The sequence below is a fragment of the Oncorhynchus tshawytscha genome, unplaced genomic scaffold (genome assembly GCF_018296145.1).
Source record: "Oncorhynchus tshawytscha isolate Ot180627B unplaced genomic scaffold, Otsh_v2.0 Un_contig_15856_pilon_pilon, whole genome shotgun sequence".
NCBI classification, from domain to species: Eukaryota; Metazoa; Chordata; class Actinopteri; order Salmoniformes; family Salmonidae; genus Oncorhynchus; species Oncorhynchus tshawytscha.
Window position 1 is genome coordinate 1,413 of NW_024609428.1, and position 140,133 is coordinate 141,545.

Sequence of the window (140,133 nt, forward strand, 5' to 3'; positions counted from 1 at the left end):
ATCTGTCTGTCTGCCTTTCCACTGCCTGACAGTGAATATCTGTCTGTCTCTCTGCCTTTCCACTGCCTGAGTCAGTGAATATCTGTCTGTCTCTCTGCCTTTCCACTGCCTGAGTCAGTGAATATCTGTCTGTCTCTCTGCCTTTCCACTGCCTGAGTCAGTGAATGTCTGTCTGTCTGTCTGTGACATACAGTCCCGTGGCCCAGACACTTCCTTTGTGTTAAAGGTAAATTCCTGTCTCCTGCACAGTGTAAGGGCCAGCCAGTGACCCATGCAGACATGTAAACATAGCCTGTTTTCAGTGAATCAGAAGTCAGAACCGTGATCTAGATATGTAGAACACTGGCGAAGAGCTGCAGGATTTATAGGTGGGATTGGGAAATGGTTTAGGGTGTTTGCCAACTTGTATTCTTAGCTGTAGATTGTTCTGATAGTATCTCTGTAGAAGAACGATAACACTGATTACACTGGTGTGGTATGTAGTATCTGGTAACGATGGAAGCACCGCTTGAGAATGATTATGCTGCTTAATGATAATGACTATGTACCATTACCGTTCATTTGTGACCTCGACACCATGGTTAAGGGAATGATCACTGATGTGAGAATGGGAATACAGTACATGGTATGATAGCCCACTTCTTTAGTCATATGACTATCACAATTCAAATGTTGTGAATAGACAGACATGGTCAAAGACCTTAGAGTAGAGCCCTGTTGACAGACTATGATCAAATCGGTCATCATGATCTGACAATTATGCCCCAAAGGACAAGTTCCTTCACAGTTTATAGACACACACACATTGTATTATTCCAAACAGTAACATTTCTCACCCTGGTGCTGCTTTATAAGGGCAGGCTGTACGGTGGAGTCTACCAGGCCTTCTGGCAGGTCCCTGAGGTACTGTTTGAACAAGCTGGCCACTGTACACACATCCACCTCAACCAGGAAGTCCACGTCCTCACCGTTCTCCAGCCGCTGTTTCAGCCCCTCCACAGCCCGCACATTACCGTTGACCCTGAACAGACCCTCATGATGAAGAGCTGGGGATGGAGAGAGAAGAGAGAGGGGCGAGATGATGGAGGGATGTGGAGGATGGGAAATGATGGCAGGTGGAGAGAGGGGTAGAGAAGCACAGTGAAAGGGGGATGACGAGGGACAGGGATGGCGAGAGTAAGGTAAAAGAGGGGGAACGTGGAAGGAATAGATAAGAAGATGCAAACAGATAGAACGCATGAGGAGATAAGATGGAGAGGTTGGGGGAGTAACCAGACAAAGGAGAGGTTGGGGAGTAACCAGACAAAGGAGAGGTTGGGGGTAACCAGACAAAGGAGAGGTTAGAGTAACCAGACAAAGGAGAGGTTGGGGGAGTAACCAGACAAAGGAGAGGTTGGGGGAGTAACCAGACAAAGGAGAGGTTGGGGGAGTAACCAGACAAAGGAGAGGTTAGGGGAGTAACCAGACAAAGGAAGGTTGGGGGAGTAACCAGACAAAGGAGAGGTTGGGGGGGACAAAGGAGAGGTGGGGAGTAACCAGACAAAGGAGAGGTTGGGGGAGTAACCAGACAAAGGAGAGGTTGGGGGAGTAACCAGACAAAGGAGAGGTTGGGGGAGTAACCAGACAAAGGAGAGGTTGGGGGAGTAACCAGACAAAGGAGAGGTTAGGGGAGTAACCAGACAAAGGAGAGGTTGGGGGGTAACCAGACAAAGGAGAGGTTGGGGGAGTAACCAGACAAAGGAGAGGTTGGGGGAGTAACCAGACAAAGGAGAGGTTGGGGGAGTAACCAGACAAAGGAGAGGTTGGGGGAGTAACCAGACAAAGGAGAGGTTGGGGAGTAACCAGACAAAGGAGAGAGAGGGACAGTCAAGGGACAGTCAATCTCTTCTACTGATGGTAGAATGGTTGTTTTATGTTTATTGGACACCTACTTAATAAGATATTACTCTACCCCAGGGCTCTCCAACCCTGTTCCTGGAGAGATACCCTCCTGTAGGTTTTCACTCCTACCCCAGTTGTAACTCACCTGATTCTGTTTATCAACCAGATATTTATTAGAATCAGGTGCTCGAGATTAGGGTTGGAGTGAAAACCTACAGGATGCAGTATCTCTTCAGGAACAGGGTTGGAGATCCCTGCTCTCCCCATGGTAAACAGTGTGCACACTATATCCAGTAACATAACACAACCATACTACTCCCAGACATTGACAGGGAGTGGAACCTTTCATGGTCAACTTGGAGAGTCTCTCTGGATCACTGAACATTGCTGCACACACACGGGTGACAAAGGGTCAAGTTGATGCATTCATTTGGTGGGTGCTTATATTTGTCCTATTTCACAAATGTACAAGTGTGTTTTATATGCATGTGTGAATTAGAAATGACTTTTTTTTTTTACATATCCCAGCTCCCCCTGAGGGGGGGGGGGGAAGGTGTCACAGCTAGGGTCAACCATTATCAACAGTGACCCTGGAGCAAGTAGGGTTAAGTGCCTTGCTCCTCACATCAACAGATGTTTCACCTTGTCCGCGCTAGGATTTGAACTAGTGACCTTTCGGTTACTGGGCCAACGCGCTAACCGCGAGGCTACCTGCCGTTGCAGCCACGTGAGTTATACTTTATTAAATTGGACAGCAGTTTCTGGAATTACACGGCATTAAGCGTTGCTCTGCTGTTGTTGTGAACAGTCTACAGGGCCACATGCAGTTGTCTAACGTTGCAGACAGAAATGCCATGACGTGATTCCTTATTCTACATGTCAGAAAGGCATTTTTGCTGTACATACTGTAGCATATTTTTCTGAACGTTCCAAAACGTTGCACATCCTACCGAATGCTACCAGACCAGTGGGCTGCAATGGCAACACTGCAGAGAACAAATAATTTAAACCAGAGATTGAAATGTAATTAAGAAACGCTCGTTACAGGCACATTTACTATTACCTAACTAAAAATGTAAAATGTAAAAAATAAATAAGCAAAAACAGTTACCAAAAAACAATACACTCTGTCTTTATCCACATGGCATGTGCTCCTGTCTCCCTCCTATTTCCTAATCACAACGATGCGTAACCTGATTATTCAACCACACCCACAAATAAAGAACTATGTGCAAGGCCCAATGTATGATGTGGGTGTGCTGAGTTTGTGAGAGGGCGTCATGTGGTCATGAAGAGGACATCCTACTGCTGTATCATAGAACTACGCTGACCTCTAGTGGGGAAACAAGGGAATTACTACTAGAAGGGCTAAATAGACTATTTGATAGCAAGATACAGCAAGATACAGAACAAACCAAGGATAAGTCAATCATATATGGAGCTTGTATTTGTATTTATACCAATCAAATGACACGTTTACAAATCATAACAGTAACACGTGATGTCAAATAGTGTAAAATGTGGAAAAAAAAGCCTACAGTTGGCAGTCTAAGTAATGACATGGTCTTTTCATAGGAAGATAAATAAAAAATGAGGTGTCATAAAATGATTATATGAGTCTTGAGGCAAAGGTACAGTGGATGTTAAAATGTAACACATGATTTTGCATTGAGATGACTTATACAAAGCGTAACTAGCCAGTGAACACAGTGACTTTGGACTGAGGGCTAACACTGTCATTGTTAACCTTGTGTTGTCTTGACAGCAGTCAGGTGGGTTATTGACTCAATGCCAGAGAAAGATAGCTGTGGTCATAGATACAGTATAAAGCAGAGTTCTATATCTACGGATGTGGCTATCACAGTAGCAGCTATCACTCCCGTCTATTTACAGTGGATTTCAAGTTGATCAAATCTAGGAAATCAAGCAAGTCAGAAAAAAACTGATCGCATTAACTTGCTTGTTAATAATAACAAGTTAGTCTCGCTAACAAAATCGAGCCATCCCTACAACTACTTCAGAATCAAAATGGATGCAGAATGACCATTAGAAAATGACTGTATAGAAACATTAAAGACCGTCCTATCCCCGCATCTGCTCCCCCCCTTGACCCCCAACCTCCTCAGCTCACCATGTTCTCGTAGGAACTCTACCATGCTCCACACCACCAGGGGCACACCATCCTTCACGAGGCCCAGCTCCCTGAGCTCCAGCAGGGACACGCCGAACAGCCTACCGCCCCTGGCCTCCACTCCTCGAGGTCCCCTGGAGGTCCCCCTCAGCATGGGCAACTGGACCATCTTCTTCATGTCTTGCTTGATCTGTACCGCAGCCTTGTTCTGCTGGAGATAGGAACACAGCAGAGAACAGCAGTCAGCAACGGGTACTACTGCCACTGTGGGCACTGCCATGTCCGGCACCTCCATAGGGGCTGGAGATGCCCTCTTCTGCCTTGGCACGGGCACAGAGTCAGTTAGTGTGTGGAAGGGATGGAGGGACCCTTTGGAAAGGGCCACACACACACACAAGCCGACACACAGAGAAGTTGGGAGAGAGTTAGTGTTGGGAGAAGAGAAGGGAAAGGGGAGGGGTTTGGGCTGTGTACCGGTTGCTACGACAAGGCTTTGGTTACCATGCACACCTGTGGCTGAGGGGAGAGGTGAAGACCGAGGCAAGCAGTGAGTGAGAAGAGAGCTGGCATGCACACACAAACACACGCATACAAATACACACATACACACACACACACACACACACACACACACTGAAGTGGACTGCAAGCTGGGCTTGACAGCTTGGGATATATTGATAGAAAGGAAAGAGGCTGGAAATCCATCTGTTGTCAAGAGTCTGTTTACTTTCTACATTATACATGTAGAGCTTGCATTAAGTCATAGGGTAAACCATAGACATTCATTCTGTGGGGTTCTATGGGGTAAACACTCCCTGACCTAAAGGTGTTATTTTCCTGTGTTTTATTCAGTGCCTTCAGAAAGCATTCATACCTCTCCATTTTATATTCAGGCTGTGACAAAACACAATGTGGAATAAGTCAAGTTCAATATAAATGGAACTGAAACTCAAGCATGCAAGAGATAATAATGACAGGTACATGTTGTTATCAGTGGTTATACAGTGGCTATACAGTGGCAATACAGTGGTTCTACAGTGGCTATACAGTGGTTATACAGTGGCTATACAGTGGTTATACAGTGGCTATACAGTGGCTATACAGTGGTTATACAGTGGTTATACAGTGGCTATACAGTGGTTATACAGTGGTTATACAGTGGTTATACAGTGGTTATACAGTGGCTATACAGTGGTTATACAGTGGTTATACAGTGGTTATACAGTGGCTATACAGTGGCTATACAGTGGTTATACAGTGGCTATACAGTGGTTATACAGTGGCTATACAGTGGTTATACAGTGGTTATACAATGGCTATACAGTGGTTATACAATGGCTATATGGTTACAGTGTACAGTGGTTATACAGTGGCTATACAGTGGTTATGGTGGCTATACAGTGGCTATACAGTGGTTATACAATGGCTATGGAATGGAACTGAAACTCAAGCATGCAAGAGATAATAATGACAGGTACATGTTGTTATCAGTGGTTATACAGTGGCTATACAGTGGCTATACAGTGGTTATACAGCGGTTATACAGTGGCTATACAATGGCTATACAGTGGCTATACAGTGGCTATACAGTGGCTATACAGTGGTTATACAGCGGTTATACAGTGGCTATACAGTGGTTATACGGTGGCTATACAGTGGTTATACAGCGGTTATACAGTGGCTATACGGTGGCTATACAATGGCTATACAGTGGTTATACAGTTATACAGTGGCTATACAGTGGCTATACAGTGGCTATACAGTGGCTATACAGTGGCTATACAGTGGTTATACAGCGGTTATACAGTGGCTATACAGTGGCTATACAGTGGTTCTACAGTGGATATACAGTGGCTATACAGTGGCTATACAGTGAGACAAAATAATTTTCTAAATACCCATGTTAACCCATCACCCTCTGACTGCAAACGATGTAAGCTTCTCATATAGAGTTGACCTGGCACACACGCACACACACACACACACACACACACACACACACACGTTACTGTGAGATAGATTAGGCCTTGTGTATACAGAGTTTGTTTACATGTGTGTGTGTGTGTGTGTGTGTGTGTGTATTTGCATCAGCTGTTGGCTATCTACTATGACCCGCTAAACTTGCCACCTGTTCTAACTCACACTCGCCACACACTCCTTTCATAGGATCAGATTACTGATAGTACCGTGTAAACTCTTAGTCTTACTAACTCTTAAACTAACTAAGTGTGACATTAGCACACGTGTAACACATTTGTTGAGTGACATCAAGGTCCAACAGCATGACAACAGAGAAGCTACTACTTCTTTGTTCTACACAGGATCAGAGTAGGGCTTTGTTTCACACACTGGCTGGTCACAGCATCAAACTGAGCATGTGGCATCCAGTCACCCTGGAGTGCACCACTTCAAAAGAGACAGAACACAGAGCGCGAGAGAGAGAGACCGAGACGGAGAGAGAGAGAGAGAGAGAAAGAGGAGAGCAAGAGAGAGAAATAAAGAGCGAGAGAGGGGAGCCTCACTGTATCACACGGGAGGCTCTGTATGACACAATGGGATCATTGTATTATGTAGTTATTAAGTAGCAGTCAAGTGCCTCCACAAGAAGCATAACTCATTTAAAACATTCTTTATGAACCTGTTAATCCAGATAAGAAAGAACATTTATCACCCTTTCTATCTGGACACTTCATTTCTACGTAATGTGACTAAATGAGTCTATGCATATGCACACAACACAGCAGCAAGCACGGCCGAACAAAATGACAATACTATCACACACTCCAGGCAAAAGCCATCACTACTCTGTCGTAAAAGGAAGCACTATTACACTGATCTCTGCATATCCCCAATCCATTCAACAGTAGCCTGGTCCCAGATCTGTTTGTGTTATCTAGTCAACTCATATGGTCAATGTCTGGGACCGGGCTAATTCGACACAACCATCCAAGGCCTGATGTCACTTTTGGATTTAACCATTCGTCTTCCACTGATTCAAACATACGTCTATAATCTCAGCCGGGCTATTTGGGACCCATCTCCCAGATGGTGCTCAGAGGGTTACGGAGAGGGAGCTGTACCATGACAGATGCCTTAGCATTAGGACCCCATGTACACACACAAACAGGCGCACACACACACCTTTGGGATCCGGAGATGGCTCTCTCCTCTCTCTCTCTCACACACACACACACACACACACACACACACACACACCGTGGCATTGACATTGGCACGCACAGCTCTAAGGGTTCGCAGTTTGATTAGAGCAAGGTGATAGCAGATAGGAGGACTGTATAATAACTATGTCTCCCAGTTTGACATTTTAATAATGAAGTTACCCTTTCATCTTGACGGCGTGGTTACACCTCAGCTAGTGATGCCTTCCGAGGGAGTAGGAATGTATTACGGGATTATTCTGTAATTGGTTACATATTTTGACGTTCTTGTCACTTACAAGGGAGGGTGAACATTTTTGGGAATTAATTTAATTAATTCGAAATGAACACAGATTTTATATGAGCTGTTTCATAAAGTGAATAATGTAATAGTAATGCGTTAGAAACAATAAAAGATTAAAGGAATTTCATTCAACATTAACATTAAACTGCTGTGTACATATCATTGCCAATTTCATCAACGTTTACAGGGAAACATTTTGCAAGATTTGTTCTAAGATTTGTTCTATAGAGCAGCGGTTCCGAAACTGTGTGGTGAGGGCCGGGGTGATGCACCCCCCCCACACACACACAAAAAAAAAAACATGTGAATGTAATTATTATTATTTATTTTTTAAGGAACTCTGCTTTAAATTTACTCTTGAAAGTTGTAATAGTAGAACGCACAAAGTGCAATTTCTAAATTGGGTCGTATATCATCAGTTCCTCTCGTCATGTCAGTCACTGCAGACCTTAGAGTCCTATGTATAAATGTCCAGATTAACTAGCCCATGTCAGCTAACGTTTTTTAATTTAGGTTTTGTAACCTATAGATTTTATTGTAATTTCTTTGTCACTCAAATATCACTTGAATACTCATTAGACATGGCAAAATGTATAGAATTGCAGGACATAAGCTTTAAACCTGCAGAATTCTCTCCACCAAGAGGAGTGTGAACAGTTGTGTCATGAACAGTGCTTGTACTCATAGAAATAGACGTGGTGCGTGTTACGTTCCCCAGATTATGTGTTGTAGATTGTGTATTTACATGTGTTTATTTCAGGAAATGGCTTCCTGAAATCCCTCAAGCAGCTGATTGGTCGACTCCAGGGCTAATTGGAGAGCTGACCCCGCCCCCTCGTCAAGACGCAGCTGTCTCCAATTACCCATTCCTTCTGACACTATATAAAAGCCAGTGTTCTGTTCAGGGGGGAGATCTTTTTGGAGGTAGGGATTTTGCTGGAGGTAGGGATTGCTGAGATTGATTGTGATTGCTGAGATTGATTGTGATTGCTGAGATTGATTGTGATTGCTGAGATTGATTGTGATTGCTGAGATTGATTGTGATTGCTGAGATTGATTGTGATTGCTGAGATTGATTGTGATAGAGGTTGATTTTGCTGGAAAGTGGTATGTTCTGTGAGTTTGTTGCTCAGATAGAGCTTATTTGACATCCTTTTGTTTCTTAGTTTGTTTGAAATTGTTTAATATTCTGTTTCATTTGTTCCCAGGGGGAAAGGGGAAGGCACCTAGGGAGTGCTTAGGCAAGAGGCCCGCGGGCATACATATACCCGTAGCATATTCTCTGTCTAGACACACTAGGTAAGACCTGGGCGGACCACCCCTTGTTTTTTGGTTAGGGCACCAGGTGTGCTAAATTAGGTAAGTAGTGGGTAGGCAGGTAAGATAGGAGAGGGGGGCTTTGAGATTTACTTTCTTTGCTTTGGTTCCGTCCAGCCCCTTTTCCCCATATTACCGTGTAAAGGAATAAAGTCCTTGTAAACGGTACCACATTCTGCTTGTTGTCATTTTTACTCGCACCTACAGTCCATACCTTTTTCGCTTCACAGAGAGTTTAGTTGTAGCAGGGTGTTGCGTTCCCTCTTCATAGAGGCGTGCGTAACAGTGCGGGAGGGGGGTTGTTACCCAATGCTGGAAGGGGAGCCTGAGTGAAAAAGTGTGGGAACCCCTGGTATAGAGGATTAAATAGTCAGACTTGGAATATCTCCAGTACGTCTCCAGTACGTCTCGGGTACGTCTCGGGTACGTCTCGGGTACGTCTCGGTACGTCTCCAGTGCATCTCCGGTACGTCTCCAGTATGTCTCAGTACGTCTCCGGTACGTCTCCGGTACGTCTCCGGTACGTCTCGACTCACGTCGGTAGCCATGAAGTGCTTTGAAAGGCTGGTCAGGGCTCACATCAACACCATCATCCCGGAAACCCCAGTGTCTCCAGTATATCTTCAGTATGTCTCCAGTATATCTTCAGTTGGTCTCCAGTATATATTCAGTTTGTCTCCAGTATATCTTCTGTATGTCTCCAGTATATCTTCTGTATGTCTCCAGTATGTCTCCAGTATATCTTCAGTTTGTCTCCAGTATATCTCCAGTATATCTCCAGTTTGTTTCCAGTATGTCTCCAGTATATCTTCAGTATGTCTCCAGTATATCTCTATACGTTGGCTCATTTCAGTAGTGCTCCTGTGCAGGTGTTAAAGAGCTAAGCCTGTCTGAGCTACTCTGCCTGTCAGTGACACAAGCCGTTGCAAGCAGATGTCCCCTAAATCTGCACACACAGATGCACGCCATGCACACACATAAACACACACTGGTGACTCACTGAGACAGTGACCTAGAGTGAGGGATAAGTGTACTACTCACTCAGCTTATAAAGTGGCACAATCAAATACAACTATTTAACCTCTCTCTGTCTCTGTCCCTCCCTCCCTCTACATCTCTCTTTTCCTCTCTCTCTCTCTCTCTCTCTCAATTCAAGGGGCTTTATTGGCACAGCGAAACATATGTTTACATTGCCAAAGCAAGTCAAATGGAAAATAAAAGTGAAATAAACAATAAAAAATGAACAGTAAATATTAAACAAGTTCCAAAAGAATAAAGACATTTCAAATGTCATATACCGTGTTGTAACAATGTGCAAATAGTTAAAGTACAAATGGGAAAATAAATAAACATAGTGGGGCAAAAAAGTTTAGTCAGCCACCAATTGTGCAAGTTCTCCCACTTAAAAAGATGAGAGAGGCCTGTCATTTTCATCATAGGCACACTTCAACTATGACAGACAAAATGAGAAAAAAAATCCAGAAAATCACATTGTAGGATTTTTTATGAATTTATTTGCAAATTATGGTGGAAAATAAGTATTTGGTCAATAACAAAAGTTTATCACAATACTTTGTTTTTACCCTTTGTTGGCAATGACAGAGGTCAAACGTTTTCTGTAAGTCTTCACAAGGTTTTCACACACTGTTGCTGGTATTTTGGCCCATTCCTCCATGCAGATCTCCTCTAGAGCAGTGATGTTTTGGGGCTGTTGCTGGGCAACACGGACTTTCAACTCCCTCCAAAGATTTTCTATGGGGTTGAGATCTGGAGACTGGCTAGGCCACTCCAGGACCTTGAAATGCTTCTTAAGTGGGAGAACTTGCACAATTGATGGCTGACTAAATACTTTTTTGCCCCACTGTAAATATGGGTTGTATTTACAACAGTGATTGTTCTTCACTGGTTGCCCTTTTCAGGTCACACATTTTGCTGCTGTGATTTCACACTGTGGTATTTCACCCAATAGATATGAGAGTTTAACAAAATTGTTTTCTAATTGTTTGTGGGTCTGTGTAATCTGGGGGAAATAAACTAGGCAAAAAAAGAAACGTTCTCTCACTGTCAACTGCGTTGATTTTCAGCAAACTTAACATGTGTAAATGTTTGTATGAGCATATCAGGATTCAACAACTGAGACATAAGCTGAACAAGTTCCACAGACGTGACGAACAGAAATGGAACAATGTGTCCCTGAACAAAGGGGGGAATCAAAATCAAAAGTAACAGACAGTATCTGGTGTGGCCACCAGCTGCATTAAGTACTGCAGTGCATCTCCTCCTCATGGACTGCACCAGATTTGGCAGTTCTTGCTGTGAGATGTTACCCCACTCTTCTACCAAGGCACCTGCAAGTTCCCGGACATTTCTGCGGGGAATGGCCCTAGCCCTCACCCTCCGATCCAATAGGTCCCAGACATGCTCAATGGGATTGAGATCTGGGTTCTTCGCTGGCCATGGCAGAACCCTGACATTCCTTTCTTGCAGGAAATCACACACAGAATGAGCAGTATGTCTGGTGGCATTGTCATGCTGGAGGGTCATATCAGGATGAGCCTGCAGGAAGGGTACCACATATGAGGGAGGAGGATGTTTTCCCTGTAACGCACAGCGTTGAGATTGCCTGCAATGACAACAAGCTCAGTCCGATGATGCTGTGACACACCGCCCCAGACCATGACGGACCCTCCATCTCCTCCATCTCGATCCCGCTCCAGAGTATAGGTCTCGGTGTAACGCTCATTCCTTCGACGATTAACGCAAACCGACCATCACCCCTGGTGAGACAAAACCGAGACTCGTCAGTGAAGAGCACTTTTTGCCAGTCCTGTCTGGTCCAGCGATGGTGGGCTTGTGCCCATAGGCGACATGGTTGCCGGTGATTTCTGGTGAGGACCTGCCTTACAACAGGCCTACAAGCCCTCAGTCCAGCCTCTCACAGCCTATTGCGGACAGTCTGAGCACTGATGGAGGGATTGTGCGTTCTTGGTGTAACTCGGGCAGTTGTTGTTGGCATCCTGTACCTATCACGCAGGTGTGATGTTCGGAAGTACCGATCTTGTGCAGGTGTTGTTACACGTGGTCTGCCACTGCAAAGATGATCAGCTGTCCATCCTGTCTCTCTGTAGCGCTGTCTTAGGCGTCTCACAGTACGAACATTGCAATTTATTGCCCTGGCCACATCTGCAGTCTTCATGCCTCCTTGCAGCATGCCTAAGGCACGTTCACGCAGATGAGCAGGGACCCTGGGCATCTTTCTTTTGGTGTTTTTCAGAGTCAGTAGAAAGGCCTCTTTAGTGTCCTACATTTTCATAACTGTGACCTTAATTGCCTACCATCTGTAAGCTGTTAGTGTCTTAACGACAGGTGCATGTTCATTAATTGTTTATGGTTCATTGAACAAGCATGGGAAACAGTGTTTAAACCCTTTACAATGAAGATCTGTGAAGTTATTTGGATTTTTACGAATTATCTTTGAAAGACAGGGTCCTGAAAAAGGGACATTTCTTTTTTTGCTGAGTTTGTGTCTTTAATGTGGTCATACATTTGGCAGCTCCGTTTCCAACTAATTTTGTGGGCAGTGTGCACATAGCCTGTCTTCTCTTGAGAGCCAGGTCTGCCTACGGTGACCTTTCTCAATAGCAAGGCTATGCTCACTGAGTCTGTACATAGTCAAAGCTTTCCTTAATTTTGGGTCAGTCTCAGTGGTCAACTATTCAGCCACGGTGTACTCTCTGTTTAGGGCCAAATAGCATTCTAGTTTGCTCTGTTTTTGTTAATTCATTCCAATGTGTCAAGTAATGATCTTTTTGTTTTCTCATGATTTGGTTGGGTCTAATTGTGTTGCTGTCCTGGGGCTCTGTGTGGTCTGTTTATGTTTGTGAACAGAGCCCCAGGACCAGCTTGCTTAGGGGACTCTTCTCCAGCTTCATCTCTCTGTAGGTGATGGCTTTGTTATGGAAGGTTTGGGAATCGCTTCCTGTTAGGTGGGTGTAGAATTTAACGCCTCTCTCTCTCTCTCTCTCTCTCTCTCTCTCTCTCTCTCTCTCTCTCACACATACCAACTTTACTTACTTATCAGTGTAATGCTTTTAATGATTCTTGCCAACTACTATAATCTTACAACTACATAGTACATACACATGAAAGGAAATGCAAGCTAATACCTAATGGCCTCTAGCTTGCTACTCTATTGTTGACTCGACCATTATATTGTGATTAGCCCTTTTAACCCCTTATCCCCTCTCCTGTCATCATCCCTCTCTCCTCCCCAGAGGACCAGAGGGACATTATCGCATTACTGCTACAACCTCCTGACGCTGTGAAAGAATGGCTTCCTATAAACACCTGGAGGGCCGTGACAGTACAGATGAAGGATGATAATTTGATCACCTGCAGGAAATTTAAAACGTGTCATGCATTTGATGTTTTAAAAGGTTTCTGAAGTTTGTAATTTGCACCCGAAATTTCAGACTTGACCTTCCCTTACAAAAAAGGCATCAACCCCTGGAATGTCCATGAATTATAATCCACATAATAATTCACATTTCCTGATGCTGGATAATTATTTCCCAGCTGTAGCAAACTGGCTCAAATTAAGATCCTACATTTGTAGCACCTGTTGAGTGTTGAAGAGAGTAGTCCATACACTCTTCAACTACTTGTGAACACTTGAGAAAGCATACTTCTTTTAAAGTCCACCATTACTCCTCAGTGTCTAGATGGGATGCGAGAGCCTATTCTCATTTACACAGCTTTTTGCGAATAAATCAATTGTATGGTGATTTTAGACCACACAGAAGTTTGGCTGCCTCCTTAACTGACTCACAGAGGGGGATAGCATGCCCTAGCATGCTTCCTCTTGTTCCCTCCCCCTCTTTGTCTCTCCCAATGTGGGTGACTGTAAGAGCAACTGGTATGGCAGCACCACAGGAAAAACAGTCCTAGCAGTAACAACTGCTGCTCAACTAAAAGTCTGTAGTAGTGACTAGCTCATATCACAGACTTCATACTATGGGGTAGTTGTTGTCCTTATAAGGAAAGTGATCCTGAGACTATAGAGGGAATGGACTACAGTTTACTCATAATATTCCTCAAATGTTCCTTGTGCGAGATGGATATTTTTTAAAGAGTTTGTCATAACGGCTTTCATTACAGACTCCCTTTTAAAAACTGAGTCACTGGATCATTGCTAAGGAACATGGACTCAGATAGAGTTAGTTAGCATAAAGGTAGCACTGTTCTAGTCATGCTGCTATGATGCCATCTCTACTGGGTTTATGTGTTGTAGCCCATTAGGGAAGTCTGACTCAGAATTAGGTGATGTCGAGTAAGAGTTACCAGGGAGAGAAAAGCTTGGTCTACCTACTGAACACACAGTGCTGGAGAACGTTCTTCACTTTCAATAAACACGTCTTGTCCCTGTTACTCTGATGCGTGTTTGTGTTCAGTAACCTAAATAAAGTTATTTTGAAAGTGGAGGGAGATGTAGAGAGAGAGGACAGTGTTTCAGTGCCAGGAAGAAACAGACTGCAGAACTGTGACAGCTAGAAGACATTTTAAAAGACTCTCTCTGTGCCCAGACCGATCTAAAAGCCAACTCTCGCTGTCACACACACACACACACACACACACACACACACACACACACACACACACACACACACACACACACACACACACACACACACACACACACACACACACACACACACACACAAAAAGAGTGTGCTGCCTATGGCTGAGTGAACTGTAAGAGTGTCCCGTTATATATCCATAAAGCGCCTTGCCACCGAGATAGAAGCCCCTGTGCCTGCCAGCCGGGTCGGCTGAGGAAAAAGGCTTTGTAGCTACTTACACAGATGGTGAGCGCTCCAGCCCCCATTCTCTCAGGGAAATGCCTGCAGTCTGCAGAAAAGAAGGATGAAGAAAAATTACTATCCTCCCTCCTTCTTCTCCCTGTCTTCACTCCTGTCCCGGATACACACCGCCTAAACCTTGACTAAAGCTGGCAAACCCTTTCACCCAGACTAGTGCCATCCAAAAGTCCCCAATCAACAGCAAAAATAATCCAAGGTAGAGTGTGGAACAATGGGTAAAGACTCCAGTCTACCTACACAGGAGATTCCTTGTTTTACAACCCCCTGTTCTGAAACACAGATTAGTGGCTGGCTGTCTCCTCCTGGGCTGAAATCTGAGCCCCGCGCTCTCATTGGCTGAGCGGATGGGTCATGTGACTAAAGGAATATCATTTTGAAGAGTCTGCCTGTAGGATTTGGCTGAGTCAGAAGGGAGAATGGATGACTGTATACTAAGGCTGGGGAGGAAAGGGGGATTTTATAATCCTTGTAAATGAATATGTAGAATCACATTACTGTTCCAGAAGTGGGAAAATATGCAAAATAAGGATTTTATTCAAAGATCCAGAATGGAAGCAATTCCAACATGAATCATGATCACATTACTTACAATATTTCTACATGGTGAGAATAGGAGTTTGATATGCAGACATTATGCGAAAAGTATTCCCTCAATCATCTGTACTGGTATACACAGTATAATCCTAATGTCCATAAGGTACTGTGGTGCAGCAGTGTATTAGACCTCCCTACTGGAGTGGCAGGTAGCCTTGCGGCTAAGAGTGTTGGGCCAGGTTTGAAACCCCGAGCCGACTAGGTGAAATACTGTATCAGCCAATGTGCCCATGAGCAAGGCACTTAACCCTAATGTCTCCTTTAAGTCACACTGGGTAAGAGCATCTGCTAAATGACTGAAATATATGATGAAACATCTTGGGGCCTGCAGTGTATAAATACTGTAGTGTTAAACCTTAATGAGTGTAGACGGTAGGATCAATCTGCCCTGACAGGATCAGATCATTTCCCACCTACCTAATAGATCATGTTATGCGTCAGGTTAAACTAATCTGATCATAGCTCTGTGGTTAGGTTCCAACTCCAACCCACACTATCCAACCTGACGAAACAGTTTTGAGTAATTATAATCTGATCCTAGATCTGTGGTTAGGTAGCAACTAAATCAACATCCCCAAGCAGTTCTGAGATCAGTGATTTTCGCTTTAGTTTAGCGACTTCTCATAGGTGAACCTCTTCATGTTATCATCGATCCAGTCGTTGAAGGAGGACACTCTGGTGAACACAGAGGGTTTCTTGTCCTTGATACAGCCGAAGGCGCCAAAGCTGACGATGCCGTGGACCTCCCAAGGGTCTGAGGCTGAGGGTTGGCAGGCGAAGGGTCCACCTGAGTCACCCTGCAGAGGAGGAGAGGAGAGAGGATGAGGAGAGGAGCGAGGGATGAGGAGAAAGGAGTGAACATTTTAATGTAATTATAGATGACAACTAAAATATTAACAGCAACTGTCCCAAAAGAGTTGGATTATTTTTATCGACAGTCTCGCAAAGAACATAATCGCTAGTGAATTATTTTCAGACATGAATTCACATCATAGGATAGGAAGCACACGTACTCAACGTACTCAGGCTACTAAGGCTATACGGTAACAAAACACACTACAGAGGGAAAGAACAACACTGAGAGTAGCACAGGAGCTGCTGGGTAAAATACACTGCTCAAAAAAATAAAGGGAACACTTAAACAACACAATGTAACTCCAAGTCAATCACACTTCTGTGAAATCAAACTGTCCACTTAGGAAGCAACACTGATTGACAATAAATTCAACATGCTGTTGTGCAAATGGAATAGACAACAGGTGGAAATTATAGGCAATTAGCAAGACACCCCCAATAAAGGAGTGGTTCTGCAGGTGGGGACAACAGACCACTTCTCAGTTCCTATGCTTCCTGGCTGATGTTTTGGTCACTTTTAAATGCTGGCGGTGCTTTCACTCTAGTGGTAGCATGAGACGGAGTCTACAACCCACACAAGTGGCTCAGGTAGTGCAGCTCATCCAGGATGGAACATCAATGCGAGCTGTGGCAAGAAGGTTTGCTGTGTCTGTCAGCGTAGTGTCCAGAGCATGGAGGCGCTACCAGGAGAGAGGCCAGTACATCAGGAGATGTGGAGGAGGCCGTAGGAGGGCAACAACCCAGCAGCAGGACCGCTACCTCCGCCTTTGTGCAAGGAGGAGCAGGAGGAGCACTGCCAGAGCCCTGCAAAATGACCTCCAGCAGGCCACAAATGTGCATGTGTCTGCTCAAACGGTCAGAAACAGACTCCATGAGGGTGGTATGAGGGCCTGACATCCATAGGTGGGGGTTGTGCTTACAGCCCAACACCGTGCAGGACGTTTGGCATTGGCCAGAGAACACCAAGATTGGCAAATTTGCCACTGGCGCCCTGTGCTCTTCACAGATGAAAGCAGGTTCACACTGAGCACGTGACAGACATGACAGAGTCTGGAGACGTGGTGGAGAACGTTCTGCTGCTTGCAATATCCTCCAGCATGACCGGTTTGGCGGTGGGTCAGTCATGGTGTGGGGTGGCATTTCTTTGGGGGGCCGCACAGCCCTCCATGTGCTCGCCAGAGGTAGCCTGACTACCATTAGGTACCGAGATGAGATCCTCAGACCCCTTGTGAGACCATATGCTGGTGCGGTCGGGTTCCTCCTAATGCAAGACAATGCTAGACCTCATGTGGCTGGAGTGTATCAGCAGTTCCTGCAAGAGGAAGGCATTGGTGCTATGGACTGGCCCGCCCGTTCCCCAGACCTGAATCCAATTGAGCACATCTGGGACATCATGACTCGTTCCACGCACCAACACCACGTTGCACCACAGACTGTCCAGGAGTTGGCGGATGCTTTATTCCAGGTCTGGGAGGAGATCCCTCAGGAGACCATCCACCACCTCATCAGAAGCATGCCCAGGCGTTGTAGGGAGGTCATACAGGCACGTGGAGGCCACACACACTACTGAGCCTCATTTTGACTTGTTTTAAGGACATTACATCAAAGTTGGATCAGCCTGTAGTGAGGTTTTCCACTTTAATTTTGAGTGTGACTCCAAATCCAGACCTCCATGGGTTGATAAATTTGATTTTCCATTGATCATTTTTGTGTGATTTTGTTGTCAGTGTAACAGTATAACTTTAGACCGTCCCCTCGCCCATACCCGGGCGCGAACCAGGGACCCTCTGCACACATCAACAACAGTCACCCACGAAGCATCGTTACCCATCGCTCCACAAAAACTACTACTTCAAGGTCTCAGAGCAAGTGATGTCACTGATTGAAATGCTGTTTAGCGCGCACCGCTAACTAAGTTATCCGTTTCACATCCGTTACATCAGCACATTCAACTATGTAAAGAAAAAGTATTTAATAAGAATATTTCATTTATTCAGATCTAGGATGTGTTATTTTACTGTTCCCTTTATTTTTTTGAGCAGTGTACATAGCAGCACGTGGAGGTCAAAGACTCACACTGCTGTCATTCATATGGACCTCATTATGACAGACAACTATGTAGTTCCTATGCTCTTTGTCCTCTGTCCCAACACAACAACAAACTAATTAAACCATTATCAAGGCTGCCTGATCACAAACAAATGCTATGTGCTGTGTTACATAATGCATTCCAATCAGGAGAAACCACCGGACTGTATTATCATTGTGTAATATAATAACAAGCCTCTTGGTCTCTTCGAAGCCAAGGTGATACAACCAGCCAACCCCCATAACCTACCCCAAAACTAAGCACTAAAGCTGGTTAGTTGGGTTGAACAACCAGGCCTTCTCCCAACCTCTCCTAGCGTAAAACGAGCCACTCTCTGGGTAATAGGTTGTACCACCAGGCTCTCTCGGTTCCTCCCCTTGCCCAAAACGAGGCACTGTAGCTGGGTAGGGGTCCGTAGTCTACCTGGCAGGCTGACTTGAGCTCGTCTGGAGACTCGTATCCGGCACAGATCATAGAGGGTCTCAGGGTGTCCCACCAGTAGGCTGGCTTACTGCAGGTGGCGAAGGGGACGATGGGCAGGGCTGCCTGGTTCAACTTCTTAGATACAACAGGGAAGAGGCTACCTGGAGAGAGATGGGAGCAAGGGGAGGGCCGGCAAGTTAGGGGAGTGGCTAGACAGGCATGCCCATGTAATGTTCCCCATGCAAATGTCTATAATGACCATTACAACTGCTGTATAATTCAACATGGACATGATCACATGGTCGCCATGCTAGCTAGCTTCTTAGCTTGCAAGCCTCGCTATCCTCATTGAACCCGTTATGAATAGCCTTAACATATCACTCTTCCTTGTATCTCTATACATGACTGATGTATGGATATCCAGTATGTCTACTAGCTATGTTATAGTCCTATACTAGAGTAATCACTGAGAGTCAATGGGAGCTCAGACAGATACAGAACAGAAGATGTTAGAGTCAGATATAGCATTGTGTGTGTCACTGCCTTGTCACAGTGTGAGGGGTTGAGTGCTTTCTTTGTCTCTCTCTGGGGTCATCTGCTGCAGTGCTGAGTTGATTCAGACTCTATACGTGGTGTCAATAGTGTGCGGAGTTGATTCAGACTCTATACGTGGTGTCAATGCTGTGCTGAGTTGATTCAGACTCTATACGTGGTGTCAATGCTGTGCTGAGTTTATTCAGACTCTATATGTGGTGTCAGTGCTGTGGAGTGCCACCTGGCCTCATGAAAACTTTATCAGCCCTGAAAAGAACATGACACACCCAGTCAGCCAACACCAGGCTTTGCATGAATATTGTAGCCTGCTTATAATCCCTCCAATGCGAGGAAATCTATTAATTGACTACAGCTCAGCGTTCAACACCCTAGTACCGTCAAAGCTCATCACTAAGCTAAGGATCCTGGGACTAAACACCTCCCTCTGCAACTGGATCCTGGACTTCCTGACCCCCCCCCACCCCAGGTGGTGAGGGTAGGTAGCAACACATCTGCCACGCTGATCCTCAACATTGGAGCTCCCCAGGTGCACGTGCTCAGTCCCCTCCTGTACTCCCTGTTCACCCACGACTGCATGGCCAGGCATGACTCCAACACCATCATTAAGTTTGCAGATGACACAACAGTGGTAGGCCTGATCACCGACAACGACGAGACAGCCTATAGGGAGGAAGTCAGAGACCTGGCCAGGTGGTGCCAGAATAACAACCTATCCCTCAACGTAACCAAGACTAAGGAGATTATTGTGGACTACAGGAAAAGGAGGACCGAGCACGCCCCCATTCTCATCGACGGGGCTGTAGTGGAGCAGGTTGAGAGCTTCAAGTTCCTTGGTGTCCACATCAACAACAAACTAGAATGGTCCGAACACAAGACAGTCATGAAGAGGGCACGACAAGGCCTATTCCCCCTGGCAAGTCTAGGACAAAAAGGCTTCTCAACAGTTTTTATCCCCAAGCCATAAGACTCCTGAACAGGTAATCAAATGGCTACCCGGACTATTTGCATTGTGTGCCCCCAACCCCTCTTTTTACGCTGCTGCTACTTTCTGTTTATCATATATGCACAGTCACTTTAACTATACATTCATGTACTTACTACTTCAATTGGGCCGACCAACCAGTGCTCCCGCACATTGGCTAACCGGGCTATCTGCATTGTGTCCCACCCACCACCTGTCAACCCCTCTTTTACGCTACTGCTACTCTCTGTTCATCATATATGCATAGTCACTTTAACAATATCTACATGAACATATACCTCAATCAGCCTGACTAACCGGTGTCTGTATGTAGCCTCGCTACTTTTATAGCCTCGCTACTTTTATAGCCTGTCTTTTTACTGTTGTTTTATTTATTTACCTACCGATTGTTCACCTAATACCTTTTTTGCACTATTGGTTAGAGCCTGTAAGTAAGCATTTCACCTGTTATATTCAGCGCACGTGACAAATAAACTTTTGGATTTGATTTGATTTGAATGCCCTGAGCTGTGTGAGATGGGTGGAGCTATCAATGTCAGTTTGAGGAGAGGTTCTTTGGGGCTGCTGATGTGATAGCATCATAAAATAGTTAAATGTTTAGTCTCAGCAGAGCTAGGTATTGCTATGCAATATGTGCCGTGTATTTAAATGGTGTATTTTCAAATGTGTATTTGAAGTGGTGTGTCATGTATCTGAATTGCAAGGGTGTGTGTCTGTATGTGCACCTACGAGTCTGCCTATTGATGAACTACTATTCCTTAAAACCATTAACAAAAAACATACCTTTCTCGTCGCCCCACCCCGTGACGTAGCAGGGTTTCCCAGCAGGCATCAGGGCGCCGAGCGCCGGCAGACACACGGGACTAATCTCCCTGGTCATGTTGACTTCAGAGCTCAAATGCACCAGGGCGATGTCGTTAGTGATGTCCGTCTTGTCCTGCTCGTACACGAAGCCCTTGTGCCTGATGATCAAATCAAATCCACCTGGAGTCAAAGAAATCAAATCAAATGAAACTTTATTTAGAAGAAGAAAATAAAAGAATCGCCACCTACTTTACAGTCAATCAATAAGAATCGCCACCTACTTTACAGTCAATCAATAAGAATGAAGGAGATAAAAAACAATAACAATACAGAAAGAGACACATCACATTACAGTTCATACTTAGATATTACAAGCTTTTATATCTCAATAAATAAACATTCAAATGCTGTTCACCGTGTAGCAGGCCTCATGGGAAGGGAGGTCCCGGGATGAGTTCATGTGGTGTTTACCCAGACACATGCGCCAATAGGTGGGGTTACCCAGAGGCCTGGATGGGGTCGGTGGAGAAGGGATTTTTGGTTAAGGTTAGAAAGTTAAAGGGAGTTTCTATTATTACTTGTTACTCACATTTTGGGATTGGATAGAATATTGTGTTAATGTGAGGTGTGTGTGTGCTTACGCCATGAAGCAGTGAGCGGCCGTCAGGACCCATTGCTTGTGGATCAGGGAGCCTCCACAGCCATGCATGTAGGGGATGGGATTAAACGGACTGGCCTGAGGAGAGAGAGATTCATCAACATACATGATTACACGCACACACATGCATGTAGGCACTAGTTGCAAATAAGTCCTGCACATACGCGGTTGCACACACACACACACACACATACACACTAACCCAGGCCTCACCTGCATGGAGACTTGCCAGGGCCAGGAGTGGGGCACAGCCTCTACCCCGTTGACCACTCTCAAGGTGGCACTACTGGGGGGTACAGCAGGGCTGCCACACGTCTCAGGCCAGCCTATAGGAAGAAGAGAGACAGGTCAATATACACTTAATAAAAAAGTACTCATGAAAGTCTTTTCAAAGTGTCAGTCAGTGGGAAATGTCACCTTGCTGTTGGAAAGGGACTTATAACTGAAGTCTGGTTGAGCTGGCAAGGCTCCAATTCATGTACCTAGAGACAATGTCTCTGTGGTAAACATAGCAGTTGTCCAGATGAACTTCCCATGAGAAGGTAGAAGTTGGCCATTTTTAGTTTAGTTTTGACAGAGAGTCATGCTGAGACCAAGGTCACTTTTAAAGATGAGCCCTGTATACACATCAATACACACATCAATATTCACATCAATATTCACATCAATATTCACATCAATATTCACATCAATACACGAAAAGCAAAACACAATCATAGAAAAACACATTCTCAGTAAAATGGTCTTCAATCTGCATTTGCCACAGATCTAAGGTCAGATGTTTTTATTCCCCATAATGGTTCATGTTAGGATTTGCGTCAGGGTAATCTGATCCTCGATCTGTGCTTAACCAGTGGTTGTACTTACTGATAGTGATGTTGTCCCATGGGTTAGCGGGAGGGGGAGGCAGAGTGGGGAACAAGTTGGGATCAGTGGTCCAGTAACCACGGAAACCCTTCTCCACATTGGCTTTGTTGCTGAGGAAACGGACCACAGCCGTGTTGCCGACGACAGTAACCTCAGCGGGCGGCGCAAAACCACAGAAGCGATCTGCACAGGTAACAAATCACAAATAAGAAAAGTATTATTGAAGTAATGTAGATTTATCACATGTACTGTACTTAGTTACATTGATCAAAGTAATGCACCCTTGAAAAAATTACAATTTGTAACTTGAATCCACAGCAGTTCGCAGAAATCCAACAAAATATCCTCTATGAATTCTATTTTAATGGCATCTCTATTGTGTTATCGCTATGGTACCAACCTTGTGAGGTCAACCCTGCTCCACCGTAGATCTCTACGTAGTCCACACACTGTCCCAGCTGGTTCACGGCCTGCACCTCAAAATGGGTGAAGACAATGTGGATGTTCAAAGCTGAGGGGATGGAGATACGCCAGGTACACACAGCCTGGTCTAGGTAGTTGTTAGGCCAGTTGGGAGAGGTGAGTTCTCCCTGCTCACTGCTGAAGACACCTCCACATGAAGCTGTAGGGGGAAGTGGGAGAGAGGAGGGTAGGGAGAGTCTGTGTGTAAAGACTTTGTGTAAATCCATAAGAATGTTAGGCTGGCCTCCCAGGTGGCGCAGTGGTCTAGGGCACTGCATCGCAGCGCTCTGGGTTCGCGCCCAGGCTATGTCGCAGCCGGTCGTGACTGGGAGGTCCGTGGGGCGACGTACAATTGGCCTAGCGTCGTCCGGTTTAGGGAGGGTTTGGCCGGTAGGGATATCCTTATCTCATCGCGCACCAGCGACTCTTGTGGCAGGCCGGGTGCAGTGCGCACTAACCAGGGTCGCCAGGTGCACGGTGTTTCCTCCGACACATTGGTGCGGCTGGCTTCCGGGTTGGATGCGTGCTGTGTTAAGAAGCAGTGCGGCTTGGTTGGGTTGTGTTTCGGCGGACACATGACTTTCGACCTTCGTCTCTCCCGAGCCCATATGGGAGTTGTAGCGATGAGACAATATAGCTACTAATAATTGGATACCACGAAATTGGGGAGAAAAAGGGGTAAAAATTCAACAACAAAAATGTTGTTGTTAGGCTTAGTGGTGAAACTGAAGGTGTGCCTAAGCAGTGATCTGAAGTCAGATATGTATTCCGCCATGGCCCATATGGTGAATGTTCACATTAGGAGGGTTGCTAAAGGTGCTGATCCTAGAACTGTGCTTAGAGGCTTCTTCCACAAGGAACTGGCTGGGGTTCACAGCCTTCCAGGAGGCCCTGAAGCCCAGCTCCACTCCCCTGGCTGGGGTCCACAGCCTTCCAGGAGGCCCTGAAGCCCAGCTCCACTCCCTCTGGCTGGGGTCCACAGCCTTCCAGGAGGCCCTGAAGCCCAGCTCCACTCCCCCTGGCTGGGGTCCACAGCCTTCCAGGAGGCCCTGAAGCCCCAGCTCCACTCCCCTGGCTGGGGTCCACAGCCTTCCAGGAGGCCCTGAAGCCCAGCTCCACTCCCCTGGCTGGGGTCCACAGCCTTCCAGGAGGCCCTGAAGCCCAGCCCACTCCCCTGGCTGGGGTCCCAGCCTCCAGGCCCCACCCTGGCTGGGGTCCAGAGCCTTCCAGGAGGCCCTGCCCAGCTCCACTCACCCTGGCTGGGGTCCACAGCCTTCCAGGAGGCCCTGAAGCCCAGCTCCACTCACCCTGGCTGGGGTCCACAGCCTTCCAGGAGGCCCTGAAGCCCAGCTCCACTCACCCTGGCTGGGGTCCACAGCCTTCCAGGAGGCCCTGAAGCCCAGCTCCACTCACCCTGGCTGGGGTCCACAGCCTTCCAGGAGGCCCTGAAGCCCAGCTCCACTCACCCTGGCTGGGGTCCAGAGCCTTCCAGGAGGCCCTGAAGCCCAGCTCCACTCACCCTGGCTGGGGTCCACAGCCTTCCAGGAGGCCCTGAAGCCCAGCTCCATTCACCCTGGCTGGGGTCCACAGCCTTCCAGGAGGCCCTGAAGCCCAGCTCCACTCACCCTGGCTGGGGTCCACAGCCTTCCAGGAGGCCCTGAAGCCGGTGTCCACCACCTTGTTGTTGGAGGTGAAATAGAGGCTCAGTCTGTCACCGATACTCACTAGGTCCTGAGGGGGAATGTGACTGCAGTAGGTACCCACCAAGGAGACATAAGGAGGTTATAAGGTGACGTGGTGAGGTTATAAAGATACATTAAGGGGTCATAAGGAGGCATGCAGTGCATCACTTAATTGGTCTCCTCTCCTTCTTATGTACTGACAGGATAGAGAGAAGCAAGATCTTTCTTCTGATATGAGACAAATCAAGGGTTTCAAAGGCTAATCAAACATTGTTGGCTGAATCTTTTTGTGCAAACATAGTCTCCTGGGCCTTAATCTACAACTGTCATTATGATAACGACAGTAATCTGTCTACTGTGATTAATGATATTCAACTAGCCTATTATCAAGTCCATCAATACGTGTCCTGGCTGACAAAGCATATCAGTTGTTGAAGAGACAAGAGCATTCTCTGTTACAGCTTTCTTGTCACAGTGTTTCATCTTGCCTTCCAGTCAGTTGTACGGCTGCCAGAGCAAACAACTTGACTCTGAAATGTAATTTACTCTTAATCATATTGGAAAGTAATGTCATTGACGTGTTTGAGGTGAGACACAATAAAGCACACAGTAATCTCATTTATCAGACACAAGTGACCCCGCAAATTAATCGTCAGACAGGGTGTGTGTGCTCACGCAAGCCACATACATACACACACACCCCATATCACCCACGCCCCCTCCTCCCACACACACCAAAGACCCTTACATACGGCTGTATTACCTAGGCTGGCTAAGCTGTCGTTGATGGTGACCTTGTCGTTGAGACACAGCTGGGTGTCCTCCAGGGAGAAGTTGTGGAAGTGCAGGTGGACCAGTTTACCGTCGGGCACCTTGATGTGCCACTGGCAGTGGGCACCGTTACTGTAGCTGCCCGGGTGCCCCATGCTGGACAACACGCCGCTCTCGCCAGCCATGTCCTTTGGCCCGCCGCAGCCAGATGCTACAAAGAGAGGAGGAAAGGGGATGGGAAGTAAGTTGAAGGGAGGACAGGAAGGGACAAAGAGAGAAAGAGGGGAGTCGGAAAGAGAGAGGGAAAGAGAGAGAAAGGAGCAGAAAAAAAGATGTCACTCTACTCCAAATCAACCCAAAAGCTTGATATTAGAAACCGATTTAGACCGGTTGGAACCAGTTCTCGAGTGGCAGAGCGGTCTAAGGCACTGCATCTCAGTGCTAGAGGTGTCACTACAGAGCCTGGTTCGATTCCAGGCTGTATCACAACTGGCCGTGATTGGGAGTCCCATAGGGCGGCGCACAATTGGCCAATCGTCGTTAGGGTTTGCCTGGGGTAGGATGTCATTGTAAATAAACTTGAAGTTTGTTTATTTAACCTAACATGACTTGCCTCCAGGGGTTAAATGAACAAAGGGGTCCATGATGCAGCCATTGGGACCAAAGCTGGTGATGCCGTGCACCTCCCAGGGAGCGTTGGCAGAGTCCTGGCACACCAGGGGACCGCCCGAATCCCCCTGTGTCACATGATGATGGTCAACAGCACTTCATATTGATGACATCATCAACACAACCATGACAAAATTAATCAAATCATTTTTTTGTATCATGTAATCACTGCATAAGTCAATGGATAAGTTTTTGAATTATACAGTATAATACTATGCGGGTATATATCCCACTTGAGTACCTGACAGACAGACTTGAGCTCGTCAGGCAAGGTGTAGCCCATGCAGATCATGGAGGTCTTGACCTGGAACCACCAGTAGTCCATCTTCTTACAGGTGTTGAAGGGCACCACCGGCAGGGCCACCTGGTTCAGGGTCTCAGCCACTTTGGCATTCATGGAATCACCTGATTAAAAAAGATAGAACTGGTTAATTTATTGTTTGGTCCTCAGATACTTTGGCATTCATGGAATCACCTGATTAAAAAAGATAGAACTGGTTAATTTATTGTTTGGTCCTCAGATACTTTGGCATTCATGGAATCACCTGATTAAAAAAAAATAAATGAGTGTCTGATAAAAAATAAATGATTTCCAGTTAATTTACTGTTATCAACTGATAGTGCTTGACATTTATTTTAGACTAATCCTTTTTAGATGCTTTTTCATAGAAAACAAAGGCTGTGTTTACACAGGCAGCCCAATTGCGATCTTTTTTTCACTAGTTGGTATCAGATCAGCTCTGAAAAAGATCTGATTTGAAAAGATCTGATGTGATTGGTCAAAAGACCAATTAGTGAACCAAAAAAATAACAGAATTGGGCTGCCTGTGTGAACGCAGCCAAAGACATATACAGCGAGATCAACGTTGAAATTCAGTGGATGTATTTTCAATTGTTAACCAACAGAGGGGGTGAAAGCACCGGAAGAACTGGAACCAGGATTTGCAGTATGGAAATAGGAAAACTGGTCAAGGAATGAATTATGGTGGTTGGATGGATTGTTGTATTTTGTTGTAACTTGTACGTGATTGTATATATTTGTGGAAGGGAAGAGTCATATGTTTTTTTCTGACAGCAAAATTAGGTCACAATCCTTGCTCTGACTGTATCCCACTTATCTACACAATGCATATTGTAGCACCCTTAACCCAACCCCTAGCAACCTCGTCAAGAGATTTGGATCACAGCATAAGGTGTTGGGTTGATAGGCGCTGGTCTGGGCTACCCCTCCAATATCATGGTGTCCTCCAATAGGAGTCACAATAAATGGCAGACATCACAAACCATCTCAAGCCCTCACCAGTCTTCATCTCCACAGCCGATGGCATAGCATTGATTGTATGTTCACTACACAACGTCTGTGTCCCAACTGGCACCCTATTACCTATGCACTGTGCTACTTTTGACCAGGGCCCATAGGGCTCTATATAGGGAATAGAGTGGATTCTGGGACTCATCCAAATCCTCATATGAGACTAAAGAGGTCACAGCAAATCGTGGACGTCCCAAACCCCTCGCCAGTCTCATCTCCCCAGCCGGTGGCGTAACACTTCTTGCCCTCCTCCAGGACCTCCTCCAGGGAGGGCAGGCAGGAGTAGGAGATCTGATCGCTGGGGGTCACTTCCCCACCCAGCCTGACGAGGGCGATGTCGAACTCCACCGTGGGCAACTTGGGGTACTTGAAGCCCTCATGGCGGTAGATGCCTGTCACGCCGAAGCACCGCTCCGGGTCTTCTGTGAACGTCCGGTTGTGTTTGCCCAGGCACATTTTCCAGCGCTGGAGCTCGTCAGCGTACCTGGAGAGAGTGAGAGTCACATAGATCCTAATGTTTATTGCACTCATTGTATAAACACACACACACTGATGCAGACATCCTCCCTAACATAATCACCCATAACTACATCATAGAAATTGAATGATTTGACTTGGGAATATACACTTTAAAGGATCTATTTCTATGTACAAAACCAACCACCAACTGACAGAAAAACCTACAGTGTACAGAGTTCGCTGGCAGTAGCAGCATACCATCAATTCCTATCTATCAGCATGGTTCTCTGTGACAGGGCAGAATTAACTCTGTGGGTCATTATACACAGTTGGAGACATTCATTGGAGTAACAAGACCCAGCACCAGCCCTGTAACAAGTCTTAGATAAGGACCTTGGTAATGGTTGTGACAGACAGAGGCATAGGCGTCCCAAAGAACTGCCTGTCTGCATTACGATAATAGGCTCCAGACACGGGGAGGGACAATTTCTCAACTTTCATGGTCTAAAAATACTTTTCTGTTTTGTTTACTTCACACGACACAGAACAATATTACGTAATGTCAGCTCAGTGGTGTAAAGTACCTCAGTAAAAATACTTTCAAGTCCCAAGTACTACATAAGTCGTTTTTTTGGGGTAGCTGTACCTTTACTATAGATTTTTTTGGACAACTTTTAGTTTTACTCCACTGCATTCCTAAAGAAAATAATGTACTTTTTAATCCATACATTTTCCTTGACACCCAAAAGTACTTGTTACATTCCGAATGCTTAGCAGCAGGGTAGGAACATTTTCCAATTCAAGCACATCAAGAAAACATCCCTGGTCATCATTACTGCCTCTTATCTGGCAGACTCACTAAACACAAATGCAAATGAGTTTTGTAGTGTGCCCTGGCACTCTACAATAAGAAAATCGTGCTGTCTGGTTCGCTTAATATTAGGAATGTAAAATTATGTAATACTTTTACTTTTTCTTTTGATACTTAAATATATTTTAGCAATTACATTTACTTTTGATACTTAAGTACATTTAAAACCAAATACTTTTAGACTTTTACTCAAGTAATATTTTACTGGGTGACTTTCACTTTTACTTGAGTCATTTTCTATTAAGTTATTTTTACATTTACTTAAGTATGACCATTGGGTACATTTCACACCACTGTGTCAGCTCAATCAAATGTAAAAGGTACATTTTAAAATCTCAAAAGGTAAACATGTATGCCAAAATCGTCTTGTTTTGTGCACACCATAGGGATATGCTGGCCTACATGTACGGTGATATGTACCTGTGACACAGTTGAGGGGAGTGCACATTTATAGGAATAGAATTACCGCCCAACACGGAATGGACCATTGACTTGAATGAGAATGTCTGTTCTAGTAATTCTGCCTCTGTGTCTACGTCCCAAATGGCACCCTTTTCCCTATATATTTCACTACTTTTGACCAGGGCCTATGCGTCTCAAATGGCACCCTATTCCCTATAGGTCCTGGTCAAAAGTAGTGCCCTAAACAGGGCGCCATTTGGGACTGAACCTGTATTTCATTCACCGTATGAAGCAATGGGCAGCTGACATGACCCAGTTCTTATGGATGAGAGTTCCTCCGCAGGTGTGGAAGAACTTGGGCGTCTCCTGACTGCTAGGCCAAACCTGGGTAAAATTAAACATCAGCTTTTAAAGTGATAGATCACCCAAATTATTCAATGACATGTTGGTTTCCTTAGCCTGTAAGCAGTCTATGGACAAGGTAAGATAGCAATCCATGCTATGTCCCTAAACTGCTCACAGGGCAAGGAAACCAATATGTAATTTGTTTGAACTATTCCTTCAATTGTGAGCCAGTCGTGCCTATTTGTCTTCTAAAGGCCAAATCTGTGGGTCAGACAGTACGCAAACACACAACCACACACACGCACAAACAAGCATATGGTACGACGATGCCTCTGATATAATCAAAGATGTTTTAAATAATGATGGGGTTGAGTTGAAGGGACCCTTCTCATTAAGTTTTATTAGCAGTGTGTGTGTGTGTATGTGTGTGTGTGTGTGTGTGTGTGCGCGTGTGCAGTCTCAGGGTGTGTGTGTAATCCGACCCATGTAATGATGATGTCAATTAACCAACATGTCCCAACTGAAAGAAGTCTTGTCTCTGTGACTAGTGTAGCTACATCATGATAACAGAGAATCTCATTCAAAACCTATTGGTGATATTGCCCTTGAGAGATGAAATGTTGAGTAAATTAATTCACTTGTTGTTGTGAAAAAGTTGACACATTTGTGATGTTCCCTGATGCATAATCACGTGACTTGGTTCTGGGTATATGCCTAAGACATGTTGGCAACCAGGCAGCCATTTTGGATTTGATTCTAGAATAACAGTGTTTGATGGATCTAAATTACCCTAAATAGAGTTTAGACAGACAGTGTCTCACCTGCATGGACACCTGCCAGGGCCAGGAGTGAGGGTTGGCTGGCTCTCCATTGACTATGCGGGTGTGGATGGTGGGGGGAATGGTGGGTTTGCCACATGTGGTTGGCCATGCTAGAGTAAAGGACAGAACAGTTGTTATCTTATCTGACATCAGTGATAAGACTATAGGGTTATTGTTTTGATAGCAGTAAGAATTTTTCCCTCAGTCATCTCCTCCCCTCTCCTCTCCTATTCCTTTCCTCTCCTCTCGGCTGTGCCCGACCAGAACCCCCCCCCCCTCCCCCCACCCGAGGCAGCACGATGCACAGTCCATCTGTAAAACTCGATTTCAGCAATTGGCTTGGCAGGGGCCCGGCCACCTGGGGCCCATCAAAGGGTAAAGAATGGGGCAAAGGGTAAGAGACAACCAGAGGGCAACTGCTGCACTACGGGCACTTCATACTACACTGTCTGCATCCTAAAATGGCACCCTATTCCCTATACAGATAATAGTATACTAATTTTGACTGGAACCCTACTGGGCTCTGGTCAAAAGCAATGCACTATAGAGAATATGGTGCCATTTGGAATGTACCACAGTGTTTACAGCTCCACCAAATAATCTAGTTTTACTACACATCTGGGCACTACACATCTGGGCACTACACATCTGGGCACGGAGAATTGAACCAAATGGATCAGCAGAAAAAAACACAGGATTCTACTGTGATCACAGACAGATCAGCTGAAATAAAGCCAGGATTCTACTGTACTCTACAGACTGAAGGGCTTTTGGGGGGCGTTACATGGTCTTAGGGTCGTTGTCCTGTTGGAGGGTGAACGTTCACCCCAGTCTGAGGTCCTGAGCGCTCTTGCGCAGGTTTTCATCAAGGATCTCTCTGTATCCATTCATCTTTCCCTCAATCCTGACTAGTCTCCCAGTCCCTGCCGCTAAAAAACATCCCCACAGCATGATACTGATACTGTAATTAGTTCATGAACTTCTTTGAGGAAAAGATCATGATTATTAGAAAGCAAATTACGGACTCCTCTTTAAATCTGCCTATTCCTTCAAAGCTCAGTTGTCCTGAGTCTGCACAACTCTGCCAGGACCTAGGATCAAGAGAGACACTCAAGTGCTTTAGTACATTTAATGGCATCAGACCGAGGCTCTGCATCTGTCCTCGTGCTCCTTAGTGCTGCTTTTGATACCATCGATCACCACATTCTTTTGGAGAGATTGGAAACCCAAATTGGTCTACACGGACAAGTTCTGGCCTGGTTTAGATCTTATCTGTCGGAAAGATATCAGTTTGTCTCTGTGAATGGTTTGGCCTCTGACAAATCAACTCTAAATTTCGGTGTTCCTCAAGGTTCCGTTTTAGGACCACTATTGTTTTCACTATATATTTTACCTCTTAGGGATGTCATTCGAAAACCTAATGTTAACTTTCACTGCTATGCGAATGACACACAGCTGTGTCATCCGCTAGAAGCTTGTGTTTCAGACATAAGGAAGTGGATGGCTGCAAACTTTCTACTTTTAAACTCGGACAAAACAGAGATGCTTGTTCTAGGTCCCAAGAAACAAAGAGATCTTCTGTTGAATCTGACAATTAATCTTAATGGTTGTACAGTCGTCTCAAATAAAACTGTGAAGGACCTCGTCGTCCCTCCCTGATCTCTCTTTTGACGAACATATCAAAACTGTTTCAAGGACAGCTTTTTTCCATCTACGTAACATTGCAAAAATCAGAAACCTTCTGTCCAAAAATGATGCAGAAAAATTAATCCATGATTTTGTTACTTCTAGGTTAGACTACTGCAATGCTCTACTTTCCGGCTACCCGGATAAAGCACTAAATAAACTTCAGTTAGTGCTAAATACGGCTGCTAGAATCCTGACTAGAACCCCAAAATTTGATCATATTACTCCAGTGCTAGCCTCCCTACACTGGCTTCCTGTCAAGGAAGGGCTGATTTCAAGGTTTTACTGCTAACCTACAAAGCATTACACATGGTCTTGCTCCTACCTATCTCTCTGATTTGGTCCTGCCGTACATACCTACACATACTCTACGCTCACAAGACGCAGGCCTCCTAATTGTCTCTAGAATTTCTAAGCAAACAGCTGGAGGCAGAGCTTTCTCCTATAGACCTCCATTTTTATGGAATGGTCTGCCTACCCATGTGAGAGACACAGACTCAGTCTCAACCTTTAAGTCTTTACTGAAGACTCATCTCTTCAGTGTGTCATATGATTGAGTGTAGTCTGTCCCAGGAGTGTGAAGGTGAACGGAAAGGCTCTGGAGCAACGAACCGCCCTTGCTGTCTCTGCCTGGCCGGTTCCCCTCTTTCCACTGGGATTCTCTGCCTCTAACCCTATTACAGGGGCTGAGTCACTGGCTTACTGGTACTCTTTTGTGCCGTCCCTAGGAGGGGTGCGTCACTTGAGTGGGTTGAGTCACTGATGTGATCTTCCTGTCTGGGTTGGCACCCCCTTGGGTTATGCCGTGGCGGAGATCTTTGTGGGCTATACTCGAACTTGTCTCAGGATAGAAAGTTGGTGGTTGAAGATATCCCTCTAGTGGTGTGGGGGCTGTGCTTTGGCAAAGTGGGTGGGGTTATATCCTTCCTGTTTGGCCCGGTCTGGGGGTATCATCAGATGGGGCCACAGTGTCTCCTGACCCCTCCTGTCTCAGCCAGTATTTATGCTGCAGTAGTTTGTGTCGGGGGGCTAGGGTCAGTTTGTTATATCTGGAGTACTTCTCCTGTCTTATCCGGTGTCCTGTATGAATTTAAGTATGCTCTCTCTAATTCTCTCTTTCTCTCTTTCTTTCTCTCTCTCAGAGGACCTGAGCCCTAGGACCATGCCTCAGGACTATCTGGGAAGATGACTCCTTACTGTCCCCAGTCCACCTGGCCGTGCTGCTGCTCCAGTTTCAACTGTTCTGCCTGCGGCTATGGAATCCTGACCTGTTCACCGGACGTGCTACCTGTCCCAGACCTATTATTTGACCATGCTGGTCATTCATGAACATTTGAACATGTTCTGTTATAATCTCCACCCGGCACAGCCAGAAGAGGACTGGCCACCCCTCATAGCCTGGTTTCTCTCTAGGTTTCTTCCTAGGTTTTGGCCTTTCTAGAGAGTTTTTCCTAGCCACCGTGCTTCTACACCTGCATTGCTTGCTGTTTGGGGTTTTAGGCTGGGTTTCTGTACAGCACTTTGAGATATCAGCTGATGTACGAAGGGCTATATGAATAAATTTGATTTGATTTGATTTGGTTCCAAACTTCATCCATTTAAGAATGATGAGGCCACTGTGTTCTTAGGGAACTTCAAAACTGCAGAAATGTTTTAGTACCCTTCCCCAGAGCTGAGCCTCGACACAAACCTGTATCGGCGCTCTACAGACAATTCCTTTGACCTCATGGCTTAGTTCTGTGGAATATAGACAGGTGTGTGCCTTTCCAAATCATGTCCAATCAATTGATTTTACCACAGGTGAACTCCAAATCAAGTTGTAGAAACATCTCAAGGATGATCAATGGAAACATGATGCACCTGAGCTCAATTTCTTGTCTCATAGCAAAGGGTTTATTTCTATATTTTATACATTTGCAAAAATTCTCAAAACCTGTTTTCACTTTGTTATTATGGGGTATTGTATGTAGATTGGTGAGGATTTTTTTAAATACATTTAATCAATCAATTTTAGAAGGTTTGGGCTGTATAGGGGCTCAGTGGGAACAGGCTTAGGGCTGTAAACGTAGCAACATGCTGAAAACGTAAAGGGATCTGAATACAGTGATGTTTCTAAGGTTTGGGCTGTATAAGGCACTGTACATACTTACAGTGATGTTGTCCTAAGGTTTGGGCTGTATAGGGGCCTCAGTGGGAACAGGCTGGGTAAGGGTTAGGTACCTACCTACAGTGATGTTGTCCTAAGGTTTGGGCTGTATAGGGGCCTCAGTGGGAACAGGCTGGGTAAGGGTTAGGGTACAGTGATGTTGTCCCAGGGGTTAGGCTGTATAGGGGCCTCAGTGGGAACATAAGGGTTAGGTACCTACCTACAGTGATGTTGTCCCAGAGGTTGGGCTGTATAGGGGCCTCAGTGGGAACAGGCTGGGTAAGGGTTAGGTACTACCTACAGTGATGTTGTCCCAGGGTTTGGGCTGTATAGGGGCCTCAGTGAACATAAGGGTTGTACCTACCTACAGTGATGTTGTTAGGCTGTATAGGGGCCTCAGTGGGAACAGGCTGGGATAAGGGTTAGGTACCTACCTACAGTGATGTTGTCCCAGGGGTTGGGCTGTATAGGGGCCTCAGTGGGAACAGGCTGGGTAAGGGTTAGGTACCTACCAGTGATGTTGTCCAGGGGTTTGGGCTGTATAGGGGCCTCAGTGGGTGAGGCTGTTAGGTACCTACCCAGGGTTTAGGCTGTATAGGGCCTGGGAACAGGAACAGGGTTGGGTCCTAAGGTTTGGGCTGTATAGGGGCCTCAGTGGGAACAGGCTGGGAACAGGCTGGATGTTAAGGTTTGGGGTTAGGTACCTACTACAGTGATGTTGTCCCAGCTGTATAGGGGCCTCAGTGGGAACAGGCTGGGTAAGGGTTAGGTACCTACCTACAGTGATGTTGTCCCAGGGGTTAGGCTGTATAGGGGCCTCAGTGGGAACAGGCTGGGTAAGGGTTAGGTACCTACCTACAGTGATGTTGTCCCAGGGGTTAGGCTGTATAGGGGGCTCAGTGGGAACAGGCTGGGTGGTGTCTGTAGTCCAGTAGGCTCTGAAACCTTTAGCCTCCACGAAGAAGTCAGTATGGAAACGCATCACCAACTTGTTGCCCTTAGTTGTGATGGTGGCTGGGAGTTTGGTCACCACACCATGGACCTGGTAAGTAAAAACAACAACACCAGATGCTTATACTACTACTGCTACTTCTACTACTACTACTACTAATAGTACTACTACTACTACTACTACTGCTACTACTAATGCCGCTGCTACTACTGCTACTTCTACTACTACTAATAGTACTACTACTACTGCTACTACTACTACAGCTACTACTACTACTGCTACTACTAGTGCTGCTACTACTGCTACTACTGCTACTACTACTAGTGCTGCTACTACTACTACTACTGCTAATACTACTGCTACTACTACTACTACTACTGCTACTACTACTGCTACTACTACTACTACTACTACTACTGCTACTGCTACTACTGCTGCTACTAGTGCTGCTACTACTGCTACTAGTGCTGCTTCTACTGGTGTTACTAGTGCTGCTACTACTACTACTGCTACTACTACTGCTGCTACTAGTGCTGCTACTAGTGCTACTAGTGCTGCTACTACTACTGCTGCCACTGCTGCTACAACTACTACTGCTACAGATGTAGGATCTTAATTTGATCTGCCTTTTCCAGGAAAACTTTATTTAAGCCGTATTTGGAGGTTTAAAAAGGCTTCTGAAGTTTGTTATTTCCACTTTGAAATTTCAGACTTCATTTTCCCATATGGAAAATACATCAACCCCTACAAAAAATACATTCATTATAATCCACATAATTATTCTAATTTCCTGTTGCTGCAGGAATATTTTCCTGCTATAGCAATCTGGCTCAAATTATGATGCTACATCTGTACTACTACTACTACTGCTTCTACTACTACTGCTACTACTACAGCTACCACTACTACTACGACTAGTGCTAGTAGTGCTACTACTACTACTACTGCTTCTACTACTACTGCTACTAGTGCTGCTACTACTACTACTACCACTACTACTACTACTAGTGCTACTACTACTACTACTCTGTAACCTATCATTTTATTTATAAATAACATTTCATAAAATTGGGTAACAATGTGCTGATGGTACACTAGCTGCAGCACTATTCAATCAAATGTTTAAAATCACCATATTTGTACTCACTGTGTTTTGTACTCTCAGCTCCGTCATTATAGATGTCGTACGCCACCATGTTATCCAAGCATTTGGAAGTGAAAATGTCCTTGGCTTCCACGTCGAAGTGGGTGAACGTCAGAGTTATGGTCTTCCCTTTGGGCACCTCCACACTCCACATGCACTCGCTGGCCGCCTTGTAGTTCATAGGCCAGTTCTGAGACTTAATAACCCCTTTTAACTCATGGGAGGCCCCTCCGCATCCCTGGATCGCTGTGGAATGAAGGTGGGGGTTAGTGTGTGTACATACTGTATGCATGTGTGTGTGTGCGTTTGCCCATTCATGGGTCAGTGTGTGTGTGTAAGTGCATGCATGCGTCCTTGTGTGGGTGTGTGTCTGAATGATGATAGTGGGCAGACGGGATATAAACAGATTAGAGTAGATGAGCTGCAGCCTCCTCAACATTAGCCAGAGAGCAGAGTAGAATTTCCTCAGCAGTAAGCACAGTGTCACAGTGATAAACAGCCAGTGCAAGCCTCTGCAATACACCCTAATGTAGCTGGTCGATCAGCCCTGGTATCTGGCTCTCCCTGTTTATTTAAAGATGGAGTGTATGTGTGTTTACTCAGATGGAGCGGGTCCGCGGAGTTTGGAACAGAGACAAACGTTTAATACATCCACTTTACATACATATTGATATCTCTTTAAATGTGGGTGTTGACGCCCAAAACCTTGGGTGTTGACATCCATAAACTGAAATGTCTGAACTACTAAAAAAAAACTGTAGTATAACGCCAGAAAACGGTAAGGTAAAACAGCAGTTGAAAACATTAAAGCTACCACATCAGAATGAATGACTTAACAAAAAACAACTCCTCCTTCAGACCTCCTCACCCCTTTCCCAACTGAAATGTCAAGCCCTCTGATAGATCAATTATAATCATGATCAAAGCATTTTCCCTCGTTTGACCAGTGTACCCTGACCTGTGCTTTCTCAGTACTTACCACTCATACTTCTCATTCTATGACGTTGCTCCTGTCATAAATACGCCTTGGGAATCTAAAGTTCACTTTATGGCCGGTCATTATTAGTAGTGGAGCTGCCTAAGCGATATAAGGTGCCTCAGGTGTGTGTGTGTGTCTGTGTTTGTGTGTGTGCGTACAGATTCACATGTGTGCACGTTTGCACGTGAATGTGAATGTGTGTGTGTGTGTGTGTAAGCGGAGAAAGCTGGGATTATTACCGGCAATGTCCTCAGGATACACGGCCTCCCACTTGGCAGAGAAGCCTCGGTCAGAAAGACGTGAGTCGGACAGGAAGCTCAGGGACATCTTGTTATTGGCACTGACCACCACAGGGGGAAGGACGTAGCCACAGTGTGTGCCTGGGATGGAGAAGGAACGGAAATTAGGAGTATTGGATTGGAGGAGAGGGAGAGGGACCTATTACTAATATAGAAACATAAGAGTAGTAACCAGAATTTCAAATACACAAATGTTAATTTCCATGCATACCAATGTTGGTCTAGCAAAGATATGGAATCATTAGACATTCAATAGACATTACAGAGAACAGACAGATTTCTGATTTCTTTCGGTCTTCTCATCGATGAAGAACATGTTAGTTATAATGTAAATATAACCTTGAAAAATAAGACACATCAATCAAATGGTTTCACGTCACCTAAAGGTCTAAGGGTACAACATCTCAGAAAACATACTCCTCCGCTTTCAACATTTACTACTCCCTACGCTACCTCAGTAACTATAGATTTTTTAAATGAAGGAGATCAGAGTTTTGAAATGACACAGCACCAACTGAAGCGCGTACAATGGAGGTGTCTGTATTTCTATTGCCCTTTGTCTGTGTGGCAGCCTGGTGTTTTGCTCCTGTACTTGTTAGGTTTAATGTGTGCAGTCAGGGGCCAACCATGCCCTCCTGCTGAGCCCTGCTCCCCCTGGCAGGGGGTCGCGCCTGTTCTGACAGTCAGAGCTCCGACAGAGATCTCTGGTGAGGAAGGAACTGACCGTTGCTCACACACACACACCACACACACACACACACACACACACACACACACACGCACACACACACACACACACACACACACACGCACACACACACACGCACACGGAAGGAGAGTAAAATGTCTGTCATCCTAAATGTTTTGACATCAGCTTGAATAACATACTGAATAGGGTGTAGGGAGCACTAAATAGTGTTCTTTGGATGGTGTTAGGTTCTAAAATGCTGAGTTTACGACTTCAGCGTCTTCCAGGGGATATGTCTTCTTTAACAAAGAAACAAAGCTGTTTCCTTTCTTTCTGTCCCCCATTTTCTCTCAACTTCTCTCAACACACACACACACACCGCAGGTGTAATTGTCTCCACTCTACCTCTGCTACAGAGTGTTGTGCTAGAGATAAAACTATCAGACTCCAGCTTTCTGATGTGAATAACAAGGAGGTCACATTTACAGTTCCCTAGCCTCACCCCTTCTCTGGGGAGAGATCCTAATCAACAGCTTTACTGCCCTGAGGACAGGAGACAGGCACTGGCACACTCAGCATACTAGCCTAGCTTGGTGCTTGGCGCTCTGTCCAGGAGTCAAAGTCCCCCCTTTTCATTTCAAGCAACGGGGCACATTCTGCTCAGCATATGCTTATCTGCTGTATCTTGCTACTTGATTTGTTTGTTGTGTGTATGTGTGTGTCTCAGTTGACAAACAGCTTGTTTTGGAAATACGAGGGGGAGTGGGTCCATAGGTTATCGCCTGGCCCCCACTGCCGCCATTTGGGGGTTTGGCATAGTGTGGATGGGCAGGCGCATCTTATTAACAAGAAACTAGGGGCTGGTAGCCATTTTGGCATTTGGATACTGTAGGTGGGTATTGTGGGTGGCTTGTCTTATCAATGGACTAATGGCTGTCAGAGATTACACTGGGTGCCATTTTGGGGCTTTCATAGAGACCGACGAGCAATTTGGACGGTCCATTTGAGTTTACCAAACAACAACAACAAACAACTAACAGTGTCTGTCCTCTATGACACCATTTGGAGCCATTTTGGATCTCCATAATAACACATTAACAGGGGATCCAGGTTGGGTGGACAGGCTGTAACTTACCAAGCGCCTGGAGGCTGTCAGAAACTACAAGCTTGTCTTCGCCACACTGGCCCGCCTCTCCCGTGACGGACATGTCTGTGACATGCAGTTTGACCAGGAAGCCTTCCGGAGCTGTGATGTTCCAGGAGCAGTGAAGATTCCCGGGATACGCATCTGGGAATCCCATAGAATGGATCTCCCCTTTACGGCCAAACAGAGTTCCGACACCACCGCAGCCTGAGTCTGTAGCAGAGAACATGAAGCTTGGGTTAGTGATGAATGGACAAAGCTTAGGGCTATGGGAGACTCCCTCGAGCACGCACACACACAAAAACGACACACCCACCCTATTGTTTTGGCTGCATTCATTCTTATTTAAAGGACAACTCCACCCAAAAATATATTTTTGGTATTTGTTTGATTAGTCCATTTTTGACATAGTCCCAAAATGTTTTGCTTGTCAGATAGCTGACAAGCAAAACATTTTGGCACTATGTCAACAATAGACTGTCAATCAAGTTTTCAAGATATGTAACTTTCAAAATACAGAAATCATCCCCGTATGATGCATTTTGCATCATATGATGCTGCGTTTTGCATCATATATGATGGAAGGATTTTACTTTGAAAGTTACATATCTTGAAAACTTGATAGCTGACAAGCAAAACATTTTGGCACTATGTCAACAATAGACCAATGAAACAAATACCAAAAGATAGTTTGGGGGTGGAATTGTCCTTTAAGCTGCCTGTCAGTCTCTTATCATTGTGTCTATGTTAGGAGAAAGGCAGCGATAACCATGATGCCAGCATATCACACTGGTGATTATTTACCAACAAACACTGCTCATCAATCAGCTGGTTTATACCGATCTTCACAACATAGCCAACAATTTACATCTGTCCATTATCTAGATATACTATGGGTCCCAAATGGCACCCTATTCACTATATGCAGTAGTGCACTACTTTTGATAGGGCTCTGGTCAAAAGTAGTGCACTATATAGGGAATAGGTTGTCATTTGGGATGCACAGTTAGAGTATGGAAGTTGCTAGAGGCAAAGTTATGCTTGCTATGTATGCCTGCTGTGTGTAATGTGGACATAGTTTAGCAATTTATCTCGCTGAGGAAATCAATCCTTCTATATCATTTAAATGAATGAAAAACTAGAAAAAGAGGCGAGTTTTGACAAAAATGTTTCTGGTGAGGAAGGTTTAACAACATCGATAGTGTTGCTGCTGCAAGCCACTGAATTCCAATCAATTATACCACGGAGAGAGCTCACATATTTCAACTGGAGTCAAGAGGAGGAGGAAGGAGGGCTACCTGCAGAAAGTCAATACGGCTGTAACTGTGGCATACCAAGTACTCGGTCTATATGAAAATCACAATTAGAAATACAGGCTAATTCCTAGAAGGGGCATATAACCTCTGAACGCGGCAATCTGACTGGTCCACTCATAGATATAGAACTGATATATTATCTATGGCTACACTCATAGATATAGAGCTGATATATTATCTATGGGTACACTCATAGATATAGAACTGATATATTATCTAGATATATTGTCTATGGGTACACTCATAGATATAGAACTGATATATTATCTATGGGTACACTCATAGATATAGAACGGATATATTATCTATGGGTACACTCATAGATATAGAACTGATATATTATCTAGATATATTGTCTATGGCTACACTCATAGATATAGAGCTGATATATTATCTATGGGTACACTCATAGATATAGAACTGATATATTATCTAGATATATTGTCTATGGCTACACTCATAGATATAGAGCTGATATATTGTCTATATATACACTCATAGATATAGAACTGATATATTGTCTATGGCTACACTCATAGATATAGAACTGATATATTGGGTACACTCAGAGATATAGAACTGATATATTATCTATGGGTACACTCATAGATATAGAACTGATATATTATCTATGGGTACACTCAGAGATATAGAACTGATATATTGTCTATGGTACACTCAGAGATATAGAACTGATATATTATCTATGGGTACACTCAGAGATATAGAACTGATATATTGTCTCTGGGTACACTCATAGACATAGAATTTATACACTCTATGTTATTCTATGGTTTTCCCCATAGTGTACTCACCTGTTATAGCTAGTGTTGTGGGCATCATGGTGGTAGGTTTGACCGTGGCCGGGATGAGGCCGGTCTTGGTGAATGTGGCACTGAAACCCTTGGAGGTGTGAGTGGCATCGCTTTTGAAACGCACCACCATCGTGTTGCCACTGGAATCCACGCGGCCTGGATTCTTACTACCACAGAATCGACCTGTGAGAAAACAACATTTCACTGTTCAGAAACCCCTGAAGAGTTCGATTAGGCCACTAATCAAACTACACAGTTAGTTATAATAACCCAAACTCCAATTTGTGGTACACTGATGTAAAACCTGGGCAGGCCTTATGCACCACTTGAATTGACCAAACAGTGACACCAATTATTATTTGATTAATTCACACAAGTATTATATAGGTCTCCGCATACATAGTAAGCTCAATAATAACTATAAATACAGCTATTTTTCATAATTTCTGTTTGTAGAGATTACATTTACATGCCAGTCTAATTTGGGAACCTCTCTCTATTTTTCCATCTTCCTACCCAAAACCTTTAATGGACATCATATCTTATTCATGCAGAGTGAAGTGAATTTGAGTGTTGCTGTGTGCATAGTTGATTTCACTCCCCACAGCCTGTTTCAACTGCCAAGTGCTCCTGTTGCATGTCGATTAACATACAATACCTCCTAAAACTAGTTCCTTAGTAAAGTTGCTCAAATTGTGAGACTTAAGAATATATTGATTGTGGGTTTGGAGGACTGAGGAGGTTGCACTCGTTGTCACAGTCTCTCTGTTTTCATAATTGAAAATCCATGAACCAAAGTAGCCCATTTTAGAAAATGAATATTTGAGTGTACCCATATTATGAGGGTAGGGTATAATTAGGGTATTTTGACATATTATGAGACTAGTGAATAAGTACATTTTGAGTGTTGGCCTACACATATTGTGCAACAGGTGTGTAGGCCTAAGTATGTCTGTACTATAAGTATCTATACTAGTCCAACTGCTGTATACCAGAGTTAGCATAACACAGAGTGATGTCTTACCCAACATGACGGAGCCGGTTTTGTGGCCATCGTAGACATCTACGTAATCTCTACAGGCCTCAGGGACCAGGTCGAAGGAGGAAAACATCAGTCTGATCTTCTCTCCCTCTGGTACAGTGATCCTCCACTGTGGACCACATGCACATACTATTTCATTTCACCACACATTTCGTACACAAACATATCCATTTAGTTTTTACCACAAACATCCATTTCAAACACAAACAAATCCATTTCGTTTGACCACAAACATCCATTTTATACACAGAGATATCCATTTTGTTTGACCACAAACATCCATTTTATACACGAAGATATCCATTTTGTTTGACCACGAGCATTCATTTCATTTCATACACAAACACATCCATTTCATTTGAACACAAACATCCATTATATTTCCATTACTTCATCAAACATTCAATCAATTACAAAGATTAAATCAATGATCAAAGATCAACGATTCAATCAATGTCAAGATAAATCCATTATATAACCACATGCACCCACATGAGTCTGATATTCCTTCTAGTAGAATCTGGTGGGGGCGGGGTTTTTGACACACAATTGAACGTATTCATATTCCAAGGCAGGGGCTTTCTAAGTAAGGCACAACCTTAAGAAAAACATTACTGACAGAAGTGACATCTCTAGAATAGACACAGTCACTCGTCAGCAGGAAACGGGCAAGGGTGTCCTTTCTCTACATTTAATTTCTATCTACATTGCTTTATGCATAATTTCTCCTCAATGTTCCCATCCATCTCTTTCTCTCTCTTTCTGCCTGGAGGGTGCCCAGGTTGCAGACGGCTGCATGCGCTGCATATTGACACGAGTCATGAATAAAAATCATCCAATATCTCCTGGGCTGTGACGGTTTGGACAGGAGCCCATCCGCCTCAACATCCAAGCCAAGAAGGAGACAGAAAGCAACATGAGCAAGCCAGATAATACACAGCCAAACAACAGGACCAAGCATGAGTCCCAATTGGCAACCTTTCCCCTACATAGTGCACTACTTTTAACCAGAGCCCTATGGGACCTGTAGTGCACTATAAAGGGCTATAGGGTGCAATTTGTGACGCAAGCCCAATGATCTAATGATCCAAACCAAGCAAAAGCTGACGTCAAAGCGCTCAGCCGTGCTCCGAGCCAAACACGACGCGAGTTGCTCCCCAATCTCGATCCACTATCCAGAACATCAAGCATGGTCAACATCCCCCTGTGTTCAGATGGTGCCTAGTGACCATGGATTTACTAAAGGGGCACCTCATTTGTAAACACCCCAAAATATAGGAGTCCAGTTCCCCATTGATTGTTATTGATGTAGCTTAGCTCCATACAGCACACGACATGACGGACCATGTTATTATTATTCACTTCCTCAGACAGAGAGAAAGGCGCTATTGATTGTAAAGTACCTCACAGAAAGACTGGGGCCATATAAACAACGTGTTGTGGATAATACTTGGTAGAAATGTGCTGCCGTGTGTATGGCAGATTGTGTGTGGTACCTGGATGGCATGTCCTTGTGTAGGCCGCTAGTGTGTGTGTGTGTGTGTGTGTGTGTGTGTGTGTGTGTGTGTGTGTGTGTGTATACCTGGTAGAGAGCCCCGTTCTCATAGTTCTGTGCTGGGAACCCAGGGGTCAGTAGTTCCCCGCGGTCACCTTGGAGAGCGCCACCAGCCCCGGCTATTTCTGGAATCAGGGAGTGTGGAGATGGTGAGGACTTCAGCTGAACAGATACCTCAAGGATACCCACCATCCATCCATCGCTTTCTCTCTGTGTCTCTCTGCCTGTGTGTGTCTCTCTCTCTCTCTCTCTCTCTCTCTCTCTCTCTCTCTCTCTCTCTCTCTCTCTCTCTCTCTCTCCCACTCTCTCTCTCCCTCTCTCTCTCTCTCTCTCTCCCACTCTCTCTCTCTCTCTCTCTCTCTCTCTCTCTCTCTCTCTCTCTCTCTCTCTCTCTCAACCCCCCTCTTCCTCCCCCTCTCCCTCTCTCTTTCCCCCTGAAAAGATATGAATGTTCATAACTATGATCACTGTCGATTGATAATGGTGTTATTGTACCTAAAGTACTCTCTGGTGTCACAGCTTGGTACTTTGCTTTGAATCCCTTGTCTGTATTTCTGTCATTGGTGTCAAAGAACAACAACATAGAGTTTCCTAATGACACTATCGGCCCGGGTTTGGAGCGCCCACACAACCTCCCTGCAGAGCCAAACAGAACAGAAGAGAAGGAAGAAAACAATATGTGGATTACTGTACATATAGAACCTTTAATGTCAAATCAATAGCTACTGGCCATACGTCTAGACCTACATGTACAGTCCAGTATATCTATATAACATTGATATTTTCAATACATTCCAATAAATGCATTTTTGCATTTTTGTTGCTATGTTACTGAAACAGTCGAGTAATGTCAAACATCAATGTGACATTCCGCAGCGCAGAGTTGACCTCCCTCTGAAAGTCTGTAATCTTGTTAGGGGCTGTAACTTAAAGTGGAGTAGTGAAGAGGCAGGCCAACCAGGCTTATAGGCTGTGTCCGCCGTGGACGCTCTAATTTGGGTTTGACATCAAAGCTCAATCCCTTTATAGCCGTGGAGTGTGGATGGTCCTGTGGGGCTGTGTGTTGAGGGTCTGGGGAATAGGGGACACTGTGTGTGTGAGAGGGAAAGAGAGAGAGAGAGCGTGAGTGTGTGAGTGTGTGAGTGTGTGAGGTGTGTCGTGCTGCAGCCAAGGGGCAGAGGAAGTGAAGAGCCAGAGGTGGTGTTGCAACAACGCTGGAGGGTTAGTTATGTGTGTATGTGCGTGTGTGTGTGTCTGCATCCATTTGTGAAAGCAGAGGTTTGGCTATGTGTTAATGTGTGGCACGGTGGAAAGTGTAACACAGCTGAGAATGATGGCGTGGCCTCACATTTACATCCACCAATCTCTAATTATACAAGTACAGAAAGTATAGAAAAGTACAGGAAAAAAAGCGAGTCCTAACCACAAGGTTTAAACATCAACGCTTTTGCACAGTCACCTTAATAGTTCCACCTCACACTTCACATAGCTTCCCTTTGCTGTGCCAGACATCTCAGCGTGTCAGCTAAGAGGTGAGAATGGACAGTTGGAGAGAGAGAGAGAGAGAGAGAGAGAGAGAGAGCCTCTGGCTGGGTGTCTAATTCTCCCATCCTGTCAGAAACAGTCTGAAGAGCACACACCATCACCTACAGGCGTAATAGAATATGATATGGGGAGTAAATTAAATATTTAAATTTAATATGTTTGCTCAAGTAAATGAGCTTGTAATAAAATGGGTAAAGCTAGTGATAGTGGGGAGAACCTGGTGGTTTGAGTTGTATGAAGTCAAGGAGAAAAGATCTGAGGATAGATCAAACAACTGAATATGAATGTACGATGTGCTGGAGATACTGATACTTGTTTTCAACAGGCTCAAAGGACAGAAATGGAATTACACTCCTTTGAATTCAATTCCTTTGTGCCCCACCATACCTTAAGACATGCCAATGATGGATCCCCTACCCTACACCTGTACCCCACCTCTCAAAACCCTGTGTGGATCAATATCTGATCTGTATAGCGAGCTATTTGAGAACACACTACCCCCCCACTCCAACACACAAACCTTCCCATATGTTTCCCCATCAGGTTTCAGTAATAAATGTTGGCCAACCAAACCCTTTGCCTGGATGTATTGGCCTTAATCCACTTAATTAGTCTGGCTCCAGTGTCTCCAGTGTCTTACCGATGACTCCCAAGTTGTCCTGTATTGTAAAGTAGTCTGCTGTGCACAGGTCTGTTGCCTCCAGGGAGAAGTGTTCAAACCACAAATGGATTACCTGGAGTAGAGGAAAACAAACAGGCAGGTTTTTATTATTCACTGTCTTAGAGACTAGAGCAGTAGACATACTGCTACTTAGTAGGAGGCTTGACTGTGTGTGTGTGGGTGTGTGTGCATATGCGTGTGTGTGAGTGAGTGAGAGAGAGAGAGAGAGAGAGAGAGAGAGAGAAGGAGAGAGAGATTAAAATTGAGACGACCGGAAAAGAGAGGAACAGAGAGAGAGAAAGAGAAAAGAGAGAGAGAGAGCGAGAGAAAGAGAGAGAGAAAGAGAGAGAGAAAGAGAGAGAGAGGAGAGAGATTCAAATCGAGATGACAGAGAGAGAGAAAGAGAGAGGGAGAGATAGATAGAGAGAGAGAGGGGGGAGGAGAGAGGGAAAGGGGAGAGAGACAGACAGAGACAGACAGAGAGGAGAGAGAGAGAGGAGAGGAGAGGAGAGAGAGAGAGAGAGAGAGAGAAAGAGAGAGAGAGAGAAAGAGAAAGAAAGAAAGAGAAAGAGAAAGAAAGAAAGAAAGAAAGAAAGAAAGAAAGAAAGAAAAAGAAAGAAAGGGGGAGAGAGAGGCAGTCTCAGTCTGGCTTGCTTGGCAAAGTGAAAATGTTTTTGTTTTCCTGTCTCTTCTCCTTCTCCGGATGTCGTAGCTTGAGAGAATGAAAGAGACGGCAGAGCAGCCATCTGTCACGGTGTGGAGCTGTGTTTACATCTGATCTAAGGGCTTTCTGTTCTGTTCGCCTTGCCTACCTACCGTACTGTTATACCCTGGTGTCTGTCTATGGTTGCTTCCTAAATGACACACTATTCCCTATTTAGAACTATGGGCTCTGGTCAAAAGTAGTGCACTACATAAGGAATAGGGTTCCATTTGAGATGCAGACTTATGGCTACGCCTGACATCCTTCCAGCTCAGAGACTCATATCAAAAGCACTATTCCAATGAAAGATCATTGAAATGATGATCTGTTCTGTTGGTGACGGTGATCTCAGGCGTCTTTTAAAGCATTCTTCCGCTGCAGGTTTTGTTCTATATAAGTCAACCAAGCATTCTGGTTTAGAGTTGGTTTTTAAAGTGCAATATTTTTCAAAGTCAGTGATGTGGTTAATTTGATGTTTTTAGTCGTTATCTTAATGGTTTCTGCACCTGCCAAACATTCTCTCTAGCCGCTGTGCATTAATAAAAGATAAGGGGATCCCTTTGATTAATATTTATCAGGCAGACACAGAATCTCCTTTAAGGACAAGAGACCCCGTTCCTTACAATATGACTGGGTTCCCATTTTCCAATTTCCAAAATGGCCGCCTGTCTTTGTGTTCTCTTCTGCTCTGTATGTGCACTGATGGGTGAAAGGACAGGGCATGGAAAGGTGTCTGGCGTGTTACTTCCACACATCAGCTCCTGTCAGATCAGTGGTCGTCATGGAAATGACATGAGGCTTTTTTAGATTATCTCTTGAAAGTTTAGAATTCTTAAAAATGCATCCATTCTTCCCTTCTCTCTTCCATGAGGTAGTCAATGATCCAACCAGTGACTACTTCAATTAAGAAAGAAAGAAAGAAAGAAAGGGAGGGAGGGAGGGAGGGAGGGAGGGAGGGAGGGAAGGGAGGGAGGGAGGGAGGGAGGGAGGGAGGGAGGGAGGGAGGGAGGGAGGGAGGGAGGGAGGGAGGGAGGGAGGCTAGTCAATGACATTTGAACAGAGCCTATGAGACTTAGTTGAGTTTTGACATGTATACTGAACAAAAACATGTTCATTGTTGGACCCATGTTTCATGAGCTGAAATAAAAGATCCCAGAAATGTTCCATACTCACAAAAAGCTTATTTCTCTCAAATTTGGTGAACAAATTTGTTTACATCCCTGTTACTGAGCATTTCTTATTTGCCAAGACATTCCATCCACCTGATCAGTGTGGAATATAAAGAAGTTGATTAATCAGCATGATCATTACACAGGTGCACCTTGTGCTGGGGACAAGAAAAAGCCACTCTAAAATGTGCAGTTTTGTCACACAACACAATGCAATTGGCATGCTGACTGCAGGAATGTTCACCAGAGCTGTTGCCAGAGAATGTAATGTTCATTTCTCTGCTTTAGAAAATTTGGCAGTACATCCAACCTGACTCACAACTGCAGACCACATGTAACCACGTACCTCTACAAATCAGCCGGGCTAGACAATCTGGACCCTCTTTTCTAAAATGATCTGCCAAAATTGTTGCAACCCCTATCACTAGCCTGTTCAACCTGTCTTTTGTATCGTCTGAGATTCCCATAGATTAGAAATCTGCCGCGGTCATCCCCCTCTTCAAAGGGGGAGACACTCTTACCCAAACTGCTACAGACCTATATCTATTCTACCCTGCCTTTCTGAGGTCTTTGAAAGCCAAGTTAACAAACAGATCACCGACCATTTCGAATCTCACCGTACCTTCTCCTCTATGCAATCTGGTTTCAGAGCTGGTCATGGGTGCACCTCAGCCACGCTCAAGGTCCTAAACGATATCATAACCGCCATCGATAAGAGACATTACTGTGCAGCCGTATTCATCGACCTGGCTAAGGCTTTCGACTCTGTCAATCACAACATTCTTATTGGCAGACTCAACAGCCTTGGTTTCTCAAATGATTGCCTCGCTTGGTTCACCACCTACTTCTCCGATAGAGTTCAGTATGTCAAATCGGAGGGCCTGTTGTCCGGACCTCTGGCAGTCTCTATGGGGGTGCCACAGGGTTCAATTCTCGGGCCGACTCTCTTCTCTGTATACATCAATGATGTCGCTCTCGCTGCTGGTGATTCTTTGATAAACCTCTATGCAGACAACACCATTCTGTATACCTCTGGCCCTTTGTTAGACAATGTGTTAACGAACCTCCAGATGAGCTTCAATGCCATACAACTCTCCTTCCATGGCCTTCAACTGCCCTTAAACGCAAGTAAAACTAAATGCGTGCTAAATCACTACTCTGGACGGTTCTAACTTAGAATATGTGGACAACTACAAATACCTAGGTGTCTGGTTAGACTGTAAACTCTCCTTTCAGACTCACATTAAACATCTCCAATCCAAAATTAAATCTAGAATCGGCTTCCTATTTCGCAACAAAGCATCCTTCACTCATGCTGCCAAACATACCCTCGTAAAACTGACCATCCTACCGATCCTCGACTTCGGCAATGTCATTGACAAAATAGCCTCCAACACTCTACTCAACAAATTGGATGCAGTCTATCACAGTGCCATCCATTTTGTCACCAAAGCCCCATATACTACCCACCACTGTGACCTGTATGCGCTCGTTGGCTGGCCCTCGCTTCATACTCGTCGCCAAACCCACTGGCTCCAGGTCATCTACAAGTCTTTGCGAGGTGAAGCCCTGCCTTATCTCAGCTCACTGGTCACCATAGCAGCATCCACCCGTAGCACGCACTCCAGCAGGTATATCTCACTGGTCACCCCCAAAGCCAATTCTTCCTTTGGCTGCAACTCCTTCCAGTTCTCTGCTGCCAATGAGTGGAACGAATTGCACAAATCTCTGAAGCTGGAGACTCTTACCTCCCTCACTAGCTTTAAGCACCAGCTGTCAGAGCAGCTCACAGATCACTGCACCTGTACATAGCTTATCTGTAAATAGCCCATCCAATCTACCTCATCCCCATACTGTATTTATTTATTTATCTTGCTCCTTTGCACCCCAGTATCTCAACTTGCACATTCATCCTCTGCACATCCTACCATTCCAGTGTTTAATTGCTATATTGTAATTACTCTGCCACCATGGCCTATTTACATGCTGTATATATATTTTCCTGTATTATTGATTGTATGTTTGTTTATTCCATGTGTAACTCTGCTTGTTGTACGTGTCGAACTGCTTTGCTTTATCTTGGCCAGGTCGCAGTTGCAAATGAGAACTTGTTCTCAACTAGCCTATCTGGTTAAATAAAGGGGAAATAAATCAATAAAATAAACCTTCACATCCGGATTCTTCACCTGCGGGATCGTCTTAGACCAGCCACCCGGACAGCTGATGGAACTGTGGGTTTGCACAACCGAATCATTTCTGCAATAACTGTCAGATAGCGTCTCAGGGAAGCTCATCTGAGTGTTCGTCATCCTCACCAGGGTCTTGACCTTACTGCAGTTTGGTGTCGTACCCAACTTCAGTGGGCAAATGCTCACCTTCAATGGCCACTGGCACGCTGGAGTAGTGTGCTCTAAACAGACGAATCCCGGGTTTCAACTGTACCGGGCAGATGGAAGACAACATATATAGCGTTGTGTGGATGAGCATGGTGGTGGTGGAGTTATGGTATGGGCTGTTATGAGCTTCAGACAACAAACACAATTTAATTTTATCAATGGAAATTTGAATGCACACAGATACCGTGATGAGATCCTAAAGCCCAATATCATGCCATTCATCTGCCGACATTACCTCACGTTTCAGCATGATAATGCATAGCTACATCTGTACACAATTCCTGGAAAATCTGTACACAATTCCTGGAAGCTGAAAATGTCCCAGTTCTTCCATGACCTGCATACTCACCAGACATGTCACCCATTGAGCATGTTTGGAATGCTCTGGATCAACGTGTACGACAGCATGTTCCAGTTCCCGCCAATATCCAGCAACTTCGCACAGTCATTGAAGAGGAGTGGGACAACATTCCACAGACCACAATCAACAGACTGATCAACTCAATGTGAAGGAGATGTGTCGCGCTGCATGAGGCAAATGGTGGTCACACCAGATACTGACTGGTTTTCTGATCCACACCCCAACCTTTTTTAAAGTGTGGAATCCATAGATTAGGGCCTAATGAATTTAATTTACTGAGATCCTTATATGAACTGTAACTCAGTAAAATCGTAGAAATGGTTGAATATTGCATTTATATTTTTGTTCAGTGTGTTTGTTTGAAGGAAAGAGCACAGTAAAAGGAAAAGAGGTTACTGTATAAAAATCTTTGTGTTTTGAATGTGTTGCATTGTGGTACTTACCATGCCTGGGTCCACAGTGATGTGCCAGCTGCAGCTCATGCCGTTGTCGTAGCTACTGGGGTGATTCATGCTGGTGAACTCCCCCAACGGGCCCTTGAGTGCCTGAGGACCCCCGCATCCTGAATTGACCTCTTGTCCCACACACAAACACACACACACACACACACACACACACACACACACACACACACACACACACACACACACACACACACACACACACACACACACACACACACACATTGATTACACACACAATTGATTACATGAACATTCAGTTGATGTGTCAGCTGCAGGGGAACAGCTTTGGGTAATGTTGGCAGAATAATTTGTTTTGATTAGAACCCTTGTTATTGGGCTGTTATGTATAACATGGAAGAGTAACACAATGTCATTATGGAACATCCTGCTGGGACAGACTGTTTGATGATATAGTGGCACTACTTATGTTAATAAGAGCATTCGAATTAAAGATTGCTTCACCAGTCCCATTAAACAAAAGCAATTGGTAATTGGTAATTAAAGCCTTAACATACAGCAAAAACATACCCTCATACAATGGTATGGCCAATGACAACATGGTCAGCAACTACCCTATACAACCAATACAGTACAAGTTTTTAAAATATAATTTGCACACATATACACTGAGTGTATAAAATATTAAGAACACCTTGCTAATATTGAGTTGTACCCCTTCTTTTTGTCCTCCGAACAGCCTCAATTCTTCGGGGCATGGACTCTACAAGGTGTCAAAATCATTCCACAGGGATGCTGGTCCATGTTGACTGGATGTTGGCTGGATGTCCTTTGGGTGGTGGGCCATTCTTGATACACACGGGAAACTGTTGAGCGTGAAAATCCCAGCAGCGTTGCAGTTCTTGACACACTCAAACCAGTGCGCCTGGCACCTACTACCATACCCTGTTCAAAGGCACTTAAATATTTTGTCTTGCCCATTCACCCTCTGAATGGCACACATACAAAATTCATGTCTCAAATGTCACAAGGCATAAAAATGTTTCTCTTCATCTACACTGATTGAAGTGGATTTAACAAGTGACAATGATGGATCATAGCTTAATAAGGGATCATAGCTTTCACCTGGATTCACCTGGTCAGTCTATGTCATGGAAAGAGCAGGTGTTCCTAATGTTTTGTACACACATATATCTATCCGTATGTTGACTAGTGATGTATATACGGTGCATTCGGAAAGTATTCAGACCCCTCAACTTTTTCCACATTTTATTATGTTACAGCCTTATTTAAAAATTTATAAAATTGTTATTTTTCGTAATCAATCTACACACAATTCCCCATAATGACAAAGCAAAAACAGGTTTTTAGATTAAAAAAACATTGACATTCACATAAGGATTCAGCACTTTGTAAAGGCACCTTTGTTGAAGCAGTTTGGAACCACCAAGACTCTTCCTAGATCTGGCCGCCCGGAGAAGGGCTTTGGTCAGGGAGGTGACCAAGAACCCGCTGGTCACTCTGACAGAGCTACAGAGTTCCTCTGTGGAGATGGGAGAAACTTCCTGAAGGACAACCATCTCTGCAGCACTCTGCCAATCAGACTTTCATGGTGGAGTGGCCAGACGGAAGCCACTCATCAGTAAAAGGCACATGACAGCCCGCTTGGAGTTTGCCAAAAGGCACCTAAAGACTCTCGGACCATGAGAAACAAGATTCTCTGGTCTGATGAAACCAAGATTTAACTCTTTGGCCTGAATGCCAAGCACCATGTCTGGAAGAAACTGGGCACCATCCCTACAGTGAAGCATGGTGGTGGCAGCATCATGCTGTGGGGAAGTTTTTTAGCGGCAGGGACTGGGAGACTAGTTAGGATTGAGGGAAGGATGAACGGAGCAAAGTGCAGAGAGATAGATCCTTGATGAAAACCTGCTCCAGAGCGCTCAGGACCTCAGACTGGAGTGAAGATTCACCTTCCAACAGGACAATGACCTGTATAACGACCTAAGTATACAGCCAAGACAACACAGGAGTGGTTTCAGGACATGTCTCTGAATGTCCTTGAGTGGCCCTGCCAGAGCCCGGACTTGAACCTGATCTAAAACCTGTTCTAAAATGGAGAGACCTTAAAATAGCTGTGCAGCGACACTCCCCATCCAAGCTAACAGAGCTTGCAAAGAAGAAATGGGAGAAACTCCCCAAATACAGGTATGCTAAGCTTGTAGCATCATACCCAATAAGACTCAAGGTCGTAAACGCTGCCAAAAGTGCTTCAACAAAGTACTGAGGAAGGGTCTGAATACTTATGTAAATGTGATATTTTCAGTTGCATATTTTTTTTTACAAATTTGCAAACACTTCTAAAAACCTGTTTTTGCTTTGTCATTATGGGGTATTGTGTTTAGATTGATGATAAATGTTTTTTAATAAATTTTAGAATAAGGCTGTAAGGTAACAAAATGTGGAAAAAGGTCAAGGGGTCTGAATACTTTTCCCGAATGCTCTGTATAATGTAGACAGAAGCTAGACAGGTTTTGGCCTTTCAATATGACCATCACTTCAAAGTGCAGACATTATTCCTGGGCAAGGTTTATTGAATAAGGGATTTAAAGGACGAATAAAGGAGAAAGGATATCAAATCAAATCAAATTTTATTTGTCACATACACATGGTTAGCAGATGTTAATGCGAGTGTAGCGAAATGCTTGTAAAAGGGAGAGATATAAAAGGGAGAGAGAGAGATAAAGAGAGAGAGAGAGAGAGAGAGAGAGTGAGAGAAATAGAGAGAAAGAGAGTGAGAGAGAGAGAGAGTGAGAGAAATAGAGAGAAAGAGAGTGAGAGTATTTGCATTATACCAGACCAGTGTACTGTGTGAGTGCTGTCTCTGGAGTTAGCCGTGTCTCCTAAGACAGTCTCACTCATAGAAATGGATGACAGCCATTATTCTTAGGTACGATATGACTGATTTGGCTAACCGAGCCAAGGTAGCGTGGGACAGTGTTAATAACATCATAGATTTTTATATGATTTAAATGCATTTTTAGGGGGTGGGGGAGGCTGTATTTTTTGGGAACCAGCACAGAACTGTAAAAAGGCACCAAGATATATTGCAGATAGTTGGACTCTATTATATGATAAATAGATCATCATTGACACCTTGTCAGAAGCCAAAACAACACGCATGTTATTTCACATTTTAACTCAGATGAATTGATGGGCTGTTTTCTAACTATAGATGAAATAGAATGACTCATGAAAAATAATGCAGACGTGACAAATTGAGGACGTATTTGTCATGCTTTCTATGGTGACAGAGTGACACTATATGAAAAATACATCCAGCAATCCATAACAGTGCTTGGAACCGCGTCAGTGCATCAGTATCCAGTGGTGAGACCAATGAGATGCCAATGTCCAAGGGGACCAATTAGACTTTCAGATATCCCTAAAGGTTCACAGGAGGTTTGTCTACGTTAGAGGGAACCTTTGCCTTTTGTTGTCGTTCTGTTCCTCCACAGCTGGGTCTCAGCTCGGACTGTCTGTCTGCCACACTGTGAGGCCAGTGGCAGGGGACGTCACTGTGACTCACATCACAAAGGTACCACAAAGACACAGAACCCCTTAGAATATAACTCTCTGTCTCGCCCTGTACCCAGAATGGAGGCACATTCAATGCCAGAAGTATTCAATGCCATTATTACTGTAGCAATGAATGTTGTTGGTTTGTTATTGCGGTGTACAATGACTTAGATCATTCTTCTATACTATACTTATTGCTGATATGAAAGTGTGGCTTAATTTAATCCTAAATAATAAAACATCTGTCAGAGACAGAGATACATTAAGAGCACAATGTACAGTGATGGAAATTTAAATCAAAATAGACAACAAAACATCACTTTTTGGAAATTTAAAGCTGCCAAAATAGCAGACTTAATTAGTTTGTCAAAATTATTTCTATGTAACCTTCGGCTCTGTTTCATCGTGTTTTTCCCATTGTACATTTTGATTCCCTGTGTTTGGGAACGTAAAGCACCCTGTGGTGCGTTGGTGCCATTCACCAAAGACGCACAGCATTGAACTCTCTGTCTCCTGCATTTGACTCCGCACCCACGACACCCGGAGCATTACACTTTCATCTTCTTGTCAGCAAACTCACCACCAACCGACAGCCATTACCCACCCACTCCCCAGACACTTAGCTAAGCCTGGTATTATGGTAAATGTATAATGGTCCATAAATCACACGGGTCCATAAATCACTGTTTCATAGTCCTGCTGAGAAGCATTGAACTTTCTGGTGTGAGAAGAGCTATAAACCTTCATTTGATTGAAGTGTTTCAAGTTTTGTACTCACACACCTCCTTGACAGTGATGAAGTTTAGAGGGATAGTCCAACTCCTAAGTGTTTACCGTATATACAGTAGTACTAATCATCTGGCCTACATGAATGTGTTTAAAGTATATATCAGCTCACCACCAGGTAGCCTAGCAGTTAAGAGAATTGGGTCAGTAACCGAAAGGTTGCTGGTTCCAATCCCTGAGCCGAAAAGGTGAAAAAAATCTGCATTTCTGCCCTTGTATAAGACAGTTAACCTCCAACAACAACTTCTCCCCGGGCACCGATGACGTGTATATCGATTAAGGCAGCCCCCCGCTCCTCTCTGATTCAGAAGAGTTGGGTTAAATGCGGAAGACACATTTCGGGTTTAATGCATTTAGTTGTGCAACTAACTAGGTATCCCCCTTTCCCTTCCCTCCATTTAAACATACAGGTAGTACACTACTCACCTTCATCAGTGGAGACACTGTTCTTGTCAGTGAAGTAGATGACCACCAGTCCGATGCAGGCGCCAGTCAGAGCCACAAACAGTAGTATCAGGCTCTTCTCCAGGGTACTCAGACCCCTGGACGTGGGCCTCTTCTTTAGGTCTTCCTCCATGCTCTCTGTTCACAGTGGTGGAGATGTGCAGGTGTGGAGCAAATGTGCTTTGCCTCTGGTGCACCAGCGTCTCACGGTCTGGTTCGACCTTTGCTAGACTGGCTGTACCTTGGACTCTCCTGAACCTGGACAAGGGACACGGAGCGTGTCTGTGCGGAGACTTTTTGACTGTTTAGGATTTTTGAACATGTTGTAAAATGTGTTTTTGTGTGCATAGGGTAAATTAGTTGATGTCATTTTGAGTCTCAAATAAAACCATTATGATACTGTACATAGCTTCAGTAGGGGCAATGGTACATTTTTTACCTCTCACCTATAACTTAGCCTGTTGTAGGCTACTACAGAACCGTTATACACACTGTTGTACAGTATAGCCTATAGCAGGGGTGTTCAACTCTGACCCTATGAGGTACAGAGCCTGCTGCTTTTCTGTTCTACCTGATCATTAATTGTACCCACCTGGTGTCTCAGGTCTAAATCAGTCCCTGATTAGAGCACAACATTGAAAAAAAACACAGTGGAACTGGCTTCGAGTTCCAGAGTTGAGTTTGGGGGGACAATGGTATATGACCTGTGTTTACGCAAGGCTTGTTTATATTATTAACTTTGTCACTACACTCAACCCCGAATCTCATTTCAAAACATTTACTGTCTCAACCTCAGCTTTTATAAGAGGAGCGGGGCCGTCACACAGTGCACTGCAATTATCGTCAAGCTTACTAATTGATTAATGTAGTACAGAGCACTTCTGGGCTATGGTTAAACTCTTTAATGTAGCTTAAGTGCCAAAGCACTTAGAATTAGCGATGGATTTGATTAAAGTAAAAGGCATGATGGGGACTAGGCTCACGGGAAGCTACTGTGTAGTCATCTATGCCCCATAGGAGTCCCACAGACGCTACCTGGCAATCAATTACAATTTGTTAAGCTAATGGATAATGTGCTAGAAACAGGCTTGTAATCCTGCCTGTTGGAATCAGGGGTCCCTTCCCAGGATGCATCTAAAATAGCACGTTATTCCCCAAATAGTGCAGTACGTTTGACTAGTGCTCTATGTGCCCTGGTCAAAAGTTGGGCACTTTGTAGGGAATTATGGGCCGTGGTCAAAAGTAGAGCACTATGTACGGAATAGGATGCAATTTCGGACACTTCGTTGCAAATTTCTAATGGCTCTCTGTGCAGACAGACAGGCTCATGCTGGCTCATGCTGCCAGTGTGTTTGTAGCAGGGGAGAACGACTGCCCCCTCGGATTGATGCCATGGAAGTTCGAGGCCAACCGAGGTACTAAAGGCTTTGTTAGCAGAAAAACAGTATCCCCCATTATAGTGAATGGAAAAATGACAATCTTCATGGTAAATCTTTGAGTAAATAAAACAATTTAGAAGACAATCATGGTACCAACAATTGCTTCTAACACACCAGATGTATGTCCTTGAACCGATTATTTTAAAATCGCACACAGAAGAAGTTATAAGGATAATTAAGTTGCTAATGGCAGCCTGCAGTACTCCGGTCGGCCTTCAGCTTCAGTTACTCAATGAGAGGGAGCAGCACTTCCTGGAATAGCTCAAACTGCGCATGTTATGTCTCCATCAGACACCATTTAAACAGACGTCACTTGGCTTCAATGCACTATTGAGTCTTCACATAGGAATGAATGGTGTCACGTGATCAGTGGCTTTGTCCATTCATATATACAGTCATTGGTTTGTAGAGAGGAGTTTCAAAGCGCTGAGATAAGCACTTCACTATGTACAGACTGATAATAGCAGAGGGATATTAGAGCAAGCAGAAGAGGGCCATTTACAACCAGTCATAAACACTAACAGAGATCAGCACAGATCAGAATGATTGTCAAGAAAATTGCAAAAATGGTCTCTGTGGAGAGATTAATTTCACCACACAAGCCATATTGTTAAATATTTATACAGCACAGAACAGTACAATGTATTATCAGATAATGTTTTATTATCTAGGTGAAGTGTGAGTTACACTGTAGCGGTTATCTATCTGGCTCCCCAAGGTCTACTTTAGAGGGTTAGATGTTGTGAACCGGTGGTTCGTGTTACCATAGAAACCCTGGGCCTAGGATATGGGAAGTAGCACACTCACATACAACAGCACTGGGTCTGAAATGGCACCCTGTCCCTTATATGATACACTTCTTTTGACCAGGGCCCTTCTATGACTGTAACTTGGGACTCAACCTGTGTTACAGTACTATACAGCACAGGAGTTTGGTGGCAACTTAATTGTTGAGGACGGGCTCGTGGTAATGCCTGGAGCGGAATGGGTGGAAAGGTATCAACATCATCAAACACATGGTTTCCATGGGTTTGACGCATTTCCATTCGCTCCGTTCCAGCCATTATTATGAGCCGTCCTCCCCTCAGCAGCCTCCACTGCTGTACAGGTGTGAGTTGCTGTTTTTTACTGTGTGTCAAAGTGAGGCCATCTTGTTTGAGTTTAATTACCAAGAAGGATGACGAAGGCTGAAGGATGATGAAGGCTGATGAAGTATGAAGAAGGATGAAGGCTGAATCACTATTTCTCAACACGTGATTGTGTGAGAATCAACCCTCAGCCACGGGCAACGTCCGGCGAGACAGAACGCTCCCCCTCCTCCTCTGACCGACAGGTTTTTAATTGGACTTTTAATCAGAGTCGACTGCAGGAGAGTTGAGGAATCTTGAGATCATCTGAGGGGGCGATAATGATAAGGGACAGTTTGGCAACTGCAATATTCACGCTCGCCATTCGTCATTACAAATTAGGCCGCTCAATAACGACCTACGTCTTCATTCACACGCTCCTAATTGCGGATTGAAGATTAAAAACAACTTTAGGAGAGATTTGCATACAATGTGGAAGCGATACCAGAGGTTTCTTCACAATAACTTTGGAGTCAGGGTTAATGAGTTTCATAGAGGAAGTGCTTAAATTTTGCTTAATCTCCATGGAGATTGAATGGTTGGAATTACCTCATCATATAAAGGCCTCTTGGATTCAGCCACAGTCTGATTAGACAGAGTTACATTCACTATGGTAACCAGTCACTTTAAATACCTAATCTATCTCTAGGAGATAAGCACCTAGGCCTATACATTCCTTCCAATTCTTCCCTTTGGGAAAGACAGAAACAAGTGGTGATATACTGTACTCCCACTGGGCACACACTGGTTGAATCAAACGTGTCATTTCAATGAAATTACGTTGAACCAACGTGGAAGACGTTGAATTGACGTCTGGGCTGAAACGGAAGCTTTTTATCTCTCCTTGGCAACACATTTAGGAGCATATCATTATTTAACAGAACTAAATTAAATGATTTAAGATATTATACAGTCGATAATGATTTTATATAATGTCTTGCATTTTTTTGTTGGTTGTGGGTCAATTCTAGTAGGTGGTTGAGATATTTTCTCAGTTGCTTTACATTTCAACTCAAGGGGGAGAAAGCCCCTTCACTTGGGGCTCCCGAGTGGCGCAGCGGTCTAAGGAACTGCACCTCAGTGCTAGAGGCGTCACTACAGACCCTGGTTTGATTCCAGGCTGTATCACAAAAGGCTGTGATAGGGAGTCCCATAGGGCGGTGCACAATTGGCCCAGCGTCGTCCGGGTTAGGGTTTGGTCGGGGTAGGCCGTCATTGTAAATAAGAATTTGTTCACAAATAAAATAAATACAACTGGACACCTGCCATGGAGGATGCTTCCAAACTAAGATGTCTGTGAAGTGACATTAACAACTCTCATTGCAACTCTACCCTCCAAACTTGCTTACAACTAACTGCACACCACTCACCACAATGACATCCGTTCACAACAATCCTAGTAAAAGTCCTACAGGTCAGTATATCAACCCTGCTGCAGGTCTTCAATACATCAGCTGCAAAACATTTTAGTGCATCAAGAATGGATTGGATTTATATAGCAGTTTTCCCAGTCGCTCAAATCGCTTTATTAGATGTGGTGTGTCAATGTGGGGGATATTTTTCTCAACCATGAGTGTCTCTGGGAGGGGGAGGGAGAGGGAGAAAAAGGGAGAGAGATAGAGTGTTGCTGCAGTGTGTGTGTGTGTGTGTGTGTGTGTGTGTGGAACCTCTGTCCACTGGGGGACCAATGATTTATAGAAACATCTGTCAGCCGTTATAAAGCAGTCTCTAGTGAAGACAGCCAAGGTGACCTTAGTGTGTGTGTGTGTGTGTGTGTGTACCTGTGTGTACCTGTGCTTGACTTTCAGCATGTGAAAGGTTACGTACGTGTGTTTGTGTGTGGAACGGCGGGGTGGTTAATAACAAGCCACTATAAAATGCTCAGGTCTGCAGTGTGTAGTTTTACACAGTGATGGAGTATGCTGGAGTGGAGGAGGGAGAGGAAGATAGAAACAAGTATGTGTTCCCCTATGAACAAAAGCACATAGGGGAACACAACACACACACACACACACACACACACACACACACACACACACACACACACACACACACACAGAAGCGCACAAGCACACGCACACACACACCTCAAACCTTCCAAACACCTTTTCCCACAACGCTTCCCAACAATGCGAAGTAATGTAGGCCATATAGTCCACAGGGGCCTGAGCAGCAGACGACATCGGAGGAAGTTCCTTACTGTAGCGCTGCCGGTGATTCAAGACAACAGTGAGTAAACAAAACAACTGGAGCAGTACTGGGGAGGCGCTATAAGAGCTGTTCTGGGGTCAGGGAGAGAAACAAAAGGACTGAAGCAGTACTGGGAAGGCACTATAAGAGCTTTTCTGGGGTCAGGGAGAGAAACAAAAAGGACTGAAGCAGTACTGGGAAGGCACTATAAGAGCTGTTCAGAGGTCAGGGATAAAGAGACGCTTCAGAGGGGAGGCAGGGGCTTTAGCCGCCCTGCTGTTGCTGACTGATATGGCGCTTTTATGATAGAGAGAAAGTGAGAGAGAGATAAAAAGAGGGGGAGAAAAAGAAAGAGAGAGAAAGAAGAAGAGAAAGAGAGTGAGAGATATAGTGCTTTTATATGACATCATCATAGAGGGAGAACATAAAGCTTGACATGATTCATTACATCACCCAGTGCTCCAGAATCAACCCCAGTGGTTCATCTATGGAGAATATGATGTGCGTCTAAAGATCCGACAGGGAATTATTTGTGATTTGTATTGGTAATTGTAATGGCTTGTGCTCAAGCTGCGTCTAGGCTACACGAGTCCTCTACGGATTTTCTGTGTAGCTGAGATGAGTATCTCTGTGTGTGTGTGTGTGTGTGTGTGTGTGTGTGTGTGTGTGTGTGTGTGTGTGTGTGTGGAGCTAACTGGGTCATAGCAGGAGGTTTAACACAGTTTAACTATGTTTCTGAGGTGGACATTTTATCTGGAGGGCTAGAGGCAGTCTTGATATAGACTCTAACTAACACGCAGTCGAAGCACCACGCCGAAACCTGATATTCAGTGAAGCTCAAAGAACGGTTATGTAGTGGTGACTGTAGAGGAATTTCCATAGAGAGGGGAAAAATGCCCCGTGAGAATATAACAGAATCGTATGAGACGACACAACAGTGACATGCAGAGAAATTCCCTCACCAAGATAGAATGTAGACTCTACTAATCTTTTCCAACGCTAGAGCATAATTTGATTTCTTAAAGCGCACTGACACATTAATGTTAGATGATGATAGACTGGCCAACTGTTGATGAACACGGGCTCTCAGTTTAATTAAGTTTCTGGGCCCCGCACAATTTATTTTCATCTAAATCAATGATCATCTGCAAGTCAAATAGCCTATATCTATTTTTAAGGCAGGGATTTCATTTTCCAAACCCTATGATTTATAACTCTAAAATAAAACTCAGTTTCAATTCCACTCCCTAGATTTCTTATCCTGCCAGAGAGGAGAACAGCAGCACTCATTGTGCAACATTACAAAACAACCTTTCTATTTCAAACAGGTGCATTCAAAACAGCCCCACCCCCAACCGTCTGAGGGGGAGTTCTACCTGGAACCAAAAGACTGCGGTCATGACCAGATTGGATTCTGGGTAGTGATATTAGACAGGACATACAGTGCAGAGTGTGATTTTAATATTGAATAATACAGGCTGCAAGTTACTATGGCAGAGTGAGAGGTATTTTTTCTCACTTTTTTGAGATCCCCTACCTCCCATGTCTGTTTCTCTCTGTCTCAGTCTCTCTCATCTCTCTATCTTACAGTCTTTTCATCACAATGAATCTCCTCTTGTGTTTAACATCCACCGCCTATGGCCACTTTCAAATGGGAACCAGTCGCAGGGACACGGGGGCCGAAGGGGACATTAAATATTGAAACACCAGCTAATTAAGGCCGGGGTGAGGGAGTCAGCATTAAGGCTGGTGAGCCGACTGCTGCTGGTCGTGATCTATGGACAGAGAGACGGAGAGAGAGAGCGCGAAGAGACAGAGAGAGAGAGATTGGGGAACATTGAAGGAAGATGGGAGGGAGAGGATCAGGGGATGCTTGTAGCTCTACACATGTAGAAAAGGTGTCAGTACAAATCCAATACATCTCCCAAAGGTAGCAGCACAACAAAATAGGTTGGTGATGCACTTCACTGTGGCAGCCCCTTTAATCAGCAACTGAGATGACTGTCTGGTTGTGAGTGTGTGGGGGGTGTGATTCTCGTCTTAACACCTTGAATACCAGGGGGATGGACTTTTGTGTGTGTGTATTCTTTTGACAGGGAACAGAATAGCCCAGGACACCTAACCTAACAGCCCACTGTGACGAGTGCAGTGATGAGTGGTGACACACACATACACCCAGACACACAGGAAGTGACAGCACAGTCATGTGAAATCAGTGTATCACACTGAGACAGAGGGTGTATTCAAACAGACAGTTAGTTGTAATTCCCAAACAAAGTAGATTGGCTGTGAATATTCCCCATTCCACAGTAGGATGTGATGGTAAGCCTATATCAACAAGTTGAGACTAAGTTTTCAATGTTTTATAATTTAATAACTTCATTACTCTTAATAATAATGTGGAGGAAACAAGGTTTATGTAATATTTTCTCCTAAGGAAAAAAAGTATGTTTCAGGTGATTCTAAAAGAGACTAGATAAATTGAAAGTTTTAATTAACTTTCTGTAAGCAGACTCATAGTTTAATTTGCTCTGCTTAACCCATACATTTCACATCACTGGATTTGGAATGTAGACCCACCTACCTCTTACAATGTCTGGCTTTGGAATTTAACCTTTGTCTGGCTTTGGAATGTAACCTACCTATACAATGACTGGATTTTTCACCTACCTCTTCAATGACTGGATTTGGAATGTAGACCCACCTACCTCTTACAATGACTGGCTTTGGAATGTAGACCCACACCTCTTACAATGTCTGGCTTTGGAATGTAGACCTACCTACCTTATAATGACCTTTGGAATGTACCTCTCTTACAATGTCTGGCTTTGGAATGTAGACCTACCTACCTCTTACAATGACTGGATTTGGAATGTAGACCCACCTACCTCTTACAATGACTGGATTTGGAATGTAGACCCACCTACCTCTTACAATGACTGGATTTGGAATGTAGACCTACCTACCTCTTACAATGACTGGATTTGGAATGTAGACCCACCTACCTCTTACAATGACTGGATTTGGAATGTAGACCTACCTACCTCTTACAATGACTGGCTTTGGAGTATAAAAAAACAAATGGTGACTCACATTTTGAACATCTGTCTCATGTACTATGTACTTATGTACTTATGTACTCTTGGAGGACCTGAGCCCTAGGACCATGCCTCAGGACTACCTGGCCTGATGACTCCTTGCTGTCCCCAGTCCACCCGGCCGTGCTGCTGCTCCAGTTTCAACTGTTCTGCCTGCGGATATGGAACCCTGACCTGTTCACTGGATGTGCTACCTGTCCCAGACCTGCTGTTTTCAACTCTCTAGAGACAGCAGGAGTGGTAGAGATACTCTTAATGATCGGCTATGAAAAGTCAACTGACATGTACTCCTGAGGTGCTGACCTGTTGCACCCTCGACAACCACTGTGATTATTATTATTTGACCCTGCTGGTTATCTATGAACAGGCACAGCCAGAAGAGGACTGGCCACCCCTCATAGCCTGGTTCCTCTCTAGGTTTCTTCCTAGGTTCTGGCCTTTCTAGGGAGTTTTTCCTAGCCACCGTGCTTCTACACCTGCATTGCTTGCTGTTTGGGGTTTTAGGCTGGGTTTCTGTACAGCACTTTGAGATATCAGCTGATGTAAGAAGGGCTTTATAAATAGATTTAATTTGATTTGATTGGATACTAATGGATTTACACATAAAAATGTGCATTTTGGAAAAAAAATCTTACTACTAATTTGTGTTCTCTAATAGAAGCCCACAGTAATTCACAGATTTAGTCATTTTTACTTTAACTGTGCCTGATCCAATCAAAGATGTAAAACCCAGAATTAAACTAACCCAGCAAGTGAACGATTCTACATTTAAATGATTTGGAAAATAAACTGTTTTTAAGTCTTTGAAGAGACTATATTTCTCCTTCTCCGCAAATATTCAACCATCTCATTTCAAAAGTGGTTCTTTTGTCCTAGCTTTGATAAGTATTTTAATTTTAATTTAATCTCATTTTAATGAGAGATTATAGCGAGAGGAAAAGGGCTTGAATAGTGTCGAGTACTGTATACACACACTTTGGGTCAATTTCACCACTGTCTCAAGGACATTCTTTTGGGAAAGGGCTGTAAAAGCCCATTGACAACTAATCCACAAGGAGTACACACCTCCACTTCTCTACTACTGCCTGCTGAAACATCCAGAACAACGTCCCCTGTGGTTTCAAACAGCCTTCTACAGCAGTTTTCAGATGCACTTATTGAAACAGAACAGTGTACTTGATGATACAGTGTGTACAACTAAGCATATACAACATCAGTATATTTATGTTTTGAATCAGAGCAAATCAAAAAGCTGACATTTCATATTATATACGAACAGAGTCTAACCAATAGTTTAAAAAAAGAAGAGTATTATGATTCCATAAAGGACATGACAAGCTGGGTGTTTCATGAGGATGGTTCACAGACCAATTGGAAGAGGAATTTAAAAATAGAGACCGCAGAGCTCCTCGGATTAGCAATGTCTTTACTACTAGACATTACTCACGCTCTCAATCGTTTCCGGTCCCCATAGATCAGCTATCAGCTGCAATATTGCTTCAAACAGACCCTTTACCCATCCTCAAGCAATATCTGATAACACATGCTGCTAACACTCTCTTGAAACACCTGTCAATGAATCCAGACAAAAACTGCTCGGCTGTAGATCAGTTTTCGACCTTGAGTTTTTTAAAATCCAAAACGGAGAGAACAGAGACTAAATATAGAGCACCTAAATGCACACAGGCCCAGTGTTATATTGTATATAAGACATACGGAAATGAGCACAGCAGAGGTTTTATTCTTCTTCTTTATCAAGACAAAATAAGTAGTTACCCAATTCAAAATAAAATCTGCAACAAAAAAACAAATAATAATATATTTATCTTATAAATAGAGGTTGTTCAATACACCCGGAACGTAATCGTACTGTATACATACCAAAATGCACCCACTGCACTGAGAAGTAGTGATATTTAGTTGCACATCTGTAAAAGGTATGATACTGACAGTAATATGTATGTACGCCCAAAGATCAGAGGCATGTACTGTATACACCAGGACTTCATAGTGGTAAAATGAGTTATGACTGCCATAAGTACTAACACACATGCGTTTCACTAAGATATTATTATTGCCATTTTTCATTAAATACTGTTAGAATCTCTCATCTAAAAAATAAGTTTTCCATAACAAGAACCTATTTTAGCTTTTTGTTTTGCCCTCTTCTGTTGATAATCATCAACCCTATCTAAGGTAACATTGTATACCACAACATCTGACCAGTAGGGTTAGGGAGAGATCCCAATATCCACACATGGCTTGGCATCGGAGGAACCATAACAAGGGGTGAACCAGCCTGCTTTATAGGGGACCAGCTGATGGTGTGGGCTGCATACAGCCCGCTGCTTCTCCTTCTCACTCCAGCACGGCGGTAGGGGGAGGGTGTGGGCTGCATACAGCCCGCTGCTTCTCCTTCTCACTCCAGCACGGCGGTAGGGGGAGGGTGTGGGCTGCATACAGCCCGCTGCTTCTCCTTCTCACTCCAGCACGGCGGTAGGGGGAGGGTGTGGGCTGCATACAGCCCGCTGCTTCTCCTTCTCACTCCAGCACGGCGGTAGGGGGAGGGTGTGGGCTGCATACAGCCCGCTGCTTCTCCTTCTCACTCCAGCACGGCGGTAGGGGGAGGATGCGCGCAGCACTTGGGCCGTCTGACATTTTTCAGCATGGACCTGAAAACGTTCTGCTGCCTCCTCTTGTTTTTCCTGCTGTTGGCGTCTTCCACGGCAACGGTGGCGGGCGAGTCGGGCACCACTGGCGGCACTGAGATGGACTTCCTGAGTGATGACTGGGTCACGACCTTCTTCTCTTGTTCTTTGATCTTACACTGCAGGTGGCTCTGGATGGCAAAGCCAAGGGACTCGGGGTCAACGGATGCTCCGTACACCTCCCAGGTCATCCCCTGCTCGTCCCACAGCACATCGTGCACGCTCTTCTCTCCTTTCTGTTTCCCCTCCTCGTCTTCATCCTCCTTTTCCTTCCTCTCCGGCTCCAGCTGCTCCTGCTTCTTCTTGCCCAACAAAGCCTTAACGCCCCCAACCCCCTTAACAATGCTCTGCTTCGCTGCTTTCACTGCCGTCTTGGGTTTAGTGTCCTCTGTTTTTTTGGAGGTTGTCGTTGAGGCCTGGCTGGGCTTGGTAACGGAAGGAGTTGACTGCGAAGGAGGAGGAGCAGCCTTATTGTCGGAGGATTTGGTCTTGCTTGCGGCAGTTGGCGACAAGGGGGATGGAGCTTTAGCAGAGGGAGGCTTGGCAGGCTGCGTTGGCACGGTCTGCGCGTCATTAGACACCTTTGGTTTCTCTGCTGCATTGGGTTTGGATTGGGAGTCTGCCACTGCCTTCTCGCCTCGATGCTGGTGATGATTCGCTTTAGCTACCGGCTCGTTTTGGCCGCCGCTCGGCTCGATGTTGATCTGGTAGACGGGCTGCAGAGGCGGGAGTGCTCCTCTCTGCTGGATGTTGCATAGCGCTGCTGCCCCCCCGACTGCCAGATCTTTAGGCTTGGCCCCCAGCCTGGCGACCTCTGCATGGAGGGCCGCCACCGCCTCCTCTGCATGGAGCACCACCCCAGCACTCTGACTGGAGCATAACCCCGCCTCCAGGGTCAATCGCTCTGACCCGGACCTGAGACCTGCGGTGTAGTTAGGTGGCGGGGGGCAGGATGGACTGCTGCCCATGTGAATCTGGTGGAAGGGCACCTGGTAGACCACAGACAGGCTCTCAGCTGCTGCTTCCTCCCTCAGGGCAGCACCTCTGTCAGTGGACCTGTAGGGCGGGGGCAGAGGAAACAGGCTGGGGCTGGTGGAGACCGCCCGGCTGCACACGTTAGCCACTGCCTGGACCTCCACATCTTGGCCTTGCTTGCTATGGGTGGGGGTGGCGGTGGGGGTGGCGATGGGGGTGCGGGTCATGGTGGAGGCCTCCCGGTATAGTTTGCAGTGGGCTTTCTGTTGCATCTCCTCCGAGACCGAGGCAGTCTGGACGGCTTCATCTGTCACCTGTGCTGCATGGTGGGCAGGCTGCTGGTTCTGGCCCTGTTGGGCCTCAGGCTGTTGGTTCTGGCCCTGTTGGGCCTCAGGCTGTTGGTTCTGGCCCTGTTGGGCCTCAGGCTGTTGGTTCTGGCTCTGTTGGGCCTCCGGCTGTTGGTTCTGTTTGGCCTCGTTGGGTGACGAGGGAGAATCCTTCTGTGATGAAGACTCTGACGATGCCGCCTGCAGGTGTTTATCTAAGCAGATCTCCGTCTTTGCTACTGCAGTAGGTTTTAAATCCTTCTTCTCGGGGGGTGCCGGACTTGAGGCCTTATTCCTAAGCCCTACGTTCTCCTTGCTGTCTGATGATGGAGGCGTGATGGTGACGGCAGCATTGACAGGAGCTACTGTAGTCTCCTTGGTCTGTTCCGGCTGCGATGTAACTGCCGTTTTATTATATTCCATTTGGGAAGGAGGGTTCTGCGAGTTTGTCTTGGGCGTATTTTCTTTAGAGGCCTTTAGAGGACGTTCTGGTGGAGTAGGGTTGGTGGCGGTGGCAGGGCTAGGTAAAGGTGAGAGACTCTGTGTTGTAGTACTATTATCAGCCTCTATTGATTTGTAAGGAGGCGGAGCAACCTTGTTTGTAGTCACTGCAGCTCCCTCTGCCTTACCTTGTTTGGGAGTCGTCAGAGACGTCAGCACTTCAGAGGCCGAGGTATGCTTTGGATCACAGGTCTGAGGGGGATGTTGATTTGGTGTGGTTGCGTTTTTGTTGTCCCCTTCTAGTAGTGACTCCTCTTTAGCTACTGCAGAAACTCTGGCTGTAGCACTCTGTACTGCTGTGGGCTCTGGCGATGGCTTGGCTGCACACCCCTCCCCCGCCCCTGCTCCACCAGGCTCTTTCTCTCTGCAGTAATTTGTATGCACGTCAACCTTTGATGATGTAATGGCGGACGACAGGCTTGCCTTACAGATATGCTTCTCCTTCTCCTCGGCCGTGGCGGTTAACGCTGTCAAATTGGCGTTGCCGTCCCTACGGCCCTCTGCCGTCGCCTCGGTTACACTCACACCTCCTCGGCATGTCAATACCATCTGCTGCTCTATTCCAATCACATGCTCCGATGGCGATTTCCCTCCGTCGCCATTGGTCGAGAAAGTTGTGTTGGTGTTGGACCCCACTCCGCCGCCAACCGGTTTTCCATGGCCAGTTGATTGGATCCTGGAGGTTGTGTTGGGGGTTGTCAGACACAGGTTAACCTGTGTGTGTTCTGTAAGGACAGGGGTAGTGGTAGTGGTGGGGGCAGGGCAACCCTGGGTGAGGTTCAGGTTAGGTTCTTTAGCCCAGTTGGCGTTAGACTCCTGGTTTCCCAGAGCTTCCACTCCAGCCAGCTGAGGGACCATTTGGACTGTCACTGTCCTTTTTGGGTTGGTTCCCATCCTGTATTGAGACAGTCCTCTGAGCCACTTCTACTGTAGGGATCCAAAGTCGAACCAGGTGTCCACAATCCTGTCCCTGTCTATTTGTGTAATTCCCTATAAAGTAGGAAAAATAGAATAGTTTTAGATTCAGAGAAGAAGTATGAACAACACATTAGATCCTTCCATGTAGATAACGATACTATATTATACACCTTATATAGTATAATATCCTATAATATAATAGAGAATGATGATCTTGGTCATGTCTTTCTCACTCCTGCATTTTACATCCTGACCTCAAAGGTGATATCGAAACACCAAAAAAGACGTGAGACTTTATTACAATTTTTTTTTAAACAGAAAGACATTTTAACTTGAAATTAGAAAACTAACAGGATGAGTGATGAGGAACAGTTGTACCGCAGTGTAGTGCACTCCAAAAAACATTTATGGATATTTTTCAAACTAGACTTTCATCCTCGAGACCAGACATCTGATGGAGAAGTGACCAATGAGGCAATACATTAAAACAATGGGAGTTGAAACCTTCGCTTATTTCTGACTCCTAGTATCCATCACAATAAAGACTGTGTGCCAACTACCGCATCAGAACTGAATATATTAACTGAATCTGTAAACAAAGCAACAGATAATAGCAATAACTCCAAATTACTAAGAATAAGCCCAAGACAATGATGCTTCAAAACTGACCTAAACTGTTTTGCTGCTCAGAGATGGTTGGCCTTTCCTCTTTTCATTCCAGTACATTTCATTTTAATGTGTCTCTGATGACTGCAAACTGATTTGAAATGATGGACCAGGAGCACTCCGAGTCCCTTTGGAGCAGAGAAGATAAAGCAATGCCAAAACTAAGATTAACTATGCCACAAAAGATTTTTTCTCAAAAACTGATGGAATTTGAAAGACTACAGCAATCACAAACACTTACCACACACTTCAACAAGCTTGAGTGAATGAAATAATTCCTCTTAACCCAGGAGGAAATCTATTGAATTATCCTGAAGTGGGGACAGAGGCATTGACTTTGCAATCGCAACAAGTGAAAGCAATAGTGTAGCCTTAGTTCCATGTTTGACTTTAACATTAGAAAAAAAATATATCCCAATGCCCCAGGAAAGTGATTGGGGACATTGCCCTGTGTAGGGTGCCGTCTTTCGGATGGTACGTTAAATGGGTTTCCTGACTCTGTGGTCACTAAAGATCCCATGGCACTTATTGTAAGAGTAGGGGTTTTAACCCTGGTGTCCTGGCTAAATTCCCAATCTGGCCCTCATACCTTCATGGCCACCTAATCATCCCGTGTACAATGGTCTCATTCATCCCCCCTCCCCTGTAACTATTCCCCAGGTCGTTGCTGTAAATGAGAACTGACCTTGTAAAATAAGGGTTAAATAAAGAGCTATCAGACACTGCAGCCTACAGATGTAGGATCATCATTTGAGGCAGTTTCCTACAGTAGGAATATAATCCTGCAGCAACAGGAAATGTGAATTATTATGTGGACTATAATACATGAACAGTTTTGTAGGAGTTGATCAATTTTCTCAGCAACAAAAGAGTGATCAAATTATGATCCTATGACATAAGTCCTTTTAAAAAGGTCTGAAATTAGCCATCTGCTGGCCTCAAACACAGACCTCTGTGTGTTTTGTTGGTCTCATCTGTTGCAACATCTCCCCTGAAGCTACAGCAACAGACCTGTTTATTGTGTATTGTGGACATAGATAAGACATTGAACCATTTTGGGGAGATTTCAAATGCACTTCAATTAGCCCATTGGATTTTTCCAGTAGGCTTCATTCATCATAGAGTCTGTTCATTTTCGACTCTGTGATCTTATGTTCCTCGTCATCATTCAGCAGTTTATGGCAATTAAAAAGCAGGCCTATTGTCATTAATAACAAAGTAAATGTCTCGACGGGTTATCCTTATCCTTCTAAATCAGACACTTCTAGTTACTGAATGTCCTAGCCAGGCTACTAAATATTCCATTTGGAATTGTAGGCTCAAATACATCAGAGTGTATTGGCTTATATGTAGGCCAAACGCACACACCCATCCGAAAATAAATCTCAAGCAGTGTCTAAGCCTGCAGCTGCAGACTCCAGACAGAGAGAAATAGAAAGAGTGAGTGAGCAGGGGCCCACTCAAAAAGAAATACGATTTCTGAAAGGTACGAACTAAATGGCTTTGCCATGGTATTTTTAGTACAGAAGGAAAATAGGATGTCTTGTATAGTCCTGAGTGCTTGAGTTGTGATTTCTCAGATTGGAATTTCCATGCCACACAGTTGGCAAACATGTACAGTATATTCACACTATACGAAAGTGACCTATTACTACAGCACCACTCTCTGGCTGCCTTGACAAGAGGCTCTGGCTGCCTTGACAAGAGGCTCTGGCTGCCTTGACAAGAGGCTCTGGCTGCCTTGACAAGAGGCTCTGGCTGCCTTGACAAGTTGCTCTGGCTGCCTTGACAAGAGGCTCTGGCTGCCTTGACATGAGGCTCTGGCTGCCTTGACAAGGCTCTGGCTGCTGACAAGAGGCTCTGGCTGCCTTGACAAGAGGCTCTGGCTGCCTTGACAAGAGGCTCTGGCTGCCTTGACAAGAGGCTCTGGCTGCCTTGACAAGAGGCTCTGGCTGCCTTGACAAGAGGCTCTGGCTGCCTTGACATGAGGCTCTGGCTGCCTTGACATGAGGCTCTGGCTGCCTTGACAAGAGGCTCTGGCTGCCTTGACAAGAGGCTCTGGCTGCCTTGACAAGTGGCTCTGGCTGCCTTGACATGAGGCTCTGGCTGCCTTGACAAGTGGCTCTGGCTGCCTTGACAAGTGCTCTGGCTGCTCTGGGCTGCCTTGACAAGTGGCTCTGGCTGCCTTGACAAGTGGCTCTGGCTGCCTTGACAAGTGGCTCTGGCTGCCTTGACAAGAGGCTCTGGCTGGCTGAGGCTCTGGCTGCCTTGACATGAGGCTCTGGCTGCCTTGACATGAGGCTCTGGCTGCCTTGACAAGAGGCTCTGGCTGCCTTGACAGAGGCTCTGGCTGCCTTGACATGAGGCTCTGGCTGCCTTGACATGAGGCTCTGGCTGCCTTGACAAGAGGCTCTGGCTGCCTTGACATGAGGCTCTGGCTGCCTTGACATGAGGCTCTGGCTGCCTTGACATGAGGCTCTGGCTGCCTTGACATGAGGCTCTGGCTGCCTTGACATGAGGCTCTGGCTGCCTTGACATGAGGCTCTGGCTGCCTTGACATGAGGCTCTGGCTGCCTTGACATGAGGCTCTGGCTGCCTTGACATGAGGCTCTGGCTGCCTTGACATGAGCTCTGGCTGCTGGCTGCCTTGACATGAGGCTCTGGCTGCCTTGACAAGAGGCTCTGGCTGCCTTGACATGAGGCTCTGGCTGCCTTGACATGAGGCTCTGGCTGCCTTGACATGAGGCTCTGGCTGCCTTGACATGAGGCTCTGGCTGTCTGTGGCTCTGCCTTGACAAGTGGCTCTGGCTGCCTTGACAAGTGGCTCTGGCTGCCTTGACAAGAGGCTCTGGCTGCCTTGACAAGAGGCTCTGGCTGCCTTGACATGAGGCTCTGGCTGCCTTGACATGAGGCTCTGGCTGCCTTGACATGAGGCTCTGGCTGCCTTGACATGAGGCTCTGGCTGCCTTGACAAGAGGCTCTGGCTGCCTTGACAAGAGGCTCTGGCTGCCTTGACATGAGGCTCTGGCTGCCTTGACATGAGAGGCTCTGGCTGCCTTGACATGAGGCTCTGGCTGCCTTGACATGAGGCTCTGGCTGCCTTGACATGAGGCTCTGGCTGCCTTGACATGAGGCTCTGGCTGCTGACATGAGGCTCTGGCTGCCTTGACATGAGGCTCTGGCTGCCTTGACATGAGGCTCTGGCTGCCTTGACATGAGGCTCTGGCTGCCTTGACATGAGGCTCTGGCTGCCTTGACATGAGGCTGGCTCTGGCTGCCTTGACAAGAGGCTCTGGCTGCCTTGACATGAGGCTCTGGCTGCCTTGACATGAGGCTCTGGCTGCCTTGACATGAGGCTCTGGCTGCCTTGACAAGAGGCTCTGGCTGCCTTGACATGAGGCTCTGGCTGCCTTGACTTGAAGAGGCTCTGGCTGCCTTGACATGAGGCTCTGGCTGCCTTGACATGAGGCTCTGGCTGCCTTGACATGAGGCTCTGGCTGCCTTGACATGAGGCTCTGGCTGCCTTGACAAGAGGCTTTGGCTGCCTTGACATGAGGCTCTGGCTGCCTTGACATGAAGCTCTGGCTGCCTTGACATGAGGCTCTGGCTGCCTTGACAGAGGCTCTGGCTGGCTGCCTTGACTGCTGGCTGCCTTGACATGAGGCTCTGGCTGCCTTGACATGAGGCTCTGGCTGCCTTGACATGAGGCTCTGGCTGCCTTGACATGAGGCTCTGGCTGCCTTGACAAGAGGCTCTGGCTGCCTTGACATGAGGCTCTGGCTGCCTTGACATGAGGCTCTGGCTGCCTTGACATGAGGCTCTGGCTGCCTTGACATGAGGCTCTGGCTGCCTTGACAAGGCTCTGGCTGCCTTGACAAGCTGTGGCTGCCTTGAGGCTCTGGCTGCCTTGACATGAGGCTCTGGCTGCCTTGACAAGAGGCTCTGGCTGCCTTGACATGAGGCTCTGGCTGCCTTGACATGAGGCTCTGGCTGCCTTGACATGAGGCTCTGGCTGCCTTGACATGAGGCTCTGGCTGCCTTGACATGAGTGGCTCTGGCTGCCTTGACAAGTGGCTCTGGCTGCCTTGACAAGTGGCTCTGGCTGCCTTGACTGCCTTGAGAGGCTCTGGCTGCCTTGACATGAGGCTCTGGCTGCCTTGACATGAGGCTCTGGCTGCCTTGACAAGAGGCTCTGGCTGCCTTGACATGAGGCTCTGGCTGCCTTGACATGAGGCTCTGGCTGCCTTGACATGAGGCTCTGGCTGCCTTGACATGAGGCTCTGGCTGCCTTGACATGAGGCTCTGGCTGCCTTGACAAGAGGCTCTGGCTGCCTTGACATGAGGCTCTGGCTGCCTTGACATGAGGCTCTGGCTGCCTTGACATGAGGCTCTGGCTGCCTGAGGCTCTGGCTGCCTTGACAAGAGGCTCTGGCTGCCTGACATGACATGAGGCTCTGGCTGCCTTGACATGAGGCTCTGGCTGCCTTGACAAGAGGCTCTGGCTGCCTTGACAAGAGGCTCTGGCTGCCTTGACATGAGGCTCTGGCTGCCTTGACAAGAGGCTCTGGCTGCCTTGACATGAGGCTCTGGCTGCCTTGACAGAGGCTCTGGCTGCCTTGACAAGAGGCTCTGGCTGCCTTGACATGAGGCTCTGGCTGCCTTGACATGAGGCTCTGGCTGCCTTGACATGAGGCTCTGGCTGCCTTGACATGAGGCTCTGGCTGCCTTGACATGAGGCTCTGGCTGCCTTGACATGAGGCTCTGGCTGCCTTGACATGAGGCTCTGGCTGCCTTGACAGGCTCTGGCTGCCTTGACATGAGGCTCTGGCTGCCTTGACATGAGGCTCTGGCTGCCTTGACAAGAGGCTCTGGCTGCCTTGACAAGAGGCTCTGGCTGCCTTGACATGAGGCTCTGGCTGCCTTGACAAGAGGCTCTGGCTGCCTTGACATGAGGCTCTGGCTGCCTTGACATGAGGCTCTGGCTGCCTTGACATGAGGCTCTGGCTGCCTTGACAAGAGAGTCTGGCTGCCTTGACATGAGGCTCTGGCTGCCTTGACTAGTGGCTCTGGCTGCCTTGACAAGTGGCTCTGGCTGCCTTGACAAGTGGCTCTGGCTGCCTTGACAAGAGGCTCTGGCTGCCTTGACATGAGGCTCTGGCTGCCTTGACATGAGGCTCTGGCTGCCTTGACAAGAGGCTCTGGCTGCCTTGACAAGAGGCTCTGGCTGCCTTGACATGAGGCTCTGGCTGCTCTGGCTGCCTTGACAAGAGGCTCTGGCTGCCTTGACAAGAGGCTCTGGCTGCCTTGACATGAGGCTCTGGCTGCCTTGACAAGAGTCTCTGGCTGCCTTGACGTGAGGCTCTGGCTGCCTTGACATGAGGCTCTGGCTGCCTTGACATGAGGCTCTGGCTGCCTTGACAAGAGAGTCTGGCTACCTTGACATGAGGCTCTGGCTGCCTTGACTAGTGGCTCTGGCTGCCTTGACAAGTGGCTCTGGCTGACATGACAAGTGGCTCTGGCTGCCTTGACAAGAGGCTCTGGCTGCCTTGACATGAGGCTCTGGCTGCCTTGACATGAGGCTCTGGCTGCCTTGACATGAGGCTCTGGCTGCCTTTGACAAGAGGCTCTGGCTGCCTTGACAGGCTCTGGCTGAGGCTCTGGCTGCCTTGACAAGAGGCTCTGGCTGCCTTGACATGAGGCTCTGGCTGCCTTGACATGAGGCTCTGGCTGCCTTGACATGAGGCTCTGGCTGCCTTGACAAGAGGCTCTGGCTGCCTTGACAAGAGGCTCTGGCTGCCTTGACATGAGCCTCTGGCTGCCTTGACAAGAGGCTCTGGCTGCCTTGACATGAGGCTCTGGCTGCCTTGACATGAGGCTCTGGCTGCCTTGACATGAGGCTGTGGCTGCCTTGACAAGAGGCTCTGGCTGCCTTGACATGAGGCTCTGGCTGCCTTGACAAGAGGCTCATGCTGCCTTGACATGAGGCTCTGGCTGCCCTGACAAGAGGCTCTGGCTGCCTTGACAAGAGGCTCTGGCTGTCTTGACATGAGGCTCTGGCTGCCTTGACAAGAGGCTCTGGCTGCCTTGACATGAGGCTCTGGCTGCCTTGACAAGAGGCTCTGGCTGACATGAGGCTCTGGCTGCCTTGACAAGAGGCTCTGGCTGCCTTGACATGAGGCTCTGGCTGCCTTGACAAGAGGCTCTGGCTGCCTTGACAAGGCTCTGGCTGCCTTGAGGCTCTGGCTGCCTTGACATGAGGCTCTGGCTGCCTTGACAAGAGGCTCTGGCTGCCTTGACATGAGGCTCTGGCTGCCTTGACAAGAGGCTCTGGCTGCCTTGACAAGAGGCTCTGGCTGCCTTGACAAGAGGCTCTGGCTGCCTTGACATGAGGCTCTGGCTGCCTTGACATGAGGCTCTGGCTGCCTTGACATGAGGCTCTGGCTGCCTTGACAAGAGGCTCTGGCTGCCTTGACATGAGGCTCTGGCTGCCTTGACAAGAAGTGGCTCTGGCTGCCTTGACAAGTGGCTCTGGCTGCCTTGACAAGTGGCTCTGGCTGCTGCCTTGACAAGAGGCTCTGGCTGCCTTGACATGAGGCTCTGGCTGCCTTGACATGAGGCTCTGGCTGCCTTGACAAGAGGCTCTGGCTGCCTGACATGAGGCTCTGGCTGCCTTGACATGAGGCTGCCTGGCTGCCTTGCCTTGACATGAGGCTCTGGCTGCCTTGAGGCTCTGGCTGCCTTGACATGAGGCTCTGGCTGCCTTGACATGAGGCTCTGGCTGCCTTGCAAGAGGCTCTGGCTGCCTTGAGGCTCTGGGCTTGACATGAGGCTCTGGCTGCCTTGACATGAGGCTCTGGCTGCCTTGACATGAGGCTCTGGCTGCCTTGACATGAGGCTCTGGCTGCCTTGACATGAGGCTCTGGCTCTGGCTGCCTTGACATGAGGCTCTGGCTGCCTTGACAAGAGGCTCTGGGCTGGCTGCCTTGACAAGAGGCTCTGGCTGCCTTGACATGAGGCTCTGGCTGCCTTGACAAGAGGCTCTGGCTGCCTTGACATGAGGCTCTGGCTGCCTTGACAAGAGGCTCTGGCTGCCTTGACATGAGGCTCTGGCTGCCTTGACATGAGGCTCTGGCTGCCTTGACATGAGGCTCTGGCTGCCTTGACATGAGGCTCTGGCTGCCTTGACAAGAGGCTCTGGCTGCCTTGACATGAGGCTCTGGCTGCCTTGACAAGAGGCTCTGGCTGCCTTGACATGAGGCTCTGGCTGCCCTGACAAGAGGCTCTGGCTGCCTTGACAAGAGGCTCTGGCTGCCTTGACATGAGGCTCTGGCTGCCTTGACAAGAGGCTCTGGCTGCCTTGACATGAGGCTCTGGCTGCCTTGACATGAGGCTCTGGCTGCCTTGACATGAGGCTCTGGCTGCCTTGACAAGAGAGCTCTGGCTGCCTTGACTAGTGGCTCTGGCTGCCTTGACAAGTGGCTCTGGCTGCCTTGACAAGTGGCTCTGGCTGCCTTGACAAGAGGCTCTGGCTGCCTTGACATGAGGCTCTGGCTTCCTTGACATGAGGCTCTGGCTGCCTTGACAAGAGGCTCTGGCTGCCTTGACAAGAGGCTCTGGCTGCCTTGACATGAGGCTCTGGCTGCCCTGACAAGAGGCTCTGGCTGCCTTGACAAGAGGCTCTGGCTGCCTTGACATGAGGCTCTGGCTGCCTTGACAAGAGGCTCTGGCTGCCTTGACGTGAGGCTCTGGCTGCCTTGACATGAGGCTCTGGCTGCCTTGACATGAGGCTCTGGCTGCCTTGACAGAGGCTCTGGCTGCTGACAACCTTGACATGAGGCTCTGGCTGCCTTGACTAGTGGCTCTGGCTGCCTTGACAAGTGGCTCTGGCTGACATGACAAGTGGCTCTGGCTGCCTTGACAAGAGGCTCTGGCTGCCTTGACATGAGGCTCTGGCTTCCTTGACATGAGGCTCTGGCTGCCTTGACAAGATGCTCTGGCTGCCTTGACATGAGGCTCTGGCTGCCTTGACATGAGGCTCTGGCTGCCTTGACAAGAGGCTTTGGCTGCCTTGACATGAGGCTCTGGCTGCCTTGACATGAGGCTCTGGCTGCCTTGACATGAGGCTCTGGCTGCCTTGACAAGAGGCTCTGGCTGCCTTGACAAGATGCTCTGGCTGCCTTGACATGAGCCTCTGGCTGCCTTGACAAGAGGCTCTGGCTGCCTTGACATGAGGCTCTGGCTGCCTTGACATGAGGCTCTGGCTGCCTTGACATGAGGCTGTGGCTGCCTTGACAAGAGGCTCTGGCTGCCTTGACATGAGGCTCTGGCTGCCTTGACAAGAGGCTCATGCTGCCTTGACATGAGGCTCTGGCTGCCCTGACAAGAGGCTCTGGCTGCCTTGACAAGAGGCTCTGGCTGTCTTGACATGAGGCTCTGGCTGCCTTGACAAGAGGCTCTGGCTGCCTTGACATGAGGCTCTGGCTGCCTTGACAAGAGGCTCTGGCTGCCTTTACAAGAGGCTCTGGCTGCCTTGACATGAGGCTCTGGCTGCCTTGACAAGAGGCTCTGGCTGCCTTGACAAGAGGCTCTGGCTGCCTTGACATGAGGCTCTGGCTGCCTTGACAAGAGGCTCTGGCTGCCTTGACATGAGGCTCTGGCTGCCTTGACAAGAGGCTCTGGCTGCCTTGACAAGAGGCCCTGGCTGCCTTGACAAGAGGCTCTGGCTGCCTTGACATGAGGCTCTGGCTGCCTTGACATGAGGCTCTGGCTGCCTTGACATGAGGCTCTGGCTGCCTTGACAAGAGGCTCTGGCTGTCGGACGAGATCACATCCAACCCCATGGAGGTGTGAAGTGAAATGATGGTTCCCTATGAAATTGTTCTTCAGTGGCCGACCGCGCTTTCAGCAATCAACTCTCCCGCAATAATTGAACCAGGTGTACAGGGGCGAAATGAAGAAAGGGAATCAGAGCAACTCAGCACTCACGCAGACACACTGTGTGTGACTCCTTGTACTGTCATCCGAGGACATTCACATCCTATAAAGTGATTTCCTATGTAGTTTATCTCAATCAAAATTAGATGCTGACTTCAAGCACCTGTTGTTCTGGAATTTTGTGTCCTATGGTGTTGTTTCTGGGCCTCACTATTAATCATCCTCATCATTAAGTTTGTTCTCAGCCAAGGAAAGGTTAGTCTTCTTTTTGGGCATATCCAAATAGCCAGAATCTGTGACATTTTATTTTCTGCACAAAACAATGAATTCATAAAGAGTAAGCGGGAGAGTAAGAATGCTGACCTAGGATCAGTTTAGGATCAATATTCCATATAATAGAACTGTGGGTTTAAGTTACTCTGTCCGAGTACATTTTGAGGGGAGAGGCAGAGGGATAGACAAGTCACTCCTTTATTCAGGGCCCGTAATGATTCATAACGCCCCTCAGAATAGGAGTGCTGATCTAGGATCAGGTCCCCTCTGTCCATGTAATCTTATTCATTATGATCTAAAAGACTAAACTGATCCTAGATCAGTTTACTCTCAGACTGACTCTTTATGAATAAGGGCCTTGGTTACTTGAAGCAGGAGGTGACTGTATCCTACAGGAAGGGGTCAGTGTGTCCTCTGCCTCATGTAGTGTAGCTGTGGGGTCTCCCATCAGGAGTTCCATCACCCATCATGCTAATATCGAAGATGAGCGAGAGGCCCCCAAGCTGTTCATTTGACACACGGCAGCATATAATTACGAAGTTGTAATTAGATTTGTCTTGTTTCTTACTTCGATGGGAATTCAGTGGAATAAACCATGCAGATGAATCAACAAGGTGGTAAATAAGATCCAGCGAGGTATACTATATGAGGACACCTGCTCGTCAAACATCTCATTCCAAAATCATAGGTATTAATATGGAATTGGTCCCGCCCTTTGCTGCTATAACAGCCTCCACTCTTCCAGGAAGGATTTCCACTAGATGTTGGAACATTGCTGCGGGGTCTTGCTTTCATTTAGCCACTAGAGCATTAGTGAGGTCGAGAACTGATGTTTGGCGATTAGGCCTGGCTCCAATTCATTCCAAAGGTGTTCGATGTGGTTGAGGTCAGGGCTCTGTGCAGGCCAGTCAAGTTCTTCCACACTGATCTCGACAAACCATTTCTGTATTGAACTCGTTTTGTCGTGCTGAAACAGGAAAGGGCCTTCCCTAAACTGTTGACACAAAATTGGAAGCACAGAATCGTCTGGAATGCTATTGTATGCTGTAGCATTAAGATTTCCCTTCACTGGAACTAAGGAGCCTAGCACAAACCATGAAAAACAGCCCCAGACCATTATTCATCCTCCACCAAACTTTACAGTTGGCGCTATGCATTGGGGCAGGTAGCGTTCTCCTGGCATCTGCCAAACCGAGATGTTGACCCGTGATTCATCACTCCAGCGTTTCCACTGCTCCAGAGTCCAATAGCGGTGAGCTTTACACCACTCCAGCCAATGCGCATGGTGATCTTAGGCTTGTGTGCGCCATCTCGGCCAAGGAAACCCATTTCATGAAGCTCCTGTCTAACAATTCTTGTGCTGACGTTGCTTCCAGAGGCAGTTTGGAATTCTGTAGTGAGTGTTGCAAACGAGGACAGACTATTTTTATGCACTTCACACTTCAGCACTCAGTGGTCCCGTTCTGTGAGCTTGTGTGGCCAATCACTTAGCGGCTGAGCCATTGTTGCTCCTAGACGTTTCCACTTCATAATAACTGCACTTTCAGTTGGGCAGCTCTAGCAGGGCAGAAATGTGTTGGAAAGGTGGTATCCTGTGACGGTGCCTTGTTGAAAGTCACTGAGCTCTTGAGTAAGGCCATTCTACTGCCAATGTTTGTGTATGGAGATTGCATGGCTGTATGTTCAATTTTATACACCTGTCAGCAGTATTTTATTACACCAATGCAGTAAAGAAAAGTGACGTCCCTGTGTTTTATGTTTATTTCCACACTATGAGGTTGGAATAATACTGTGAAATTGCGAAAATTATGATAATGCCCTTTCAATGTAAGAGCTGTTTGAAAAGACCGCCTGAAATTTCTGCCTGCCTGGTGACATCACCATGGGTAAATTAGTTAATAGACCAATAAGAAAGAGATTTCCAAACCTCTCTGCCAATAATAGCTAGATTTAAATGTTCCCCTCCCAACTCAGACTACTCTCAGATAGTCCTAACAAAATTATTGCTTTAGAAATGTATCTTTGCTAAGAAGCAATATATATATATATATATATATATTTACAATTACAATTGAAAACAATCACAGTAAGGTACTTAAATTGTTACCCAGAAATGATTTGATAAGTTAAATAAAAACTGCATTGGACCTTAATCACAAAATAATTGCACATTCTACATTTGCAAAAGAAATATGTTAAATATTTTGAAAACCATTTTCAAAAAGCTTATCGTACAGTACAGTAGGATCAAATATATCTAGGACTACTGAGGTTTCCCCCCTCTTGAATTGACTGACATATTACATGCATTTCATAACGAATCACGTGATACAATAGGTGAGTTGGGGGAATAGACCCTGGCAATTGAATGGTCATATCAGATCTCATTCTGAAATAGTAATTCGTAGGTCTGTGTGTTTCCCTGGAGATACCATATATTTAAAATACAATTTTATACAGTCAGTGACCGGTGACTAGAATGCATGAACTTAATGGAGATGGAGATAATGTAGCCTAGACATACATCAACTTTACCATTATGACATGAATTCCTTTAGAAGCATCACATAGTAGAGAATAACCTTCTTTCTCATCTATTTCACGTTTCACTTCTACTACACATTTAGTAGGCCTATAGGCTACCCAATCCGTCTGTAGCTGTGACCGTGTCTATGAATTCGTCATATTAGGGTCTCCTCTCTCGAAAAAAATATCACCATCGCAATTACAGTTTCAACCCCAGACAATTATCTTATGATGTAGCCTACAAGTGAATAGATATAGAAAATACAACAATATCCTAGCCATGACAAAACAAAGGGATGTGCGGATGAATGCGATGAAAAGATACAGTTAGGTGAGACAAGCAACATCCCAACCATGTCAATTGACGATGCACATCCGAACCCCACTCCCAATAACCAACACATCAACACATAGGAATTTCAGGATCCCCCTGCGGCTTTACAGTCATATTTGACCTTGCGGAGGAATTCATTATCTGTACACTTATTATCTTAACGACACTTTATTCAGACAAAGAGGAGACAGCTTACCTGGTGCGGTGTAGTCCCCGTATCATATCATATTCGGGGGTTGATTACTGCGCTATTTAGTCACGGTTTGTTTCCACGGTGCGGCTGAAGCACCCGGCTGAATATCAATGAAATAATTTCAAGCAGGTCTCCGTGACATAAAGCCGCGCCTTCGATCGGAGCGGTTCGGAATACAGGTCTGATCAGAGGAGGTAGGCTAAATGATAATTGGGCCAAGCATGTAATATCGATTTTCTTCTGAGGGTCTAGCGAAGATGTGGCTGTGCGCTATGACTCATGCTTGTTCGGTTGGGTCCTCCTCCTATACAAACAGTTATCATATCAAACTTGCTTTACTCTTCACCGAGCAATACCGGCTACATTGTCATTGGACCTAACAAATCGTGGTGTCACCTCTCTCTTTCTGCGAGGTCGTGCTGTCCCAGGGGATGTCCACACTGCATTGTTTTCAGGATGCTCATTGACTGTAAAAGAGAAAAGGAAAAAAAGAATGTGGAACATTTTTTTTATGAAAGAGAGGAGGACACAGGATGGTATGAAAGAGAGGAGGACACAGGATGGTATGAAAGAGAGGAGGACACAGGATGGTATGAAAGAGAGGAGGACACAGGATGGTATGAAAGAGAGGAGGACACAGGATGGTATGAAAGACAGGAGGACACAGAATTGCAGGAACATCAGACATCAAACATAGAGAAGGCAGCATGTAATTACATATGATAGGCTAGTTATTTTCTGCTGTGGTATCACCCATATGGCATTGCTTGCTGAATGAGAACAGCAATCTATAGGCCACAGACAGTGTCACTGCAACACTGTCTGTAGTGTTGTGTTGAGGCCGTGGCTATACACTATCCATTTCCATCACTGGATATGGATGTGACTATGCATGCTCTTGCACTGAAGGGGAAAAGCACCATAATTATGCCCTGTACTCAGTGGCGGTTCTATAGCTTGTATGGCTCCCTGGGCGAACCCCCCCACAACAACTGTCATTTTTATTCAGACATTTGGAACACAAATAAATAATCAAAACATTTAAAACTATATAAAAATAAATATATATACAAAAATAAGACTCGTAAATATCAAAAAGAAGTAACAAAGACAAATAGAAACTAATTGTAATATAGAAATACAAATAAAAAAAGAGAATCGAATTACACTATTACCCTATTCCTAACAAAAAACACACAAATGAAATTAAATCACACAAATACACAAATAGAATAACACACTTATAAAGAAGAGAACCTGATTATTACACTACTGCACTTCAAACAAGAAACACACCAACTAAATTTCACAACTAATTGCATTAGTACTGTACACTGTTAGAGGTGCGCTATTTGATAGATTCCCCCGCCCCCCTACCCCGGGCTTCCAGTGTGGAGACTTGAGGTCAACCTACCCCCGCTACCCCTACCCCGGGCTTCCAGTGTGGAGACTTGAGGTCAACCTACCCCCGCCACCCCTACCCCGGGCTTCCAGTGTGGAGACTTGAGGTCAACCTACCCCCGCTTCCCCTACCCCGGGCTTCCAGTGGGGAGACTTGAGGTCAACCTACCCCGCTCCCCCTACCCCGGGCTTCCAGTGTGGAGACTTGAGGTCAACCTACCCCCGCTATCCCTACCCCGGGCTTCCAGTGTGGAGACTTGAGGTCAACCTACCCCCGCCTCCCCTACCCCGGGCTTCCAGTGTGGAGACTTGAGGTCAACCTACCCCCGCTCCCCCTACCCCGGGCTTCCAGTGGGGAGACTTGAGGTCAACCTACCCCCCGCTTCCTCCCCATCTTGTACCTCTGAGTGGAAGACCTTCCCAGGCAGTAGCCTGCCTAGCTCACAAACTAGAATCAGGACTCCCACTCCGACAAGGTTAATTGACCCACAGTCCCACACGGTTACATGATATCATAGACGTGATGTGCATAGAAAACCAATCACGCAAATGTCACCATTTGGAATATTATTATATATATTTTATTGTGCGGGCACCCCATGGTGCCCCCGGCACCCCATGCTGCCCCCGGCACCCCATGCTGCCCCCGGCACCCCATGCTGCCCCCGGCACCCCATGCTGCCCCCGGCACCCCATGCTGCCCCCGGCAAGATGTCACTCCAGTCGGCTTCCCATGTCACCTATGCCTAAATCCGCCACTGCCTGTACTGTATGCAATGGAGATGTGATGTTTCACTGTGACAGTACAGTACATGTGGTGCTGTTCGACAGCAGTGCACTCAGGGGGACAATGGCTTTAGTCTAGATTTCCAGGTCAAATGAATCTGATTCAGTATCTCCTCCATGTGTTGTCCCCCCTGTCATGTCCCCAATCCTCACCGCCAAGACACTGTGTTATGGATCATTGCTCCCTGGGAAGCCCAACTATGACATCACCCCGTTGAAGTTGAAATGTAAAATGGTTAAGGTAAGGGTTATTGTAATGAACACGAGGGGAGAAAGAGAGCTGGTTTCAAGCGCAGGGCGCAGCAGGTGTTTATTGCAAAGGACCACAGGAGGAGGCAGGTAGCTGGGTCCAGGGGCAGGCAGAAGGTCATACACAGGGGTCCAAAAGGGAAACAGTACAGGCAGGGAAAAGGCAAGTAACGTAGTCCGGGAGATCGGGCAATAGGTAGGTAACAGGAAATCCGATAGGCTAAAGTACAGGCAGGGAATAGGCAAAAGGCGTCGTTAGTGAGGCAGGCAAAAACTATCCAACACAGGAGGAGTAAATCACAGGGAAGCCCAGTGCTCCGAAAGACGTGTGTCACAAAACAAACAATACCTCACAGTGATGGGGTGTAAAGAACTGAACTAAATAGTGTGTGATAATGACATACAGGTGTGTGAACAAGTGAATAGAATTCAGGTGATTAGGATCTGGATAGTGAGCTGCGTTCAGGGGATCTAGGTGTTTGAGAGTGTGGGCTGGAAAGTGAGCTGCATTCAGGGGATCTAGGTGTTTGAGGGTGCGGGCTGGAAAGTGAGCTGCGTTCAGGGGATCTAGGTGTTTGAGGGTACGGGCTGGAAAGTGAGCTGCGTTTCGGGGGATCTAGGTGTTTGAGGGTGCGGGCTGGAAAGTGAGCTGCGTTCAGGGGATCTAGGTGTTTGAGGGTGCGGGCTGGAAAGTGAGCTGCGTTCAGGGGATCTAGGTGTTTGAGGGTGCGGGCTGGAAAGTGAGCTGCGTTCAGGGGATCTAGGTGTTTGAGGGTGCGGGCTGGAAAGTGAGCTGCGTTCAGGGGATCTAGGTGTTTGAGGGTGCGGGCTGGAAAGTGAGCTGCGTTCAGGGGATCTAGGTGTTTGAGGGTGTGGGCTGGAAAGTGAGCTGCGTTCAGGGGATCTAGGTGTTTGAGTGTGTGAGTTGGGAGCAGACGTCACAGTTATGGGGATGGTCAAGGTTATGGTTTGGGTAGGGACATCCCAAGAATACCAGATAGCACCAACACTGTGTCATCATTGTATTATGACACGTTTTGTAAATCATGGTAGGAATTACTGGTATAGTATTGTAGTATTGAATGTCAATGTTTTCTTCATTTCTGTCAATCAACTAAATAGTTGGAATACTTACAATTTCAAATCAAATCAAATTGTATTCGTCACATGCGCTGAATACAACCTTACCTGTGAAATGCTTACTTACAAGCCCTTAACCAACAATGCAGTTCAAGAAATAGAGTTAAGAAAATATTGACAAAATAAACTAAAGTAAACCATTTAAAGTAACACAATAAGATAACAATAACGAGGCTATATACAGGGGGTACTGGGTCAATGTGAGGCACGTAGTGAGTGTAGCATTGTAACCAACCGTCTGAAGGGATTATAACATAAAGACATGGTTGGTAATGTCATCCTACTGTATTTCAGTGTGTCTCTGATCACACACACAGGTTGTCTGCTACTATATACAGGGGGTACTGGGTCAATGTGAGGCACGTAGTGAGTGTAGCATTGTAACCAACCATCTGAAGGGATTATAACATAAAGACATGGTTGGTAATGTCATCCTACTGTATTTCAGTGTGTCTCTGATCACACACACAGGTTGTCTGCTACTATTTACAGGGGTACTGGGTCAATGTGAGGCACGTAGTGAGTGTAGCATTGTAACCAACCATCTGAAGGGATTATAACATAAAGACATGGTTGGTAATGTCATCCTACTGTATTTCAGTGTGTCTCTGATCACACACACAGGTTGTCTGCTACTATTTACAGGGGGTACTGGGTCAATGTGAGGCACGTAGTGAGTGTAGCATTGTAACCAACCATCTGAAGGGATTATAACATAAAGACATGGTTGGTAATGTCATCCTACTGTATTTCAGTGTGTCTCTGATCACACACACAGGTTGTCTGCTACTATATACAGGGGGTACCGGGTCAATGTGAGGCACGTAGTGAGTGTAGCATTGTAACCAACCATCTGAAGGGATTATAACATAAAGACATGGTTGGTAATGTCATCCTACTGGATTTCAGTGTGTCTCTGATCACACACACAGGTTGTCTGCTACTATATACAGGGGGTACTGGGTTAATGTGAGGAACATAGTGATAATGTCATCCTACTGTATTTCAGTGTGTCTCTGATCACACACACACACACACACACACACACACACACACACACACACACACACACACACACACACACACACACACACACACACACACACACACACACACACACACACACACACACACACACACACACACACACACACACACACACACACACACACACACACACACAGCTCACCTTTCCTATTGGACTCAGTAATAGTGTAGGGTTGACCTCTGGCCCTAAGACGCCCAGGGAAGATGATTAGATGAGACAGCAGCCACTGAGGCCTGTGATACAAACCTTAAAGGCCGAGCACAGTCTTATATAGAGTACCGGTCAAACGTTTGGACACACCTACACATTGCCGGGTTTTTCTTTATTTTTTAAAACTATTTTCTACATTGTAGAATAATAGTGAAGACATGAAAACTATGAAATAACACATATGGAATCATGTAGTAACAAAAAAGTGTTGAACAAATTCTTAAAAAGTAGCCACCCTTTGCACACTTTTGGCAAGCTTCATGAGGAAGTATTTTCCAACAGTCTTGAAGGAGTTCCCACAAATGCTGAGCACTTGTTGGCTGCTTTTCCTTCACTCTGCAGTCCAACTCATCCCAAACCATCTCAATTGGATTGAGGTTGGGTGATTGTGGAGGCCAGGTCATCTGATGCAGCACTCCATCACTCTCCTCATTGGTAAAATAGCCCTTACACAGCCTGGATGTGTGTTGGGTTATTGTCCTGTTGAAAAACAAATGATAGTCCCAGATGGGAAAAACGCAAACCAGATGGGATGGCGTATCGCTGCAGAATGCTGTGGTAGCCATACTGGTTAAGTGTGCCTGGAATTCTAAATAAATCACAGACAGTGTCACCATCAAAGCACCTCCACACCATCACAACTCCTCCTCCATGCTTCTCGGTGGGAAATATACATGCGGAGATCAACCGTTCACCTACTCCGCGTCTCACAAAGACACACCGTCAGACCAAAGGACAGATTTCCACTGTTCTAATGTCCATTGCTCATGTTTCTTGGCCCAAGCAAGTCTCTTCTTCTTATTGGTGACTTTAGTAGTGGTTTCTATATAGCAATTCGACCATGAAGACCTGATTCAAACAGTCTCCTCTGAACAGTTGATATTGAGATGTGTCTGTTACTTGAACTCTGTGAAGCATTTATTTGGGCTGCAATCTGAGGTGCCATTAACTCTAATAAACTTATCCTCTGCAGCAGAGGTAACTCTGGGTCTTGCTTTCCTGTGGCAGTCCTCACGAGAGCCAGTTTCATCATAGCGCTTAATGGTGTTTGCAACTTCACTCAAAGAAACTTAAAAATGTATTGAAATTGTCCGGATTGACTGACCTTCATGTCTTAATGTAATGATGGACCGTCGTTTCTCTTTGCTTATTTGAGCTGTTCTTGCCATAATATGGACTTGGTGTTTTACCAAATAGGGCTATCTTCTGTAAACCACCACTACCTTGTCACAACACAACTGATTGGCTCAAACACATTAAGAAGGAAAGAAATTCCACAAATGAACCTTTAACAAGGCACATCTTAAATGATTTCCTTATGAAGCTGGTTGAGAGAATGCCAAGAGTGTGCAAAGCTGTCATCGAGGCAAAGGGTGGCTATTTGAAGAATCTCAAATATAAAATATATTTAGATTTTTTAAATAATTTCTTGGTTACTACATGATTCCATATGTGTTATTTCATAGTTGTGATGTCTTCACTACTATTCTATAATGTAGAAAATAGTAAAAAGAAAGAAACTCTGGAATGAGTAGGTGTGCCCAAACTTTTGACTGGTACTGTATATTATATATATGTATATATATATATATATGTCTATATATTTCCACAGTAGTAATACTGTGAAACGGACAATACCCTTTGAGTGTAAAAACTGAAATTTCAGCCTGTTTTGGTGGGATGGAGTTTTGGCCTTCTGTTGTGACATTACCAAGTGGTAAATTAGTTAATAGACCAATAAGAAAGAGAGTTCCAGACCTCTCTGCAAATAACAGCTAGTTTTAAGATTTCCCCTCCCCATGCAAACCACTCCGACTGTCCTACCAACATTTTTCCTTGAGAAATTGCTCTTCACTAAGAAGCATTTTTTTTCTTTTAGACATTTTAAATTGAAAACAATCACAGTAAGGTACCTAATTGTTTTCCAGAATTGTTTTGAAATTGAGATAAAAATGGCTTCATTGGACGTTTTAATTACAATTTAAACACACCACAACATATATGTCACATCAACAGCATCCTCCCGGACACCCTAGACCCACTCCAATTCACATACCGCCCCAACAGATCTACAGATGATGCAATCTCAATCGTACTCCACACTGCCCTTTCCCACCTGGACAAAAGGAACACCTACAGTGGGGAGAACAAGTATTTGATACACTGCCGATTTTGCAGGTTTTCCTACTTACAAAGCATGTAGAGGTCTGTAATTTTTATCATAGGTACACTTCAACTGTGAGAGACGGAATCTAAAACAAAATCCAGAAAATCACATTGTATTTTTTTAAAGTAATTAATTTGCATTTTATTGCATGACATAAGTATTTGATCATCTACCAACCCGTAAGAATTCCGGCTCTCACAGACCTATTAGTTTTTCTTTAAGAAGCCCTCCTGTTCTCCACTCATTACCTGTATTAACTGCACCTGTTTGAACTCGTTACCTGTATAAAAGACACCTGTCCACACACTCAATCAAACAGACTCCAACCTCTCCACAATGGCCAAGACCAGAGAGCTGTGTAAGGACATCAGGGAGTTGTAGACTTGCACAAGGCTGGGATGGGCTACAGGACAATAGGCAAGCAGCTTGGTGAGAAGGCAACAACTGTTGGCACAATTATTAGAAAATGGAAGAAATTCAAGATGACGCTCAATCACCCTCGGTCTGGGGCTCCATGCAAGATCTCACCTTGTGGGGCATCAATGATCATGAGGAAGATGAGGGATCAGCCCAGAACTACACGGCAGGACCTGGTAAATGACCTGAAGAGAGCTAGGACCACAGTCTCAAAGAAAACCATTAGTAACACACTACGCCATCATGGATTAAAATCCTGCAGCGCACGCAAGTTCCCCCTGCTCAAGCCAGCGCATGTCCAGGCCCGTCTGAAGTTTGTCAATGACCATCTGGATGATCCAGAGTAGGAATGGGAGAATGTCATGTGGTCTGATGAGACAAAAATAGAGCTTTTTGGTCTAAACTCCACTCGCCGTGTTTGGAGGAAGAAGAAGGATGAGTACAACCCCAAGAACCATCCCAACCATGAAGCATGGAGGTGGAAACATCATTATTTGGGGATGCTTTTCTGCAAAGGGGACAGGACGACTCCACCATGTTGAGGGGAGGATGGATGGGGCCATGTATCGCGAGAGCTTGGCCAACAACCTCCTTCCCTCTGTAAGAGCATTGAAGATGGGTCGTGGCTGGGTTTTCCAGCATGACAACGACCCGAAACACACAGCCAAGGCAACTAAGGAGTGGCTCCGTCAGAAGCATCTCAAGGTCCTGGAGTGGCCTAGCCAGTCTCCAGACCTGAACCCAATAGAAAATCTTTGGAGGGAGCTGAAAGTCCGTATTGCCCAGCGACAGCCCCGAAACCTGAAGGATCTGGAGATGGTCTGTATGGAGGAGTGGGCCAAAATCCCTGCTGCAGTGTGTGCAAACCTGGTCAAGAACTACAGGAAACATATGATCTCTGTAATTGCAAACAAAGGTTTCTGTACCAAATATTAAGTTCTGCTTTTCTGATGTATCAAATACTTATGTCATGCAATAAAATGCAAATTAATTACTTAAAAATCATACAATGTGATTTTCTGGATTTTTGTTTTAGATTCCACCTCTCACAGTTGAAATGTACCTATGATAAAAATGACAGACCTCAACATGCTTTGTAAGTAGGAAATCCTGCAAAATCAGCAGTGTATCAAATACTTGTTCTCCCCACTGTATGTGAGACGGCTGTTCATTGACTACAGCTCAGCGTTCAACACCGTAATGCCCATGAAGCTCATCACTAAGCTAAGGACTCTGGGACTAAGCACCTCCCTCTAACTGGATCCTGGACTTCCTGACGGGCCGCCCCCAGGTGGTAAGAGTAGGCAACAACACGTCTGCCACGCTGATCCTTAACACTGGGGCCCCTCAGGGGTGTGTACTTAGTCCCCTTCTGTACTTCCTGTTCACCAACGACTGCGTGGCCAAACACGACTCCAACACCATCATTAAGTTTGCTAACGACACAACAGTGGTAGGCCTGATCCCCGACAACGATGAGACGGCCTATAGGGAGGAGGTCAGAGAACTGGCAGTGTGGTGCCAGGACAACAACCTCTCAGTCAATGTGAGCAAGACAAAGGAGCTGATCGTGGACTACAGGAAAGGCGGGCCGAACAGGCCCCTTAACATTGACGGAGCTGTAGTGGAGCGTGTCGAGAGTTTTAATTAAGTCCCTTGGTGTCCACATCACCAATCAATCAATCAATCAATCAAATGGATTTATTTATAAAGCCCTTCTTACATCAGATGATGTCACAAAGTGCTGTACAGACGAACTATCATGGTCCAAACATACCAAGACAGTCGTGAAGAGGGCAGGACAAAACCTTTTCCCCCTCAGGAGACTGAAAAGATTTGGCATGGGTCCCCAGATTGTCAAAAGGTTCTACAGCTGCAACATCAAGAGCATCCTGACTGGTTGCATCACCGCCTGGTATGGTAACTGCTCAGCATCTGACCGTAAGGCGCTACAGAGGGTAGTGCGTACGGCCCAGTACATCACTGGGGCCAAGCTTTCTGCCATCCAGGACCTATATAATAGGCGGTGTCAGAGGAAAGCCCATAAAATGTTCTGAAACTCTAGTCACCCAAGTTATACACTGTTTTCTCTGCTAGCGCACGGCAAGTGGTACCGGAGCGTCAAGTCTAGGACCAAAAGGCTCCTCAACAGCTTCTACCCCCAAGCCATAAGACTGCTGAACAATTAATACATTTGCCACCGGACTATCTACATTGACCCCCCACCCCTTTTGTGCACTGCTACTACTCATTGTTTGTTATCTATGCATAGTCTCATCACCCCTACCTACATGTACAAATGATCTCAATTACCCCCGCACACTGACTCGGTACCAGTGCCCCCTGTATACAGCCTCGTTATTGTTATTCTTATTGTGTTACTTTTTAATGATTATTTTTTACTTTAGTCTATTTGGTAAATATTTTCTTAACTCTTCTTGAACTGCACTGTTGGTTAAGGGCTTGTAAGTAAGTAAGCATTTCATAGGAAGATCTACACTTGTTGTATTCGGCGCAAGTGACAAATAAAGTTTTATTTGACTGATGTGGTCAAATGTGCTATCGGAATCTATTGACATATATAGATACCATATAGATATAGATAAATATATAAAAATATATAATATATAGATACATTATTGATTAAAATATATAGATAAATAGTTGAAGATACCTAGATTGATAAAGCTATTTCATAGATAAAGTATCCATACATGCAATGTTTTTTTTTTGCCAAAACATTAGTGTTTAAAAATGGGAGATTGACATGTCTGATTCCATACTTCAATCAAATATGAACACACTACTAATTCAAGGAATTTGTCGAGCTGTTAAACTTAATCCCTATGACCAGTGACCATGGTTTCTTTAGGGAAGTATTTTCCCCATACATCCTATGCAACATCCGCACCTTCGTGTGGCAAGTATAGGAAATGCAGCTATTATAATAGGTTAGTGCCCTCAAATTCAACTCTGGACCTCAAAGCCTGTTCCACTGTTTTTTTTTTCATTGTTCCCGTCTAATCGGGGACTGATTTAGACCTGGGACACAAGATGAGTGCAATTAATTAGCAGGTAAAAAAGTTTACTCCAAATGTTGTTGAGTCCCGTTTGTTCTTAAATAGAAGTTGTAGTTCAGTCGTGTCTCTCTTAAATATAAAAATAAGCGGCTAGAAGAAGTTGGAAGGAGCCCCACAAACTTCAGTTCACTTTAGAGCAGAATTGATCAATTATAGCAGCTTGTGCCAAACCCTTAGCAGACTATTCAGATTGGAGTGGCAACACGTGGAAACCATACAATTAAAAGGAACTACAACGACCGTTTAAGAACCCAACAACTTGTATGTCACGTTGAAGAGCGTTTGGAGTACAAGGTTTCTGTTCTGTTGCAAAACGTTTTGAAACAGAATCTGCGTATTGAATACACCCCAGGATTCCATCAACTCACCATACCCCAACCCAACAGGTGGCGCTAAAGGTAAAGTGGTACACTTGTGGGTCGAGATTCTATTAATCAAAGAAGAGGTTAGCCAAAAGAATTGTCAACATCACTACCTCAGTGGACACATCTCTTTTAGTTTAATCTGAGGAATTTGTAATTGCTAAAGTAAATAACGCTCACCACTAGGTCTATTGGTTGCTATCTTCACTCAAATCAAGGCGTAATTGCTGACATAATCCACTTGATTACTAGAGGTAAATATTGACAACCTGTTGTGAATGTGTGGCTAAGCTAGCTAACGTTAGGTAGCTAGCTAACGCTTAAAAGCCAGGTATAGCTAACTGTGTTTATTAACATGTTGACTTTCTTTCTGGGGTTAATTATCTAGGTCTCTAACTGCAAGTATTTCACAGTCATTGATTTGCTAGCAAGCTATCAGTTGAAGACTGTTCCAGAACAGTCAGTTTGTTATAGCTAGGCTAGTTAGTGTTGTACCGGTCAATGAAATTACTGTACATTTTTAGTACCCCAACAACTAGTTAGGAGCTAACTAACATTAGCTGCTAAACAAAAGACAAGCTGCCAGTCGGCTAACAAAAGCAGTTATTTTGCCAAGCAAAAGCCATTTGTGTAAAGACACCTGCTAAAGTAGGAGTTCAAATTACAATAGAGCCTTTCTGTTCATGTTGCAACGTGTTCTCTCATTTCACTTCTACTCACTGGCAAGCCTGGTTCAGCAGTTCCACAGCCTGCACCTGGTTTCTAGGCTGTACGACTACCTAATTGGCAAAATGAATCACGCCTGGTCTCCTAGCTAAGTAAATGACTGTCCTGGAACAGCATTCAACAGATGGCTTGCTAGCAAATCAATGATTGTGAAATACTTGCAGTAAGATTTAGATAATTTGGGAGGGGGACACCGTGGAAAGTTACTGCTACGGTAACTTTCCAGTGATTGACTTGACCTGACATGACCACCTAGGCCTATCTGATGACATGCCATTTTAAGATTAGCTACGTATCAACCGTTCCCATTGAATAAGGGGTTTTGTACAGAGTAGCGAATTATTGTTTTTGGGGAGGTCCTGCAGTACTTTAGACTGATAGCTTGAAGGTATCAATAGCTAGCTCCTACTACAGAGACATTACCATTGCTGGATGTGTTTTCTTCTCCAGCCATTAATTCCATTGCACGGTGTACAACTAAAGGATAAATCAATTGGCTTGTCTGGAGTACACAGGGAATCTTTCTGGGTGTTCATTTGTCAATGTCTCGAAGAAGAGGCACGGCTCCCCATTGCTGTCCTACCAGTATGTGTCTTGGATGACTCGTATGATTATGGTGTCATTCACTTGCCTTGTTGTATTTGGAATTCTTGCTGACATGTTTATGTTGTAGACTATGTTCGGCAGCATCTGGGGATACTTCTACACGTCCTTCCTTAGATACTGGCTGAAGTGGTTCATCAGACAGGTGACAGGGAAATGCGAGCTGCAAAGGATTTGTGCCGGCTACAAGCCTGGGGCGCCCAGGACAACGAAAGCAGGTGAGGTTACATTCTAGAGCTAAATAGTGTTCATTAGGGTAACAGAACATGTTTTAAAGCGTTTTGTTACGGAAAAACAACAATTGGCATCTCTAATTGGGCAAGTCCAGATAGTCCTCCCCGTTTTTCCTCCATTCGATGCCCAAAGAACACTACCCAGCCCTTACGAAAAACAAGTTGTCAGTTGTGCTATTCATTATCATTTTGAACTGTTTTTAACCTGTCATTTGATTTTTCTTCATTCAGAATACTCACTCAAGAACTCCAAATCTAAGGTAAATGTTGGAAATCATTCCTTTCACTTGATTTTTACTGAAGCAGGAATGCATGGTAGACTAGTTATCATACAGACAACCACAATCAACTGTTACATTTAACCCACTTAACAAATCCATTGATCAGTACCGCGATGGTTGTTATTCTTGTTATGCTAAGCACATTCTTATCAACAGTTCGTGGGCATTTCCATGGTAACACATTTAGTTGAACAGTGCAGATGCAAAGTTTGGTAATAAAATGACGGTTTGTGGTGTTGTCATTCACTTACCAAACCGTTGCATCTGCACTGTTGGAAGTCGTCGTGCATAGTTGTATGGTTTGCTTAACTTTAAAAAAATATTCATTTTTGTTTGGCATACATTTTAAAGGGAACAATTCTGAGTCTCAGCATCACTCTGTTACTATGGCATTTCCCCCATACAAAGTTAAGGCAGTAGGTAATACATAGTTGGTAGTTCCATCATCTGACCTCAGTGATCATCGTGCGTGTTATGACATCATAGTCTGTAGGAGAAGTACTAACACAAACTCTGAGCTATTACCATGGATGAGATAACTAATCACACCATCTCTCTCCTCTGTCCCTCCATCCTTTTCCTCTTCCTCTCTCCTTCCCTCTCTCCAGCTATTAAGAGCTGCTGTGGATGTGGAGGAGGATGGTTTGGAGAAGCATCTGGATCTTGTCATGAGGGAAAAGAATGTCAAAACGCAGAGGGATCCCACGTCAGTCTTGTTACCCTTTACAGTTTTATTAATATTTTATATAGATTATTTTATGTGGTATGTATTGATGACTAATGTGTGTCTCTTTGGTCCTAGGTTTAAGGTGAATCTGAAGCTGTGTCTCGTACAAATAACAGGATACAGGAACTTATTCACGTCCGTGGAAGAGTTGAGGAAAGAGAATTTTGACTCGGATAAAGTCCAACACGAGGAAATGCTTTTGAAGGTACTGTGGCCGGTCATTTTTTTTATGTCAATGACTAGCATGGAGCAGTGGAATGTTTCTGGATGAGATGATTCAAGATGACTGTTTCAAACTTTTTAATATCATCTCTATTTAAAAGTAAGTGTAAAGTATTAACAGGAATGGACTTGTCTGACTCTACAGTTATGGGACCTGTTGATGCCCGAGGTCAAACTGGAGTCCAGAGTTACCAAACAGTGGGGCGACATTGGTTTCCAAGGCGATGACCCCAAGACTGACTTCCGAGGAATGGGCATGTTGGGCCTAACCAACCTTGTGTGAGTTATGTTGTCTGAATGACTGTCCAGTCCTTAACAATCTAACCTTGCTCATCAGTATTCTGAAAAGTTGTATATTTTTTTCTCAAGTTTAAGCTAGATTTCTTAACTTTTTAAATTTGGTATCTTGTTTATTACAGGTTCTTTAGTGAGAACTACACTGAAGAGGCTCGGCAAGTGCTGTCCCACGCAAACCATCCCAAACTGGGGTAAGGATTACGTAATTACCTCATTTTAGGAGTTGACTGGCCTGTTGAACTCTGTTCTTTATATGTCAGCTATGGTTCTGTTACACATTTCAGTATATTCACTCATCTATCAATAGTTGTGTTTGTTTTAGCTTGCCCAATGTACTGGGTGGGTAGAGTTTCCACATTTGAGACTTTTCCATTAGTCCTAAAGTGAAACCTCTGCCCACCTGGGCCCCAAACAAGCTACAACAAGCACACCCAAAGTAAACCTACTTTGACAACATTTATAGCCTTTTAATGATTATCATATGTGTGTCATGTTTCAGGTACTCCTATGCCATAGTGGGTATCAACCTGACGGAGATGGCGTACAGTTTACTGAAGAGTGGTGCTCTCAAACCCCACTTCTACAACACGGTGTCTGGGAGACCCCAACTGCAGCACCTCCATCAGCTGTTCTGTAAGTGTATGCTAATCTCGCTCAACTCTGTTTGTCAGTAGCATAGGGGATAACTCCCTGCTTCAGGTTACCTAAACCCCTAACTCTGTCTTGGCCTCCCTGCTTCAGGTTACCTGGTGTACAAGTTTGATAAGTTCTGGGTGGAGGAGGAGCCCGAGAGCATCATGGAGTTCAACCACTACAGGGAAAAGTTCCACGACAATATCAAGATTCAACTGCTGGACCCTGCCGTCGCCCTCACCATGACGGATAGTCCAAGAAGTAACTGACCGACCAACCGACTGAACGGGTCTCGCTTGGACCTAATTGGGACCACCAGAACCTCGATACACTACAGCGTACTTCCAAACTAATAAGGGACATTTTGAGCTAGCTTTCCCTTCGATCTTAGTTTAGACCCAATCTACACACTTTTTAAAAATTTGTATAAATTAGTGACTAGTTTTTAGAAATAAGTAAGACCAGGTGACTGGAATTCAATCCTCTGCCTCAAATAATGACCATTCCAATGCTTCAAATATTACAAAAGGGGAAATAAAATAGTAGGGCACTAGTTCTATGTAGTTGATTGGCTGTGTACTTTTCAGTGGACATGGAAAGGAATTACACAATAGTTTTAGAGGAAATGGAGATTGGTAATAATAATATTAACTAGGTTTGAATTTATTTAACAAAGTCAACAAGTGCCGTCTCGCATGTATTCATAATAACTTTGCCTACTCATTCTCATATTTGTCCTTCTTGCTCAGGAATCAAATATGTGTCCAGAGAGGGAATTTATATCGTAGTAGACTTAAAACTAAGGAATAATTTGTTTACCTAATGCTCAATAGTTGTACTACTTACTCAGACACTGAGAGCTCTGTGCATGTTTTAATGCGTTTGAATTGATACCGTCATTGTTGTCAATACATTTCAATAGGTGGTGCTGAGATTACTGGTTATTACGCCGCTGCCTATTCCACACATTCGTACAATATTGTCTTTGCTGAAAGCTGACTTTGTATGGTATTTTGTCTTATTTATAGGCCGTGGGCCCTGATTTAGTTTTTTGAAGATGATTTGACATTTTGTAGACCCAGTATGGATCTTTGTAACGACTGACACATGCCCAGTGTTAATAAATGAAACTTCTGATGTGATGTTTTCGGATGAGTGTGTGATGACTGTCAGCTGTCAGGCCGAGATTGAGATTAAATGGAGCGTGTAATGAACAATACAATACAATGAACACAGACAAACAAAATAAACATATTTATAAAGTTCAATATATTGCAAATTACCAACATCTAAATACTAATTATTAAACTATAACTTATTACATTTGTTGGGGGGGTGATTAAGGGAAGGGAAAGTGGGATAAATAGTCAGCTGCACAACTGAATGCATTCAACTGAAATGTGTCTTCTGCATTTAACCCAACCCCTCTGAATCAGGGTTGCGGAGGGGGCTGCCTTAACCGGCGACCGGGAGTTGTTGGGGATTCAATTTAAGCACACAATACAAGGGAAGCCTTTTTCTACCCGGTCCTGGTAGCCCAGCAGTCGTTCCTAGAGTACTGTATCCTAACCCTAGTACACCGGATTTAAAGGAACAGTCGGCTTGCTGATTAGTTCACATTTGGCAGGTGTGCTAAATACACTGTAGAGAATAGCTAGAGGTCCACAAGGACTGGTTTGAGACCGTAGGAGAAGTATAGGTCAAAATAAATAACAATAGAGAAAATAAAACTTCTCCAAGGTAGATGCACTTCAAATGCACTTTCATAACTCCTTTTTTAACAAAGGATTCCTCATTATTCATACAACATGCTGACGAACACATAGGAATCTTAACGTTATGGATCGTGGTCCATAGTATTGCTGTAGTCTGTCTACACTACATTGTGGGTCCAACTCAATATGGCGAGGGTTTGTGCGCTTGTCAATCCATCATTGCAAAGGGCTCTTTGAACGTAGGAATGAAGTTAACTTTTGTCCTCCATCTTCTGCTTTCCTACCATCATGACTCTCTTGAGCTGCTCAAACGACACAAACATCACAACGTTCCATGAGCCCAGCCTTAGAAATGAGGGCACAAATCTACAGGGAACAAGAGAGGACAAATTAAACAGTTGGCCTGTCTGGGAGAGACTTTCAACTAAAGATCCCTGCGAATGCTCCAAAGTTTTGCTTAGTAGAGTTCAGAGGTGACTGCTGGGAGGAGCTATAGGAGGATGGGCTCATTGTAACGGCTAGAATGTTATAAATGGAACGTAGTCAAACGTGGTTTAAATATGTTTGATTCCATTCCAGCCATTACAATGAGCCAGTCCTCCTATATCTCCTCCCACCAGCCTCCTCTGGTAGAGTTACTGTGTCAAGGTAACCACCCAAAACAGGAAAATCAATGATATATCATTGAGGACTAAAATGTACAACTACATCCAACTGTCCTGTTCTATCAACAGACTGAAGGACACCGGTCTGTTTGTACAGTGTGTGTGACTGTCTGTGAGCTCACCCTTTGTAGAAGGCTGTGGGTCCCTCTTTGGTGGCCATGGTCCAGGCACAGTTGATGGCACTCTTATACTGGCCCGGCGGAGAGTTCATGTATCGTGTCTTCACCACGTCCACCGGAGAGGCAATGCAGGTGGTAACGAAGCCGGCGCCGAACGCAGAAGCAAAATGGCACGGGAGGTTATCTGTGGGAAAACGGTCATCACAACCCCTTTGAAACACTGTCACAAAGATATCAATGGGCACCTATTTTCAGTATGATTAACAATTTTAGATTTTGTGGATACCATGTTTGTAAAAGTCAACTAGCCAGCTAACTAATTCAACCAAAAAGTGCAATTCGTTTTACTAGCCTGTATTTCAAACTCAATTTGCTAGCTAGCTAGCAATGACCAGCGCTGGCTTGTTTCCATAGAAATAGAATGAGAACATGGTGAATCCATTATGACACGTGTAACTAATCCTAGTTTAAAGACTGAACCTTAGATTAACTAGTGGATTAACACAGATGTATAACAGAAATGCTGACACTAAAGTTAATGTTCAAGTAGTGCCATGCAGATACATTGTACTGTATAAGGCCTCTGTCTCGAGGCCTACAGGAAATCATTATCTCTGTTTTATACCGCTTTGTTGTGAAAGGGGCAATAAAAATCCTTTAGATAAATGTTAGCTCCGTGTTATTCCATAGCTGGACAAAATATTATGTACCACTATGTATACTGTTATCAGGCTTTCAAGACACATGAAGAACAAAAGAGCGAGAGGGCATGTGGACTTCTGCCCAGTCAGCTGTCTCGCTGTGACTGTATGCACCAATAGCACCCACTCACCTGACAACAGGTCGTGCCTAAGAATGGCCTCCTTGATGAGGTCATAGGTCACAAGCTCTGTGCAGTTGACCAGAGCGTTCCTAGTGATGTTGGGTAGACAGCCTGGAGTGAACAAGAAGCAGGTTGGTTGGTTAATAGCACCCAATATCTGTACATCCCTGACAGTTATAGACAACAATCGTTGGTCTTTTCAGCAAAATTAAACCACTAGGTTCTATCATTAGTAAAAGGCCCAAGAAAACTCAACAACAACCTGCAAAGCCAAGTTTTATTTTCAGGTGCACTCAAGTTCTGTCCTATGGGATCATCAACTTTGCAGCATCTGCTCCAATCAATATCTGTACATCCCTGACATTGAATGACAGTGACATAGACAACAATCTTTGGTCTTTTCTATGCAAACAGTTCCTATGGGACTCAACAGCATCTGCTCCAACAAACACAATCAATGGGGCTCAAGGTTAGCAGCAACACAACCAATGGAGATATTGGTGTTACTTGCAAATCAACCGATTGGGCCCAGGGTTGTACTGACTAACCTTTCCAGAGCCCGCGGATGCCCTCGTGGTTGAAAATGTGTTTGTAGGCCTGCATGGTGCCCGTGTAGCGGACGAGCCACCCCGGTCAGGTTGACCTGGGCCTGGAAGCGGACCTTCACCACGTCAGTGGGCTGGGCGAAAGACACAGCCATGGCCCCTGTGGTGCAGCCGGCCAAGATACGGATACCAATATTTGCAGCTGGGATAGGACAGGGGCAGACGGGGTACGAGGGTTTGTTAAGTACTGAAAGGATGATGATTGAGGTACTATATGATGCTTCTTCTCTTGGTACAAAATATGTAATATCACAGATTATTATCTCTGATGAATTATCCTAATTTACTGTCTGCTCCGCCAGAGTAGAAGTTTTTGACGTTGTCATAGAAGCCGATCCTGATGGAGGCAAAGCACATCTGTCTCTGTAAGCCCGCCACCAGACCGTTATACAGCGACCTGGGCCCCTCCGTCCGGATCATGGTACTGATTGTCCCAAACACCCCCCTGTAGCGGATGCCCTTGGTAGCTTCCGACGCCACCTTCTCTCCCTGAATCTGGGGTACACAAGTGTCAGTGTTAACGGAGGTCCCCAAAAGAATCAGTGTTACAGGAGGTGCCAGTAAAATTCAGAGTTACAGGAGGTCAGACTCAAGTCTTCAGGGCTGGAGGTGGACAATGAACCATTACCTGGAGTCTGACTTTGGCTGTATCCAGGGGAAAGGTGACCAGGTCAGCGATGCAGGCGGCTGAGCCAGCACTCAGCAGCTTCACCCCCAGGGTAGGGGGTGTATCGGAGGGCTTCATTCCCACCATGGTCCCTGGTACTGCAGAGAGTGAAGGAGGAAGAGGGAAGGATGTCAACACTGCCGCATCTATTCTCTCTTACCATCCTTGGAATTTAGGAAAATGCTGTGCATACTTAGGAAATTGTTGAGTAAATATGCCGGTCAATTTGTTGATTCAGTTTCTAAAGTACAATAGCCTGTGCAGTGTGTAGCCTATTGCTGTGGCAGGAGGGATTTTGTGATATTTGAAAACACATTACATCATAATAACAACTGAACAGCATTGATTATAATAATCTATACAATCAACCAGATCAAATAAACATCAGTTATATATAGGGGTGGGTTGCACCAACATGGATTAACTCAAACTGGGTTTAATCCAGGTTTAAACTGGGTTAAATCAAGGTTTTAGGATTAATCTTGTTGCACCACATTTTTAACCTAGTTTTAAATGAATCTTAGTTCAATTTAAGTCTTCTTCTAAACTAAGTTTAATTTTGTTCTTAGTTTAAATATTCTTGCTCCATTGTTTTAAAATGAAATGAAAATGTAGATAAGGGATTATTCTAAACTGCTCCTGCAGGAGGTTTAAATTGATAAAATGTCTGTGTATGTGCTTCATTTTCAGTGTGAATGCAATCATGGTATCCACAAGAGTGTTAAAGGTCAACTAGCCAGCTAACTAATTTGACCAAAATGTATAGTTTTAATAGCCTGTATTTCAAACTTAATTTGCTAGCTAACTAGCATTGACCAGTGCTAATTTGTTTCCATAGAAATAGAATGAGAACATATTGCTATGGTGAATCCATTATGACATGTGTAACTAATCATAGTTTAAAGATTGAAATTTAGATGAACTAATCCAGGTTGAAAATTAAATGGTGCAACACATCTCAAAAAGAAACCAAGATTTACAAAGCCTATATTAGGTCTAATCAACAACAACAAAAAATTAAACCATGTTGGTCAAATCAAATCAAATTGTTTTGGTCACATACACATGGTTAGCAGATGTTATGCCGAGTGTAGCGAAATCTAACAGGTAATATCTGAGAGTACTTACATTGTTATTAATCCTGTGGTTTAAAATCCGTTTGACTAGCTATTGGTTTACTGCAGGACGTGAGAGCCCAAACTATAGTCCCAGGGAGCCAGCCCTAACCCTGAAACAAGGAGTTGTGCATCCTCATATTTATTTGATTTTTTACTGACTTGCCACAGAGAGAGGCGTTACTGTGTGCAGGAGCATGGGCCAAACCAAAGTCCACTCACTGTCAAGAAAGTCAATGTCCAAATCAACCCTACAGCAGCGCACAGCTTCTAACATTTGTGAAAAACAACACATTTACCAGTACATTACGTTGTAACTACAATACAACATTTAATGGGAATATTTAATTAATCCCAGTGCAATGTGGCAACATTCACCACTCATTGTGTAATGGTACCTTTTGTCATAAACTCAGCAAAAAAATAAATGTCCTCTCACTGTCAACTGCTTTTATTTTCAGCAAACTTAACATGTGTAAATATTTGTATGAACATAACAAGATTCAACAACTGAGACATAAACTGAAAAAGTTCCACAGACATGTGACTAACATAAATGGAATAATGTGTCCCTGAACAAAGAGGGGTTCAAAATCAAAAGTAACAGTCAGTACCTGGTGTGGCCACCAGCTGCATTAATTACTGCAATGCATCTCCTCCTCATGGACTGCACCAGAATTGCCAGTTCTTGCTGTGAGATGTTACCCCACTCTTCCACCAAGGCACCTGCAAGTTCCCGGACATTTCTGGGGGGAATGGCCCTAGCCCTCACCCTCCGATCCAAAAGGTCCCAGACGGGCTTAATGGGATTGAGATCCGGGCTCTTCGCTGGCCATGGCAGAACCCTGACATTCCTGTCTTGCAGGAAATCACACACAGAATGAGCAGAATGGCTGGTGGCATTGTCATGCTGGAGGGTCATGTCAGGATGAGCCTGCAGGAAGGGTACCACATATGAGGGAGGAGGATGTTTTCCCTGTAACGCACAGTGTTGAGATCGCCTGCAATGACAACAAGCTCAGTCTGATAATGCTGTCACACACCGCCCCAGACCATGACAGACCCTCCACTTCCAAATCGCTCCTGCCCGAGAGTATAGGCCTCGGTGTAACTCTCATTCCTTCTACTATAAACTCGAATCAGACCATCACCCCTGGTGAGACTAAACCGCAACTCGTCAGTGAAGAGCACTTTTTGTCAGTCCTGTCTAGTCCAACGATGGTGGGTTTGTGCCCATAGGCGACGTTGTTGCCGGTGATGTCTGGTGAGGACCTGCCTTTACAACAAGCCTACAAGCCCTCAGACTGTCTATTGCAGACAGTCTGAGCACTGATGGAGGGATTGTGCATTCCTGATGTAACTTGGGCAGTTGTTGCCATCCTGTACCTGTCCTGCAGGTGTGATGATCGGATGTACCGGTCTTGTGCAGTTGTTGTTACACGTGGTCAGCCACTGCGAGGGACGATCAGCTATCTGTCCTGTCTCCCTGTAGTGCTGTCTTAGGCCTCTCACAGTACAGACATTGCAATTTATTGCCCTGGCCACATCTGCAGTCCTCATGCCAACTTGCAGCATGCCTAAGGCACATTCACGCAGATGAGCAGGGACCCTGGGCATCTTTCTTTTGGTGTTTTTCAGAGTCAGTAGAAAGGCCTCTTTAGTGTCCTAGGTTTTCATAACTGTGACCTTAAATACCGTCTGTAAGCTGTTAATGTCTTAACGACCGTTCCACAGGTGCATGTTCATTAATTGTTTATGGTTCATTGAACAAGAATGGGGAAACTGTGTTTAAACCCTTTACAATGAAGATCTGTGAAGATATTTGGATTTTTACAAATTATCTTTGAAAGACAGGGTCCTGAAAAAGGGACGTTTCTTTTTTTGCTGAGTTTACATAGCTATCTACCACAGAGTATTTGGAACCACTGGGGCTCTTTTACTCTGTTCACCCCACAGTTACCAGCTCTCAGCCAATAGGAGTTAGGGTGTGGATGACAGGGGCTTAAGGTGGGAGAGTTTAATTGGCTAACAGCCAGATTCATGATAGTCTGTCAAAAGGTAACTGGTGTTCCTGATGAAATTGGGACAGACCAGGTGAGATAGTTGGCTTTATTGCGATTGATTGCCTACTGATAAAGAGGTTTAAACATACCAGGCTGTAGTGTTCAGTCTGGTTTAACCATGTTAGCAACTTAATTATCTACAATAAGTTATATGTCACTATGAAAAATTGTGTTTTTAGGGGGACAAAATGTTTGAGCACATGTTGGAATGTGCAGTTCAAATCGTAATGCTGGCACATGTGGAGTGAAGAGTTTGCCTCTCGGTCAATATACAGAGGTGACAGAAGTGGGAGGGTTGTGACGTGAACTAGGGACTAAAGGTCAAATGGGGCTGATAAGAGTATCGCCTTACAGCAGGGTATTTTCCCTCTCTCCCTCTTCAGCTCAGTTACCTAGAAACGCTACCTTATGTAAAAGACTTAGAAAAACTGACCCTGGGCCTCCCGAGTGGCGCAGCGGTCTAAGGCACTGCATCGCAGTGCTAGAGGCATCACTACAGACCCGGGTTTGATCCCGGGCTGTATCACAACTGGCCATGATCGGGAGTCCCATAGGGCGGCACACAATTGGGCCAGCATCATCCGGGTTGGGGGGAGGGTTTGGCCGGGGGGGAGGGGTCATCGCACTCTAGTGACTCCTTGTGGAGTCAGTTGAACAGTGTTTCCTCAGGCACATTGGTGCGGCTAGCTTCCGGGTGTTAAGAAGCGCGGTTAGACGGACCACCCAGGTTTATGGTAAACACACAGGAATGAGAACTTGATAAACAGAACATTATTGGTTAACATATTACCCCTGTGGACAATGAGGAAAAAACAGTGATTAGAGTATAAACAGAAAATAATCCAGAAAGCAAGAGGGAATTGGGGACATTGTTTGCTACCATACATAAGACTATGCATATACCGTATAGGCTCTGGGACGAATGGTAAAAAAACACTATAATTCAGCATCATACATGATTAATTAGACGTTTATGATTTTATAAATCAAATTATTTATCCTAACACAGAACATTAATTAAAATCCAGTGTTCTACATCAGTTTCCCAAAGTCGGTCCTGAATCAGCTGTGTAGTGCAAGGGCAAACACGTGTACCCAGGGGGGCCCCAGGACCGAGTTTGGGAAACCCCGTTCTACATTCTAATGACCTTTGAATCCATAATTTAGGGACATGATGCGTTTGCTCAGGTCCTGGGATGAACAATATTACGTAACTGCAGTCAAAGAAGGACAGAGAGACGTATTAGCAGACCAGTTACAACTAGACGTCAGTTAAACACTTCAACCCCATCCATTACTAAGTTAATGGATTAATCATTGCTAGATAATGTGTCCATATGCATTACAATGGCAAGCTCTTATTGGTCAACCTGAACCACACCCCCAAGCATCTGCAGAGCAGCACAGCAATGAGAAGAAAGCGAGAGAACAACCTTTGTGACAAAGTCTCTATTTCAGCATGACTCCCATGCCGACACTGCACACCATTGTCGAAGCTAGAGAACTGCAAAGATGTCAGCCATTAACCCTTCACTTCCTTTTACTGAAAGGTAGAAAAGAAAAAAGGTATTTGCAGTGGTGGTATTATTTTTTCTTGTTTCAAATGGAAGTCAATGAGCTGAGTGGACCAGACCCAACTGCTATCACATTGGTGTCTATGGGAGAGCCAGCCCCTTAAGTAGACAGGAACTGACCATTCTTTCAATGATAAACAGCCTGATGAAAGCATCCTCATTTATCCTCATCTTTGGTGGCATTACAGGATTTTGGGTTTAATTCTGGAACATTCTCTTCTCCAGCAGAGGGTGCTCCGTCTCCATCTCTGTATAGGTCCGTCTTCCCCTCTCAATGTCGAAACAGAGCGTATCAATATTTATCCCAGGGGACAGTATGAGCAACCCTAACTGATAAATCCCATAAAGAGACATGAGACATTTTTAATATGTAGCGTAAGACCGTTCATTCTACACTTTAATTAGTTGAAGTGGTACACCTAAAATCATGACCTTTGTACATGACAAAATCATTCACATTGGAACAAAAAAATATATAAAACAGTAAAAATATACAGAGCAAAAAGTTCAAAACATTGTTACAAAAAAATAAGCTTTTGGAGTGTGCTGACGACGAGTGCAGGAGTGGCACAGAAAAAAGGCAGAAAACATGCTTATGGAATTAGAAGATGTTGTAAATGAATTTTTTTCCTGATAAAACAAAGTGCGTGTGCTCTACAGTTCAGTATGCAGGCTAAGCTACCACACAAATTAAATCTAAACAGTTTTCCATAGTGAATTTACTGAAGTACATCTAGTCAGATAAAGCTTTCACCACCATTCATATTTAATTCCATTGCAAGTGTGGTTTATCCTGAAGCGGTGGCAACTAATCTTCCCAACTCTAGAAGTACAGTCACTTCTTCATTGTAGCTAACGGATGCTACCCGTCTTAACCATTGTTTCTTGTGTAAATTAGCGGCTAATAGATTAGCAGTGAGTACAACTGCCCCACAGGTTGCTGTTAGTCAATTAGCCTAGCGGCTAATGAGTTAGCGGCTAACAGAACTCTACAACGACTGAGCAGTGTTCCTCTGGGACTGTGACAGGCCACTCCTGGACTGGGCTGGTGGTCTGTAAGACTTAAACATCATGATACGTAGTAGTCTAACTGGTTTAGCGATTATTAGTAGTAACATGTATACACGACTTCATATAAAGTAGAGCAAGCTCAGCTAATACATGTACAGTACATACACAACAGCTCTGCCTGAATTCCTTTTGAGGTCAAAGGTCAATAAAGCCATTTTTGTCCTTCCCTGGTCCCTCTGCTGAACAGAATCTAACCCTAAAAGATAAAACAGGTTGTTGACATCTGGTAAAATACATTGCTAAGTGCAGGTATTTAAAATAAAATAAAAATCTACTCTTACAGTATTGCACACAAATGTTAGACTTTTCAGTTCTAGCAGACTGTCATTCTTGTCACCCAACAAAGAGGAGAAGACTGAGTTTTTCACGTTGTACATTTACATGACATGTTTCCCTGTTTCCGAAGCAGTCAACCTACAGAGCAAGAGTCTGTCTCTGTAAATTCTCTCTTTTTCATTGAGGCATTAGTTACCCAGACAGGGAGATCTCATAGTCGCTAGCGGACAGTAGGGAGCACCCCACTTTCCTCACATTCTTGGCATTGGTGATACGTGCGGCCACCTCCACTGGCTTCTCGAAGTAAAGCACCAGGGCCTGCTCAGTGAGCACTGATGCCAGGAACTGCTCAAAGGTGATGGCCCAGTCTTTATCTATGCTGGTGCTGTGAGGCAGCCCCCCATCTCTGCCATGGGGCCCACCTTCACCGTGAGGCCCGTTCCCTCCCCCATGGGGCCTGTTCTCGCTGCGCACCAGGACCGTGTCGTCATTAATGTCCTCGCAGTGAAGCTTGTCGTCGAGCTCATGGGAGCCGCCGCTGAGCACCGAGTAGGACGACATGGACGTGTCGTCTTTGGTCTCGTCATCTGAGATGAGCATGGAGGACGATGTCCCTGTGTCCTTCGGGGACGAGTCCTCCAGCTTAATGTCCTCCATGGCAGACAGCTGCTCGCCCCTGCCATCCCTCTTCGCAGGGCCACAGGGCCTGGCCTGGCTCTCCTCCTTCCCCTCTCCCTGGCCCCTCTGCTGGAAGACACCCCCAGGCTTGGTCCCTCCATCTCGGGCTGGCCAACTGCTTTGGCCTCCTCTGGATCATCCTGGTCCTGCTCCTCCTGGTCCTTGGAATGGCAGAAGAGCTTGCCCACCTCGCCCATTTCCAGCAGCAGGCTGGTGACGGTGGCCGTGGCGTGGTACAGCTCCTGCTCCTGGGCGTCCTCGCTGAACATGTTGTACAGTGTCTTGCACAGCTCTATGAACTGGCTCTGAAGGAGAGAGAGAGAGAGGAAGACATACAGGTTAGCCTGGGAAGGAAGACGAGGTAGATTCATTGGCACGACACACACAATTTCATAGCCTCACACAGCCACATTGATCAAGTGGACTCCACTGACTCCCCTGGGGAGGTGGAGTGGTTCTTAATGCTCTTACCTGGTTGAGTTTGGGCAGATCCTTCATGTTGTCCAGTTTGTTCTTGGTGCCCTGGTTCCACAGCCTCAGGTAGTGGCGGTAGTCAGGGGTGTGCAGTTTCTTCACTGTAGAAACAGAGGTGGCTGTTAAGAGTTAAAAGCTAGCAGCCTGGCACACTGACTATTTATAGGAGGCCATAACAACAACTAATGTATGTGCTGTTGTCAAGTAGAAAGTGTTGAATGAATAAGAGAACATGCACCAATAATGCCCTCAATAAACTGAAGTGGCATGCAGGCCTAGCTTGGGGACCATTTAACATGCAACACTCCCAGTTGCACTTTGAGACTGTTCAATTCTATTAGGAATCTATTGCTTTAATGGGAATTTTATTGTCTGGAAAAATCAGTAAGTATATCGTCCCTAATCAGCGACCGTAGACAATTTTTGCTCCAAGAAAACATGATACATAGAAAAGTAACAGTGCTTCCCCTTTTCATCCCAGACTTTTGGGATATGTGTGTATGGAGTCAGATGGTTTGAAATCATTTCAAATAGGAGGGAGATTAGAGAGCTACAGCTAAGTTCCTTACAGTGAGATGAGTGTTCTTGAGGTACAGTAAATAAAGGCCTTTGCAACAAAAAAAGGAACATGAATGGTAGACTTTGTGGCTTAAGGTATTATCATTTAGATTGGAGCATTTACAAACTAGCGATAGATATGCATGTCTCATAACTGTTTCATAGCAGTGCGTACCTTTCTCAGTCTTGAACGTGACCCTGACAAAGCCATCATCCTTCTCGCTCTTGCACTTGGGGTCAAGGCCTGGAGGAAGGGAAAGGTCAAGAGTGCAAAGGTCAAAGGACACATTAGGAAGTTATCTGAAGAAGAAAAAAAGTGGGAGGTTGAAATAGGTTGATGCATGCCATGAGTGGAGTGTGACTGATTGAGAGCACATAAGGCTCTGGTCAACATTAGTGGACTATACAGGGAAAAGGGTGCAAACATTGTGTAACCTCTGGCGTGTTGATGAGGACATGGCCTACCATTGGAAGTTTCCGGGGTGATGTCCTCAAAGAAGTACTGGGTGGCCTCGAAGGCAGAGTCTGGTTCCTGCTCATGGGTCACCTCTGGGAAGGGACAGGAAGATACAACATTTTGGGCCTTACCATTGTTATTATAATTGATAGCATTTATATAGCGCCTTTCCAAGTGCTGTAAGGGGCGTTATCATAACGCCTCAAACACTGCAGTTGAAAAAGTGCAATATAAATTGTATCCATTTATCATTATCTTTCCATCGAGGCCTCACACATCCCAATGTTTGATCATAAGTTTGAAGTAATTTCTGTATCCTCTTCTCGCTAAACATCTGTTAGTTCTCAACATTTTCATTCTGCCAGAGACAATGTTTCCTTGTGGCTGGCAAAGGAAAAAAAAGCTAACCCCATCATTCTGAGAACCAAAACAATAGCTGCTTCAGGCTTTGCTGTTATACAGGGAATTAACACGAGCTGAGCCAGAGAGCCATGAAAGCTCTTCTGATTGAGAGGTAGATTTCCAGCAGAGTGAAAATACTGCTGTGTGAGTCTTGAGCACCATCCAACCGCAGCTTCCCTTCTACATATGCTCAACCAAGCGAGGGAGAGAACAAAATAATTCATCTTTGCTCCTTTACAGTAAATAAATCCAATCCCTATCCTTAAAACATCCTCCCCTCACTCAGTTATGACAGCATATAAGGAGTATAGATTTCCCTCTGGACTTCTTTCCCTCTCTGTGAACAGTACACACACACACACTTACCAGGAATCACATGCATCTTGTACAGGAGCTTCAGTTTCTCAGTCAGATCCCCATGGCATAAAACACCTGAAATACACCATAGATGCGATAATTTGTCATAACATTTCATTATGTCTATATAGACTTAATATCCATTTTGACCAGTTGCTACAATCATTAGTCAACTTCTATTTGATACACCCCCTCACCCACCTCCACCAATACTCACTCAGTCCACTAATAAACTCCCGGAAATTAATCAGAGAGTCTCCGTTATGGTCCAGGAGCCTGAAGAAGCGCAGGGCCAGGGGGTCTGCGTGGGCCCGTTGACAGGGGCCCAGGGGAAGAGCAGGGAGAACAGCCCCTGAACTGCTCCAGGTCGATGCGGTACTGCTCCAGGTAGGGCAGGCTGGGGTCGTGGCGCTCCGTGGGGTTGCTGCCACCCGTTCCGCCCCAATAGCAGCTGGTCAGGTGTTCCGCCTGGAGAATGAAGATGGTAGAAATAGATTTGATAGATTCAACAGGGTTTTAATGTGAATGAAATAAATATATTACATTTATGCAGCAGTTTTCTAGAAAATGTTGAAGTATAAAGAAGCGAGGTGGAATGAGACCAAATGGTGATACCTATGCTAAATGTGGGAAAATGTGGTCGCCCATAGTGAGGAAAATGCATATAGATACCGCTGAATTGCTTTGCACAATGTTTCTAATGGATAAGTACATGATATCAGAGAACAATGTGAACATTGCACAACATTGGGTATTAAAAGTTCTCTACTTCTAACATCTTATACCAGCAACCCTGACCATTAGAACTGTGCTGAAGACTCATCAGTCTTTCTCCATGTCCTCTAACAGGACTGAGCAGTGAGCGTCCGTTGTGTTAATGGATGAAGAGTAAAATGCTGTTGCCAGGGTTTTAGGTCTGTCTCTATGGATATTAAGTACCGGCTCCAACTATAGCCCATAATTCAGCGTTGCCATGGCAGCAAGGCACTATGTGAGAGCTAGGAGAAATGAGACGCCCTGCCAAAGCGAAAGGGAGGCTGAGGAAAAGCAATTCAGGAAGAGATTAGTTCCTTTAAGTTCCTATTGGTTAGAGGGCAGTTCCATTTAGTTCATATTGGCTACAGCATGGCTGTCACTCACCTTGAACAGAACATAGAGCTCCTCCAGTTCGTCGATGCTGAAGGCAGTCTCCGTGACAATGGTTCTGACCTGAAAGAGAACAGTGGATTTAGGAGCTGTGTGAGGAGATCAGAACTAACCAGCATTGAATACAATCAGAAACAATGGCTTAAAATGACTTGAAATCCTCCACACCCAACATCGGGTGTACCATACAGTGTGTGTAATAGCAGGGGTCGTTACCACGTTGCGTTTGGTGGTGTCCTCGATGGTCTGGATGACCCTTAGCCTCTGTTTGAAGCGCATCTGCTCGATCACGTCTGCCCGGATGGAGCCAAACTTCTACAAACAGCCACACGGGACCGAGAGAGAGAGGTCAACACTGCTGCTATCCTACAGCTGGGATATTCACTGAGATTGCATAATCACCAGCCAGAGTAAAGGTCAAAACAGAGTGACAGTTCTACCAGTGAATACACTTGGGTCTAGGAAGCATGGTTGGGCTGAATTCCATTTAAACTTAATTGACTGAATTGACCCCATCTCTGACAGATTGAAGGAGTGATTGAATGACGGTGCCCTGGTCATGTTGAGAAGACTCACCTCGTAGGAGCTGCGGACCAGCTTGAAGATGTCCACCTCCGGGTGGGGATCCCCATCGTCTGTCAGCAGGGAGTGCAGGTGGGGGATGGGAGGCAGGGTGCTGTCCTTATTGGACACGCTGTCCAGGTACCTACACACAAACGTGTCACACAACCAAATCCTTCATATTGACAGCTTATCAATATCAAGCTTTAATTGAATTAAGAAGTGTTCTTACTGCAGTGTTTCAAAACAAGATGATCTCTCGTGTCACTTCCGCCAACACAATTTGACCTTTGACCCGACTCATGGGGTCTGCTCTTTGAGTGAAAAACTAAAGTACCATGACTGACCAGCAAACCCATGTTGAATGACCTAATTGGTTATGGTTAGGATTAAGGTCAGGGCAAAGGTTAGGGTTTTAGTTTTAGTTCAGGTTAGGTTCAGGGTTCCAGTCATGAGTTGGCCTACCAATCATGTCCCTTTAGTCCAGGGCTGTTCGAATTCTGGTACTGCAGGGCTAAAAACCCTTCTGGTTTTCATCAGACCTGGTGCACCAGGTGAATACAATTAACTACCAGGTAGAAACAAATCAAGAAGTGTTTCTGCCCTCCAGGACCGAAATTGAAAAGCCCTGTTTTAGTATCTTTGGCCCCTTGTCGGTCTTCCACCCCCACCCGTCCTCACCTTCCCAGCACGGTCATGGCCTCTCCATCGTCCTTGGCCCCCAGCAGTTGGTGGATGTTGGCGTGCAGCACGCTGAGCGCCAGCTGGAAGATGACCTTGATGCCCTCGTAGAAGAAGCAGTCGACCACCACCACGGCACTCTCGAAGGGCATGACACTGAGGAACAGGGTGAGGAACCAGGAGAGGGAAATGGTAGAGATGACTCCCAGGTCCTGCATGCAGTCGTAGAGTTCAGGGACGTACTCCCTGGCCAGCTCCTCAAAAAACACCCTGGTCTACCAGAGCTCCTGGAGAAAGAGAAGTGGGAGGTTAGCAAGACAGAAAAAAATAGGCCTATGCGGACACTGATACAGTAAGAGGGAGAACGATGCCAACAGATATGCACAAAGACTGAGGGACACATACACACATCTGAACATAAAATAGAGACACTGAGACCAAGTTAAAAATGCAGAGGCTAACACACTAGTAGACCACAAAGCCACCCATTGCCCTACTACAGCCTCATTCCAGAAGCTTCCAACTGACCTACGACCCTGGTGTTGTAGTAGTCAGGCAGCATTCGCTCACACAGAGCCACCAGCAGCCAGAAGGCCTCCTCCTCTTTAGCATACAGCAGCAGCACCGACGTCACAATGTTCATGGCCTAGGAAGAACCACCAAGATTATTCAGAATAATACATTCAACTTCTATAGCGCTTTTCTTTACAGAATCTCAAAGCCCTTCAAAAAGCAAAACAAAAATCAAATTAAAACAGCTATGTGACAGTAGGTCTGGACTACAGTTTTCAGCCTGGGTTAAACGTCTTCAGAGTTTCAAGCTGCCAACAGATGGACTGGCAGTCAAGAGGGAACCACATGGCTTCAACCCGCAGGGGGAACCAAGATTAGGGACCCGCGGGGAGTCAGGACAGCTATAGAAGTGGCAAACTACTATGTGACTTGACCATTTATAAACTGAAGAGCAGTGTGAATGTTTGTGTTGTAAAATAAGTGTGTGTAACAAGCTCTCACAATCTCACTGCAGAAACAGATGTTTGTCCACAAACATAACATTTTGAAGATTAGGCATTCATTCTGAATGGTTAAGGGTTAAGGTTTGGGATAGACAAAAATAGTGCTTAGCGCTGGGATTGAACACGTGACTTTCAGAGCCGGAGCTCGCAGCTTACGCCATCCCTGTCCACAGGACTTAAAGGTAATAGCGCCAACATTGCCCCTAGAGGCCGGTTTTGAAGTAATCTCGTGACGTTCTGCTTTGGCAGTGGATCTTGAGCGACAGGACTGGTGCGTCTGTGTGTATACTATATACCATGCGTGTATACTATATACCATGCGTGTATACTATATACCATGCGTGTATACTATATACCATGTGTGTATACTATATACCATGCGTGTATACTAAATACTATGTGTGTACCTGGCAGTAGCCTATGTTGGGGTTTCTGAAGGCGTAGGCAGTAAGGACCCTTCGTAGGGCAGCGATCCCCATCTCGTTCTGGAAGGCTGGGTGTTCAGGGAGGGAGCGGTGCAGGTCTCTCTCGATCTCCTCCGTGGCCAGGTTGTACTTCCCCATAGACTTCTCTACCAGGTCCTCATAGTAGCCAGGGTGGGTCGCCATCTCGTTGATCGCCCCCTAACGGGGGCGGGATATAGGGACCACAGTTAGTATAGCATTAAACGAGGCCCATTGGCACCAGACCGTCAGCCAATTGCCGTTTTAAAAAAAATGGTCGGGTAAAAGTCTGTTGAATCATAACACCCTCAAACTCACTCTTCTAGCGCAGTCAAACTCAGGCTTATCAACAGTTCCCACTGTGACAGTGAGTGTGAGTAGAGGGAAAAGTATAGAGGATGCATTCAAATTCTGCATCTTCTTCCACATAAAAACACAGCTAGCGAGCTTCGCCAACAGAGACGCTAGGCTAACATGTAAACACACCAGTCCCCTCCAGGAAGTGCAGATGTATGGCTGCCATGGCGACTGCGGAAGGTACCACAAGTAGGTCACTAGGGGACGGAAAGAGCAGGTAGATAGTCGCTAACTGTTAGTGCTGTCGCGTGGGTGCAAGGAATTTCTTCCAGGAAGAAGAGGCTGAAGTATAAAACATTGTTTGGTGATCTCAGCAGTGACTCTCCCTGTAGGCCAACTGGTTCTTCAGGTTTATTTATATAGGTCAGCTTTTCACAGCTACGGTGGTCACAATGTAGGCCTACGTCTCTAACACAACCCCTACATAAGCTGCTGTGTTTGTAAAGCCTGGTTAACCAGACTGACAGTGTTCAGTTTGGCGTACAGTAAGCAGACTATAGAATGTGTGCTCTCACTGTAATATGCTGTAGCAGTGGACGTGAAGCATGCAGCCCAGTTACAGGTTAGATACAGTACGATACTGCTGCTCCGGCAGGAGATGGGAATGGAATGCGTTGCCAAGGCCAAGCTAATGAATGTTTAATGAGGCTACCCAAATCCATATGTACACTGAAAGAAAAGCTAATATTTGACTATCAATAATTTTAATACACCTGGATGATGAACCATTCTGTGCTCATACCACAACAGGGGTTTGGGAAAACCCAAAACTAAAATCTGATGTGTTTTTCCTGTTGTTTTTCCTCCTGTGATAACAATAACTATAGTAATGAGATGTGTGGTCCCACCACACGATGCCGAATGCAGGTTAGGAGTTGGTGTATGAGCACGTAGTACTGTCTATTCGTGGTCTTTGAGTGTGTGTGTATCAGGTCTTTGATACAGAAGTGTGTGTATCAGCAGCGGTGAATGTGGAGATTGAACAGAACCGGGGAGCATAATGTAATATACAAGTGAATGTAGTGCATTGAATGTCAAGAACCGGGGGCATAATGTAATATACAAATGTGCATTGAATCAAGAACCGGGGAGCATAATGTAATATACAGTGAATGTGAGATGCATTGAATGTCACGAACCGGGGACTGTGCATTGAATGTCAAGAACCGGGGAGCATAATGTAATATACAAGTGAATGTGCGAGTGCATTGAATGTTGGCCTCATATACAAGTGAATGGAGAGTGCATTGAATGTCAGCCGGGGAGCATAATGTAATATACAAGTGAATGTGAGAGTGCATTGTGAGATCATGCCCTCACTGTTCTCTGTTGGATGCAGCCACAGCTCTCCCCTCATGTTCTCTGGGATGCACCAGGTCCTTGGTCTTCTCTGTACGGTACATACACACCCCCTGGCCGTACTCAGTGATGTGGTTCTTCCACGCCTGTTCCTTCAGGAACTCCTTGGCCTGGGGAAAAATAAAAATTGACAGTTAATAATCTTGCATGCGTTGAAAAAGAAGAGAAATGTCATAAGACATTTCATGCCAGTAAAGCTCCCCTTAGAGAGAACTACAGAATGATGTTCAAGGACAGAGAGAGCGAGAGAAAGAAAGTAGACACCCTTGTAAAGTAGACAATGACTTCTCTGCAGAAAGCAACATTGTTTCACCATCCTAATCTGGCTTACATTCTTTCAATACATAATTTCAATAGCGAGAGAGATCAGGATGGTTCGTAGGAGGCAAAAAACTCATTACCACCTCATTAAATAACGAGCCAGAGAGCCTTCAAAGCCTAAACAATATTTCTAACTTTCAACACAGACGTATGCAGCACAAATACTCCCCTAGAGGTCTCTGAAGAATTTCATTAAGGCTTTATTTACTTCAATTAACTTGGATTTAATATACTTCCCACACACTTCCCCCTTCCTTGGTCTACATCTGCAACTTCCCTACAGGCCTTTGAACTGTGCAATGCAAAGCCAGCTGGAGGTTAGCACAGGAACAGAACACACTGACTGTAAGCCAAGCTTTGTTTTAGATCAAGGTTGAGACACTGATGGCACCGACAGACATGGCCGCTCTGTTTCTGGCTCCTAAGCAACTTTGCTTTGTTGTGTATTGTTAGATATTACCGCACTGTTGGAGCTCGAACACAAGCGCTTCGCTATACCCGCAATCACATCTGCTAAATAGTTGTACACAAGCAATACAATTTGATTTGAGGCTTGGGAAAAGCCTCAGGTTATTACATGCAGATATTGGATTCCCAATGGCTTATTCAGCATGCAGGTATATACAAGCAATTACAGTTTGTTACAATATTTTGTCACTGTAAATAAATGTATTCAACTCAATTAATTTAGTCCCAGTTCAGTTCCATCAATCATGTGGCAATCATTTCAATTCTCTACTATAGCATCTTCTTGTGTTCGACCACATGTTTATTTAACTAGGCATGTCAGTTAAGGACAAATTCTAATTTACAATGACATTCCTACCCCAAACCAAACCCGGACGACGCTGGGCCAATTGTGCGCTGTCCTATGAGACTCCCAATCACAGCCGGTTGTGATACAGCCTGGATTCGAACCAGGGTCTGTAGTGACACCTCTAGCACTGAGATGCAGTGCCTTGAGACCGCTGCGCCACTCGGGAGCCCCCAACATGTGAACAGAACATTCATTGACCGTACCAGTTTGGGGTTGAACTCCTCCGGCAGCGGCGGCGGTACATGGTCATGAGGGCCTGGGTGGCGGTGGGCACGCTGTTGTCATTGAGGTTAAACTGGCGCTCACCCTCGGAGGAGCCCTCTGAGCCCAGACTGCTGCGTTGGGGACTGCTGGAGAGGAGAGAGCCCTGCTGGGAGTACACCTAGAGGAGAGGAGACACAGATTCAGGATCAGAATTAGAGATTGTTAATGCAGTCAATTATCATGAGTTTATCATAACAACTGTTCTGAGACCTGTGATGAGATGCCAAACTAATATTACTGAGAATAGACCTGGTGGAGAGCAGAACAAGTCCAGGATCAGGGTAAGGATAGTTAATGCAGTGTGCTTTATGATAAGAGCTGATCAGAGACCTGTGATAATAATCATGCTAAGTATTTACTGAAGACCTGGAGTAGAGGGAGACTTATCAGCAAACCTGGGGAGCAGTTGTGGAAGAGTATAGACCTAAATGATGTACAACATCCTAGATATACAATGACATAGATGTGCCCTCACCTCATCGTCAGAGCTGTTCACACTCCCGGTGGTCTCCCTCTCGAAGTAGATCTTGGAGGTGGTCTGCTGCAGGAAGTCAGAGATCCTCTGGACCAGGAAGTCCCGGTCCTTGAGGTTGGCGAACAGGAAGGTCATCCTGTTCTTGGTGCTGATGGACACTGGGCTGGGGAAAAAGTTGGAGCTGTCTGCCTTCTCCACTATCGTCACCTGGGAGGGACAGACACACAGAGGTCTGTCACAACAGATATGTAATTCATGTATCAGTCACAACAGATATGTCAGTCACAATAGATGTCAGCCATATGTCAGACAACAGATATGCCAGTCACAACAAATCAAATGTTATTGGTCACATACACATATTTAGCAGATGTTATTACAGGTGTAGCGTAATGCTTGTGTTCCTAGCTCCAACGGTGCAGTAGTATCTAACAATTCACAACAATACACACAAATCTAAAGTAAAAGAATGGAGTTAAGAAAAATATATAAATATTAGGACGAGCAATGTCAGAGTGGCATTGACTAAAATACTAGTAAATTGAACACAGTATAAAATATATTATATGAGATGAGTAACGCAGTAAGTAAACATTATTAAAGTGACCAGTGATTCCATGTATAGTGAGGCAGCAGCCTCTAAAGTGCAGGGTTGAGTAGACAACAGATACGCCAGTCACATGTCAGTCATAAGATATGAGGATGCAACATAAGATACACATCTATTTGATATGAGAAAGTGTTCGATGTAGAACACGAATTACAGTAACCCATCACGTGTGTATTGATTTATTTCACCATCTAACCACATTGTCATTGCACATGAGAATATTGACCTAAGGCCAACATACCATACCAAGCACACAATAGGTTTCACCATATCAACACTTCAACCCACATACTAGGTGACTGAATTGATTCAGTGCCACACATCATAACACTAGACATTAGTAGTCGATCCACATTCTGCCCTGCCAGCGATTGGTAGTTTAAGATCGACATGGCAATGGCTGGGCGAGGAGCAGCCACTGACTAAAGCAGATTGGGAGTGACAGCCCCTACCAGAGTGTTAAGCCGGCTGCTGCTCTTTCTAACTGCCCTGCTAGTAACCCCCTACAGCAGCACACAGCACAACTTGTCTAAGGTAACCTTTCTTTACTGATGGAAAATCTCAAATCTATAGTGGTCCCACATTGACTTATGTCTTGGCATCATCCAACATTGTCACAAAAGTCTAGTTCAACGGTCACCAACCCGAAATCCCAGAGAGCTCCAGTCAGTGCAGACTACTGCTCCGGGCCAACACTAAGCTCCAGGACTATGGTCAATCACCAGAGTCTGTACCCAGCCAGACTCACCTCTCTTAGGGGGATGATGAGGCTGCACAGGGTCTCCTCCTTGGAAGTGAAGCAGATGTAGTTAGTGGAGACAAACATCTGGCCCAGGATGTGCATCTTGTTGAAGGGGTCCAAAGGGTGCAGCCCGTGTGTCCGTCCAGCTTCTCATCCTTGGGCAGACGGAACAAGGCCCGGTAACGCTCGCTCTTAGCCCTGGCATCCAGGTCCCTGGGTGAGACAAGGTTCAAGAGATTGTCTAGTCTAGAGACGGTCAAGAATCTAATACGGAACAATCTGTTGTCTTTAAATAGCAGCAGTAAATTGAGACTAACTGTCGGTGCAGTTCTTGACACAAACCGGTGCACCTGGCACCTACTACCATAACCTGTTAAAAAGGCACTTAAATCTATTGTCTTGCCCATTCACCCTGAGAATAGCACACACACACAACAATCCATGACTCAACTGTCTCAAGGCTTGAAAATCCTTCTTTAACCTTTCTCCTCCACTTCAGTCTATATCATGGAAAGAGCAGGCATTCTTAATGTTTTGTACGCAGTGTATTTCCATACAAATGTATATATTCCAAATACCTTTACAAATACAGTGCCTTGCGAAAGTATTCGGCCCCCTTGAACTTTGCGACCTTTTGCCACATTTCAGGCTTCAAACATAAAGATATAAAACTGTATTTTTTTGTGAAGAATCAACAACAAGTGGGACACAATCATGAAGTGGAACAACATTTATTGGATATTTCAAACTTTTTAACAAATCAAAAACTGAAAAATTGGGCGTGCAAAATTATTCAGCCCCTTTACTTTCAGTGCAGCAAACTCTCTCCAGAAGTTCAGTGAGGATCTCTGAATGATCCAATGTTGACCTAAATGACTAATGATGATAAATACAATCCACCTGCGTGTAATCAAGTCTCTGTGTAAATGCACCTGCACTGTGATAGTCTCAGAGGTCCGTTAAAAGCGCAGAGAGCATCATGAAGAACAAGGAACACACCAGGCAGGTCCGAGATACTGTTGTGAAGAAGTTTAAAGCCGGATTTGGATACAAAAAGATTTCCCAAGCTTTAAACATCCCAAGGAGCACTGTGCAAGCGATAATATTGAAATGGAAGGAGTATCAGATCACTGCAAATCTACCAAGACCTGGCCGTCCCTCTAAACTTTCAGCTCATACAAGAGAAGACTGATCAGAGATGCAGCCAAGAGGCCAAAGATCACTCTGGATGAACTGCAGAGATCTACAGCTGAGGTGGGAGACTCTGTCCATAGGACAACAATCAGTCGTATATTGCACAAATCTGGCCTTTATGGAAGAGTGGCAAGAAGAAAGCCATTTCTTAAAGATATCCATAAAAAGTGTCGTTTAAAGTTTGCCACAAGCCACCTGGGAGACACACCAAACATGTGGAAGAAGGTGCTCTGGTCAGATGAAACCAAAATTGAACTTTTTGGCAACAATGCAAAACATTATGTTTGGCGTAAAAGCAACACAGCTCATCACCCTGAACACCCCATCCCCACTGTCAAACATGGTGGTGGCAGCATCATGGTTTGGGCCTGCTTTTCTTCAGCAGGGACAGGGAAGATGGTTAAAATTGATGGGAAGATGGATGGAGCCAAATACAGGACCATTCTGGAAGAAAACCTGATGGAGTCTGCAAAAGACCTGAGACTGGGACGGAGATTTGTCTTCCAACAAGACAATGATCCAAAACATAAAGCAAAATCTACAATGGAATGGTTCAAAAATAAACATATCCAGGTGTTAGAATGACCAAGTCAAAGTCCAGACCTGAATCCAATCGAGAATCTGTGGAAAGAACTGAAAACTGCTGTTCACAAATGCTCTCCATCCAACCTCAGTGAGCTCGAGCTGTTTTGCAAGGAGGAATGGGAAAAAATGTCAGTCTCTCGATGTGCAAAACTGATAAGAGACATACCCCAAGCGACTTACAGCTGTAATCGCAGCAAAAGGTTTGCGCTACAAAGTATTAACTTAAGGGGGCCGAATACTTTCGCAAGGCACTGTATATGTCACACATTAAAATACATTTGGCAAATGTTTTATATTTCCCATGTATCCTAAAATGCATCCCAAAAACAATTTCAAATGTTATTTTTTTCTTTGGATGAAAAATAAAATAAAATCAGGTCAATGGAGTGAAAGAGCAATTTGCAACCAAGTATGACAGTTGCTACTACAATAGCCATCTGGATGGGGCAACAGTTGCTACTACAATAGCCATCTGGATGGGGCAACAGTTGCTACTACAATAGCCATCTGGATGGGGCAACAGTTGCTACTGCAATAGCCATCTGGATGGGGCAACAGTTGCTACTGCAATAGCCATCTGGATGGGGCAACAGTTGCTACTGCAATAGCTATCTGGATGGGGCAACAGTTGCTACTGCAATAGCCATCTGGATGGGGCAACAGTTGCTACTGCAATAGCCATCTGGATGGGGCAACAGTTGCTACTACAATAGCCATCTGGATGGGGCAACAGTTGCTACTACAATAGCCATCTGGATGGGGCAACAGTTGCTACTGCAATAGCCATCTGGATGGGGCAACAGTTGCTACTGCATTAGCCATCTGGATGGGGCAACAGTTGCTACTGCAATAGCCATCTGGATGGGGCAACAGTTGCTACTGCAATAGCCATCTGGATGGGGCAACAGTTGCTACTGCAATAGCCATCTGGATGGGGCAACAGTTGCTACTGCAATAGCCATCTGGATGGGGCAACAGTTGCTACTGCAATAGCCATCTGGATGGGGCAACAGTTGCTACTGCAATAGCCATCTGGATGGGGAAACAGTTGCTACTGCAATAGCCATCTGGATGGGGAAACAGTTACTACTGCAATAGACATCTATATAGGGCAACAGTATGAGTAGTAGTTAGAGAGTTGGAATCTGACTTGAGGGAAATACATTTGAAAGTCTTGGGCTAATGAAGCAAACTTGGGTGTTCAAAGTTAATAGCGCCATTAAAAGTTCAGCTGTACCTGAAAGGATTATGACAAAGTCGTGCTGTAGATTTAAAGAATGCAAAAGTGTCTGTGAGCTAAACTACTAGAAAGGAACCCAGTTTAAATATACTACTAATGCCTCCTCAGCTGGTTTTCCTCCAGGCACGTTGGAACAAGACTATACATACCTTTCCTCTGAAGTCATTTTTGTTGTTTGTTGGTGGTCTTATGTAGTCATTTAGTTAAGTCGTGGTATATTGTTTATTGAACTGTGTAAAACTTACAATGTCATGCAACCACATGGAATGGTTGTGAATGGTTATAGGTCACCCGCAGCAAAGAATTTAGTGCAGCATTATAAATGACTACATCTCCCCAGAAAACCAATCCTCCTCAACTATCAACCGAACCTATTGAGGGGAGACCAACAAAAATCTATCAACTACAACATCCAGCCTCACCAAACCTTCCCAGAACCTCCCCAGAATCCCCTCCAAACCTCACCTCTTGAGGGCAGACACCTTTTTGGGTGTCTTCCTCTTGAGTTTGGGCAGAGAGCGGTCCTGCTCAAAGCCCTTGTTGTCAAGGAGCTGTCTCATGGCGATGTTGGCCAGTTGCTCCATCAGCTTGAAGGTCTCGTTGATGTTGAGGAAGACCGAGAAGACGTGCTCAGCCACCCGCGTGCTCACCTTGGCCCGAGGAATGGAAGCATGAATGAAGGTTAGAGGGGTGTATGGATGGATAAAGAGACGTTAAAGCGAGGGTAACATGCAGTATAGTTGATATGATTTACAAGGCTCACCTTGACTGCATCAGGGAGGAGGAGTGTGGCACTTTTCTCCAGCTGGGTGATGTCGGCCCAGCGGATCACCAGCTTGGCTGAGGTGGGAAGAAAGAGAGACGGAGAGAGAGACGGAGAGAGAGACGGAGAGAGAGACGGAGAGAGAGACGGGGGAGAGAGAGACGGGAGAGAGAGAGAGAGAGAGAAATTGAAGATGGTTGCATTTATACATTTTTGGTTGCATAAAAGCTGATCGTTTGAAATATACATCACCTCATCTTAAAAAAATACATTGTATCCACACAGAAAATATCAAGGGGCTGTACTATTTTTGGGACTTATGAAGGCTCTTCAAAAGCTATGCATAATCAGTATGTAGAACTAACCAGGTATGCAGTGGTGTGTGTACCTGTGCCAGCATGCCAGTGGTCCCTACCTTCTTTCCCCAGCAGGTAAGAGTAGAAGCAGATGTGGTTGATGCTGAGGTAGAGCCAGCCCTGCCGGGGCACACGGCCCTTCCAGTAGCTACAGGAGTAGTAGTTGACCAGCTTCTCCTCTTCAGGCATGCCAAACAGCTTACGGAACGTACAGATGGCCTCCTTGAATTTGTCAGTGTCATCGTCCTCCTTCACGTCGTGGTTCTTGTTGTACTCGGCGATAATACCCTGGGGGCAAGAGAGAAATAGACGGAGTGAAGGACTTTGAGACAATCAATAAAAGTTCAACAATTCATTTTAAAATAGAGATAGCTAGAAAGTGAGAGTGTGAGTGGCAGACAAAGTGAGAGAGCAAAATAAATCTGGCTAGCTTTTGTAATCTATTCATTGAGTAAGAACTACTTTATCGCCATACAGATACATACAGAATCTGATTTAGAAGCTGTGTCAGTAGCTGGACCAGTTTTTAGGTTACAATAGTAAATACAGCCGGGCTTTGTTATTTGGCCCCTGGCAGGAGTTATTTTGATAATACTAGTTTGACTACATGCTAGGCTAATATTACACCTGGCATGATGAACATTTCACAGGCAAACGTCATATGTTTCAATATCCAAACTGTCAAAATGAATTGCTGACAACCACCATTACTATTGTCACAAACACCATTACAAAAAGATTTGTGAAATTCCACAAACCCCACCATGCAATCCCTTTAAACACAAAACACAACCAACCTTCCAAATCCCAGAGAAGTCCATACTGTTTCTTTAGAGACAAGCATCTGCTAAGTGACTCATATATACACTAAACAGTACCTGAACTTTGCCCTTGACAAAGGTAGTGATGTCATTCTCGTTCTCAAAGATGGACAGTGTCTGCAGGAGGTTCTGCTCCAGCCACTCCCAGTGCTCTGTGATCTCCTTACGGGAGCACCCTATGGAACGAGGGAGGGGAGAAGAGAGGGGTGCACCAGGGAACTTGATTACAAGAGGCTCCCAGGAGAATGTGGAGGCATGGAGTTTCACCCATTATTCATTTTTTTGAGACATTACAGCATGTCGACTGAGACGCTCTTCATCATTCTTACAATTGTATGCAAATTTAACATGTTTAGCATACTTGGAATCCAAACCTACTCTTCTGGATACTAAGTAGTATGGAGGTACATGATTCAGGACCAGTGACAGACGAGGAGAAAGACAGTACGGACAGCAGTAACAAGCTGTTCAGACGGCTAATCAAGACTACTAGACACAACCCACCAGGCTATAAACCTAAGGGTTATTTTAGACTGACCTAAAAAAAATTTTTTAACCAGGCAAGTCAGTTAAGTACAAATTCTTATTTACAATGACGGCCTAGCAACAGTGGATTAACTGCCTTGTTCAGGGGCAGAACAGATTTTTAAACTGTCAGCTCGGGGATTCAATCTAGCAACCTTTCGTTTACTGGCCCACATCAGAAATGTGCCCAAATCAGCTTTTTAAATTACCTTAGAAATATTGTCAAAGTGTGACTATTCCCCTGTCAAGCCCACACTGACTAATGCATGTTTTTATTACTGACAGGCTTGATTATTGCAATGCACTCCTGTCTGGTCTCCCCCCTCAACAAAAAAAACATTGGCCAGCTTTAATGAATTCAGAATGCAGCAGCACGTGTGCTTACAAAGGCCAGGAGGAGAGCACACACACATACCACCTATTTTAAAGTCACTGCATTGGTAAGCCAGTTAGTTTTAGAGTGGATTTTAAAATTGCTTTATTGATTTTTAAAGCACTACGTGGGTTTGCACCCAAATACATGTCTGATATCTTAAAAGCATATGTGCCGGGTTGTCCCTCTGATCCTTTGTAACTGGCCTTTCAGCTGTTCCAAAGGTCACTCAGAACCACAACGTTTGGTGAGGCTGCCTTCAGCCACTATGGTCCTGGCATTTAGAACAGCCTCCAGACATGCTTTTACTTAGGGTTCTTTTAATCTTATTCCCATATATAATCACATTTATTTTTACACATTAGTCTCATGTGTACTGTTATTTTAAGTTCTTAAATGTTTTGTCTTAGATAAATACAAATAACTTTCTCACCTTTTATTTGTTAATCACTTTGAAACACATATGTAAGATATGTGCTATATAAATAAAGTTTGATTCAATCTAGACAGCCCAGCCACTGACATTACTTGGCCATCCCCTCTGCTCGGCCTACATTTACTGCCACACATATGGCGATAAGCTCATGGCTAGAGCGCTATTGGCTAATTAGCTTCGGATATGTTACGATCCTACTTAAAAAGGTGAAATAATAATGCCCTGCAATACAGCACACCTTAAACTCATGGAGAATTTTGAATAGTATTGGCAGGCAAATCCCTATTGGTGCTACTTGTTAGCAGCTACTTAGTGCTAGTGAAATCTGAGAGCCAGTCCAGGCAGAGCCTGCTAGCACAGAAACCTCAGTGTCCATTATCGTTAGAGGCCTCATCCGTCATCCATCTACCCTATAAGTAGCCCACTGCTGCTCATCTCTTAGCTACATTAGCGATGATGTCTGGCAGACAGACTGCTCCACGCTCCTTCTGTGCTGGAGGATGGGCGGATAGGGAGAGGGGAGGGAGGAGTGGTTGCCATTTCAAGGCCAGCCCTCAGGAGTCTTCTTCTCTGGGCTTCCATTTCAGAGAGGTAGAGGGTCTTCTCTCCTGTTTCTTTCCCCTACTCCTTTTTCCATATGGGAGCACTCACTAAGGCAAATACACACGCGCGTAGTCACACACTATTCAAAGTCCTCCAACACGACAGACTTTTCGATCCACCATCTCCGTCCCCCCCATAAAGCCAGATTGAGCTACAGGCCTTTCTATTGTATCATGGATGCTGTGTGTGTGCAGGACTTTCCTAATTCAACTTGTATAATTTTGTGACTAGAAAAGTCAAATTGTTGTGATGCAATTTGTGTTTTGATCTTATTATTTCCGTGATCATTTCATTTTGGGTCATACAATGTAAAATAACAAAGTTATTTCTATCAATGTTATAGGACTTAGGAAAAGTTTATATTCTAATACCGACTTTGTCATCAGTCCTTTGTATTGGTCTAGACTATATGTCTGACAGATGAGACTGACTCACAAACAAAAAGGAGAAATCAAAACATTACCGGTAGGCATGACCTACCTGGTACCCATGACCCCCTAACTAAAACTAAAGAGTCAAGTCAAACTCAAGAGTCATAGTCAAAACCGTTGCAGTGTGCGTGTGTCTCTCCGCTCTCTCGCCGTTCATTTAAAAACAGAGCCATTGTTCATTACGTCTGGGGAGTATAGTTCTGAAGCCTCTCCTTACTTACACAATGATCCCTCTTTAAAAATAAATCCTTCCTTTCCTGTCCGCTTGTCATGGGTCTGTGGGATTGCATTATGGCTCCTCCAGAGTAATAAATTATTTGTGACATAACTGCTCAAGGAAAGAGGAAGGTGAAGATTGGGGTTTCTGTGATGTCACAAACCATTGTAACTAGCCAAAATAGGTGTGATGAGATAGCCCATTTGATTGAGATCGTGTCAGTATCTTACATTTACAGCCCTGAGTTAACCTTTTAGCTTTTCCATATAGGACATTAGGGTGGTTAACCCTTTAACATGCAAAGAGACAGTGTTAACAGATGAAGTCAGCAGATGTAATGTAAGATTTACCATGTTAGCTAATTAACTAAAAAAAAAAGCATGACAGCCCCTCGTATTTTGAGCGAATCACCATCGATTCCCATTCCTGGTATCCGTTTCCCCCAGTCTAGCCCTTTAAGAGCAGTGGGCCATGACGTGATGCTTTGGCATTAGCAGGAAGTGAGAACATGGTGCAGGAAGAGAGGGCCTTGTGTGCAAAGGGGAGGGGGGGAGAGAAAGAAAGAGCGAGAGAGAACTAGACACACAGTACACACCATGAGCAATGATCCAGTAGATTAGGGAGTCAGGTGTCTGGTAAAGGATTCTGTAGGGGGCCACTCGAGCACTGGAGTCCAGCACCACGTCCAGTGTTCCCACCAACAGACCTGCGGTGGGAGGAGCAGGGAATACAGTGGGTTAGGGAGGGAGACACTGTGGGAATATCATGATCGTCTATACAACATTGTTTGGACGTTGAATAGATAATGCATTGATTGTCTTGAGGATGGAAAATAAAACCTGTAAGTGATCCAAGAACTTAAAAAGCAAATACAAACAAGTCATGAATCCTCCGCCTAAAAAAATGACTTCAAAGAAAAAACCCAACAAAAGAGTTTCTGTTTTAGCCCTTTTCGGAAATGTAACAAAGCAGCCCCCTCCACCATGTGAGACAGCAGACCGTTCTGGGACATTAACCCTTGTTAGAACAGTTATGCTCTCCTCAAAAGGCCCTTGATGGAGCCCTCCGGCTATGAGATCACCACTTATGAAATAGAGGGAAGAGGAAGGGGTATTTAGGGCTGACGGGCAGCTGTGGCTTTCCTGTCCTGACTGCTTCATGCCCAATTTATATTATAGGACCAAACCGAGCCACACAAACCAGGGCTGTGCCCATATCTACAAAGCATCTCAGAGTAGGAGTGCTGAACTCAGATCAGTTTAGCCTTTTAGATCATAATTAGATATGTTTATATGGACAGGTGGGGACCTGATCTTAAATCAGCACTCCTACTCTGAGACATTTAGTGGATGGGGTCTGGGCTGGCCTGGTTACACATCCACCATAGTTGCTGGAACTGTGCTGGAAAAGACACAATGAAGAAATATCCCAGCCAGCACAGTACGGTTCAGGTTGGCACTAATGTGTGAATCTGGTATCAATGTTCTTGTATGGAGAAGTGGGGTGGATGGGCAGATGGCACAGAGCTCAGATTTCCCATGTGACAGATCGATGCGGAGAGAAGAAGGTGAGAGTAAAGTCACCTGGAATAAAAGGACAAATCCCTATAATCTAATGAATGAGGGAAGTGGAGAGATAAGATGGACAGATTATGGACTCATGACAGCTGAAAGAAGCCAATAACTCCCGTCTCTTTTAAAGAGTTGTTTTATTACTCTAATACGATACACTAATAATACATGACTAGTGTCTAGCTACTGTCTATTGTAAACCACAAGATCATAAAATAAGAAGAAACTGGTACCACAATTCCCCCCCAAAAAAAAAAATATATTTTTTTTTTAAGTGGAGGAAAAACATCTGAAGTGATGAATACGCTAGTCTTGCTGAAAGGCTTTTGTTGTGAATAGTGATAAGTCTAGTTTTTTTTTTTTTTATGTCTTGGGGTCTACACTAATATGTTGTCATCAAAGTTTGAGTGGAAATGACACTCCTCCAACAAACTCAACCTTTGATAGAAAGAAGCTTTTTGACTGTCATATTCCCCAGTCACCCCGAAACTATTCCCTGTTGGGAATTTTACCATGACAGCTTTTTGCCAGTGGCGCATCAGACGCATAGAATTCTATGAGTCACACAGACCGAGATAGATGAAAAGAGGAATATGGGGAGAGAGGGGACAGAGACAGACATGCAGAAAGGGAGCAAGAGAAACCAAATGTCGGCCAGTCTGGATGATATTCTTCCGTCCATACATGATGTCTGCTGGAGGACTTCTGGGACACCACTCATCTCCACTAGCTGCTCTAATAAAGACATCTGAATACAATTACATCTATGGGGATTCATTTCCCTCCTGTTCTCTCTCTTTTAATCCTATGCAGGGCGCAATCAAAGGTTAGGATGAATTCAATGAGAAGTGCTTAAATAATGATTAAAGGCAAATGGATAATTAATATATCATTAACATGTTAATTGAATATGATCAAAAATGGCTGTATATATCACAGTGTGGGCCTTTAAGAGGCAGTAAGGGCAATTCAGGTTTCACACTGGATGGTCGTAATCAATATGGCCGTCGGTTCTGACAAGTGTAAGGGCTTGAGATTTCCCATCTAAACTAGGCCTATACCTGTAGTTGCATCTCACCGTGAACAAAACCCAACAGACAAACTTTCAACTGTATCTTCACATTAGTCACCATTGATAACTGTACAGAAACGTTATAATATTTATTTGTTTCAAGTGTTAACTGCAATGGCAAAAGCAGAACAAACACAGAGCTACAGTACGAAATCACGGGGAAACAGAAAATAAATTAGATGGGAGAGAACAGAACAGCTTGGCTGATAAGCAAAAGGTTTGTGTGTTAGCCTCCATTTCAAAGGGTTAGCACAGACACCGAAGCTGTTGTTGTTACTTGGGGCTGGCTAATGCAAGGATACAGGATCTGGGCCTTTCTGGCAAACATGTTGTGGGCATATAAGGACATTTTCAGTTTCAAACTTCAACCGGTTGTTTCTGTTGAACAGTGTTAAATCCAGTTCTGCACCCCCAGGGTTGCACATTTTTGGTCTAGCCCAGCACTAACACCACATTCAACTAAGAACATGATGAGTGGACTAGTTGAATTGAGTGTGCTAGTGCTGGGCTGGAACAAAATGTGCAACCATGGGGGTTACCTCAAGACATGGAGTTGCAGAACACTGAACAAATACCTGTGAAGCACCTCTCAGTTGGATAGGCAGGGCATGACCTGAACCCAGCGTTGTTGCAGGGATGTGTGTTAGGGGTTAACACAGGAAGCACAGGTGTCAAGCACAACAAAAGAGACCACTGACGAGTGAGACCCACTGAAGGATGACACCCACAACATCCTGTGACTTCCACGACTACATGCAACCTACAGCTCAAACCGCTCACTCCAAATAATCTGCACAGTTAAGATAAACAGCAATGGAGAGGATTAGTATGCACAGTATTTTATGAAGAAGGAATTAGTGCACCCTACATCATCGTGACAATATTACTTGTTTTGATCAGAGGGGGCTACTTTGCACCCTACCTGCTTTCCCCCTCAGAACACATGATCCTCCACCACGCTATAATAACAAGAGTTAACATGAGCTACTGTACTGTGGTGTTTTGTATATGGTGAAGAGAAGGCGGACCCCAGACCTATAGCCTAGTGTTGACCCTTTAATCCATAACATGAACTTTGGGAAACCACACAATTGTCTGTGACTATATGTTCCTATACATTTGATTGTACTTTCAACACCCCCAACGTAACACACACACACGACCAAAGAAAAACAAGACATACAGAAACTAAGCTCCAATGATGAGAAATGCTTCCTTTGTTGTGGGTGGGGATGGAAAGAAACGAGCCAGAGTCTACATACAGTAGACTGGAGAACAGACCAGCATCATGTGATGTTTTGGACTTTTTATAGATTGGAGAAGCCAGAAACAAGGTCAGAAGCTGGGCTGCCTATTGTTACTTAGCAAAGCTCCATTCTTTGTTCAGTTGAGACGGCTAGTTCCTACTTTCCACCCAAGAGTGGGAAAAAACACCATCTTAGAGCAAAAACAATCAGTTTTCCTCTCCTTTTCATCGGTCTCCATCCTGCTTTCTGTTGGGTCTATTTCAGTGTTTCATCTGGAAAAATATATAGCAGTGGAGGAAGTTCCGATGGGGATTGAAGGAAGGGTCCCACCCTTGCTTTGGGGTCTGGGTTCCCTGCCAGATAATTTTTTATGGAGAAAGACTGAGAAGCTCAGTACTGGTGACTTATTAAAAAATGACTTTCTAAACTGCAAAAATGAACAAAAATACAATTATGCTGACACCATCTAAAATATAACTTCCACATCCAGAAATTAGCGCAATAACACATGTAAAATTATTTCGGAAAAAATGTTTTTACATATTGGACAATGCATATAGTCTATGCATGGTCCATATTATCAGGTATGCTATTAGCAATAAGCATTATCACCTGTAGCCCAACTGATGCAGAGAAGAGCAAATAAATAGGTAGTCCCATGCTTCAGCCTGTCTGCAGTTACCCTATTTGGCTAATCATTAGCCAATTATTTTAACTAGTTATTATGCATAAACACAGTGTAAGCTAGCTACCTGGTAGGGTAACCCAGGGTAACACACCCCTGCCTGTACTTGAGGTAGGGTGGTGTTTTACCTCAAAGCTATCCTACAATTGACCAGTGTTACATATATCCCAAATATCCCCCACGCACTAAAAACTGCCTGGTGCAGTTCATGCATATTTAGGAGTTGAGAAATACACATGCATCGACTGCTTGTCAGAATGCATGTTTCTCTCCTCATGGCACTTGTAACTTGAATGTGCCATGAGAATAATATTCATCTTGCATAGAACACACAAAAAACAAGCCGACTATAAAATAAACTATTCTACTATGGGGTTACCTGATTTTTATATTCATGACTTGTTTGTTTGCAGAGGAAAAGTACATGTGGACTGTTCTAGCATTGGCAGAAATATTTTCTCATGTTCCATATTGTTTTGGATGTGGCGGTAATGATTTTGCTGTGGAGCAGCACCACAGCTAAATGGCTACAAGGAAACACTGGTCTATATTCTCCCAAGTACTGACACAGCACCTAATCACCCCACTGGCTGAGAATCAATATTGTTTCAAATAACAAGAACCTGATGCGAAGTAACACCATACATGTTATTTTAAGTCATGTTTCTCTAACCTAACCCCTGTAACACAGCTGTAGTGTTATTCCTTTTCTTCTTTCCCAAGCCTCAATGTGTACCTACAGGTCAGAGGTCACCAGATAAGATAGATAGGTGACGTAAAGCAGCAGATGATTGTGTGGGTTATGTTCGATGGTCAAAGAGGTCGATGGTTAGAAGTCTAGTCCAAGTGTCTATTGAGGGCGATGTCATCAGGTCTACGTGATGTTAGTCACCCAACACATGTAGGCCTAGTAGAGTTTCAGGTCATAACAACTCCAAAATGTCACACTATTGTGAAATGTTAGGTAATATAGGTTGGCTTATTGTCCCTTGGATAGTGTTATTTTTTGCATTGAAAGTATCAGGTGAATAAGCTCCAATCCAACATTTGGGGTGGAAGGTAGCCTAGCGGTTAGAGCATTGGACCAGCACCCGAAAGGTCGCTAGTTCTAACTCCCGAACCGACAAGGTGAACAATCTGCCCATGTGCCCTTGAGCAAAGCATTTAGCCCAAATTGCTTCAGTGTCGCCGTAGATAATGGCAGACCCTGGCACTGGCAGAGACACCACTCTCCGAGGGGGTCTCAAGGAGAGTGGGGATATGCAAAAAAAAACAAATTCATTTCCAATTTACCTGCGTATTAATACACAATTGTACAAGTGGGAAATAGAAAAAATTTAAGCATACCAAATTACCAGTCAACACTTCACAATTGAAGCTTGACATTTTTCAAATCTTATGACTTAAGATTGATTTTAGGTGAACTAGTCATCTATAATGAAACTGTACAATTTGTTTCTGTTTCTCAGTCTCTATAAATCAATTAAATTTAAAAATAAATGTTGACTTTTCCTCATATCAAGTAGCCTCATAAATATGGCTATAAATCAAAAGCGTTGGCCCTGGTGCCCTTCCATATGCCCCAGGAGGACCAGGTGCTCGCTTGGCTTTCTCTCTGCCCGCTGAAAGGGGTGTTTACTGGGCAATGCCAGTCATTGTGCCCAGGCTCTCTCTTCTCCTCAGCAGGCCAACTGGCACACCACACGGTCCGCTCAGTATTCACATAACAATGACATCATCACATATCACCACCGCACGCTTTGTGTCGCTATCCCGAGACAATAGGGAGAGGCAGAGTGTTGGTTCGGGGTAACTTTCAGTCGCTGGCATGCGGGAAAAAAATAATATCTCCGTCCTTCAGTAAAATGTCAGAGAAATGTCTTGTTGCTGACCAATGAAGTGAGATACTTGCAGGCCATTTTGGCTCCCCTTGTCATATTCATTACTGGCTGGCTGACACTGAAGAGGGAGTGACTGACTGGCACTGAGGACAGCACACAGTTCAACTCTCTTTGACCCACCATGACTGCGACGGCCAGTCTAGTCAAAGCAGGGCTACATAGATACTGTATAGAGAGGGCTATAGATATATCCATACAGAGTCATATCTATGGCTCAGAGTCAAAGACTTGGACTGAATCTACTGTACCTTTAGTGAACCTGACTGACTTTTCAACTGATCATGTTCTATCCTTTTTTTAACAAGGTAGCATCATTCGTAACCCATTTTCATTCTCAGAGTTGCGATGAGTTCAACAGACAGACTGAATCCAGGTCAGCCTGATTGGGATGGCACCCTATGCCCTACATTAATGCACTACCTTTGACCAGAACCCCATGAGCCCTGGTCAAAAGTAGTGCACTACATAGGAAATAGTACACCATTTCAGATGCAGACACAGTCGCCACCACCTACGGTCCTTAAAATGATTGCTCCTCCCTGATGTAGCAGTCCTCCTAGTGACTGTGGACTAATTTGGATGGAGTGAGTGAAGTCGAAGAGGAGGAGATGAGTAGAGAAAGGAGAGGGAGAGATGATTCAGCATGTACTACTCCTGCCGGGAAGAAAGAGTGTGCCTTTGCTCTGCGTGTCTCCTTGTGTATGGGTTGTCTCGGTGGCATTCAAAATTCAGTACGGGAATGACACATCACCAGCCATTTTAACATTCCCTGGGCGTGCTGGGCTCTAATCAATCACAGGTTCATTTCCATTTATTGGAGCCTTTTAACGGTCCCAAGTGCTGGAATTTGTCTTCCCTGTCAGGGAGATGTGTCCAGCCTTATGTTAGCTAGCTAGTAGCCTAATGAGATTACAATTGGAGTGAACTAAGCACAGTCAATGATTATCTATTTAACAAATCTATGCATTTCTTTCCTTGTTTTGTTAATGGTTGAAAAGGTATATAGAAGGCTTACTCTTTGCAACAATATTAATTACAATTTTCCAGGATCACCTAAAGTACAAGGCCTACATAAATAGCCCAGATCTTGGGATGCTGATCAATAGGGTACATTAGCTGCTGAATGCCCACTAGCTCCATTGTATGTTGTTCTATAGGAGGAGGTCCATTAACGTACAACAATGGCCCTATGACTATTCTGAGCCTAAAACCTCATTCAGATAAAATCACACCGGCATGTGTCTAGTTATAGTAGCTCCCGAGTGACACAGCGGCCTAAGGCACTGCATCTCAATGCTAGCGCTGTCACTACAGACTCTGGTTCGATCCCGGGCTGTATCACAATCGTCTGTGATCGGGAGTCCCATAGGGCGGCACGCTGGGCGTCATCCGGGTTATGGGAGGGTTTGGCCATCATTGTAAAATAAGAATTTGTTATTAACTGACATGCCTAGTTAAATAAATAAAATATAGTAGTAGGGGCTATTAGGGTCACGTGTCTATTAATTAATACAGGTCTACATCCCTTCATGCCATTGTCACCCCTTTGATACCCGAGTGACCCGACCCCAATCCCTCACTACGGCATGCAATCTTCTCTCCATCACTAAACATCTGTGAGGCATGAATAATCTCCCAAACCAAGCGAGACTCCCGGCCAGGGGACAATAATTTGTCTTGGCACTGCTTGCACACCAGCTGTAATAGCGTTAAATAATCCTAGCCACGTATATCTGAACTCGACGATGGAACATTCGTGGAGTTGAGCTATGCTTGGCTACAATAATCCATGATTTAGAGACCGCAGACCAGAGACAGTTATATGCATCTCACCCGCTAGTCCTCCTCTGCCGTCCCCGTGGCCCTTGCGTTTCTGGAGGATGAAATACGGATTTGCTCGCTCGGTTATCCACAACGCACCCGCCTGCAACACCTCTTCAGGGTGCACCCACATCCTCGTCCAGTTGATTCTAAAAAGCACATCAAATCCAGCTGATTCAGGCGGTGCCTGTCAAATGAACTGGAATGCTGGTTCGGTCAGTCCAGGGCTGAGGCTCGATGCAGGTCCACCGAATAACACGTACAATTGGACAACGACAACTTGGTTACAGTGTAGGTATAGAACTATGACAGCATAAAGACCCTATTTATTCGCTAAAAACACGCTCTCCAAAAATGAAGGTGATTGGATTCCAGCTGTACCAAAATCATGCAAAAAAAAAATGTGTGCAATACAATCAGTGGAACTAAATTACAAGGTGGCACAATAAAGCAGGTTTCGCATTAAAACAACCGAATATGACAGATTTCTGTAGGGATGGATCTGAGAGCGACACTTCGGTTCGGTCTTTGTTGTTTATTATCTGTGTTGTAACCGCTGTCAGGTGGATATCGCCGACGAGTCCTCGTTCATCGGTCGTCAGATATTTCAGAATGAGCGATGGTTGGACGCTAAATAATGTGCACACAAGCACGTTATATCCAATAGGCTATTTACAATGCCCACTATCCAACATATATGTATGCTGCCTGCCTCCACATCGAACAACAATGTCATTTAATGCAACCCACTCTCTAGCGCCGCTACCGCACAGCTCTGTATCAACAACACGCGTCATAGAGTGGCCACATCGTTACGTCAACTTTGTGGGAGTTGGTTGTATAATTATAGCCTAGGCCTTACGTGGTAATAAAGTATAATTCAAATGACTAAAGTTGTTCGTCGATACGACTTGGCTACTGTTTACAAATACCAGGTGTCGAAACTGTCTTCAGGAGCAAAGCTGTCACTGCTGGCTCTTGCTGTTTTGCATTTGTTGTTTTTGCCACCTGTTACCAATTAGTGAATCAATTGTAATGGTTTCCATTGTTTCTTTCATCTGTACTTTATTCTTTGATGCAAATATCATCAAAGCATTTTATATGTCAGTGGGTAGTCAAATACAATGACATGCCACACACATTTGGGATTTCTTAAAACCTATGTCCAGGGGGTGGAATGAAAAGGAGTTTTAAATTCCCAAGACAGAGGGCTGAAAAGGTACACGAAAATCATATCCAGTTTCAAACATCAGTTCCTTCAACACCACACACCCACAAACCTGTCAGACATGAGTCAACAAATGTTTGTGTGTCAACATGTTGTGGTAAATATGTGGGAGTTGATGGAGAGAGAAATGGTTTATATTCCACAACGTCTCTCTGTCTACAGTATGTGGTCCATGGTCTGCTAAAGGCCTGTACTTAACTGTGCTTGTTTATATATATATATATATATATATATATATTTATGTATATATATATATATATATATATATATATATATATATATATATGTGTGGGTTTAGCTTTGCTAAACTGACTGCACTTTAAGGTTTCACAGCATCCATCGACGCGTGGGAGACCTTGTCTGAGGTTGCTCGACTTTCCTCGACAGACCACATTAAGTAAAAGGGATTCGGAGCTGCAGAGACGAGACCGATGTCACTACACTTTCTGTTGTTGTCGGTTTAGACTGAGGCTGAAGGTAGGGACAAGCAATGTGCACTATTTGTTTTTACCCTCCACCTATTCACCAGTAACCACAGTGGGGCTATGTCAGGGGCTCTGTTCAGTCAGTGTTTGTGTACATAGTCTGGAGGAACAGTTTCATCCACAGATGTGGGGGATGGAAACTTGACATTTAGGACTAACAAACAAACCCACTGACATAATGCCGACTCAAAGGGACCCCTAAATACGTGTAATTGAGTTCACAAGATCTAATTTCCAACTGAAGTTTACTCTGTTCTCTTTTCTTTCCTAAAGATACCTTTTCACTCTCCCACTAGGTCGAAAAGTCCCTCTTAAAGACCCTGTTTCATCTACAAAACTTTTTGTGTTTTAGCCTCAACTTTTCTTCTGATGTCACTCAAAAGCACCTTAAATTTAGGGCAGGATTCAAGTGAGGCTTACCTTTCTGCCATTTAGTGGGCAGAGGGCAAATTCATTCAGAACTGGATTAGGTTTATGTGTAGAGTTGATTAAATGTTATGCTACACAAAAATAAATAACACATTTTTCTAAACTAATCCAACCAGTTAGTTAGATTTTTCATCCCATTACTGAAATAGTTGTCAGTTTAAATGGCTTAGACTTCCATCTCCTACTGAGACAAGCTCTCCTGACAGAGATGGGGATTTCTTCAATGTTTTTTTTACTGTCAGGCAGACATCAGGGATTGAGGCTTTCAAGCTTGTTGAGCTTCACTCTCAGTCCCAGTCGAGTTAAACCCTTCATGGTTGAGTTGATCATGGAGAGCTGCTTTCTGCTTGGCAGTAGGGCCTTCCTCCCTGCCTTCTCTTACCATCACAGAACCAAAACAGAACTATCTGTTCCATAGCTTTGCATCTAACACATCCTCATATCCCCATTTTAGAAGCAGTCCTTCCCTTAAAAAAACAGAAGCAGAACTGAAACAAGGGTTCCCATTCTAAGGAAATGTTCCTTTTCCTCTCCTTGTTCTGTTGTGAGCTGCCAAAACCCCGAAATCAAGACAGTGGTGCTACGGTAAACACTCCTTGAAGGAGAAAACACCTAAAGTAAGGATTTCCTCAGTATATAACTGAATAAGGAAAGGAGGATACCTAGTCAGCTGCACAACTGAATGCATTCAACCCAAATGTGTCTTCTGCATTTTACCCAACCCCTCTGAATCAGAGAGGTGCAAGGAGCTGCCTTATCCCATGTCATCGACGCAGTTGTTGTTTAACTGCCTTGCTCAAGGGCAGAAGACCAGATTTTTCCATCTTGCCGACTCGGGATTCAAACCAGAGACCATTCAGTTACTGGCCCCACACTCTTAACTGCTGGGCTACCTGGGCACCCCAGAATAGCATAGTTAGGGTATGTCATATTTAGGCTATTTCTAGGGTGTAGGCAGTGGTGTAAAGTACTTAAGTACAAATTCTTTAAAGTACTACTTAATTAAGTATGTTTTGGGGTATCTGTACTTTACTTAACTATTTATATGTTTGACAACTTTCACTTTTACTTCACTACATTCCTAAAGAAAGTAATGTACTTTTTTCTCCATTCACTTTCCCTGACACCCAAAAGTACTCTTTACATTTTGAACGCTTAGCAGAACAGGAAAATTGTCCAATTCACACACTTATCAAGAGAACACGTGGTCATCCGCCTCTGGCTATCATTACATTTTCAAAACAAGAAAATGGTGCCACCTGTTTTGCGTAATATAATTAATTTAAAAATGATTTATACTTATACTTTGACTTTTGATGTTTAAGTATATTTGAGCAATTACATTTACTTTTGACACTTAAGTATATTCAGAACCAAATAGTTTTAGACTTTTACTCAAGTAGTTTTTACTGGGTGACTTTCACTTTTAACTTTGAGGAACTTTCTATTAAGGTATCTAAACATTTACTTAAGTCTGACAAGTGCTACTTTTTCCACCACTGGTGTATGCTACACCTAACATCAAAAAGGGCAGTTTATTTTTAGTCATTGACAGATTCGTTCCACATTCAAGGAATGAAGGGGGCTTTTGAGAAATGGAGAAGACCATATGCAGATCAAACGGGTGGAATAGTGAAGCCTTGAAGACAGAGGAGAACAGTCGGGCTGTTTGAAGATGATGTGTTATAGTTGTTTTCTGTATTATTAGCTATAACCAGTGGTGGAAAAGGTATCCAATTGTCATAATTCTGTAAAAGTAAAGATAGTGTAATAGAAAATTCCTAATTAAAATTCCTGGCCTTCTAAAAAGAAAAAGCCCTATCTCAGACTGGCCAATAAAAATAAAAGATTAAGATAGGCAAAAAGAACACAGACACTGGACAGAGGAACTCTGCCTAGAAGGCCAGCATCCCGGAGTCACCTCTTCACTGTTGATATTGAGACTGGTGTTTTGCGGGTAGTTCCCAATGAAGTTGCCAGTTGAGGACTTGTGAGAGCACTTGTCTGTTTCTCAAACTAGACACTCTAATGTACTTGTCCCAGGGATATCCTTGTCTTATCGCACCATGACTCCTGTGGCGGGCGACGCAGTGCACGCTAGCCAAGCTTGCCAGGTGCAAAGGTGTTTCCTCCGCTGTGTTAAGAAGCAGTGCGGCTTGGTTGAGTTGTGTCGGACGCATGACTTTTCGACCTTCATCTCCCAAGCCCATGGGAGTTGAAGCAATGAGACAAGATAAGTAGCTACTAACAATTTAGATGCCACAAAAATTGGGAGAAAAGGGGTAAATAAAATAAAAAATAAAAAAATATTCTGTGATGTATATAAAGTCTAATATTGGGATGCAAAATCAAATGTAATACATCAACTCTATATCTGACATAGTATAGGTGTCTTTTTTAAGCCCCATAACCATGTCTGTGAGGTATATACTTTGTTTCAATGTAGATTTGTTTAAGACTACCAATAATCATTGTAACCCTGATTTAGCCCACTACAGTATTAAACACTATTATTGCACATAGTGAGTCCATGTAACCTACTGTATTCTGTGACTTAAGCACATTCTTATTCCTGAACTTATTTAGGCTTACCATAAGAAAGGGGTTGAATACTAATTGACTCAAGACATTTCAGCTTTTCATATTTAATTGATTAGTAAAATATATATATATATATAATTCCACTTTGACATTACGGGGTTATTTTGTGTAGGTGCTGTAACCACCACAAAGTATCATGAGATGGCTGTTGTTGATGTGTTCTGTGTCATTCTGTGTTCTGAGTCATTTCCTTAAAGTTCCCCCATGTCTCTGATACCAACATAA

At 44.8% G+C, this 140,133-nt stretch overlaps 7 protein-coding genes across 7 annotated transcripts; 1 reads left to right on the forward strand and 6 right to left on the reverse strand.

Annotated features, from left to right (window-relative positions):
* Window positions 1-836: 836 nt before the first annotated feature.
* LOC112232057 (protein FAM13A-like) lies at window positions 837-15,092 on the reverse strand (the record flags this gene model as incomplete). The annotated part of the gene is made up of 4 exons (XM_042315263.1): window positions 14,908-15,092; window positions 14,649-14,698; window positions 4,013-4,223; window positions 837-1,046 (listed from the first exon to the last, which is right to left on the reverse strand). Coding segments are annotated over exons 2-4 (448 nt in total), but the record flags the coding sequence as incomplete, so codon positions are not given.
* An 89-nt stretch (window positions 15,093-15,181) lies between these two features.
* On the reverse strand, window positions 15,182-21,331 carry LOC121844771 (chymotrypsin-like elastase family member 2A). Its single transcript, XM_042315260.1, has 4 exons — window positions 21,325-21,331; window positions 20,952-21,152; window positions 18,632-18,792; window positions 15,182-16,061 (listed from the first exon to the last, which is right to left on the reverse strand). The coding sequence occupies exons 1-4, from the start codon at window positions 21,329-21,331 to the stop codon at window positions 15,870-15,872; spliced, it is 561 nt and encodes a 186-aa protein (XP_042171194.1). The 3' UTR covers window positions 15,182-15,869.
* A 41-nt stretch (window positions 21,332-21,372) lies between these two features.
* Window positions 21,373-56,354, reverse strand: LOC121844772 (ovochymase-2-like). Its single transcript, XM_042315261.1, is given in 24 exon segments — window positions 21,373-21,481; window positions 21,614-21,708; window positions 21,844-21,956; window positions 22,498-22,680; window positions 22,898-23,119; window positions 24,585-24,719; window positions 25,405-25,686; window positions 26,026-26,149; window positions 26,323-26,486; window positions 27,600-27,877; window positions 29,409-29,509; window positions 30,292-30,401; window positions 34,979-35,150; window positions 35,152-35,165; window positions 36,208-36,465; window positions 37,438-37,578; window positions 39,321-39,542; window positions 41,461-41,643; window positions 42,485-42,611; window positions 44,085-44,182; window positions 44,553-44,693; window positions 46,243-46,336; window positions 51,336-51,466; window positions 56,106-56,354. Coding segments are annotated over 24 exon segments (3,648 nt in total). The 5' UTR covers window positions 56,257-56,354.
* A 9,344-nt stretch (window positions 56,355-65,698) lies between these two features.
* LOC121844773 (G protein-regulated inducer of neurite outgrowth 3-like) lies at window positions 65,699-82,870 on the reverse strand. The gene is made up of 2 exons (XM_042315265.1): window positions 82,335-82,870; window positions 65,699-69,477 (listed from the first exon to the last, which is right to left on the reverse strand). Exon 2 carries the CDS (start codon window positions 69,379-69,381, stop codon window positions 66,580-66,582), a length of 2,802 nt encoding a protein of 933 aa, XP_042171199.1. The 5' UTR covers window positions 69,382-69,477; window positions 82,335-82,870; the 3' UTR covers window positions 65,699-66,579.
* Window positions 82,871-93,246: 10,376 nt separating this feature from the next.
* On the forward strand, window positions 93,247-98,055 carry LOC112234703 (ELMO domain-containing protein 2). Its single transcript, XM_024402955.2, has 9 exons — window positions 93,247-93,445; window positions 94,591-94,738; window positions 94,985-95,013; window positions 95,643-95,740; window positions 95,837-95,966; window positions 96,129-96,262; window positions 96,403-96,471; window positions 96,780-96,913; window positions 97,022-98,055. The coding sequence occupies exons 2-9, from the start codon at window positions 94,594-94,596 to the stop codon at window positions 97,180-97,182; spliced, it is 900 nt and encodes a 299-aa protein (XP_024258723.1). The 5' UTR covers window positions 93,247-93,445; window positions 94,591-94,593; the 3' UTR covers window positions 97,183-98,055.
* Window positions 98,056-98,152: 97 nt separating this feature from the next.
* LOC112234702 (mitochondrial uncoupling protein 3) lies at window positions 98,153-102,780 on the reverse strand. The gene is given in 8 exon segments (XM_024402954.2): window positions 98,153-98,994; window positions 99,416-99,596; window positions 100,245-100,346; window positions 100,784-100,854; window positions 100,856-100,982; window positions 101,128-101,335; window positions 101,469-101,605; window positions 102,636-102,780. Coding segments are annotated over 7 exon segments (930 nt in total). The 5' UTR covers window positions 101,595-101,605; window positions 102,636-102,780; the 3' UTR covers window positions 98,153-98,879.
* Window positions 102,781-106,619: 3,839 nt separating this feature from the next.
* Window positions 106,620-135,298, reverse strand: LOC112238068 (TBC1 domain family member 9). The gene is given in 30 exon segments (XM_042315262.1): window positions 106,620-108,371; window positions 108,404-108,589; window positions 108,756-108,859; window positions 109,492-109,560; window positions 109,782-109,865; window positions 110,542-110,607; window positions 110,750-110,852; window positions 110,855-110,886; window positions 110,889-111,000; window positions 111,673-111,741; window positions 111,895-111,993; window positions 112,255-112,384; window positions 112,921-113,183; window positions 113,185-113,207; window positions 113,449-113,566; window positions 114,344-114,559; window positions 115,221-115,230; window positions 116,074-116,106; window positions 116,108-116,205; window positions 117,437-117,462; window positions 117,465-117,615; window positions 117,973-118,179; window positions 119,331-119,440; window positions 119,443-119,537; window positions 122,809-122,993; window positions 123,107-123,183; window positions 123,522-123,750; window positions 124,341-124,459; window positions 127,464-127,574; window positions 135,178-135,298. Coding segments are annotated over 30 exon segments (3,819 nt in total). The 3' UTR covers window positions 106,620-107,798.
* Window positions 135,299-140,133: the final 4,835 nt, after the last annotated feature.

What these genes read in the sequence shown, in the direction of transcription:
- LOC121844771 (XM_042315260.1), bottom strand. An exon ending in GGGGTGGGGCGACGAGAAAG is followed by an intron (nt 18,793 to 20,951) that starts GTATGTTTTTTG and finishes ATCTCTCTCCAG; the next exon opens with GTAGCCTCTTCCCTGTTGTA. An exon ending in AGCTCAAGTCAGCCTGCCAG is followed by an intron (nt 16,062 to 18,631) that starts GTAGACTACGGA and finishes CCTCCTCTGCAG; the next exon opens with GGTGACTCAGGTGGACCCTT.
- LOC121844773 (XM_042315265.1), bottom strand. Translation starts at nt 69,381, where the DNA reads ATGGGAACCAACCCAAAAAGGACAGTGACAGTCCAAATGGTCCCTCAG.
- LOC112234703 (XM_024402955.2), top strand. Translation starts at nt 94,594, where the DNA reads ATGTTCGGCAGCATCTGGGGATACTTCTACACGTCCTTCCTTAGATAC. An exon ending in ACGAGGAAATGCTTTTGAAG is followed by an intron (nt 95,967 to 96,128) that starts GTACTGTGGCCG and finishes CTGACTCTACAG; the next exon opens with TTATGGGACCTGTTGATGCC. An exon ending in GCACCTCCATCAGCTGTTCT is followed by an intron (nt 96,914 to 97,021) that starts GTAAGTGTATGC and finishes TCCCTGCTTCAG; the next exon opens with GTTACCTGGTGTACAAGTTT.